The sequence below is a fragment of the Eretmochelys imbricata genome, chromosome 4 (assembly GCF_965152235.1).
Source record: "Eretmochelys imbricata isolate rEreImb1 chromosome 4, rEreImb1.hap1, whole genome shotgun sequence".
NCBI classification, from domain to species: Eukaryota; Metazoa; Chordata; order Testudines; family Cheloniidae; genus Eretmochelys; species Eretmochelys imbricata.
In genome coordinates this window covers 79,931,767-80,075,945 of record NC_135575.1, presented here as the reverse complement: position 1 = coordinate 80,075,945, position 144,179 = coordinate 79,931,767, and positions in this window count along the sequence as shown.

Genomic DNA, 144,179 nt, shown 5'->3' with positions numbered 1-144,179 from the left:
AAGACACTGCTACAGAAAAGCTAGCAAACATTCATATAACTGTGGAAACCTGGTGTCTGGCCTTCAGTCTGTTTACAGAAAAAACTCTTTTTCATTTCCAAAAGGATAAGCACTTTTTGCTGAAAAGGGGCTCATGCCACAAGAATGCAAAACATTAATTTTTGATGCATCAGAACTAGAGCAGGGTGTCAATTCACAACAACAACTGGCAATATTAGCCATTTTTTGTTCATTAATTGCCTGTGAAATATTTAATATTCATAAATGCACTCACCATTCAAAATGAGTTGGTGAACAGTTTATGCAAACCCATTTCAGCTTTTGTACTGCATGCAAATTATTTGCTGCCACCTATTGGTTGAATATTTACCATGTGTGATCTATTCTGTGCAGTCAATTGGTTACTTAACTCACATGATATTTTTTCTGTTCTCTAACTGGATGACTAACAAACCTACAAGGGCACAGATTAAGCAAAACACTTGAGAACATGGTTAACTTTAAGCCAACTCCAAACTAGAACTCTCAAAAATAAACATCTGAAATGGCCAGTTAAGGGAAGTCTAAAATTGAGCAGACTTTTGGGGAGAGATGAAGAGACAAGACAATTAAATCTCCACCTTTTCTGACTCTTGGCATAACCTAGAACTGAACAGGTACAATGAGTGAACTGCTACCTCAGATCAGGCTGAAACAAGTTGGAGGGATAGACAGCACCGGATTGCTCAGAGGAAGATACGGAAACCCTAAAGTTTTAATGTGTGTTATAATCTGTCTAGCCCTTAAATAGTCTGATTTAATAGGCCAGTTCCTATATTCCTACATGTTAGGAAACCCAAAATAGACTGACTGATCAGGAATTTAAAATTATATATATTTAAAATTACTCAGTGTCTTGAAATGTAGCTACTTTACTGATAAAATATTTGTGAACAAGCATTAGCAGTTCAAGTTTCTCTGGTCAGATTATAACACATGCTGATAAAAAGTGTTTATCATGTTTAAACTACTGAGGAGTTCCTATTCTTGGGAAATAGATATATTATTGTGCTATTTCACAAGAAGCTTTTCTGAGCTTGAAGTAAATCTCTTTGCAGACAATCACTGACTTTTGATCTCATAGTAAATAGTGGAGAAATCTGTAAAAAATCTGACAGTATATGGGAAGTTCTGAGGTCACAATTGAAATATATATTTAAAATGTTAGTGCATTCTTGTATTTACTAGCTTTATATTAAACTTTACACAAATATACTACTTTAGTTTGAAACTCCACCTCTGGGCAATGATTCCTATTAGCCACATTTCGTGAACCTCCAGAAAAAGTAGAAGTGTCTTATATACTTTTGCCTTAAGAGCAGGGAAATGTCAGGCAATTTTATAAGATACTTCAGTTTGAAGTTTCCATCTCTCATCATAGGTCTTCCAATTTACTGCATATTTTTATACCAGAAATCATTAATTTTATTTCTACTTCAGTGCACAGATTTCAACTTTAGTTATTTTCAGAATTTCAATTTTGCACACCAGAGAATGGGAAGCATGGTTCTTACAGAAGAGGTCAAAGGAGTTTGTTATGATCTTTCAACTCCATACAATTTGAGAGATGATCCCTTCTACTGATCCTTGGTTGGCTTTATGGAAGGCCTCTCCCTACCAAATCTTTCTATGGAATGGTTAAAAGGTTGACTGGTATCTGTACTGAGGGTAGGGTGACCAAAAGGCAAAAATGAGACACATGCAGGAGCCCTGCCCCCTATGTGACTCCACCCTATCCCTCCTCTTCCCTGGGACCCCGCTCCACCTCTCCTCTTCCCCTAAAGACACCCCCTTGCCCCGCCTCCTGAGGCCTGCTCCCTAGCCAGGTTGGAAGCCAGAGCCAGCCATGATAAGAGCCTCCCAGGGAGCCTGGGCCACTGTGGGGACCCCTGGACTCTCTGCCTACTCTGGATGAGGCACACTGCCCAGGGCAGGTGAAGGGTCCGGGGCTCTCGAAAGTGGCCCAGGCTCCCTGGGTGGCTCTTACTACTGCCTGGCTGAACCTGTGACCATCACGCCGATCCCTGTTTTTCATTAGTTGTCCTTTGGTATTCATTTGGTTCCTGGGTCCAGTGGTCCCTTCCATTAGGCTGGGGGAGGGGTCTGTAAGAGTGCGTGGGCTTGTGCCCGCCCACCTCCCGGGTTTTCCAATAAGTACTGCCCGGCTCCAGCTTCTGGCCTGGCCGGGGGTGGGGCCTTGGGCGGAGAGCAGGAGCAGAGGGCAGGGCCTCATGGTGAGCAGGGCTAAGGCCCACCTAAGCCCCCCCCACACCATCGGGAAGAGCCTGGCGCCACCTCGGGCAGGTGTGGAGTGGCATCGCAGGGAATCCAGGACAGCATTTGTCCCGGACTCATTCAGCCTGGGACTGGGACTTGAACTCTGTATTTTGGGACTGTCCCACCAAATTCAGGATGGGTGGTCACACGAACTGAGGGCCATAAGGTATGAGCTGGGTTTAGAATCACATGGCCTTTGGCCACATGAGAAGATTGGGTGCTCAAACACCCAGTGGTAGAGTGATCTTCCTGACAGGAATCAGTGCAGGAAAAGGAAAACAACTCATATGAGAAATGAGCACTGCTTTTCATACATTCCTGTTGTTACACTTCCTGGAGTTTAAAGTTGTAATACATTTGAAGCCTATTCAGTCATTTTAAAAGTATGAATGAAAGACAAGCAGCTTGTAAGTCGAATACACAAATCAACTTTGTTTCAGTGAATACACAACTCACTACTAATCATCACTTAATTACAAAAAGTATAGAGCCAGATCATCAGGTCGTGCAAATCACTGTAGCTTCACTGATTCCAACTGAGCTATGTTGATTACACCAGACTATAGCAAAGGAGTTAATATTTTACCCAAAAAGCTGAGCTCTGACAACTGGCTGTTCTGCATACCCTCTTATCATTAGGTACTCATTCTGAACATTTTTTACAGATTTATGCTTTCAGGCTGTCAGGTACTTTGAAAAAACCTGCCACTGTGTTTGTAGGAGTAGTAGTAGATATTTCAGAGTATGCAGCTTCTACACAGATGAGTGGTTGAGACCCTTATTCAGAATTTGTCAAAAAGATTTTAATTACATGGTATCACATTTCTTATCTTGCTATAAAAATCGTAAAGACATATTTTAATATTAAAGAATCAGTGAAGTGCCGAAGTTAATCTTAAAAATGCTTAACACCACAGATTGAACAATTTCTGGTTAGAAACTATATCAGAATCAAGATAAATATTAGTCTTCGGTAGTGAGGAAATAAATGGAAATATATAATGAATCACACACATGACTTGAACAACAGAATCAGAAATTGAAGTCCAAACAAGAGACTGATAATATAATCAATCTTCAACAGTTACTTGGGGTCTGAGCCAGGCAAAATGAGACACCTTTGCACATGGCTCACATCAAATCCATGGGCCTCCTGCGTTATGCAACAATGAAAGCTGCTCTCTGCATGGAAGGATAATTTACCTTGAATTGAAGAAGAATGTATTTGGCATCAGAATGCACGATGAGGCTGCATTCTGAGCACTACTAGATCATACAGAAATCTGGTTCTTACAGATAATGTGAAGGGACCACTGAGAATATTCAGCATGTTCCCCAGTATCTTAATGCATGGGTATGTTCTCCTTTGGAAGGCTGGATGTCAGTTAGGGGCTCTTTCTGGATGAAAGCTCTGTTCTTTCTAGCTCCTTTAAGCAGGTCAGGTCTGCCATTATGAAGAGAAAAAACACCAGGTGGCCCTCCACATGGGGAAGAGAATACCCTGTATGCAGTGGTGAGCTGGAGCTGGTTCGCACAGGTTCCCGCGAACTGGTTGTTAAATTTTGAAGCCGGTTTAGAACCGGTTGTTAAAGGGGTGGGCAAACTCCGGCCTGCGGGCCACATCCAGCCTGCAGGACCATCCTGTCCAGGCTGCCTGAGTTCCCGGCTGGGGAGGCTCCCCTGACTGAGAATCCCTTTTAAATTTTCACTTATCTGGTGGTGCTCCCAGTTTTCTGCGGCACTTCGGCAGCAGGTACCTCAGTGCCGCCGAAGACCTGGAGCGAGTGAAGGACCCGCTGCCGAAGTGCCGCCGAAGACCTGGAGCGAGTGAAGGACCCGCTGCCGAAGTGCCGCCGAAGACCCGGAGCGACTGAAGGAACCGGTTCTTCAGATTTTGGCAGCGCATCACTGCCTATAAGTCCAACAATGGATGAAGAATATTGCACAGACCTACAAGAGATAAATGTTCATAACTCCTTATCACCTCCATTCCCAGACTTGGTCAGGCCACAAATAGGGACCAATCTTCTGCTGTTGCACTCTCAGACCAGGGTGATATTAAATCAGTCACTTTTTATTTAAACTTTTTCAAAAATCAAACAACCACTCACACAGCTTTCTAAGCCCGCTGCTTGCCAAGACCTCCAAACCCTGCCTCTCAGAGCTGCTGACCTCTCAGTAGAGTGCTGGAAAACAGAGCTCTGGCATTCCATCCAATTCTGTGTAAGACAGACATTTTGAATGCTGCACTGAAACTACTCAATTTTCTCTTTCTCCCATATTGGCATAGCTACAGCTGTGACTCTTTAAACTCACTACAGCATAAACATAAAATGATCATATTAGAGAGCAAAATACAAAAGATATTTGACTTGATAATAGCAAAGTCTTGTGCAGGGTACTTAATGGACTCAGTATACTGTAATGATTCAGTTCATGAAATATATCTTCTTGGTTTTATTGTGTTTCCATATCCGTCAAGAGGGTATGTGTAGTTTGTAGAAATGGACAGGTAGTGAGTTGGAAAAGACTTAGCTAAACTGTACTTTAACAAACCAGCTGCATCTCCTGTCATTGGAGAGGCTTTGCAAGAAGCCTGGGGAACAATGTATACTTCTCTGCAGGGGGTCCAGGAGAACATTCTATTCTATTTAAGCTTTTGGACTGCACTGTGTCTGAAATAGACAAAAAAGTGGGAGACAAAACAGTTGTACAACTTTTTCCACCTTGGAATCCACTCACCCAGGAGAGAGAGAGAGACCTAACATTAGAATACTTGTCTGACTATACAAATCTCAACATTTTTGCAATGTTCTGAAATCTCTAAGGAAAAAAAAAGACTTTACAGGCATTTCTACAGTTTACAGCTTCTTGTCTTCGCTAAAACTCGGAATTGCCAGGATGAATGATAACAAAAAAAATATGAGAGAGGTGGAATAGTAAACTATATTTTTCAAACCTGAAAAACAGTTTGATTCAAATTGTTTCACTGGCCAATCGCTGATTGAAAAAGCTACAAATGAGAAAAAGGCAAACTGGTTAGGACCTATAAAATAAGAAATATGCTTCTAAATGTTTTAGTTTATGTAAATTTATATTTGTATGTCACTGACACTGTACAAATGCCTCCATCTACTCACCATTGGCAGGCCCACGATGTTTAGCATACTAAACCCACCCACTACTGCGCTACATATATCCATTGCTCCAAATGCTGAATATTGTGGAGGCAAAAAGTCTAGTCTTTCATAGAAAGGACCCTTATACTAATATGAACAACATTTTGAAGAATTGGACCATTAACATTTTAAAGCACTCCAGAGAATTTAGCTACACAAATAATAGAAGTGGCTAAATCCTAAGCCAATCTGAACATTTAGGGTGAAGGGTAGAAGGTTGCTGACTATTTTAGGCTAAAACAAGCAGTGTCTAACTGTTGCTAACATTTGTCTAAATATGTTTGTCAGTTCAGGTTTCTGTATTAATGAAAGTTTAATGCAGTTTAGAAATCTTCTCTGGTATTGCAAATGCATTCATTAAAATGTTCCATTGTGCTTCCTTGAATATATTCATTTGTAATTCACAGTGCAATACAAGTGTCAAAAGTCAGTTGAACACTGTCTTGCTTTCCTGCCTGGAACACAGGTTTATAGCTGTTTATGAGACATCATCCTTCAGTAAATAAGAATTTACATAAAACATCTGATTTGAGGTTTTGATTTATGTTTTCCTTCTTAGTTTTTACTCTTTTTTTGGTATTAGTTACCCTCTGCACTAAGGAAAGCAAAGTATATAAAATGAATTATTTTAAAACATGTTTACAATTGGAATTTTATAATAATGCCATGGTAGAAATATAGAATGGTACTTTCTAAATCAGTAGGATACTATTATGCAAAGATTTGAACACCAAATAAAATGCATTGTGCATTTCTGCCTATTAATCCTGGTTACAGGCACTGCTTATATGAAACTTTAAAAATAAACCTTAGTATTTTTGCATGTGCCCAAGATATTACATTAATTAATAAACAAATGTTATTTATGTGGTACATTTAGATACCATTTGGATCATACAGTGAATACCTTGCTGTTTAATACTTAATAATTAATATTCAGATGTGTGTACAGTATCTTAATAAATACAGGAAGGATACAACATCAGTTTAACATTCAGTATACCGGCAGAGAAACCAAACGTGAGCAACATGTGGGGCAGTTTTTCAGAAAATATGTATGAATAAAAAGAAACTGCTATGGCATCAGGAACATTATCTACATAAGTTAGCAATAAAAGTTACAAAATAAGGAGTTTAAAATCAAATTTGCCCCAAAAATAATTCTCAGTAGAGAAACAATTTCCTTCATAGATTCAAAGGCCAGAAGGTACCATTATGATCACCAATTAGAATCTGGGCAAAGCCAAGTAGAAACAACTAAGATGTTTGCATACCAATGCAAGCATCCTATGTAGCAAAATGGAGGAACTAGAACTAGTGGTGCAGGAAGTGAAACCAGATATTATAGGGACAACAGAGACATGGTGGAATAGGAGTCATGACTGGAGTACAGGTATTGAAGTGTTTGTGCTGTTCAGCAAAGACAGAAATAAAGGTAAAGGTGGTGGAGTATCACTGTATATTAATGATGAGGTAGACTGTAAAGAAATTAGAAGTGACAGAATGGATAAAACAGAGTCTGTCTGGGTCAAAATCACTTTGGGGAAGAAAACTACCAGAAGTTCCCCTGGGCTTTTGATTGGGGTGTGCGACAGACCCCCCAGGATCCAATCTGGATATGGATAGAGAACTCATTAATGTTTTAAATGAAATAAATACTATTAGGAATAGTGTGATTATGGGAAACTTTAACTTCCCGGATATAGACTGGAGAGCTCAAAATTTTTCTGGATGGGATAAACTGACAAATTTTTTCACCAAATAATCACTGAACCAAAAACAGGTGATGCCATTTTAGATTTGGTATTGTGAGTAGTGAGGACCTTATAGATGAGCTGGTTGTAGGAGACACCCTTGGTTTGAGTGATCATGAGTTAGTTCAGTTTAAACTAAATGGAAGGATAAAAAAAAATTGTTTGCAATTAGGGTCCTTGATTTCAAAAGGGCATATTAAAAAAAAAAAAGAGAGAATTATTTAGGGAAGTGGACTGAAGAACTCAAGGATCTGAATGTGGCGGAGGCTTGAAATTACTTTAAGTCAAAGTTGCAGAAGTTATTGAATGCCTGTTTCCCAAAAAAAGGGGAAAAAATTATAGGGAAGGGCTGCAGACCAAGTTGGATGAGCAAGTATCTCAAACAGGTCATTAAGAGAAAGCAGAAAGCCTACAAGAAATGGAAGATGGCAGGGTTCAGCAAGGAAAGCTACCTCTTGGAGGTCAGAAAGTGTAGGGGAAAAGTGAGAACTGCCAAAAGCCAAGCAGAGTTGGACCTTGCAAAGGAGATTAAAACCAACAGTAAAAGGTTCTATAACCATATGAAGAAAAAGAAAACAAGGAAAGAAGTGGGACCACTAAGCACTAAGGATAGGGTTGAGATTAAAGATGATCTAGGTATGGCCAAACATCTACACAAATAGTTTGCCTCCATTTTTAAATAGGGTAATGAGGAATTTAGGGATAGTAGAAGGGTGGCTAATGAAAATGAGGATATGGAAGTAGGAATTACCACATCCGAGCTGGAAGTCAAACTCAAACAGCTTAATGGGACTAAACCGGAGCCAGGGTGGGGGAATCGGGGCAGACAGTCTCTATCAGAGAATATTAAAGGAACTGGCACATAAAATTGCAAGCCCAATTAATCTGTAAATTTGGGGGTCATACCCTATGACTGGAGAATTGCTAATATAATGCCTATTTTTAAGAAAGGGGAAAAAAGTGATCCCAGAAACTACAGTCCTGTTAGTTTGACCTCAGTTATATGCAAGGTCTTGAAACAAATTTTGAAAGAGAAAGTAGCTAAGGACATAGAGGTAAATGGCAAGTGGGATCAAATACAACATGATTTTACAAAAGGTAGATAATGCCAGACCAACCTGATCTACTTATTTTTTTAGACAAAGTAAATGCAGTAGATCTATTCTGTCTGGATTTCAGTAAGGCTTTTATACAGTTCCACATGGTAAATTAGTTAAATTGGACAAGACAGGGATTAATATGAGACTTGAAAGGTGGCTAAAGAACTAGTTAAAGGGAAGTCTACAACAGGTCATACTGACAGGTGAACTGTCAGGCTGGAGGGATGTTAGTAGTGCAGTTCCTTAGGGATCACTCTTGGGACCTATTTAATGTTTTTAATAGTGATCTTGGCACAAAAAGTGGGAGTGTGCTAATAAAATTTGCAGATGACACGAAGTTGGGAGGTATTGCCAATACGAGGAGAGCCAGAAAATACAAGATCTGGATGATCTTGAAAACTGAAATAACAGAAATGCCTTGAGCTGAAGGGAGGAATCCTGTCTGAAAGGCATTCAGGCAGTAAGGCTGCTAAAGCATGTGGTGAGAGAAATCTTTGCATTGAATTCACTTAGCATGATAAGTTAGGTATTAGTTTGATTTTACCTTTTATTTCTTTGTAACAAATTCTGACTTTTATGTCTCATTACTTGTAATCACTTAAAATCCATCTTTCTGTAGTTTATAAACTTGTTTTTACTAAATCAGTGTCTGTTTGGATTGAAGTGTTTGGGAAACTTCATTTGAGATAACAAGATTTGTGCATATCATGTTCTATTAATAAAATGATGGACTTTTTATGATCTTGTATTCTCCTGGAGGACACTGGGTAATACAATACGCACATTTCTAGGGACAAGTCTGGGACTGAAAATTTGCTGGTGTTGCTCTATAATATAATTGAGGAGTGACTAGCTATATCACTCTTGCAATATAGCTGGGAGTAATTCACATGCTGGACACTCTGAGCAAGCCAGGGGTGGATGCTTCCAAGGCAAAGCAGTGTAAAAGGTACTCTGGGTGGGAATACTGAGGGGCCACAGTTGTTCAACAGTCCAGACTGTACCCTGGGTTAATGTCACAAACGTAATTTTAGAAGTCCAGGAGCAAACACAGTACAGTCTTACCAAATCCATAGTCAAAAGTGATATCACTTCTCTACTGATGCCTGAAATTTTGGCCTTACTAAAATCAGCATTGATTTTATATGTTCTTCCAGATAACTGACAAAAAAAAAAAAAAAAAAAAAAGGAGTGGTGGACTGAAAGGACTTTATTAGAACCACCCCCACTAGAACATGATTCTCCATTTATAACTATGTTGAAAGTTCCTTTTGTGGTCTCAGAGCAACAATTTTCCCACAAAGATGGTTATTGGGAAGAACATTCAAACTGGACACCTCAGAAGATCTTTGGACCAGAGATACCTGTATTATCTGCTGAATAAAACTCAGTCAGTTTCTTAACACACAAGTCAATAACTTTCTACTCCAAAGTTCAACCTGCAATCAATATATATGTGTGTACAGTCTATGACATGCATGCACCCACATGCTGAAAAAATAGTTATACAAGGTCTACACTTATATCAAGAGATATTTGTCTGTGTATTTGGGTTAATAGGTCTGATCTGAAGAATAATACACTCAAGTTTTTATATTCAGTGAAATACATTATAAAAAGACTCTAACACTTTTTTTTTTAATAAACGTTACAAAGTCCTTGGCTCTTAGGAAAATAATACAGGAGAGAGAGACTGTACATTAGATGACAGATCACCAGAGTATGCAGTATTATTGCGTTAAAAGCTTTTTCAGTGTTCCTTTTCTTCCTTGCCTAATTTTTCCTTTTTCCTAATATTCATCTTTTAAATACACATTAAGATCCACTCGTGTAATCCTAGGACTGGAATTTTTGAGTTCCAATCTGGTCTGTAACACTGATATACTATGAAACCATGGATACGTCACTGTACCTTTCTGTATCTTAGTTTCTCACTTGTAAAAGCCAGCAGCTATCTATGCTGTGTGTGTGCACATGGAGGTTTGATGCTGGGAAATTTTCATAAACATACATAATAATGTGTATTGTATGTATGTATACAAAAATCTTAGCACAGATCATGACATTATAGTAGTTACATGAAAAGAATATGTTGACCAAGCACTGATACCTCATGTCATATGTGCAAGCTATACTAATTATAATTTTCTTCTATTGCAAACTTCAGAATTAAGGGCCAAATTGTCTGCTGGGATAGTTCAACTGAAGTTAGAGGAGTTACACAAGCAGAGAATTTAGCTTTTGAAAAAGAGATGACAAAGGGAAAATAACTAAATGTAAGTACATTGGCTTTTTCAAAACTTAACAGTAAACACAGCTATAACCTGTGAACTTCTTAAAACCTTAAGAAAAAGTGCTTGATCCTAAATAACACAAATCACAAGATAGAAGACCCCTTCTGCAAAACATTAATCACATGAGAAGGAGTTTTCAAGGTAAGACCCTAAGTAAGACAAGAACAAAGAGAGGAAGATTAGGTGCTGGCATGAGATCCAAACAGTTAAGGTTTTTTGAGTTCCTTATTCTTTTCAACATACCACAGATTGATTAGTTTTTATAATGACATCTTCTCCAGAACCATCAATTCATGGCCTTTAAAGTTCCTCTCATATGGCTTTGCATTCACTGGCTTATAGAGTGTAGCCTAGAGAGGAAGTGAGTAGTCAGTGTTCAGAAAGGACTTAGGTATGCCTAAGTGGCATGTGCTGTTCTCATAGATTCCATTGTCAAATGACCGAACTATTAGGAGAGCAGCCGTTCTTGTGAAATTTTGGTTGAATCTGACTTAGAACTGGAAAACTGGGGTGAAACTCTGGCCTGAGAGTTTTGCCACAGACTTCAAAAAGGGCCAGGATTTCACTCAGGTCCCTTCTTATTTTACCTTTGATCCACAGTAATAGGCAAACTGTAGCTAAAATCCAAAATGGATCCTATGTGTGATGTTAGATACTTTATTCAAGGCGTTTTACAAATTTTAGTGAAGATTTACACTACAAGTTCACATAGTTTCTCAGGAATGTTCTCAGAAATATAAAAAGTCAAAGGCAGCAATGCTATAGCTGTTGTTTTGAGTATCTGTCGTGTTGAGAGGAAAACCAAAAAAAGGGTTGCTCTGTGGTTACTGCAAGGGAGCAGTATAACATACAAGAATAAAGGAGCCACCTGTCCTGCCAGCACGAACGAATATCAGTGAGAATACAGAACATCATTTTAAAACTTTGCAGCCCTGTTCAAAGACATGCAAAAGATGCAAATTCCATTGTTTCAGAGTAGCAGCCGTGTTAGTCTGTATTCACAAAAACAAAAGGAGTACTTGTGGCACCTTATATTACTATTCATAAAAAAGGCTTTTGTGATTATCTGGGATTTAGTTTTATTCTGATAGATGAAAAGTGTTAACTAACAAAATCCACATTAAAGCTCATATAGGTAATTTTCTTGGAATATTAATCTCTTTGTTAACACCTTTCACCTGAGAACTTACATTTGGATGATTTTCTACATGATGCTATCCATATACATCTATTGGGCTGGCTTTGTATTGATACTTATATTGTTTTGTGAACTAGAGAAAGGTTTCTTTGTATCTGTAGTGGATATTTATCTCTGTACAGGCTTTTTAAACTCACTCACATTCTATTTCATTCTTTATGTATGGGTTTTTTTTCCTCTTACGAATCTCTCAGGTCATTACAGCAGGACAAAACTATATTATATGCAATACAAATTTCCTGCATATTTTTGAATGCTCCTAATTGAAATCAACTCGTGGAATAAAATTTTGTGAATTCAAAAGTTCACATGAAAGTACTTGGTTGTGGATATAATATAGGGAGGGACATAATAAGTCACATGTGGCCTTTCTTCATCTGACAGAGACCCTTTCCCTAGTGAGTCCTTTAACAGTGGATCAGCTACTAAAAATCCCTTAAAGGGGGCTTCCAAGCAATCCCACTGCCTCTCTCACATCCTAGGTTTCTTCTGGGCAGGTAACCTTCCTTCCTTCCTGTAGTCATGAGCAGCACTGATTTGCTCCCTGCTACTACTGTTGGTATCTTTTTCTTACCGCCTAGGAGAAACTATAGAAAATGAAACTTCTCCCTTTGAGAAAATGACTCAAAATGGCTTCTATTAACTTTTTAGGCTACCGAGGGTTCATAGATTGTAAGGCCAGAAGGGACCATTGTGATAATCTAGTCTGATCTCTTGTATAACACAGGCTATAGAACCCTCCCCAAAATAATCACTATAGGATATCCTACAGCATGGATAAATCAGGCAATAAGAGAAACAGAAGAACCAATACCAGGTGAATTATATGACCAATCATAACCATCAACCTAGCTCACATTTCAAAAAGTTAGCACAAATCACATCCAAACAGTAAAACCACTTATGAAAAATGTTAAAATTTTGAAATTTCATAGAATTGCTCTGATGTTAAGAACATTTAGTAAACTTGAATACAGGAAAATTTTGATGAGAAATCATTTTGATACTGATATTTTCTCTGCCTTAACATATTTCAGAGAGCACAATATAAAAATATTGAGTTACCTTTATTAATCATTGCATAGAAGCTGGTTTGAAAAGAAGAATCATTTTAATGAAAATGTTTGCAAATAGTTTATGATTTATTTGTCAAAAATTTGAAGCTTGTAATTTTTCAACCAGGTTTTGAAATTAATAAATTCGTTTTCATTAAAATATTAATTCACTATAAGATAAAACCACCCTATAAGATAAAACCATACTCAATAACTTCAGTGAAAAAAGTCTATCAAATAAGTCTTTAAACACAAAAGACCTTTGGGTATTAATTCTATTATTAAACATAATATTAACAGATGAGATAGTCTTTGTATACAATGGACTGACCTTCTAACAAATGTGAAAAACCACAGTTATATAAAATCTGAAACAAAAGAGAAAACAATTCTTTGTTTTAGCAAGCTGTTCACTTTCACTAAGAATTTCAAATGAACATCAAAATGCTATTATAATACCAGGAAACTTGAAAAAGTACAGGATAGGATAGGATAAGCAGTATCAGCCATATGTGTTGTGGGAAGGGGACCCAGGCTTCTGACCTCAAGTTTCTCTCCTTAGGTTGGTGAAGGTCAATTGCATCCCCAACAATTTGTGGTGACAACATGTTTATTTACAGTGGTTAATTGGTTCCTGGTTCATGACACTGGTTTATGTTTTCTGAGTGACAGTTGTAATGGAAGAGAGGCTCCTTTTACAGTTAATGACTAAACCATATCCAAAATACAGTGGATATAAATTGTTTGGTTCTTTCCCTAGGCAAAATTAATTGGTCAATTTATTTTTTAAAATAATCACTTATATCAAGGCAATTTAATCAACCCAGAGTGCCATTTCTCAAAAAATGAAGGTATTATAACATTTCACATTTATGTAGTACCTTTCTTCCAAGGATTTCAAAGCTCTTTAAAGATATTTATTAAGCTTCACAACACTTCCTGTATATACGTAAGTACTATAGGCATGCTGCAGGTGGGTTAAGGCACAAGAAGTTTGTGATTTATTCATAGTCACAAAGCAAGACAAGGGAGATCTGGAAATAGGATCCAGAAAACCTGACTCCTTGTCCTGTAATCTAACTACTGTATTTGTTCCATTGCTTTTTGTTATCACAACAGACTCCAGACTGGTAGCTGATGTCTACTGACTAAGCACGGATGCATGTTGCCTGTATCTTATTATTTCAACCATCATTTCTAATTTCATCTATGATACAATTATTTCATCTGATAAACTGTTAAGTAATTCATTCTTTTCTTTCCATGTGGATTTGACAATTATAAGTGAAATAAATTAAAAAAGAAGAAAAAACCTTTACAACAGAACATACACTGATCAATGGATGCAGGGTACCGTTATAAACATCTTTAGTCTTCCTGAAACCCCTCTGAGAACTTTCTTTTTTTTTTTTTTTTTTTGGGGGGGGGGGCCACGGGAGGGAAGAAAGGAGACTGCATGGCCTCGAGTGGTTTTCCCATCACTTACCAATAGAAGTGCCTAAGAATTTTTACTGAATCCCGGGCATCTGACATTGCTTAAGCTTAAGTAAGAAACTGGAAAACAAGAATGGTGCTGGATGTTCTAAAGGTTTTTAAACAATTCTGGTAAGCCTCTATTTACATGAGAATGCAGTATATTTGCAGGCCCCTTTTATTAGAGGGGCCTCTGAACTTTATTAGGTGTGTTCCAGTTGGGAAATCCTGTGTGCTGCAATCTAGTTTTAGAGACTACAACTCCCGTGATGCATTGCAGAAAAAGTGAGACACTTTCTCTGCCAGGGAGTGCAAGGAGAGCAGTGGGGGCTCCATTTTTCGGGGGAGGAGGGAGAGAAGCCAGATTGCTGGTGTGGAGCTCTGTCAATAGCATGAGCTGCTGCTGACAGCCTGCAGGGGCTTTGATCAAGCAGGGAGCTTCAGAGATGGTTGGTGGCTTCACTGGAGCCAGGGCAGAGACTGTGCCTAGAGCTCACTGAGGTGGGTCTGCAGTGAAGGAACTGTGAGTAACCTCCACTCTTGTTTGGGAAAGCACTTGCAACAGAAGGGGCACAGCAGAGAGACTGAGTCTGAAGAGAAGCAGAGTGATCTTCCCATCAAACCAGGACCCAAAGCTGCTGACATTTGGTGGTGCAGACTCCAATCTCCAGGGGGGTTGTGCAGCTTGTTGCCTTGGCTGGACTGATACACAGAACCAACAGCGTACTGTCTCCAACTTCAGATCTTCAAGTGCGCCCACACAAACATCTAGAACTCTGAAAATCAGAGGAGTGTACTCTCCGGGGTGGGGTAAATGGTGGCAGTGTAAATGCCGGTTACATAAGTTTCATTTATTACTGTAACCTATATTTGTTAATTGATTTTGTTCAGTTGCCCCCTGTGGATTTAAATTAGTAGTGACATTTAATCAAAGTCAGTTATATCGTGTTTCTTTAAGTTTTTAAATAAAGGTGTGTTAACTCAAATTTAAATATATTGGATGTATATTATTTATAATTGATATTTTTGAGTTAGACCCATTCCACAGATTATATTAATTATGATTATGATTATTATTAGAATAGTTTATTCCTGGAGATTCCCAAGGGACACCGTTGAGCGTGTACAGGCGCCAGCCAGGTGGAGGCACCACCAAGTTTAAATTCCTTTAGGAGTAAAGGGACTGCAGCAGAGGGGTGGACGGAGGATTCCCACCTATCCAACATCACCAATGGCATACTCAGGATCTCCTTTAATGTCAACAACATCATGTGCCCAGGCACACAGGTGAGTGTTGGCTACTCCCAAGTAACCCAGGGAGGAAAGGGTGGGGAGGGGTTACATATTCATAGGGAGTCTTTTCTGGTACCCAGAGATAAAAAACACATTGCCCAAAAGTTGCTTGAAATATAATATTTCAGTTTTACCATAAAGTTAAATCATGTACCAATTAATGGATTAATATGGGAATGATAAAATTAAACACATATATGTTATGTAAATATTCAGTTAGGCAAATGTAATTTTTTTGGAGACCACAAAAGGTTATTTGTAAAAGATTCAACACAATTATCTTCGATAGTTTGCTTGTTCCAAATAATTTCAACCATAAATTGTATATGTGCTTCTTAAAGTATGCATTACCACTTGTACTTTTTCAGTGGTAGTATTACATTAAAAACGTTAAACAGAAGTGCAGTGTTGTCATCTCCAGTGTATACGTTAAACTAATTTAACAATACTTTAACAGAGCTATCTTGTTAAATAAACATGGATTTTTCACAAACCACTTTTAAATGGAAATAGTCTTTATTATCCCAAAAGACTGCAGAAATGTACATGATCAAATTACTAAACAAAAAGTGTGAAACCAGAAGGAAACCACAAGTTTTCTAGTGCTTGCTACCTACTGCAGATTTCAGTGTCACCGTCAATAGATTCAAATGGTTGACTAGATGTGACTGATGGGCCCTGGATCAATACAATGCCATATACTCTACAGAGAGGTTGCAATTACTGACTTGGAAAGCAGTCCAGAGACATTTCAATATTAAGTCAATGCACTAAATGCTTCTATTTTGATCTATGTTATGCTAGCTAAAATAAAGATATTTTAAGCTGCTTCTTAAAACAGGTTTATGAGTATATGCAGAGTTTACGATGATAAACTATGCATAAAAGAGGAAATAAGGCAGCCATCTCCCAAAATACTTTTTATGTTATTTCATAATTGTTAAATAAAAAGATGGAAAATGTCTGCGATGAAATAAACCACTAAATTTCTATTGTACTTTAATCCAAAGCACAACTAATGGTTACGCATGGATGAGATCACAATCTCATTTTATTTTATTAAGAACTATAAAAAGAGAAAAAAAGTGCCACATAAATACTAACCTTTCAAAAACAAACATTTTAAATATAACTATATTTTACACACGCACACACACACACATGCACACACACAGAGCAAATAAGAAACCCTAATTGTAAGTTTTGTTGTGAAAAACTTTTAAACAAGCCTTTTTGGAAAGTTCTATGTGCATACAAGATAACATTTTATCAGTTGAGTATCACTCCAAATATTTTCTAAAAGTTCCTAGAAGCAACCCACCAACTATTAATAATACTTACATCTTTAAAGCTCTGTGTAAATGTTAACTAATTAATCCGCACAATTAATCCTATAAGGTAGTTGCCTCCACTGGATGAGAAACAGGTCAAGTAAAAAAACCCCAACAAATAAATAAAACAGATATATTCGTGATATATCCTATTCAATACTTCCAAAGCCCCTTTCATTTCAGTATGTCATAGACCTTTACAAACATAAAATAAGTAGGCTCAGAAGGATTAGACTTTTATCAATAAATGTCAGTAAACATCAATTTCACTGTACACATACCAACCAAAAAATGTCCATTGATAATTATCAAAATTTACAGATACCAAAGTAAGAAAAATGCTGCTTGAGATCTTCTCAGAATTTAATTTAAGGATATTTACTGTGTATATTTTGACATGTGATATTGACAGCTTTAACTTATTGAATCTCAAAATCTACTGTCATTAAATTATTGTCTGATCCACCACAAATTCCTGTAACTGAAAATTTAAATAGAAAAAATGCTTCAAAAAAAAAAAAAAGTACTGTCAGTAAAATAAGAAAAGCCTCACAACTAGAGCTGCTTGAAATTTTTCAAATTTATGCATTTTCTGATAAAAAGGGGGACAAAGTTTTTGTGAACATCTTTACCATTTCTCTACCAGGTTTACTCACAAGACACTGTAGATATGAGTAAGAGATATTCAGGAAACCAATTCAATAGCAATGGAAATGTTTCATCCTGCTGAAAAACTGTTTAACAGAGCCTGCTATCATTAAAAAAGACTTCAGGACAAGAAGTGAAGAAGATCATTATATCCAATTTCAACTGCAGTGGAGTTGCTTAGGGTGGCAGAATGTTTTTCCTAAGTTGGAATTTGGCCAGGATCCAAAATGAAAGCTCCTACTAAAACAAAACAAAACAAAACAAAACAGGCTCTGTGGGATTTCTATCAGTCACAGAGGGAAGAACTTCAGGTGGTGTGTATTGTCATAGCACGAGTGACTTAAATGGGGCTACAGCAATTTAAACCAGCTCAGTTTCTGCCCCAGGAACTTGAATTTGTCTCACCTGAATGAAAATATGTTCAGCAGTATGGTGCCTCCTCACACCATGTTGTTCAGTAATTCTGAGGGAAGAGTGCCACCTGCTGAGGCCCCAACTCTGCAAAGAACTTTAAACACATGCTTATATTCCATTGACTTGTGTGCTTTTCTGAATCAGGACCTGAATCATAAACATCACTACCTGCATCACCTTGCTGTTCCTGAAATATTTCTCATCCAAGTAACAACCTTGCTGAACTGTGCTTAGCTTCTGATATCTTACAGCATCACAGCAATATGCATGCATAGCAAGTTGGAAGGGAAAAAAAAGAAAATTCAGTCTATTCTATTTTTGAAGGTTCCTTTTCAGGCAAAATTACTTTTGCTAATCTCTGCATTTCTCATGGGTTTCCCTTATTGATGTACAATAGCTTCAACTGCAGTCATTCTGCATGCAACAAAAAACAAGTATCAGATACGTGCGAAAATATCTGAAAAGCTACAAAAGTGACAAATCCAACAAAGTGACCAAAATTGCACTAAACACCTATTTTTGCAAGTATAGACATATAATAAAACTCCACTTTTTAATAATTTAATGCCAAAGTGTCGCTTATTACTATTTAAGACTAATGATAATATGACCCAACATTTGTATTCTGCTACTCCACACAGCCCCAGAAGGCCACATGTATAATAGAGAAACCTATCTAAATTAGATGTGATCTGCTATACAATGACATAAAACCTCCAAACTATCCATTTTAATTCTGGTCATTTCTTAGTCAAGGGAAAGCTGTTCAGATAAATATTAAAGGCGCAGCATGAGAACCTGAACAGAAGAGAACAGAATGCCACATGTAAATTAACTCCCTTGTCTCCCATGTTCCCACGGTGGGAAGAGGTTCATTCATCTTCCCATCTCACAGGATTCATAGCTGTTCCCACACCTCTAGGACTGGATTAATTCTGCTGTGTACCCTGGCCTTTGGTAGAGCAGGATACACTTCCGTGGAAGAAAGAAGGAAGCTTCTGTCACTCACTCCTTGCCACATGCTACTGATAGAAAGTTTCCTATGGTCTGAGTTCTGCTTGGAGAGCTCCTTCATCACTTCAGTTTGAGAGATAACAGTGATGGCCAAATGGCTCCTTTTGTGTTTCCTGCACAAAAATGCCATTTCTCACTTTAGTCAAGGTTACCATTTTCCATTCTATGGAACCTTTAGATGTCTTCCCTTGCTGAATGAAATTCAAACTCAAATGCATAATGCAAGGGGAAGTTAAGTTTTCCTGTGAATCAGGAGCTTCCAAGGACACAACTTTGAGTTTGCGAGGCCCTTTGGAGTTTAAGGGATACATTTACAGAGGGCTAAGCCTCCCTTTTTGTAGGCACAAAATGAATTGCTGATTGAGATCTGACGACTTGCATCTCTAACTACCTGCTGTGAGCCTGACAGACAGTAGAGGCCAATCTATTTTAAAAACTTGCACCTGCATACATACAACCACAGCTGAGAAGACATAGAAAACTAAGAACTGTGTTTGAAAAAAGCTTTACTGAAAATTGTCCAGACAGAAATATACAAATCAAACATCTGAAATGCCTTGCTAAATTGATTTCTCTCATTCATGCACCAGAACCCATCATAACAAACATGAAATGTCATCATCAAATCGATTCAAGCTATTGAAGTTCAGAAAACTCTTAAGTAAACACAGGGTGAATTTAGAAAGGGCAGCAGCTACTCATTTAGAGAAAATGAAATGACTAATTTTGCTTTTCTACTGTTCAGTGCCCTGTGTTCCATCAGTACAGCACTGATATGAAACAGCAAAGAGCAACAAACTTCTGTCAAAGAAGGGAAGGGGGGGGAAAACAGCAAGACACTGAAACACTTTGTTTTCCTTCCTCCACCACCCAAATACAAACTTCTCTATTGCAGTAGTTGAAGGGAAGTCCTCCAGACCCAAACTGCATAAGAGATGGATGAGGCTAAAACACTTGGCCCTGCTTTGAACAGTAGCATTAAGGAAGTGCTGAGTCAGGAATTCTATTCTCTTCTCAGTTGAAGTTGTGCTCTACAGTGCTCTTCCTGTTGGTAGGCTGAAGAATAGGAAAGGTGAAGGAAAAAAACCTGCTGAAAGAGGGCCCATTGATAACAAGCACTCTAGGAAATGAATTTTCTGTGATTGTAAACTCTTTGTGGCTGGAATTTCTTGTATTCCCTCTGTGTACAGTGGGTGAGCATATTGGGATCCTTGACTGAGCAACTTTAGGTGCTAGTGCATTTCAAATAAGTAATAATAATAGGAAAAAGAAACCTGAAAGCCCTGGCTGCAACATTGCAAGTGTAAGCAGAGTCTCAGTGAACTCTCCCCTGACATCTAGTGATGAGCTGTGGAAGAGGACTTAAGGAGCTGATCTCGTTTGCGTGGACACACCTGCCCTGCCTAAGCGCTCAACATGATGGGATTGCTTGCCCAAATGGTCACTTTTTGCTGATGTGGGATCCCTAGTCTCCTTGTTATTGGGGCAGGAGTAATGAAGGGTTGTTATCCTTGTTGTGTGAATCCAGGGCAGCAGAACTGTACTTGGCATTTCCCAATTGAGGGACTCACCCTCAACTAAATGGCACTCGCTAGGCAGGGTACATGGGTTCCAAAGCCCAGTGAGTTCAGAGAAGGTGGTGACAGGTACTTGTATCTAGGGGTGTGGGCCCTGTCTAAGGGCCCCAGACGCCATCTGACCCTTTCTCTCTCCACGGTGAATAGCAAAGATAATCTAGACTTAATTGAGAGTCTTGTTACATGCTACAGAGCTGAAATCACTGATACTGAGGTCTAAGTATTAGACCTGCTTTGGGATAATATTTCTGATGCAAGAGACTACCCAGTGTTCACCTGCAGTGAGACTCCCCCACTAACATCTGAAACCACTGAGAGCTGTGTTAAGTGGTGGGTCCTGAAGACATCTTGGTGAGCAGCCAGCAGGGCGGCTGATGGAGGGGTGTGGTGAGCAGCCAACAGGATGGTTGGCAGAGAGGGCCAGAGCAGAACCCTGCAGAGAGGGGCAGCAAGTGAGTGCCCAAGAAGCGGAGCGAGTAAGGTGAATCCTTACCCCACCCCTCCACCCAGGGTGGGAGGTGAATGCTGCAGATGCACCTCTGAACTCTGGGTCTGCAAGGTCCAAGGACAACAACTGTGAGTGGGGTACACAGAGGGGATGGGCACATTAAAGGGACTTTTGGGTTGTTGGACTTAAGAACCTGGGGGGAAAGGGACACTGCCCAACTTACTTGGGGTGGGTCTTTCGCTCATGTTTTATGTTTATGAGCCCTGTTTGCAGTGTTTCCCCAAATTATTGCTGAGTTATTTCCCTCCTTTTATTAACAGTGTTTTGCTATGCTCAGACTCTGTGCTTGCGAGACAGGAAGTAATGTCTCTCAGAGGTGCCAGGTGGTGGTGTAATTGTCCCAGGTGACTGGGTGGGGGCTTGAGCTGGTTTTGTGTTTTATTGTTCAAAAAAGGAATGCCTAGATTCTGAACCCAGCCCAAGTTGCTGCCAACTCTGACTGGTAGAAAGGTTACACAAGAATACCATCAGGGTGAGCACGAAGACAGCTTAGAGTAGGGGTAAATGAGGAAAGGAATCTCATATCTCCTCTGAAGTACAGGATGTAGGCAGAAAACCAATCAATACTAGGCTGATGGAGCAAGGGTTACCTGTACTGAAGAGCATTTCTCAACAAAAAGGTTTTATTAAGCAAGTTGTTTAAAATTTTATCACATTGTGATTACTATCACTTCTTCATTTTTAGCAACCGACAATGACTCTGTGATACAGTAAACTAGATCACAGGAACAGGTAGAAGAGTACGTCCCCAACTTTGATGTACTTATTAGTCCTTTAACTTTAAGTCTAACATTCTTATTAGGGCAAAAGGTATTCATGTAATACCAATCAATAATAGTATGAGAAAGATCAAAGAGACTGCCAATCAGTTGCTGCATGAGGAAGATGTAGACATTTTATTCATAGAAATCTGAATAGAAGTAATCTTTAAGACTCTAATTGTGCAGGTGATCCTGATTGTCCTTGTGTTGTTTTCTCATGGAAGTTGTATGATTAAACAATGAAAGGACTAAACAAACACTTTGTATTGTATTTCTTCCGTACTGCATACTGGAATGTGAACCCTTATAAAGTTTGTATGTTAAATGGGTTACTACTATTGAAAGTAATTAGTTTAAGGTAATCATTATGTAATGTGTAAGCTGTGTGCATATGCAAGAATACATGTACAAAATTATGTGGTACCATGAACTAATCGCATGGTAACGTGGTGGCAGATCTGTTGATACTTAAAAGATATTAAGGCTTGCCTGGGAGCAAGACTCCCAGGATGCTTCACAGCTAAGATGAAGCTAACTTTAGAGAGTAGAATTTTACCAAGCAGCAACACTTAATATATTTTGAAAACTCTTGTAGGAGTTATCTTAACAAGTTACTAACCACGAGGTATGAAACGAATAACTATGTCTAAAAAAAGGGCATGGATAATGACTAACCAATAGGTGTTGAGACAGTTGGAAAGTTGCAATAGAACAGGAAATTAGGGAAATAGCCTAAGATTAGAAGTGTGTACCAAAAAGAGGAAATAGATAAGGACCAGTATGATAGACAATAAGGATAACAAAGGTAACGAGGAATCCAGTGGCACCTTAAACCTCCTTGTTTTTGTGGATACAGACTAACACGGCTACCCCTCTGATACTTGATAACAAAGGTATAATTGCCACTAAATCATATGACAAGTAAGACCATCTGGAGTCTGGATGCAATTTACAGGGGAAGGTCTTCTACAGCTGTTGGTAATGGTATGTCTTTTTCTGTGTACGTGCTGTCTTTACTAACTCTTAATCGATAAATCCAAACAAGCAGATTTATCCAAAGTTTGATCAGGACTCAAGAGAGCCCCTTTGACTAAACATATCATGGTTAATTTTTATCAGTTATTGATGATCAATTAATTGATTATTGAGTGACAAATTAATAATAGATAATAGATAAGCAATAGTTTTCTGGTACTTCTCTAAAAATTGGAGGTAAGTGGAACAACTGTGCTTATGAACAACTCTGACTGTTCTTTGGATAGTGATAAGCTTCAATGGAAATCTAACAAGTTACTGATACAAGCAGCATTTATTGTTTTACTAAGATTTAATAAAAAATGTATTTTAAAGTTATATATGGATTAAAATACAAAAAGTGATAAATATACCAAATGTGTGAATTTTATACCTCTTTTTAATTTTCTATTTCATACCTATCCAAAAGAACTTGAAAATAAAGAATGAGAATCTCTTGGGCTATAGGTATGCATTTCATGAGAGTTGTCAAACGCTGCATTTTTTCAGTATTCTTTCAGAGTGATATATGGGAATTTACTTTAATCTTTTGTGATTAGTTACCACAAATATCTATGTGATTGACCTTTGTTAGCCCCACAGCCAAAAACCTGATAACTATTACATTCATCCAGTCACAGGACAGAAAGAATACCATGTGCTCAACCTTACTTAAGCAATACAACATGAATTTCAAATAAGCTGAGTAAATGAAATTTTCAGAAAACTATCCTGCCAAATACTAATTTTAAAAATGTATGCTTGAAAATCATGATCTTATTGTGGTCATTCCACAAACAGAAAAGATGCCAAATAAATGATTTATTATGAATTTTTCAAAGCCAACCATTTAAGACTTTTCATTAGGAATTTATGACATTATAATTTGCTGTTTGTCTGAAATAAATGTGAAGGAAAATAAAAGCACAAACAATATTTCTGACTGAAGTGTTCAGTGCATATCTGTGATAATACCATTCAGACGAGTGGAATTCAACAGAGTAACCAACCAAAGGTGTTAAAAGTGCATGAGAACATCTGTTCTTCTGCATCATTATTACCAAAGTATGTCCTCTTTTTAAAGTACTGAATGTAAAATTGTTATTGAACATCAGAAATACATATTTTTTCTGATCTAGTTAATTATTCGATGCACAGCTGATGGTCCAGAAATTGCATATATTGTCATACAGCTCAGTTAGAACACATTAAAAAAGTCTGCATTGTGCACAAAGTAATACGCAAAACATGTATGAATTGGACCCAATCCATTTTCATAATGTTTGTAACTTGTAATGTTAATTTTCCACGTCGTTGTTAAATATTTACCAGGTAGCAGGAGATGAAGTTACTGGATAGAAAACAGTGCCATGAGAAAAAATAAATGTACTGCATACAGTACTCATTCCTGAATTAGGAGTCTATTTAATAAAAGTACCTCCTCAAACATAAACAAATAATAATCTTCATTTAAATGTTTAGATGCTGTTCAGTGCATTAACTCCATGGTATTTACATCCAGTTTTCCAGTGTGTATGTAGTATCACAAAAGATCCACTGAGTTGTCTTTTTATTATTATTATTTTGCATGCAATGCAATTTTGTATTGAGTGATAAATGAAACATACTGTAGTACACATGATCCAAGATAATTTATTGAACTACTCATATCAGAAGGAAAATGAATTCAAAGGAGATTTGTGATTCTAAGGGATGACATCATAATAGAACTAATAAACGATATGATGGATACCAGCAAGATATAATTCTCAGTCTCTAGATAATAAAGACTGACTTCCTCATAAAAACTGCTGATTCATATTACTATTCAGACTAATGGATCTGATAAAGTCAGGTTAATATCTGTAGCTGTACATAGAGGAAAAAATACCATTATGATAAAAATCACCCTGATGTGTTTTAATGTATTTGAAATTTTATTACCAAAGAGATTAGACTGGCTGTGATACAACCAAGGTGGATGTTCATTCCATCCCCCCAGACAGAAGCATTTCTGGCATCTAAACATAATTACAGGTTCCCCATAATTTATTAATGTGTATAGTCTTCTACTCATTTTTAATCAAATCCACATTTCAAACTTTAAAATGCACCATTTTAGTCCAATGACAAAAATATTTTGACTACAGACCAGATTAAAAAGACTAAACCATAACAATATGAATTAGATACCAACACAAAGTGTATTTCATATACAGATCTACTTAGTTCATCTGTTATTCAATTATCCCATAAATACTCTAACAAGTCTTCACAAGATAAAAAAGCCACAATGCTTGATATACTACAAAAATCCTGCCTCCACACAGAAAAATAAATAAATAAAACACAACACAATACAAATACAAGACTAGAACCTGATCTACACAGATTTATACCATCCAAGTGTCTGGCTCACAACTTTTTGTGATAGTCACATATCTGTATAGTGGCAAAACTACAGTAATTTTCCTTTATAAATAAAAGAAATAATACATTGTCCCTTAACCGTCAAGTTTTCTAATTAGCTACGATATTTCTCTTCATGTCCAGCCATAACCTGTTTTTTAAATGTAATGCAAGACATTACAAATTTTACAGTATTCCACCTCCTGCCCCCAAGGCAAAAGTAATAAAACTTTTTATTCTGGGATAAAACAAGTATTTCAGCATAGGTATGTATAATTATTGTTAGGATATAGATATGCAGGCCTGTCTGTAAAGGCCTATACTCTAAGAATTTAGGTGTATTCTTATTACTTAGCTAGTTATAGAGGTATAAAAGAAAGAATCAAAATCACTGTATGCCAGTGTAAGGGCCTTCTCTTACTGTGACAGTCTGAGGCCCTGTGCTTAGGCTAAGATCTTTGGTTAAGCAGCAGTGGCAGCCATAAGCTGGGAAGCAAACGGTCACATCCTCACATTCCAAACTAGTCACATTGAAATAAGGCAATCTGGGGCTGTTAGAAAAGTGATCTGATCTATCACCTCCAGAGAAAAGGAAGAGCCTAGAGGATGTAAAAGGAAATTTAGTTTGATAGTTTTCTGTTCAGTAAGAACTCACTTATCAGTAGACACAGCTGGGAAACCCTTATGTCTTTATAGATGTAGTTGTGAAATCCTCACTTCTGTATTGTTTTGTCATTATAGTTCCCACTTTGCTATTGTTTATTTGCATGGTCTCTGTTTGGTTCTGTGATTGTTTCTGTTTGCTGTATAATTAATTTTGCTCTGTATAAACTAATTAAGGTGGTGGTATATAATTGGTTAAATAATCATGTTACAATATGTTAGGATTGGTTAGTTAAATTTTAAGAAAATGATTGGTTAAGGTATAGCTAAGCAGAACTCAAGTTTTACTGTATAGTCTGCAATCAATCAGGAAGTGTGGGGGGAATGGGAACAGGGAATGGAGGTGGGAAATTGGAATCATGTTTTGCTAAGGGCGGGAATGGGAACAGGGACACAGCTAAGGCTCTGTGGTGTCAGATCTGGGAAGGGGGACACTAAGGAAGGAAACTGGAATCATGCTTGCTGAAAGTTCACCCCAATAAACATTGAATTGTTTGCACCTTTGGACTTCGGGTATTGTTGCTCTCTGTTCATGCGAGAAGGACCAGTAAGTAAGTGGGTAAAGGAATAAGCCCTCTAACAAACCTTTCCTCACAACTTAAAACCACCAAACAAACAAAAAAAACCCCTCTTCCTTGTTTGCTAGGCTCTCCTACATTTAAGACTTCTGATTGAGGCCCAACAATTATTCTCTCTGCTGAAATTGGGTCATCTATTCCATTGAAATTTCATGCACTTCAAGAGATTCTCCTTCACTGTTCATTAGAGATATTACTTTTAGTGGTGGTGTTGCTGTGTTGGTCCCAGTATAACAGAAAGTCAAGGAAGCTGAGGCAATATCTTTTATTGGACCAACTTCTGTGAAGCTTGAAAGATTGACCCTTCCATCAAGAGTCTTTCTTACTAAAAAAAAGAAAGAATTAATTTGGGTTGCAGGGGGAGAAGGTGTAATAGTCCCAGAGAGGGATGAAAGTAAGAAGGGAACATAAGAGGGATAAATTTCATCTAACAGAGCTGTGAACAATATACTCAGATCTTCCCAATTCATTATGCACTGTCATGGATATCCATCCATCAATGTTGTCAAGGTTCCTCCCCTACTCTGAACTCTAGGGTACAGATGTGGGGACCTGCATGAAAAACCTCCTAAGCTTATCTTTACCGATGTAAGCAGTGTCAGGATGAGCTCCACCCTGACATCTGGTGGTGAGGTGTGGCAAGTTGTGGAAAAGAACTTCAGAGGCCGATCTCATTTGCATAGGCACACCCACCACGCCTAGAATGAGACCATAGCTGCCCAAATGGTCACTTTGGCTGCTGTGGGATCCCCAGTGTCTCTGTTATTGGGGCAGAAAGAATAAATTGTTATTACCCTGATTATGGGAACTGTGCTTGGAACTGTATGTGGCCTTTTGTTATGATGGAGGGATTCACCATCAACTAAGTAGCACTCGCTAGGCAAGGGTCATGGGTTCCAAAACTGTGTGAATAGAGAGAGGCTGGGGACAAGTATTAATACTTGGTGGCATGGGCCCCTTGGTGAGGGCTTTACATGCTAATTTCACTTCCTCCTCTCTCCACTGTGGAATATCAGAGCTAATTTTGATTTCATTAGAAGTCTAGTTATAGGCTGCTGAGCTCATTTTGGGTTGACAGTGCACTAGCACTGGGGCTCCCCTACTACAAGCTGAATTCACCTAAGAGCTGAAATCACTGAGTGTTGTGTTAAGTAGTGGGGGAGCCTGAAGATATATTGTGGAGCAGTTTGCAGGACGGCTGGAGTGCCTTGCGGACCGGCTGGTGAAGCAGTTCGACGCGGAGCAGGTTGTGGATGGCAGGAGCTGCTTGTGGGCCATGGAGCTGAGCGAAGGAGTTCGTGGGGCGGCTGGCAGAGTGGAGAGCAGCTGAGCAAAGGAGTTCGTGAGGCGGCTGGCAGAGCGGAAAGCAGCTGAGCGAAGGAGTTTGTGGGGCGGCTGGCGGAGCGGAGCGCTGCTATGGAGCGGTCAGCTTCAGATCATGTAAGGTGCCTCTTACCCCCGTCCCATTTCCACCCAGGTTGGGAGGTAAAGCTCCGCAGATAAACTTTCGAACTCTGGTGCTGCCCTGACCAGGGACAGAGACTTTTGGGGCATTGGACTTTTGGGACTTTGGGTGATTTGGGGTTGCTGGACTCAAGAACCAAAGGGAAAAGGGCATGCCCCAATTTGCTTGGGGTGGGTTTTTTTCTTGCTCATGGGTTGTATTATGAATCCTGTTGGTGGTGTTTCCCCAACATAATGCCACATTGTTTCTCTCTGTTATTAAAAGGCTTTTGCTACACTCAGACTATGTGCTTGCGAGAGGGGAAGTATTGCCTCTTGGAGGCGCCCAGCGGGGGTGGTACATATTTGTCCCAGGTCACTGGGTGGGGGCTCGAGCCGGTTTGCATTGTGTTATTCGAATGGATCCCCTAGATATTGAACCCGGCCCTTGTTGCTGCCAACTCTGACGGGCAGAAGGGTTACACCAGCTTAGGTCAAAACTTCCCCAAGGTACAAAATATTCCACCCTTTGTCCTTGGATTGGCCGCTACCACCACCAAACTAATACTGGTTACTGGGGGAAGAGCTGTTTGAACACGTCTTTCCCCCCCAAAATACTTCCAAAAACCTTGCACCCCACTTCCTGGACAAGGTTTGGTAAAAAGCCTCACCAATTTGCCTAGGTGACTACAGACCCAGACCCTTGGATCTTAAGAACAATGAACAATCCTCCCAACACTTGCACCCCCACCCCTTTCCTGGGAAATGTTGGATAAAAAGCCTCACCAATTTGCATAGGTGACCACAGACCCAAACCCTTGGATCTGAGAACAATGAAAAAGCATTCAGTTTTCTTACAAGAAGACTTTTAATAAAAATAGAAGTAAATAGAAATAAAGAAATCCCCCCTGTAAAATCAGGATGGTAGACATCTTACAGGGTAATTAGATTCAAAACATATAGAGAACCCCTCTAGGCAAAACCTTAAGTTACAAAAAAGAATCACAGACAGAAATAGTTATTCTATTCAGCACAGTTCTTTTCTCAGCCATTGAAAGAAATCATAATCTAACATGTACCTAGCTAGATTACTTACTAAAAGTTCTAAGACTCCATTCCTGGTCTATCCCCGGCAAAGACAGAATATAGACAGACACACAGACCCCTTGTTTCTCTCCCTCCTCCCGGCTTTTGAAAGTATCTTGTCTCCTCATTGGTCATTTTGGTCAGGTGCCAGCGAGGTTACCTTTAGCTTCTTAACCCTTTACAGGTGAGAGGAGCTTTCCCCTGGCCAGGAGGGATTTCAAAGGGGTTTATCCTTCCCTTTATATTTATGACAAATGCTATGGCTACCAGTGACAGCATGCACATAGCCTTCTCTGCCCTGTCCTGGATGTGTTGTCACCCTGACACACCCATCAAAAGGAAAAGTATCATCTGGGAAAGAGGAGCAGTAAATTTAGACCTCTAAGCACTGCCTAAAGAAATACCTCAGTCTCCGGGACCAGTGGAACCAATAAAACTTGGTTCTCCAGTAGCTAGAAAGGCCAGTAGGGGATAGTAGCCATTTGGGTCCTACTAGGCAAGGTAAGAAGGCTTGTCTGCTTATTCTAATTGGGAGTTCTGGGTGATGCTGAAACAGGAAAAGAACTCCACGGCCCTAACCCAGAACACGCAGGCCGAGGTCAGGGCCTAACAATATGACAGCACTTTCAGTTAAAACATGTGACAAGCTATTCTGTTGTGGAGTTTTGAAGCCTAGGTGAACATTTTTTAATTTAATTTCAATTAACTGTAATAGGACTCACAAGGGGCTTGTTGCCCAAGATGCCTTGCTTCTGGCAAGCTTTAACACTACCACTTTAAAACATGTTTTTGTTAAAATGTGATAGCTAACAATTCTCTTGTTGAAGTTTGAACTACCAAGAGACAACGAAAAAAGTTACCTTAGATAGCTTTATGGAGGAGTTCAGTTATGTCACAGATTCAGGACCATATTACTAATGTCACAGGATTCCAGCATGATGTTATCCCTTAGAGTCACAAATCTCCTTTGAATTCATTTTCCTTCTGATATGAGTAGTTCAATAAATTATCTTGGATCATGTATACTACAGTATGTTTCATTTATCACTCAATACAAAATTGCATTGCATGCAAAATAATATCATATGTCACAGGATTCAGGACCATATTACTAATGTGTGCACTCATTATGGACTTGTCCCTGCCCCAGTGAAGTCAATTGGAGTTTTGTCTTTGATTTCAATGGGAGCAGCATCAGGCCCAACATAAGCACTAGAAGTAAGTGACAGGTTTCTGAGTGGTAGCAGTGTTAGTCTGTATCAGCAAAAACAACGAGGAGTCCTTGTGACATCTTAGAGACTAACACATTTATTTGGGCATAAGCTTTCATGGGCTAAAACCCACTTCATCAGATGCATGGAGTGGAAAATACAGTAGAGAGGTATAAATACACAGCATATGAAAAGATGGGAGTTGCCCTACCAAGTGGTAGGGGTAGGTTCTAACGATCCAATTCAATTAAGGTGGAAGTGGGCTATTCTCAACAGTTGACAAGATCAGACTTGGAGTTGCAGCTAGCAAGGGATGTTAAGAGTAACAAGAAGGGTTTCTACAGGTATGTTAACAACAAGAAGAATGTCAAGAAAAGTGTGGGCCCCAAACTGAATGAGGGAGGAAACCTAGTGACAGAGGATGTGGAAAAAGCTAATGTATTCAATGCTTTTTTTGCCTCTGTCTTCATGAACAAGGTCAGCTCCCAGACTACTGCACTGGGCAGCACAGCATGGGAAGGAGGTGACCAGCCCTCTGTGGAGAAAGAAGTGGTTCGGGACTATTTAGAAAAGCTGGGCGAGCACAAGTCCATGGGGCCGGATTACCTGCATCCAAGGGTGCTAAAGGAATTGGCGGATGTGATTGCAGAGCCATTGGCCATTATCTTTGAAAACTCCTGGTGAACGGGGGAGGTCCCGGATGACTGGAAAAAAGCTAATGTAGTGACCATCTTTAAAAAAGGGAAGGAGGAGGATCTGGGGAACTAGAGGCCAGTCAGCCTCACCTCAGTCCCTGGAAAAATCATGGAGCAGGCCCTCAAGGAATCAATTTTGAAACACTTAGAGGAGAGAAAACTGATCAGGAAGAGTCAGCATGGACTCACCAAGGGCAAGTCATGCCTGACTAACCTAATTGCCTTCTATGATGAGGTAACTGGTTCTGTGGATGAGGGGAAAGCAGTGGATGTGTTATTCTTTGACTTTAGCAAAGCTTTTGATATCGTCTTCCACAGTATTCTTGCCAGCAAGTTAAAGAAGTATGGGCTGGATGAAAGGACTATAAAGTGGATAGAAAGCTGGCTAGATTATAGGGCTCAACAGGTAATGATCAATGGCTCCATGTCTAGTTGGCAGCCAGTATCAAGCGGAGTGCCCCAAGGGTCGGTCCTGGGGCCGCTTTGTTCAATATCTTCATTAATGATCTGGAGGATGGTGTGGATTGCACCCTCAGCAATTTCGCAGATGACACTAAACTGGGAGGAGTGGTAGGTACGCTTGAGGGTAGGGATAGAATACAGAGGGCCCTAGACAAATTAGAGGATTGGGACAAAAAAAATCTGATGAGGTTCAACAAGGACAAGTGCAGAGTCCTGCACTTAGGACGGAAGAATCCCATGCACTGCTACAGACTAGGGACTGAGTGTCTAGGCAGCAGTTCTGCAGAAAAGGACCTAGGACGAGAAGCTGGATATGAGTCAACAGTATGCCCTTGTTGCCAAGAAAGCTAATGGCATTTTGGGCTATATAAGTAGGAGCATTGCCAGCAGATCAAGGGACGTGATCATTCCCCTCTATTCGGCATTAGTGAGGCCTCATCTGGAGTACTGTGTCCAGTTTTGGGCCCCACAATACAAGAATAATGTGGAAAAATTGGAAAATGTCCAGTGGAGGGCAACAAAAATGATTAGGGGACTGGAACACATGACTTATGAGGAGAGGGTGAGGGAACTGGGATTATTTAGTCTGCAGAAGAGAAGAATGAGGTGGGATTTGATACCTGCTTTGAACTATCTGAAAGGGAGTTCCGAAGAAGATGGATCTAGACTGTTCTAAGTGGTAGCAGATGACACAACAAAGACTAATGGTTTCAAGTTGCATGGGGGAGGTTTAGGTTGGATATTAGGAAAAACTTTTTCACTAGGAGGGTAGTGAAGCACTGGAATGGGTTACCGAGGGAGGTGGTGGAATCTCCTTCCTTAGAGGTTTTTAAGGTCAGGCTGATTTAGTTGGGAATTGGTCCTCCTTTGAGGAGGGGGTTGGACTAGATGACCTCCGGAGGTCCCTTCCAACCCTGATATTCTATGATTCTATAAGAAGGGAGGAAAAATCACTTCTATAGTGCGAATGAGTTGAATGTAATCAAGGTGGCCCATTTCGAACAGTTGACAAGAAGGTGTGAGTATCAGCAGGGGGAAAAAACCTTAGATAGAGCAGTCTAGCTTAACAGGTTCTTCCTTCTTCTGCACAGTAACTGGATTAGTTGGCGGTATAATTAAACAGCCACAAGGCAAACCCATTCCTGGCATTCATAGCTAAAGCCTGATCAGGATTTCCAAAACCTCCTCAAAATAAATCAACAAAATATTTCATCTTTTCGTATTTTACCCACATTAATACATTATTTTGCCATGTATATTAGAAAACAAAAAAATCTCTATTTGTGTCTATGGAATAATAATTAAAAAAAACAGTTGACATTTGCCATCACTCACAACAGTCAAAATATCTAGGACAGTAGCAGTTTCTGCTGCAACTGTGAGGTTTCCTCATCACAGATGTACTGACATCAAACAAAAGAGTTGTGCAGGGTCTGCTTTTCCCTTGATGTACACCCACAGATCTCATTAATATCAAATAAGTCTGTATAAATCATATATCACTAAATACTTATTTTACAAGTGCATAATGTTAATAATATTTAGAATTTCATCCAAGAACTCAGTCACTTACAAAAGTGGTAACCATTATCTTCATGTTACAGATAGGAAAATGAGGCACAGAAAGATTGAAGTCAGCTGGAGCAGAGGCTGCTCAACACCTCTGAAATATCAGGCCTCTTTTTTTAGATGCCTAATTTTAGGCATGTTTCATGTTTGAAAATTTTGAAATAAGTTCACACAGAGAGCCCATGGCAGAGCCTGAAATAACATTCAGGTCCCTGACTCCCGTTCTGGTCTCCCATCCTTTGAACTGCCATCCCTTAATAAATGAAAAAGAGTTATAGAAAGTAAAAAAAAAAAATCTTCATAATCAAGCCAGCATGAAATATTTTTGCAAATGTTGGCTGCAAATAATGAAACACAAGGTACAAAATTGTTATCTTTCTTATCTCCAGTATAAATTGGAGATTTATATGCATGTGAACACATGCAAGACCAAATTGATAACGACCTCAGAGAGACAGAGGAAAACCTGAAGAAAAAATGTGTGTGTGAGGGTCAGGGGGAGTGGGAGGAATGGGAGTAAAAGGGAATATCATGGAGGGTTGTAATTGAGGAGGGAAATATTGGCATTCAAAGTTGTTTTTTTTTTCCTATTTTATTTCCCAAAATAATATCCAATGAAATAAAGATAAGATTTGAGTTAACAGAGATGGACAGAGACATAGATTGAGTGATAATATGTTCAAAAAAGAAACTCCAGACACATAATAGAGTATCTCACAAAATAACCCATTGCCATTTTGTGAACCCCTGCAGAATTGCTTTTTTACTGCACAAACTTCAGAGTCTCTGTGCAGCCTTCAAGCCACCTATGGTATGTTTCTATTTTATATCTTTCCATTCACTTTCACTCAGATCCTTGAGCCCAAATTGTAGCCATTATAATTCCATCCAAGGGATGCACATCATGAACATGGAAAGGGGTCTATGTCTTCTCTTCAGTCTCATTCCTGACATTTATCACAGATACTCACTGAAGAATTTATTCTTACTCCAGGTGAAGTCAATGGCAAAATTCTCAACACACTTCATAGCATTTATCTTAATACTATTATAGCTCCAAAGCTAATCGACAAGACTGATACTCTAAAAATATTTCCCACTGTCTGTTAAAAGCTCAGTTGGCAACCTACTCTCAGACACACATTTAGTGGGCAAAACATTTTGCACTTTAACAAGCCCTTAATGCAAGCATGAAAAAGACTGATGTTTCAGGAATAACAGTGTGGCACCCTTATGCTCTTTTAACACATTTACAGTGTATTATATTGACAGATGAGAGTTTAAAAGTCTTTGGAGCCATATTCTTGGGGAGAATAGTTTGAGAAATATGAATCCCATGAGATTTTACTTCTTCAGCAAGGATATTAGATATTTAGGTAATAAGGACAGGTTTCAGAATAGCAGCCGTGTTAGTCTGTATCCGCAAAAAGAACAGGAGTACTTGTGGCACCTTAGAGACTACCAAATTTATTTGAGCATAAGCTTTCGTGGGCTACAGCCCACTTTGTCAGATGCATAGAATGGAACATCTAGTAAGATATATATTTAGCTAAGATGAGCTATTATCCGCAGGAGAAAAAAAAACATTTGTCGTGATAATCAAGATGGCCCATTTAGACAGTTGACAAGAAGGTGTGAGGATACTTAACTTAAGGAAATAGATTCAATATGTGTAATGACCCAGCCACTCCCAGTCTCTATTCAAATCCAAGTTAATGGTATCTAGTTTGCATATTAATTCAAGCTCAGCAGTTTCTCCTTGGAGTCTATTTTTGAAGCTTTTCTGTTGCAAAATTGCCACCCTTAAATCTTTTACTGACTGGCCAGAGAGGTTGAAGTGTTGAATTGCCTTCTATGACAAGATAACTGGCTCTGTGGATGAGGGGAAAGCAGTGGACATGTTGTTCCTTGACTTTAGCAAAGCTTTTGACATGGTCTCCCACAGTATTCTTGCCAGCAAGTTAAAGAAGTATGGGCTGGATGAATGGACTATAAGGTGGATAGAAAGTTGGCTAGATTGTCAGGCTCAACGGTCAGTGATCAATGGCTCCATGTCTAGTTGGCAGCCGGTATCAAGTGGAGTACCCCAAGGGTCGGTCCTGGGGCCGGTTTTGTTCAATATCTTCATTAATGATCTGGAGGATGGTGTGGATTGCACCCTCAGCAAGTTTGCAGATGACACTAAACTGGGAAGAGAGGTAGATACGCTGGAGGGTAGGGATAGGATACAGAGGGACCTAGACAAATTAGAGGATTGGGACAAAAGAAATCTGATGAGGTTCAACAAGGACAAGTGCAGAGTCCTGCACTTAGGACGAAAGAATCCCATGCACCACTACAGACGAGGGACCGAATGGCTATGCAAGAGTTCTGCAGAAAAGGACCTAGGACGAGAAGCTGGATATGAGTCAACAGTGTGCCGTTGTTGCCAAGAAGGCCAATGGCATTTTGGGATATATACGTAGGGGCATTGCCAGCAGATCGAGGAACGTGATCGTTCCCCTCTATTCAACATTGGTGAGGCCTCATCTTGAATACTGTGTCCAGTTTTGGGCCCCACACTACAAGAAGGATGTGGAAAAACTGGAAAATGTCCAGTGGAGGGCAACAAAAATGATTAGGGGTCTGGAACACATGACTTATGAGGAGAGGCTGAGGGAACTGAGATTGTTTAGTCTGCGGAAGAGAGGAATGAGGGGGTATTTGATAACTGCTTTCAACTACCTGAAAGGGGGTTCCAAAGAGGATGGATCTAGACTGTTCTCACTGGTAGCAGATGACAGAACAAGGAGTAATGGTCTCAAGTTGCAGTGGGGGAGGTTTAGGTTGGATATTAGGAAAAAAACTTTTTCACTAGAAGGGTGGTGAAACACTGGAATGCGTTACTTAGGGAGGTGGTGGAATCTCCTTCCTTTGAAGTTCTTAAGGTCAGGCTTGACAAAGCCCTGGCTGGGATGATTTAGTTGGGGATTGGTCCTGCTTTGAGCAGGGGGTTGGACTAGATGACCTCCTGAATATCCAACCCTGATATTCTATGATTCTATGTACCATGAAGTTATGTGACTATGATTTTCTTAGATGGTCTGACTGTGAAATCTGACTATGAAATGTCTTCCTGTGAAACAGACAGAATACAGATAGAAGATCAGAGAATTGGATGGAAATTCAATAAAGACAAGTGCAGAGTACTTCACTTAGGAAAGAAAAAATCAACTTTACAGCTGCAAAATGGGGAATAACTGGGTAGGAGGTAGTACTGCAGAAAGGAGACAGAAAAGGATATGGGTGTTACAGTAGATCATAAACTGAATGAGTCGATGTGATGTAGTTGCAACAAAGGCTAATATCCTGGGGTGTTTTAACAGGAGTGTCTTATGTAAGGCATGTCCTGCTCTATTTGCAACTGGTGTGGACTCTGTTTGAGTACTGGGTCCAATTCTGAGTGCCACTCTTTAGGAAAGATGTGGACAAATTAGAGAAATTCCAGAGGAGAGCAACAAAAATGATAAAAGGTTTAAAAACCTGACCTATGTGGAAAGGTTAAAAAACTTGGGCATGTTTATTCTGGAGAAAAGAACCTGATAACATTCTTCAAATATGTTAAGGGCTGTTATAAAGAAGATGTTGATCAGTTGTCCTCCAGGTCCACAAGGTAAGATAAGAACTAATGGACTGCAGCATGGGAAATTTAGGTTAGATATTAGGAAAAACTTTCTAACTATAAGGGTAATTAAAATCTTTAACAGGCTTCCAACGGAGGTTGTGGAATCCCTATTATTGGAGGTTTTTAAGAACAGGTTGGACAAACACCTGTCCTGGATGGTCTAGGTTTACGTTGTCCTGCCTCAGCCCAGGGAACTGAATATGATGACTTCTTGAGAACTCTTCCTGCCCTACATTTCTATGATTCTATAATGGGAAGTGTCAAGCAAACTTAGTAATAGGCAGTACTTCCAAATAGAGATCAAGATGTTAACCTAGATATTATCCATACATTCCATACACACATATATATATCAGATTTAATACATCTGTATCATCTCTTGGGAATTACTGGTGCAATCAAGACAGAGTACCACAAAAATTAATAGACAAACACAGAAGCCCTGCAGTTTTTCCTATAATGATGGTAAAGGATACCATCATTTTTAAAGTAACCATCTTCAATGGATCAAGTGAAGTCTGCAAGCAGGGGTAGCTGCTAAACAAGTTATCAGGGGAACAGAGCAGCAATGTAATACTAACAAACAATCATAGCAAGAAAAGACAAAAAACAAGTAAAAAAATAAATACAATCATACATATTTTTTTTTCAGATATGAGACCTTGGCTCAATTTTGTTGCATCTTGCTTGCTTTTATGTCTGAAACCAAATGTGAAATAAATTAAATATCTATTTGATAAATTGAAAATTTCTGGCTAAAGTACCCTCTTGGATTTGGGTTATGGAGCACACAGCCAGAAACCCGATGACAGAATTGGAAAGAGAATGAAATAAAAGTTTAACAAAAGATCTGTAGAGAATGAGTGATAAAATCAACAGGGAATCACTAGTGCTCCAAACAATAGTCCAGGCAGCTGACTAGCGATCACCAAAAAGCCAATCAAAGTGATAAAAAGCAGCAGGAAGATAGGAAGAAACAGCAGGAAACAATGCAAGTTGCCAGGGGGTCCATTGAAAAGTTAATTGAAGCAACAAGCTGAGAGCCATGTCAGGCAGAATGCATCAATGTGGAAGAAAAGCAAACCAACAGTAGTTGAAACAGCCAAAGAAAATGTGGCATGACAGAGAGGGAAAAAACAAATCATTGGAGGCAGACAGACAGACAGCCCACTGGAAGGGAATGTCAGTAGCCTGACACCAGGCAAAGATGGCACCGAAAATCAAAAGGATAGCCAGAAACACTCAGGGCTATATTCCACCTGACCCTTATATTGATGTACAGGGGTAGGGTACGTACAAAGAACTGAACATTTTGATGGTGCCCAGACCAGGTTCAGGCAGATCTGCAGTCACTGTAATATGCTAAGGGAAAGTGCTGTTCCACCCCAATTCACTATGGAGCAACGTAGGAATAGGAAGGGTGTGGCCCAACTCCTAAACATCAGACAGCAGAACTGACAAACTAAACAGCAAGTAAATAGCTACAATCACAACGGAATGTACTATGATAGTGTAGAATTTTCAATGCCTGCTAGTACTCCCTCCGGGACTTATTATGGGCTGTGCCTAAATGGATCAAGCAAACCCAATTTATTATTGCCACAGATAGAAGTAGTAAATACCCAGCATAACTGCTGAAGGTCTGAAAAATGGATAAATCTGAAGATAAATTTACTAGTTTAACTAACTAAACAGAGGTAAAAGCTCATTTAAAAATAATTACGAAGAATCTATCCACATAATGATTTTTGGTGTGATATCAAGCACATCATCCTGAGTCTAGAAAAAGAACCCTTGTGACTAGTCTATTGATCTGTTACCTGTTATGTATTTCATGACCTGAAGTGATTTATACCGGTTGTATTTTAGTTTTGTGCAATATTTTTGGCTTAGCTTGGTTGAGCCACTCAACTTGATGACATTTCTCTATTTGTCGGTCTTTCTGTAACAGGATAACTTTTGAATGTTGCATCCAATTAATTCAAAAGTTTCAGGGAATGCTTTGGGCATCAATGGGAAGAAGCCCATTGATCTTGGTGAAATTCAGAAAACCAGAAAGGGAAAATGGAGGACACAGGGAGCCCTTGCATCTAGTTAGCAGATCCAGCAGCTTCAACCAGGTCTGTAATTCTTTGATCTATAGACCCAGTCATTCAGGGTGTCAATAGTTCTTTGATGACAGCCATTAATACCTCCTAGAATAACAATAGCCTTCATCTCAGATCTGCCCATCCTCTCAATAGAGTTCAAAATGTTGCAACCCTGAATGACTTATCTCCCAGACCCCAAAGAAAACTAAGAATGGGGAAGGAGGAGGCAGAAATGGAAAGGCAGAGTGAAGAGGGAAAGAGGGGCACACAGAACTTATGGTGGTGTGGGGAAAGAGGTCCAGTTATGGGGAAGGGAAAAACAGGAGAGGAAGAGGTGAATATAAGGCTTAGTGGGAAAAGAGGTAATAGAGGGCATAGTAAGCCTCTGACACTGGAGGGGAGATGGAAACGGGGACAATAGTATAGGGGAGGATAATATGAGGACACACAGAGTCCTTGGCATGTGGCCGAGAGTGGAATGGAAACACACAGAATCCTTGGCAGGGGGAGAAGAGGTAAATGGGGCTGCACAGCCCCTTTGCATGGGAGGAGGGGGAAAGGGGATATACTGAGTTCATGGCATGAGGAGACGGGGGGTTGTAGGCAGTCCCTGAAATAGAGAGGAATGGGAAGATGGCACACAGAGAGAAGTGGAGGAGAAATGAAGGAATGGAAGGAGCCCCTGGGGTGTGAATGAATTTAGGCTACAGAAGCAACAAAGTGTGTGACCTTCTAGTAAATTATACATTTAATGTTGTTCATCATCCATGTTATGGTGGCATGTAATAAAAGGATATCTACTGAGTTGAGGCTATGTTTATAAACCTTGCAGATAGCATACTGTGTGGTCACCAAACAGTCTAAAAGCAACTTATGCTAGTTTTCATGGTCAGAGGTTTGAACATTGATTGTACAAGGTGTGATATCTTTTAATAAAATAATAATAATAATTAATAATTATAATAAATTAATAATAAACCATTGTATCCCCAGCACTAATAAAACAGTGATTACAAATGACAATATTTAGAGAAATGTATTGGAAATGCTATACATAGATTGATGCTGGCAGAAGTATAACACAAGAGTTTTTAAAATCCATAAAAGAATACCTAGAGTAGAATTTAGTGTTCAGAAGTTAATTTCCTGTGATTTTGGTAATTCACAAAATACAGTGGGTTAATATCCTGACCCCAAGTATGTAAATGGCAAAACCTTCATTGACTGCAGCGGGGCCAGGATTTCAAGTGATAAATCTATACAAGAAATGTCATAAGTCTCAAAAGCCAAATTAGTTTCTCTTACGTCACATCATCCAAAAGTAGATCAAATATACACTTCATGTCCATATGTAACCTATCATATTCTGTTACTTTATACATGATTTTTCTTCAGCTCTGTCAAAAACAGTGTATGTGGCAGGAGCCGTCTGATCACCAAGAAGCAAACAATGAGACAATACTGATCAGCATGATGAGTAGAGGGCTCAGCACACAAAGGGCCTAACCACTGTCAAGAAATAATATAGATATATATAGGTATAGATATATGGGCTTGATTCTCAATCACCTTGCATGTTTTATAGTCCCTTACATCTTTGCAAAGTGGACATAAAATGCAACTATTCTGATTTTGTCATGCTGTATGCTGATTTTGTACTCACTTTGCACAGATATAAAGGACTTCACAGGATGCAAGACACTGAAGAATTTGGCCCTGAACATATAATTAGTGTTTTAAATGAACATTATTCAGTGGATGCAGTAAATACTGATATGTTATGTGAAAGTTATTAAAACACAAACTCCTGACACTATATAGATCCTAAAAACCATTATCATGCAAACACCTATGGAGAGAATTTTTAATTCACAGATCAATGCCCATTATAGTCACTGGTCAATCATTATCATAAGTATATAGCAAGTCTTTGTGCTAATATTGCTGAAGAAATTGCCAGTAAGAAAACTCTATGGTGCATACCCATCTCCCTGCTTTTATAACATAGTTTATTTATGTAAACCTTCTGCCAGGTAGTTAACAGCAGCACAAAGGGCCATGATCAATATTTCTAGGTTTCCCAATGACAAATAATTGAACCACCTCATCCAGAAACCTGAGAAAACTAAATGCACCAACCCTGGGTTTCTTTAAAAGGCAGAATTTCCCCACTTGCATGTACTCAAGACCGTATACAAACAAAGAAATATTTATTCGGGGAAAGGGAACACAGTCATATACCCCTTCAAGTAACTTTGGCAGAAGTCTGTCTGTCTCCCTTCCCACCTGCCAGTGAGATGTTTCATAAATAATAGCCCTTTGGCCTCACCACCTCAGCCATTTATCCCACCATTCAAGATTTGGTTCAATGAATAGTAGTAGTCCAAGTATCTTTTGGTAGATCTGTCTACAGTCCCAAGGGAGCTGCTTGCCTGGTCTCCTATGGAGCCATCACCACCTAACTCAGCTAGAGATTTAGATTTATTAAGGTGCTTGGTTGGTGGGGCCTCACCAGAGTTAGCTCTTCTGCTGTCCTCCACATCATCTCATGCAGCAAAGTCCTCAGTCTATGTTGCCTTTCACAGCAAAGCCGTGTGCGCCTTCTCCTGCAGTGAAGTCTTTGGTGTGCATTGTCCCTTGCACCCAAGTCCTCATGGGAGGGAACTCTTGAACAGAGTCCTACCTGCTTGGATATAAGCTCTTTGTCACAATGAAAGACCTCTTTCTCCTCTCTGGGAGCCTATTACCCCCCATCTTCTACAGCTATGGCAACTTGACAAGCTCTCTATGGCAACACTTTTTGTTTCTTTACCTATAGAGGGAGTATAGAGCTCCTTTCCTCTGGATTTTCTAGCCATTTTTAAAAAAAATTAGTTAAGGCAGTTATAATATGAACTTCCAAATTCTGACCCCATGGAAGTCAACATGAGTGTGAGAGGAAAAGATTCTCTCCTCCTAGACCATAAATAAGTTGCGGAATTCAATGATAAAAGAAACTTCTGGTCTTCCACTGCAGGAGACCACACGGAGATACACGTAGTACCAGATGCATCCCTTCCATTGTCTGTCATACACTGCTGCCTCCTGACCTTGTGCAATAATTTACAGAATAGTCACATATAGTGGGATGCCACACAGACACACCTCCAGCACACATTCACACCCATCCAGTCCCCTGCACAGTGTAACCACATTAGCTCTGCAGAGGAGAACTGGATTTGCCCATAATACATAAAAAAAGACATCTTGTTTTATAGTGAAAATACTGACAAAATTGTTCCAAACTGCCCAATTCTATTATTATATTATTAGAATTCAAAAATGGATCTAGATCACCAAGTACTGTTTTCTAATTGTAGGTCAAAAAAAATCTCCTAGTATCCACAAATGTTAGTTTATTGTGCAGCAAATTTGTATCTATAGAAAAAATTCCTACTTATCCTAAACAAAAAGCTTCAGTAAAAAACAGTTAAGGTTGGCCCTATGTTTCAGTGGAGTCCAGATACCATCCCAAGATTAGTATTACAGTTTCTGATTAGATGAGAGACAACTACTGCCCTCTTTCTCCAATCCAACAGAGGAATGAATCTGCTCCCATACCTTTAAACCTCCTTTTCTGATTCTTTCCAGATCAAGTCACTGAAAACCATGGAAAGACTATCCTATACTATAAACTATGCATTTTTGTTATGTTATTAAATAGAATCGTATATTTATCTAGAATTTAAACCAGGGATGGCTCATCAGGAAAGTGAGAAACCCGAACCAAGAATTCCCAAAAAGCTACAAAATTCATTTTGTATATTCTTGTTATTTAATTGATAAATATTATATACATATTTAAGGACTAATTGTGATTTGATTAAAATATCATAACTCACTCTCTCCAGAAGTGAACCACAGTGCCAGAAAATTAGAAGAATGTAGTTCTGCTTGCGGTGCAAATCTGTGTGTAGCAAATAGTGCCTCATGAAGCTGCCTTGTTACCATGGCAATTTACCGCACCCAAGTGATACTTTATAAGGGTGTTACTGTGGTAGCCACTGCTTGGTGAGGCCAGGGGAGGGCAGTTAAGCCTGGGCTGCAGAGAGTTTGCAGGAGGCAGGAATGGGGTCTGCGTCCTGCACTTCCCTGGTCCGGGTGGGCCCATACGTATGTGCAACAAGCCACTGCCATGCCCTTGGCCTACCTTGTGCTCCACCCCCGGCACCAACCTTGAGCAGCTCTAGCTCCCGGATCTGCCTGCTGCTTCTTCACTATAAATAAGGTAAGCATTTAATAGCTATTAAATTATACATTGGGTGGGGGTGGAATAACTACTTTGTGATTTGTGCCTTACCAGTCAAAAAAGTCATCAGACACCACTGATGTGAACTAGTTCACTGATGTGAACTAAGGTGTTCAAATGCAATGAAATAAGCTAAGGGACAAAAAAAAAGATTATTTTTACAGGTTACTACATGATGAGAATAAAATAATCTCCCCACTCCATCCCATTATACTAAGGAGAAATGTGAAGTATGCTGCAGAAACTGGACTGACAAGATGCAGTTAGTAAAAGGGTTAGTAGTACCAACTCTGCCTTTGATTTTGTAAAGTCTTCATTAAGTACAAGCTCTGCTCTAGGCAGCAACAATTATAGACAGAAATGGAGGGGGAAATGCTTCAGAGACTCACAGAACATACTGGAATAAACAGATATAAACCAGATTGCTCTATAACAGACTGTGTGATACATGGACTCTTGTTTATGGAACACAGAGATCTTTTGTAAAGAAAATATAATTTAAAAGGCTAACGTGCAGACATATTAATGTCTATTTGCTTATTTATTACAATGTTTTACTGTAAATATTTGTAGACCAGGCCAGGTTGGTGAAATAGTGTAATTGAGAATCAGACTCAAGATCTACTTGTACTCTGAGCTAGGCAAAATGGGGTAGGTTGGGTTTTGTAATTCCAAAATTAGAATGTTTTGGATTTGGTCTCCTATTTTCAGAACTCACTCAGATATTTTGGGGAAGTCTGAACATATGACCCTACCTCTGACCTAAAAAAAAATGCATTTGCTACCTTTAAAATAAAAATTACACTTGATGCACTATAAGCGTGTATACATGAGCCTCTGAATTTTTATATACAATAACTTTGTATGAATAATGTTTTTTTCACATTGATCATATTGTGAATGGTTATATTATTTGTTCTGAAATTACATTTCCTTAAAACTATACTAAAATGAAAAGGGAGGAAAAAAGCAAAGAAAAACGAAATAAAAGATAGTGGCATGAGAAATTTCAGCGAGGTTCTTTTTTTCCTAAGGTGAACACGTAGTTGTAAGAACAGCATGCAAAATGAGTAATTTTTCCTATAAGTAAAATCCAACGGTGCCTGTATACAAATGTAAAAAGAGACCCAGTTTTCATTCTGGGCCTCTAAGTGTCACACACACACACACACACACACACATACACACCCACACCTCGACAACTAATGGTTATAAGATCCAGTGGCTGGAAGCTGAAGTTTCACAAATTTAGACTGGATATAAACCATAATTTTTAACAGAGAAGGTAATTAACAACTGGCAAAATTTGCCAAAGATTGTGGTTGATTCTCCGACACTGACAATTTTTAAATCAAGATTGAATGTTTTTCTAAAATATATGCTCTAATTCAAATAGGAATTATTTTGGGGAAGTTCTATGGCCCATGTTATACCGGAGATCTGACGAGAAGATGACAGTGGCCCTTTCTGGCCTTAGAATCTATACGCCCAGTTAAAAAGGCAGGAAAATTGATCAGATACATACTTTATTTTTGTGGGGGAAAGGAATGTCACCTTTGCGCTAATTTCTAGATAAACGAGAGTCACTACTCACTTCAATATTTCTGGGGTCATCTACATTTCATTAAAAAGATCCTCCATTAGGGTTCCAGAATAAATTTCACGGTGCAGTGCATGTCATCGAGAAGTGGTTAAATTTTTTTTGTTGAAAATATATATTCAACAAAAACAGACTTTTTTTAAAAGAACTTTTTTTTCACAAATCATTTTTGTATTTTGGAATTTTTCCAGTTTCTCAACAAAATAATTTTTCTAATTTTCTTTCTCCCCCACCCATTCAATGGGAAAAATGGGTGGTGGGGCGAGGGAGAGAAAAAAAGAGGAAAAGGGAAAGCAACAGAGGGTGAAAAAGCCCAAAAGCCAACAACTGGAATATTTTTGTAAGTATTTTTAAATCATTTTAAAATAAAATATTAAAATAAACGAATTCCATTTGAAAACCAGAGGAATGAAAATTATTTTTTAAAAAAATGATTTTTTCCACAAAGGATTATTAGCACTTCTTATTCTTAATGTGAATATTAACTTGTGTTCTATGTGGAGTTATGAATCTGATTCCTACACAAGAACAAACTCTTCCCAAGTTCCTAGCACACAGAGGGAATGTGAGGCTGCATTATCCTATAGGATGGTGCAGCTTGTACTCCCACAATCCATGCGCTGTCCGTTCATGGGAGCCATTGTAGAAAGGTGTATTGTGAATGAGGTAGGCAAATGTCAGAAGAAAAAGGATGATCTCTTGATTAAGATAGTTGAATGCTGCCCTCAAGAACTGGATTCTATCTCTGCCTCTGCCAGAGAGTTTCTATGTGATGCCAGGCATGTAACTTAAACCAAACTTGTCAGTGGTAATCATTAATTGTGTGTTCCTCATTTTTTGGGTGCTCAACTAGATACTCTGGGGGCTGATCAGCAAAATGGCCAAGTACTCACAATAACAGCTGAAATCAATAGGAGCCATAGAATATCAGGGTTGGAAGGGACCTCAGGAGGTTATCTAGTCCAACCCCCTGCTCAAAGCAGGACCAATCCCCAATTAAATCATCCCAGCCAGGGCTTTGTCAACCCTGACCTTAAAAACTTCTAAGGGAGGAGATTCTACCACCTCCCTAGGTAATGCATTCCAGTGTTTCACCACCCTCCTAGTGAAAAAGTTTTTCCTAATATCCAACCTAAACCTCCCCCACTGCAACTTGGGACCATTACTCCTTGTCCAGTCCTCTTCTACCACTGAGAATAGTCTAGAATCATCCTCTCCGGAACCACCTCTCAGGTAGTTGAAAGCAGCTATCAGATCCTCCCTCATTCTTCTCTTCTGCAGACTAAACAATCCCAGTTCCCTCAGCCTCTCCTCATAAGTCATGTGTTCCAGACCCCTAATCATTTTTGTTGCCCTTCGCTGCACTCTCCAAAATATATCCACATCCTTCTTGTGGTGTGGGGCCCAAAACTGGACACAGTACTCCAGATGAGGCCTCACCAATGTCGAATACAGGGGGATGATCATGTCCCTCGATCTGCTCGCTATGCCCCTACTTATACATCCCAAGATGCCATTGGCCTTCTTGGCAACAAGGGCACACTGCTGACTCATATCCAGCTTCTCATCCACAGTCACCCCTAGGTCCTTTTCTGCAGAACTACTGCCTAGCCATTCGGTCCCTAGTCTGTAGCGGTGCATTGGGTTCTTCTGTCCTAAATGCAGGACCCTGCACTTATCCTTATTGAACCTCATCAGATTTCTTTTGGCCCAATCCTCCAATTTGTCTAGGTCCCTCTGTATCCTATCCCTGCCCTCCAGCGTATCTACCACTCCTCCTAGTTTAGTATCATCCGCAAATTTGCTGAGAGTGCAATCCACACCATCCTCGAGATCATTTATGAAGATATTGAACAAAACTGGCCCCAGGACCGACCCCTGGGGCACTCCACTTGACACCGGCTGCCAACTAGACATGGAGCCATTGATCACTACCCGTTGAGCCCGACAATCTAGCCAACTTTCTACCCACCTTATAATGCATTCATCCAGCCCATACTTCTTTAACTTGCTGGCAAGAATACTGTGGGAGACCGTGTGAAAAGCTTTGCTAAAGTCAAGAAACAATACATCCACTGCTTTCCCTTCATCCACAGAACCAGTAATCTCATCATAGAAGGCGATTAGATTAGACCATACTTTGAACATATCAAGTGCTATGTCAAGGTTCCTTCCCCACTCTGAACTCTAGGGTACAGATGTGGGGACCTGCATGAAAACCTCCTAAGCTTATTTTTACCAGCTTAGGTTAAAACTTCCCCAAGGTACAAACTATTTTCCTTTTTCTCTTGGAATTTATTGCTGCCACCACCAAGCATCTAACAGATATATAACCAGGAAAGAGCCCGCTTGGAAACGCCTTTCCCCCCAAAATCCTCCCCAAACCTTACACCCCCTTTCCTGGGGAAGGCTTGATAAAAATCCTCACCAATTTGCATAGGTGAACACAGACCCAACCCTTTGATCTTAAGAACAATGAAAAAGCAATCAGGTTCTTAAAAGAAGAATTTTAATTGAAGAAAAAGTAAAAGAATCACCTCTGTAAAATCAGGATGGTAAATACCTTACAGGGTAATTAGATTCAAAACATAGAGAATCCCTCTAGGCAAAACCTTAAGTTACAGAAAGACACAAAAACAGGAATATCCATTCCATTCATCACAGATTATTTTCTCAGCCATTTAAACAAATAGAATCTAACGCATATCTAGCTAGATTACTTACTAAGTTCTAAGACTCCATCCCTTTCTGTTCCCGGCAAAAGCATCACACAGACAGAGAGAGCCTTTGTTTCTCCCCCTGCCCTCCAGCTTTGAAAGTATCCTGTCTCCTCATTGGTCACTGTGGTCAGGTGCCAGCGAGGTTATCCTAGCTTCTTAACCCTTTACAGGTGAAAGGGTTTTTCCTCTGGCCAGAAGGGATTTTAAAGGTGTTTACCCTTCCCTTTATATTTATGACATGCTATCTAATACGAAGTACTCTGAAAAATCAAGTCCTAAGTATCTCAAGTTGTGCATCCAAAATTAGTGGAAAGTTCTGATCTGCATTTTTTTGTGCCCCAGTGCCCTGTATGGTGAGGATAATTCCACACCCTCCTCTCACTGTGGTATTTTGAAGATATATAAGCTAATGTTTGTGAAGCACTCAGATACTATAGTGATGAGTACCATAGAAAAGTCCCTAAGGAAATTAATAATTGTCTTTAGAGCAGGGTTTGAATATTATGCACTAAATAAGACATTGGACCACATATTGACTAATGAAGAGAATATAAGACAGCGAATAGCTGCTTACTAAGTGAGCATTGTCCAGCCTTTGCACTGAATGAGGCAGGAGTCCTCTGGAAAAAATGTTATCAAGATAATTACAGATTGTGTCATAATGCATAGGCATAACAGGTTGAATTAAGGTTCACAGACAGCCTTAATTCTAACAATTTCTTACTTATGAGTGCTTGATTTTGCAACCTTAAAAATAAACTTTTAATGTAGCTTTTTTGTGTGTAATGCACACACTATGCATGTGTGTGTGCGTGTATGTGTGTGTGTGTGTGTATATATATATACACACACACACACACACACACACACATGCACACACAATTTTGTGGTTATATATATACACACACTTAACTGCTACATTGGTTGGAAGACAATATAGAAATACTATATTAATGAACAACAAATGTGAAAGAAAGACAGATGTCAAAGAAATTTTGTGTTGAAACAAAATGTTAAAGGTCAAAATAATTCACAGTTAAAGAACTGGGAAGATTCCTTCACATCCTAATTAATTTTTGATTTGCACATTTTAAATATACATTTTCCTTTTTTGTGTGTGGAAACTTTCATAAATGTTTGCCACAGAAAAATGGGGCCATGAAAGTTTACTATTAAAGGCAAAAATAGCAGAAGCTTTATATGGATCAGAACAGTATCAGAGTAGACATCATTTCTGAATCACCAGTTTTTACTAATGTATGAAAGTTTTCGAGCACTGAAAAGAATTATTGGGTAAAGGCTCTTCTAAAAATTATGACCAGTCTAATATGAGTCTTCTTTGTCTTTTAAACAGCAGGATTTCTCCAATACTGTACATGCCTTTATAATTACTTTACTTGAATGTGATGCTTTAATGAAGACCAGTTTAATTAAATTAAATTTCTCCTTCATGGTAACTCAATCAAAATGCATTCTACCCTCATTATATTATCTGTAGGAGTCCAACATTGTAAGTGCTAGAAGAGCTTGTTTTAATGAGTGGTCATAATGTACTATACTTGAGAGTCAAGTTACAGACAATTTAAATGTCGTATTACAGAGACGTTTATACTAAGATGAGAGGGTAGACATCTTAGTATCTAATTGGTACAGTCTGTTTATTACAGGTATAGACACAAATTATATTTTATGGGTGACTTATGAACGGCTTCTACATAGAATGCTATAATGAATACAAATTGTAATCATAATAATTATAATTAAATGTATATAAACTTATACAGACAAATATATTCCCTATCTCAGTGATTAGGACAGTAACCAATGACGTTTATTCTGAAATACTGTTTATTCCTACTTCATGTAGGGTTGGGTGAAAATTCTACACTACTAACATAATGGAAGTGTTCTCATTTTCAATGTGCATTTTCAAATCAAGATCTGTCTATCTTAGGGTTGTTCGTAGTATACATTGCTGTCATATTACAGTGCTTTTCTTTAAAGCAGGTCTCCCTGGAGAGGTCCCTAGTTGACTTCTTTATGGAGTCTTCTACTCGTCTTCCTGGAGGCCCTAGTTTTCATGACAGGTATGTCCTTCTGCCCTCAGTCTGGGTGGAATCACACAGTCCAGTCATTCTGGGACTGGGTTTTTTGGCTGCAGCCCCCATTTCCCAACTGTGTCAATGCAACAGACCCAAATGCATTTGGCACTTCTAAGCCATTTCACTCCATGGACTTATGACCAGCAAATTTATTAAAGTGACTCAAAAAACTGCATCTTCAAAACAAAACATTTATTGAAGATAATACAAAATTACTCAAGATACTTATGTACATAGCTGACTGTAAAGAGTTACAAAGGGATTTCACTAAACTGAGTGACAGGGTGACAAAATGGCAGATGAAATTCAATGTTGATAAATGCAAAGTAATGTGCATTGGAAAAAATAATCCCAACTATACATATAAAATGATGGGGCCTAAAGAAGCTGTTACCCTCAAGAAAGAAATCTTGGAGTCATTGTGGATAGTTCCCTGAAAACATCCAATCAATTTGTAGCAGTAGTCAAAAAAAAGCTAACACAATGTTAGGAACCATTAGGAAAGGTATAAATAATAAAACAGAAAATATCATAATACCACTATACAAATCCATGGAACACCCACATGTTGAATATTGCATGCAGTTCTGGTCACCTCATCTCAAAATATGTATATTAGAACTGAAAAATACAGAGAAGGGCAACAAAAATGAATAGCGGTATAGAACAGGGGTATAGATTAAGGAGAGATTAGAAAGACAGGAACTATTAGTTTTAGGAAAACAATTACTAAGGAGGGATAGGATAGAAGTCCATAAAATCATGAACAGTATGGAGAATGTGAATAAGAAACTGTTATTTATCCCTTCACATGACACAAGAACTAGGCATTATCCAATGAAATTAATAGACAGCAGGTTAAAACAAATAAAAGGAAGTACTTCTTCACACAACGCAGTCAACCACTGGAACTTGTTTCCATGGTATGTTGTGATGGCCAAAAGTATAACTAGGTTCAAAAAAGAATTAGATCAGTTCATGGAGGATAGGTCCATGAATGACTATTAGCCAAGATGGTCAGGGATGCAACCCTATGCTCCAAGTGTCCCTAAACCTCAAACTTCCAGAAGATGGGACTAGATCACAGGGGATGGATCACTCAATAAATTGCCTTGTTCCGTTCATTACTTCTGAAGCATCTGGGACCGGCCACTGTGAGAAGATAGGATACTGGGCTAGATGGACCACTGGTCTGACCTGGTATGGCCATTCTTATGTTTTTATTCATTCCCCAAAGGTACAAAGCACATAGAGCAAAATCTTAGTTTTCTACACAATTGACCACAAAAAGTGCTGCTACTAATTTACATAACTGAGTTGGAGAAGACGGTTAAGAGCTACAAGTCTTCAAACTTTCCTTTAAATTAATGCATAAAATTTGGTTATATGCATTGCCTCCTTAGCTCTAAGAGCCCTTCATGTGAAACCTGCCAGTGTCATCCCTCTAGCTCAATGTCAAGGGTGTGAGACACTTTGATCCAGTTCCATGTCTCTTTCAGCTGATGAGACCAAATGCTGTCATAAAAATGTCACAATATCTACAAGAGAGCATCTCCTGATGATGGTACAGGAGATGTCTCAAACTGAACCTGGTCAAAAGCCAAGTGATACTGTTTCAGAAGGAAAAATACTCCACTGAAAGCACTCACCCTCTGTAAAAGTAGTATGTAATCTCTTATTCCTACCTGACTCATCACTAAATTTAGATTCACAAGTAACACTGGCTCCCTGTTCATTTTCAATGCCAATTCAATTCACTTGATCAATTATCAGTGCACCAGTGAATGGGTCAGGACATGGCTACAGCAGACAGTTTTTTCATCTTTGATCTTTTGAGACAGCTGTATTCTTCTGGTACAGTACATTTTACATAGCCTAGAATCAAATGTGGGAGAGGCAGGTCGAACTTGACCTATCGAAGACCCATAATTGTGGAATGAACTGCTGAAGGCAAAAGGATTGAACTAACCCTTATCCATCTTCAGAGAATGCATTAAAAACACACATTTTGCAAAAGGCTTTTCACTATAAAGCAAAATAGAGAATAATTAACAGCAATATTAAGACATCACTATGTAAATACTGATTGGTGCTTCAGATGCTATTGTAATACAAATACATATGATTAATAATAACAAACAACTTAAATAGATGTATTTATGGCCATATTTCCAAAAGTGGTCTACACTTTAGTGTGCTTTGATTTTTGGGTACCCAGCTTTGAACATCTTTGGTCTGATTTTCAGAGGTGCTGAGTAATCCATGTTTGTGTTGAATTCACTTACAATTGTGGATGCCTAATACCTCGGAAAATCAGGCCCTAAGGTAAAGTCAGGCACCCCAAATTAGGAACAACTTATGAAAATGTAGGCCCTAGCACTTTGATGATATGGTGATGGGCATTCAAGAAATACCTGGGACAGACAGTTTGCATTTTAAAAAAATCACCTTTTGGAGGCTCATTCTTTTTAGATAGATAAGATACCCCCCCATCCTACCTCCCCACTCCGATCCCCTGAGATGAATTTCAGGCTGTCCTGTGATAATTTATAGATATTGTATATTGGCCTGCTTATAGGTGTGTTTTAATTTTAACTCAACAAGAGTCTGTTTAGAAAAACAGGCAGGACGGTAAAGAGTGGTTCAAGATAAGTCACTCCTTAGCAACATTTGAGAGTTGTTAAGGAACAATGCCAAAATGACTGGCTCTGAGGACTCTGATTCAGTCTCCTGCTGAGCCTACAGGACTTGTTTTAAACAACAAAAGAACTATAGAGGGGCTTTAAAGGGTCCATATCTCAAGACAGAGGTGATTGCCTGTTGTGGGGAACCAGGTGGGGACCCAAAGGGGATGTTTGAAGAAGTTAGTCCTGCCTAGGTTACCATCAGAGGTAAGTCTTTAGGTAAAACAGATGTGAAGCTGGATTCAATAAACTCTACTCTCTCATTCTGAGGCTTCCTGATCTTTCCTCTTCTTAATTGCTGCAGCCAACATTGTGGGTGCTGTTTCCAGTGTGGCTGACTTGTATGCTTCACTTTCCATCAGCGTTCTTGTTCTTTCTGTGTCTACACTGTTGAAAGATATGTTTTGAGCAATGCCAGGTGGATTTATTTTCTCTGCCCAAAGCTTTCTAAATTACGGCTGATATACACTGCATGATGCTTTCTTCCTCACTCTCTCTTTGTGTCCCATTTTTTGTAATTCACTTGTTCTAGTCCATTGATCTTTGCCCATTTTTTTTCTAGCAGCTCATTTACAATCCCTACCTATTTCTGGCTGGCTGTTCGCTGATTTTCCACTTGCATCTCCACTGTTTTACCTTTTATTTCTTTCCCAGAGCATTTCCCTGTCATGCGTCATCTTATTTTCAGTGCCCCTCACATCTTATCTACCTTAACACGATAGCTAGCTGAAGAAGTGTGAAGCTCACCAGAGGAAAAAAAACCCAAACACACAAACAGGATGTAAACAAATGTAATATGGACACAAAAACTAGCAGCTATTGCTCAAAACATGACACTTTACAGTCATTGTAGTTCTCTTGCTACTTCCCTGAGCTAGACATGTGCGTAAGTGTATCACCCATTTTTTTTTGTCTGAAAATAATGGGGAAATTGAAACACTTTTTTGTTTCAGCTCATATGATAAAGTGAGACTAATTTAATGTAAAAATGTTTTAAATATTCAAGCACCGAATATTACACCAGAATAAAAAGGAAAAATATACAAACTAGTATGTTTTCTGGGAAATGTCAGAGGGCTGAATTAGCTGTATGTTTATCACCTTCTCAGACACTATTTTAAACACCATCTATCCATTAAAAATATATGTCAGGATAACTGAATATTTCCTTGTCATCTTTTTAACATGAAGTGAATTAGGATATGAATAACTGAGTGGCTGCTGGAATTTATTGACTGGCTCACTAACCATATCTGACTGTTGATGGAGCAGACTATTTTATATTAGTCTCCAACACGTAGTGAAAAATTCCCAGACTTTATTGCTAGAAATTACTGAGACTTAAAACAAATAAACATTGCTTACAATGAATTTGCATTAAGAAAGCAGATATCAAAGCCAGCGTGCAAAAGATCAACATACTAATAACTGGAGTGTAATGTGTGTTCAGCCATCTTGAATGCTGGCAAGTTATACCAAAAGCACTATTATAAAATGTGGCTATGATGCTTATGTGTGCAGCTCTTTTTTTGTCCTGTCAGCTGGTACAGTTGCTTAATGCACTATTGCTCTAGTTATTTATTAATATATAACTCTGCCAGAGTATATCATGCAAGAAATATTTGTAGCTAAGTGGTAACTATTACATTCATAATAAGTCCCTACTGAAAAACTGAGAGCATGAGGTGCTTGTGCTATTTGCTTTAGCAGAATAATCTTTGAGTAAAAGGAGATAAAGTGGCTATGCTACCTTAGAATAAAATACTCAAAAAAGATATTTAAAAAATAAAAGCTATTGAAGTATAATGCAGAATATCTCACATATTTGTCCAGCTGGAGGCAATTTCTCACTCCCCATACTTTTAATGGGCCAATGGGTAGAATTTTTTTGTCCCTAGAAAGTGAAATGCATGCCATGGAACAGCTGTGTTGAATCTCTGTGGAAGGCCTTCTAAAGTCTATATAGGTTCGTATACCACCCTTATAATACCTGAGTATCTTCCAGTAGTGTATTATGTGATGTCAGTAGCATCTGTCACATGTGGTTAGTTCTTTCTCTCTCATAATCTCACCAGGGGAGAATTGTGTATGCTGTGTAGTGTTTTCCTAACTTTTTAGTGCTTGGCTTTGAACCTTAACATCAGCCTTTTTTAACATGTTATTTTTATGTATAGACTTCCTAGCTGCTTTTTTTTTTTTTTTTGCATACAAGTGCAAATTCTACCATGCACAACTGTAACAGCCCTATCATTGCAAGAGCTTCTGCTTCACCTGAACTACATTCTTCCTGGCAGGCAGAATGGCAAGTTGAGATTTGGGTCTGAAATATTATATGTGTCTTCTATGTCCAGCTCTGCCCTGAATTATTTAGTGTAGTCCCTAAATTACTCCTTCTGTAAGACAGAGGAGCCTGAAATGTACCTCTTTTCTAGGCATATGAGGCCTTGTTCAATAACAGTGGTGATATTAGCAGAATTATTAATACAAGTAAAAGGCATCTAGAATGCATGACCTCCTCACTCTAAATTCAGTGAACTTTCTCCTAGGCTGAAGTTATTTTCATGCGGATGGTACTAATAGCATCAGGAGCATAATGCTCAGTGCAGAAAAAATGTTCAGAGATTTTAGAAGCAAGCCTCTGATTAACTCGAGTGCACAGGATTTTCTATGGTTTCTAACTTGCCTATATCTGAATCATAAAATCACAGAAGATTAGGTTTGGAAGAGACCTCAGGGGTCATCTAGTTCAACCCCCTGCTCAAAGCAGGACTAACACCAACTAAATCCCATCCAGGGCTTTGTCAATGCGTAGAGAAAGCAAAGTGCACTTTCTGACCTCAAGACAAATCCTACATCAAATTTCAAGTTTCTGCTTCAAACCAGATAAGATTCTATTGCTATTCAAAGAAATGGCCAGGAAAAAAGGGCTAATATTGTTAAAATTATCTATTTTCTCCAAACCTTTTTCTCAAAGCTGGTTGAACTTTTTCCCCTGAAACTTCAGAACAGAAAAACAAAACACAGAAAACAAATAAACAAGAAACCAATTTCAACATCAGACCAAACATGAAACATTTCAGCACAAAATTTCCCAGTTAAAAGAAAATACTTAAGAAGATGCTTATATGTCTTTCTGAATTAGAGTGAAAGTTTGGTAAAGTTAGAAGCAGTCCAAAATGATTATAATGAGATATAATGCTACCAGTACTCCTTGTAACTAAGGACTAGAAAGAAGAAATAATAAACTAAAGACCTGCAAGCAATATGCAACAGTCCAAAATGTCACTTGCTAGGGATGATAAAAAGAACAGGCATGTCCTCATGTAAGCAACAAGTACTATTAGTTAAGTAGTCTATGTATGAAAGTTAATTTTGTTAGACATGTTTTCATTTCATTTCATCACACACTGAATGGGTTAAAAAACAAAACAAAACTGCAACTTGAAACCAAAAAATAACTGAGTCATAAGGGACTTTACTGAATTTCACATAAAGGGTATTAAAATTGTGAAATGTATTATCAAAGACAAAAATGGAAACTGTTGGCATGAATATATTCAACAGAAGACAATAGACCATGCAAGGCAATAGCGAGGAAGATAACTAAAGGAGATGTTCTAGTCAAATGAGAAAAGTATTTCTGACCATAACTATTAATTTTTGTACAAGCTAAGTAGCCAGTCTGAAACATAAAGAGCAACAAGTATTTAAGTAACAAAATTGTAAAAAATGAAATTAGCAGCCCAGAAAGACTATATAATATTCACAATAAGGCTACAAAACACACCATGTTTGCTATGTCACCTAGAGTTATTATCTTCATCTAAGCTAATTAAAGTCAGCCAAAAAAACAAAGTCAAATATCATACATAAATGAAGATACTTAAACAAGGACGCAAATATGAAAGAAAATCATAAATCCTTGCTGTTGCTAAATATATGCCAGGAATTAGAGTTACATAGATTGGTTTCTCTAAAATGCAGACTTCAGAAAGTATAAGGGGAAGTGGGAGGAATGTGGGGATAGGGGTGGTTGATGAGACTGGTGACGGAAGCTTTTCTTTACAGTGAAAACTTTAAGCATGATGTTTTTATCGAGAATATTTTTAAAGTTTAACACTGAAAAGTCTTTGTCCTCCATCTGCAAGTATCCCCACCTCTCTTAACACCCCTTCATAACCTCAAGCATTCTCCTCAACCCTCATCACCAGGCCTGTTAGTTTCTGTGAAACACACCTACATGCCAAGCCCAGGTAGCACAGCTCCACGTTACACAGTCCTCTTCAATAAAGTTGTGCCTACCATGAGAACAATAAATGCGGCCCAATGCTGATTAAACATTGCTGAATGTAGCTGACTAGGACAAGTGGGTTGTAAAAGAAAGGGGGAGTTCAGAGATTGTTCCTTATTCATCCTTAAGAGGCCTGAAAGAGTAAGATGAATACTAACAATTAACCCTCTCCTACATTCCAACAATATTGTACATATTGAAGAAACAACACACATAGCAGCAGAGCCAAGGTACATGGCTAGGGAGAAAAGTGAAAAGCTGCACGCACTTCACTAAGAGTATCTGCTAATAGCTGCAGTCTACTAATGGCTGCAGAAGTCTGTGGTGCATGAAAGGAGCTCTGAGAAAGAGGCTTGGGGAAGAAAAAGTGCAGCTCTATTAAATACACATTAAATTATCTATCATATTGAATTCAACATTATGCTGTATGGCATATGGTATCTGGAAACAAACAAAAAATTCCAAATTTTAAAGAAGAAAAGCTATGGTGATTTTTTTTTAAAAAAGATCTTGGCATTATTTGACATTTACTTAAGATTATTTTTACAGTTTTAACTATTAAGTGTTCCACAGTAAAATAACTTTGATGACTGCTCTTCAAAAGATGACATATTTTGTCAGCCTATTGCTGCCTAAAATAGACTCTCTTTCTGTTCAACAAAGGGTTTGAAAGTTTAAGGTAAGAATCACTTTCTGTTCAACCACAGACATGATGTTTGCAAGTTCAAAGAGATCACCACATTTACTGAAGAAAGTATTCTTAATGGTATCATTTAAGAAGACTGGTACATGTCCACCTTTCCTGTCAGACAAGATACAATATAATAGTAGTCTTGTTTTCATTACCAAACACATTTTACATAGATTTTAAACTGGGCTTATTAGAAGTAATAAGAAATAATAGAAATGTTGCTGTAGGTGTACAGGAGATCAGACAGAAACTGCAAACTATTAGTATAAATTAATAATTTGGGACCAATGTCGCTTTAAGACAGCACCCTGCAATGCAGAGTGGAATGTGTTTAATGCATGCTGTCTGACCAGCTGCCATGGCAAAATCAGGCCTTCTGTGGTTAAAATATAAAGCTTCACATCATCATACATCCAAACCCAACAAAAATAAAATGAAATAAAAGGATTAGGCTTTTGCAGTCAGAATGTTTAACTGTTGAAAAAGGGTGCAGCAGCTGCAGTCTTTCCCTCTAGACTCAGGTTACAGTAAAATGACCTTCCAGTATGAGAGAGAGTGAAACTAACTTTCAGATGTCTCCTCCTCTTTATCCTCCCTTCTAATGAGCATCCATTTCCCCATTTCCAGCTTGCTCTCACTGAAGTTTCTGAACTGAGCAGACATCTGTGATGCTTTGTCCTGTTCCAGGAGAGGGTTTTAACTCTCCTGTTACTCCACAACACAATGTAGAGGATCTATACACTATCTCAGCCAATCTGTCAGAGTGGGAGTGGAGATGGAGGGCAGGTGAGAAGAGGAGAGATCCCACAGGAGCATGGTGGAAAATGATACAGTATAGAAGGAAGAGAGTGTGTGATGATGAAAAGACTGATATATTTGTGGAGATAAACGGGATAAAAAGGGAGAAGAAAGCCATGTGAAAAGCATTACAAAAACCTGACAAGATTGCAAGAAAACAGCAGCATAGTACAGAAGAAAGATGTAGAAGAAGTAATGGAATGGAAAATAAACAACGTAATGGAGGAGGGAAGACAAGGTGGCGTTGGAGGAAAAAGCCTGACTTCTTAAAACTACAAAGAAAATGAGTCAATGGGAAAACAAAGATCTGGAAATGAAAACTTTACGAAAAATGCAAGATATGGATGGGGGAAAACAAAGTGTAAGAAGAAGAGAAAGGAGAAGAAAAACACGAAACAAGAACAAAAAGCATAGTACATGGTTATTTTTTTTTTAATATTATGTAGAGTTTGCTGGCAAGGAACCATTGTCTGTCCATACTGGAAGAAAGACAGGAGGCCATGGATGTGATCACAACTTTATTCACTTATAATATCTGGCAATACCCAGCAACAAATTGTTCAGTGCAATAAGCAGAGGGATTGGCTCCCCACTGTTCAAACCGTCTTCTTCAGCCTCCTTAAAGGGGGCCAGGAAAAGGAGGGGATCAAGTCCCAACTGACAAGATGAAGGAGCCCCAAAACCTCCCTTACTTGCATCCCTTAAGGGTTACTTTTCTTCAAATCTTATTCCAATACATTTATCTGATAACCATATCCCTTCCATACTGAACATCTGCCACAAGTTTTATGTATGTTGTGACATTATCACCTAACTCCCCTTCTTCACCCCACAGGGTCCCAGACTAGCTGTGTGGAAGGCAAAAAGCTCGACTCTACCTCAGCCTGCCTGGCTGTGCGGGAAAAATTCCTTCACAGCCCCTCAAGGAAAAGAGCAACTAGTGTAATGCCTACAGTGGGACAAAAGGGAACCCATTCCTTTTGCCAACTGGTGTGTAGGTGCTGCTCACCCAATCCTGGTAAAGAGGTCCTCTACAGGGCTGCATGGGGTATAAATATCCCCCCACTCTTCCACTCAGCAGGAAGGGCAACACAGTGACCTTGTCCTAACCTAGCTCCTTCCTGTCCATTCCCATAAACTTTCCCCCTTCTTGCCACTGGCTGTAAGGGAGCCCTTAAAGGGGCAGCAACCCTTTTCTTCCAGCTAGCTGGACAATGACCCATATGCAACAAAGGTTGTAATGGCACAATGCTCTTTTCTTTGTTCTCTGTAGTGTCCATTACAGTTGGGCTCTCTATAAATGTTGATTCAATTTCCAATGTATTGTATTTGTGTTGAGAGCTGAGTAGCATTGTTATTAATTATGCTGGAAATCTGGGTCTCAAGTTTCACAGGGAAAACAGAAGCACAATACCTATTCCCCAAACTTGATCTGTTGTGAAATTTTCCTCACTCAGCGGATGTGTAAGGGAATGGACATCTGCTCTACACATTTGATATCACACACACACACTACCCAAGAACAGAAAAACAAAATAGAAAAATTACATGTAAAATCTTCCATGAAATAGCAGTCATATGTGATATCTAACTTTCCCAAATCATGGAAGTCCCTGACTCTCAACACAAAGCAGAACAGACATCTGTGATTAATGCAGCACTGGAGGAAGAGAGGGAGAGAGAGGAAGAGGGACAGGGAAAGAAAGAAAGAAACAGAAAATTAATTCCAAACTCCCAATGATGGACATTTATAAACACAACTCAATACAGATTAGAGAGTTAGGATACTGATGAATATCATTCATGTTAAATGCTTTAGGTAAATCATCCTGCAATTACAAGTCAGAGAAACTAATCAATTTTTACCATGTGATTCCTGGTGACTTTTTTTTTTAAACAAATGTTTTAAAAAAGTTACCAATAATTGCTTAATAAGTACACAATTATTTCTAAATTTAGCTAAAAATTGAGCCAATTTCATTATTTCATAGTCTCATATAATTTTGAAATCACGGAACTAGTGATTCAATACTATTGTTTTCAATCACTCATTTTTATGGAGAATCATGTTTAACAAAAATCTAAAATTGTACTTTTATTGGAATGCTAATAATATGAAACAAAGTGAAATAATAATATTCAACTTAGAAGAAAAAGAAGAAATCACATTTAATGTACTGTTATAGTATGTATGGAACAAACCTTCTTTTCTTGTTAACAAACAGAATAACTACAGCCAATCCAACTTCCTTTATGGGCTGAGGGTTGGGGGTGGAGGGGTGAGGGGAGAACAATACCAAGGTTAATTTGCTATCCAGTTGGCCAACATTCAGCACTGTCTAGAATTTCAGTGATATGAGTCTGGTGAAATAGAAAACATCTGTCCTGTGAATGTGACTCAAGTGTTTTATTCCACATGCACACACACACACCCTAACACCAAAATGGATATTGGAAGTATACAGCACAAAGTGATATATATGCTCCATGGCTAACAAATATTGATCCAGAGATCTATTGATGTGTTATACAGATATGAATATATAGAGTTATTCCCAGACAAAAGAAAATGATTCAGTTGAGGCTCACTTTGCCAAGTGAGCTGATACTTAAACCATAGTACAAGAGAGAGAGTTAGAGTTAAAAACAAAACATTCAGAGCTTGAAAATGATTACTTAAGATTGCCCTAATAATATAGATACACATGTACATAGAAAGGATACAATCAGAATTTGATGTGTGTGCGGTGTCTAGCACCTTCCATAACCAGTGAAAAAGCCAGCTCCACCTGGGAAGCATTCAGTACCTTCAAGGATCAAAGTATTGTAGGACTGGAAGGGACCTTGAGTGGTCATCTAGTCCAGTCCCTTGCACTCATGGCAGGACTAAGTATTATTCTAGACCATCCTTGCCAGGTGTTTGTCTAACCTACTCTTAAAAATCTACAATGATGGAGATTCCACAAGCTCCCGCAGCAATTTATTCCAGTGCTTAACCACCCTGACAGGTAGAAAGTTTTTCCTAATGTCCAGCCTAAACTGCCCTTACTGCCATTTAAGCCTATGGGGAGGGGGCTGGCTGGGGGGAACCGCCCCCCAGCACTCACCGGTGGCGCCGCTGCGGCCGAGTCACTGCACTTCCCGCCGCTGGTGAGTGCAGGCCCCGCCCCTGCTGCAGTCCTCAGGGGAGTGGATCTGGGGCTGGGGTGGAGAAGGGGCAGGAAGGGGTGGGGCGGGGATGGAGCTGGGGTGGGGGCCATGGGGAAGAGGTGGGGCAGGGGCTGGAGCAACATACAGCTGCACAGAGCACCAGGAAATTTGGTGCCAAATTTCCTGGTGCCCTATGCAGCTGTGTACTGTGCGTATGGGTAGGGATGGCCCTGGTAGTGTTGTTTGGTATTTTTAAGCAATTGCTTTGTTCAACCCTACAATGGCTACGTTTCACTCAGAGGGTTCAGTGATCTGTATACATTCCTTACATACTTCATAGGAGCTTTGTGAGACTAAGTTAATGTTCACTTCTTATGAAGTAACTGTAACCATCTGAAAAGGCAGGTGGCGTTTAGGTAGGCAGAATGAAGAGTAATTACTGAATTGGAATATGGCATTTGAGAGTACTGAGGTTCATACCTCTATATTTAAAAATAGTGGCATGAGATTGTTAATGACTGTGAGGGTCAGGATCACAGTTTTACCTCACATTGAAAATATGGAATTTGGAGTAGCACAGTGCACCCCATGCCATCATGGGAATTGGCTTCATAATGATGTAGGAGTAAGAGTGTCACTGAATATCTGACAATATCACTTTCTGGAAAATATTACTTTTTTTTGGCAAATATTCTATCCAAGTACTTGCCAATCTCACCCTTGCTTAGCTTGTGAAATCTGATAAGATTGCAGCCCAAGTGGTGTGGTTGCATACACAGATATACACAAAGGATTTGCTCTTAAATGAACTACAACAATTGCATATCTGACAGGTTTCAGAGTAGCAGCCGTGTTAGTCTGTATCCTCAAAAAGAAAAGGAGGACTTGTGGCACCTTAGAGACTAATCAATTTATTTGAGCATATGTTTTCGTACGCTACATCCGATGAAGTGAGCTGTAGCTCACGAAAGCTTATGCTCAAATAAATTGGTTAGTCTCTAAGGTGCCACAAGTCCTCCTTTTCTAATTGCATATCTGTCACTTATTAAAAACAGGACTTTTTTTCTAAATTATGCATCATGTAAAACTAAAATCAGCAAATATAGAAGGATAGATGTGTAGACAGAAATGTGTAGATAAAGACATATGTATTATAGCTTCAAACTGTGTCCAAAGTAGCTTTCAGCACAAATATACCATCAGGTTTGTTCACTGCACAAATGCATGGCAAGCAGGTTGTCCGATATCAGGTATTTAGAGTGTTAACTAAGACCTCAAGTGGCCAATTACAAACTACATACGCACATTTAGACTAATTAAACTCACACCTAGGTAATAATTACATTATTTTGATTTGCAGAATTTAGAACATAAAACTGTATTGCCCTCTACTGAAAAAGCACAAGCAGTAACAGCAGAAATAGAAAAGGAGTACTTGTGGCACCTTAGAGGCTAACCAATTTATTTGAGCGTAAGCTTTCGTGAGCTACAGCTCACTTCATCGGATGCATACTGTGGAAAGTGTAGAAGATCTTTCTATATACACACAAACCATGAAAAAATACCTTCCCCCACCCCACTTTCCTGCTGGTAATAGCTTATCTAAAGTGATCACTCTCCTTACAATGTGTATGATAATCAATAGAGCAATCTATTCATCTGCAATCTAACAGGTAGCTGTTGTACAAAAACAATACAATTTATTTACAGGAAGGAATACCTTATTAATTTGAGGAGTAAGAGAAAGGGCTGATCCCATTCTGCGTAAAGTTAGTGGAGTTTTGCCATTGACTTAACAGGGAGTAAGATTATGTCCACGCTCTTTGCTTTTTCTCTCTTGACTGACTAGTATCAGAAGTATCTCGCCCATAGGATAAATGGATCTCACCCAAGTCTATTCTGTGTTTAGTAGTGGAGGGCACATCTGAAATCCATAATTAGAAATTCCTAACCTACTGTATTCAAAGGTTTGGTGAATTTTTAAGAGGGCTATTCTGAGGGAAAGATATATAGATAATATATTGTGACGGGGCAAGGCCAGATGGCTATAGAAAAGTAGTGGGAAATATTATATATTAGCTCCAGGCTAAACAAATCCCTGGTACCAGGATAAGTGAAATGGCAGCTGCTCCAGGTCAATTAAGACACCTGGGGCCAATTAAGAACTTTCCAGAAGGCAGGGAGAAGGCTAGGTTGATTGGGACACCTGAAGCCAATCGGGGCTGGCTGAAACTAGTTAAAAGCCCCCCAGCCAGTCAGCTGGGTGTGCATGTCAGGAGCTGTGGAAGAACGTTGTGCTGTTGGAGAGGCTGAGTAGTACACACCATGTCAGGCAAAAAGAAGGAGGCCCTGAGGTAAGGGTGAAGTGGAGCCTGAGGAAGTGAGGGCTGCTGTGGGGGAAGTAGCCCAGAGAATTGTACATGTCATGTTTCTAAAAGGTCAGCTACCATAGCTGATACTATTAGGGTCCCTGGGATGGAGCCCAGAGTAGAGGGTGGGCCCGGTCTCTCCCCGCACCACGTTTGCCCCCTGATTAATCACTGAGACTGGGAGACAACAGAGACTGTGCAAGGAAGGATAACTTCTCCACACCTCCCTTGCTGGCTTATGATGAAAATGGCTCAGTAGACTGTGATCCTTGTCTTTAGAGAAAGAAGAGTTACATGGAGGGTCACAGTGAGCCTCTGAAGCTAGCAAAATCTGCCAGGAAACGCGGGTCCCATGGAGGCAAGGACAGAGCTTTGTCACAACTGGTGAAAGAAGTGTGATTTCGTTCACAGCGTGGCGGAAGAAAGAGGTTTAAAAAAAACGTGCACTGGGGTTTTGGATTTTTTTCTTTTTTTTGTTTGTTTGTTTGCTTTGTACCACAATGGAAGAGGTGGTAAGAGCTCTGGTACAAGCCATGGCAGCCCAGCAGGAGGCCACCCGGGTTCAGGCAATGACACAACAGGAGCCTATGTGGCTACAGCAGGAAACCAATCAATTATTGATGAGCCAGGTGACCCAAGATCATGCCCTCTTGAGAGAGGTGGTGGACCAGCTGAAGATCCTCACCACCCAGGCCCGGGGGTCCAACGGGACGTGAACCCTGAGGGCCACTGGTTGTCTGCCAAAGATGATGTCAGGAGATGACGTCGAGGCATATCTCCTCTCGTTCGAAAGGACTGCTCAGTGTGAGGCATGGCCTCAGGAGCAGTGGGTCAACATTCTTGCCCCTTTTCTGTGTGGAGAGGCCCAGAAGGCCTACTTTGACTTGCCTGCCACAGATGCCACTGACTATACCCGTCTGAAGGCAGAGATCCTATCCCGATCGGGGTAACGGCAGCGGTAAGGGCCCAGAGGTTCCATGAGTGGAAATACCAGGAGAACAAACCCCCGAGGTCCCAGCTATTCGATCTCATACACCTCGCAAGTGGTTAAAGCCCGAGGTGTGCAGGCCAGAGGAGATTTTGGAGACCCTGGTCATAGACCATTACATGCGGGGCTGCCGCCAGATCTCCACAAATGGGTAGGCCAGAATGATCTGTCCACGTACGACGAGATGATCGCACTGGTAGAAAGACGGATGACAGCCAGGGAAATGACCCGATTACCCAAGAAAGGCCACTTTCGAAGCAAGCACCCGACCCCAACCCTGGAAGTTTGGGCAGCCAAACCCCTGGGGAGTCCTAGGTGGAAGAAGGGGGGGCTGAAAACCAGCGGGGACCCCAGAAGGAAGAGATTGGCCTGAGTGGGGGAACCCCGGGACTAAACCCCCTAGCCCCCGGGATAGGGGAGTGATTAAAAGCAATTATAGATGTTATGCATGTGGGGAGTGGGGACACATAGCAGCACAGTGTCCCAGCACCGAGGAGCCTATGCAATGTAACTTGGGGGACTGGGAGATCCCATACTCCCTTATTCATCGCGCGGGGGTCGCATTAGCCCCGCATAATTGCACCAGGCCAGTGAGGATAAATGGAGCAGAGAGGACAGCGCTTGCGGACTCTGGGAGTGCTGTCACCCTCATATTGGGTAAGCTGGTAAACAGTCAGCTACTACAAGCCAAACGCGTAGCAGTGACATGCATGCATGGGGCCATGAGCCATTACCCCACCATCCCAGTGGAGACAGAGGTTCAGGGAAACCCCATTGAGGTGACCATGGACGTAGTTCCTAAACTTCCATATCCTGTAGTCATTGGGAGGGACTATACAGGGTTTAGTAATTTACTCCCCCTGGAGAGACTGGAGGGAGGTGGGGACCCTGAGGACAGCGACTTGTCACTGGGGGAATGTCAACCCCCGATGTTCGCTGAGATTTGTCAGGGTCTGTTCTCAGCCACCCGGAAGACAAAAAAAGAGAGGAAGGCCGCAAAGGCCTTGGGAACCCAGATCCTGACCCAGGGCCAGAAGACCTCCCTAGTAGGCAGATGGACGCGAGCAACGAACAGAGAAACTGCCACCACAGAAGGTGAGCCAGAAGCTGCCCCCAGCCATGATAGCGGCGAGCCGTTGGAAGAAGCAGAAGCCGGCCCCTGGGAGCTTGGGCAGATTAGTCTTGGGAGAGAGACTTTTGGGTGGGACCAGGAGGAGGACCCCAGATATGATAACGCCAGGAAAGAGGTGGCTGAGATAAATGGGATACCCGTGGATGGGAAGGTCTGGGGTCCCGTATCTTACTTTACAGTAAAGAAAGATCTCCTGTACCGCGTGGTGCAAATGCAGGAGCAAGAGATACAACAACTTCTGGTGCCATGAAAACATCAAAAAGCCATATTGAGTCTCACCCACAGTCACCTGTTTGGAGGACACCTAGGGGTAGAGAAAACCAAGGCACGGATCCTGCAGAGGTTCTTCTGGCCAGGAGTACATGAAGAGGTCCGGCGATACTGCACCTCTTGTCCAGACTGTCAGTTACATAGCCCTCGCCCACACTTGCGGTCTCCTTTGATATCTCTTCCAATAATAGAGGTTCCTTTCAAACAGATAGCCATGGATCTGGTAGGGCCCCTAGAGAAGACAGTTCGGGTCAACCAACATGTGCTTGTTGTACTGGACTATGCAACCCGGTACCCGGAAGCTGTTCCCCTGCGCAACACAGTTTCCAAGACAATAGCTAAGGAGCTAGTACAGATCTTTGCCCAGGTTGGGCTACCCAAGGAGATATTGACTGAACAAGGGACACCTTTCATGTCCAAGTTGATGAAAGATCTCTGTTCATTGCTCCATGCACAAGCCCTATGGACCTCTGGATACCACCCGCAAACAGATGGCCTTGTGGAAAGGTTCAATAGGACCCTCAAGGCCATGATCAGGAAAGTGGTGAGCCGGGATGGGAAAGATTGGGATACCCTATTGCCTTACCTTACCGGGAGGTTCCGCAAGCCCCCACGGGTTTCTCTCCATTCGAACTACTATATGGGCGCCACCCTCGGAGCATAATGGATATAGCCAGAGAAGCCTGGGAAGAGGAGCCAAATCCTGGAAGGAAGATAGTTGAGCATGTACTGCAGATGAGAGATCAGATAGCCCAAGTTACGCCCATTGTACGGGAGCACTTGGAGAGAGCACAGGAGACCCAACAAACCCATTATAACCACCAAGCAAAGCTTCTAAGGTTCCAACCAGGGAATCAGGTGATGGTACTGGTGCCCACAGCAGAAAGTAAACTGCTGGCCCAGTGGCAGGGACCGTATGAAATAATCAAAGCTGTGGGAGAGGTGAACTATAAGGTGTGGCAGGCAGGCCGCCGGAAATCAGAAAATCGCCTATCAATCTTCTAAAACCGTGGCACAATCGAGAGGCATGCTTAGTCATGCAGGAGACCCTTCCCAAGGAGGATAACTTACACGAGCAAGTGAGGATATCATCTGACTTGACGCCGATCCAAAAGATCGAGGCAGCCAACACGATTAATCGCAACCGAGATGTGTTCTCTACAAAACCAGGGCAGACGACTGAGACCTATCACCATATCCGCACGATCCCCGGAGCCAAGGTAACATTGAGACCCTACTGAATCCCAGCAGCCAAAAGAGAAGAAATCAAGGCTGAAGTAAAGAAAATGTTAGAATTAGGGGTTATTGAAGAATCTTACAGTCAGTGGTCCAGTCCAATTGTTCTAGTGCCTACACCTGACGGTACCATGAGATTCTGTAATGACTTTTGCCGACTGAATGAAATATCCCAGTTTGATGCATACCCCATACCACGCATCGACGAACTGGTTGACTGACTGGGTAGTGCCCGATTCTTGACTACACTGGATCTGACAAAAGGGTACTGGCAGATTCCTCTGACCAAAGAAGCTAAAGAAAAGACAGCATTCTCCACCCCAGATGGGCTATTCCAGTACACCGTCCTCCCTTTTGGGCTACATGGGGCCCCAGCCACATTCCAGTGCCTCATGGATAAGCTGCTGCGCCCCCATACTAGTTATGCAGCTACATACCTAGATGATGTCATCATCCATACGCCAGACTGGGGAACTCACTTGGAGAAAGTTGAGGCAGTACTGCACACCTTAAGGCGGGCTGGCCTCACTGCTAATCCCGCTAAATGCACCATAGGGCTAGCAGAGGCTAGGTACTTGGGATATATTGTGGGAAGGGGCATAGTGAAGCCCCAAATGAATAAGCTAAAGGCAATTCAAAACTGGCCCCGGCCAACACGAAAGAAGCAAGTCCGTGCGTTCCTAGGCGTGGTAGGCTGCTACCGACTGTTTATTCCCCACTTCGCCACTAGGGCAAGTCCGGACATGGTAAAGTGGACCGACACAGCAGAGGGGGCATTTAAAGACCTTCGGATGGCCCTCTGTAATGACCCAGTACTCATAGCCCCGGACTTTAACAGGGAAATTATTTTACAAACAGACACTTCCGAGGTGGGGTTAGGAGCAGTTCTGTCACAAATGGTGGGAGAAGAGGAACACCCGATCCTCTACCTAAGCAGAAAGCTTCTCCCAAGAGAACAGAAATACGCAGTAGTCGAGAGAGAATGCCTTGCTGTCAAATGGGCTATGGAGACACTGCATTATTACCTCTTAGGCCGGCAATTTACTCTTGTGACGGACCATGCACCCCTCCAGTGGATGCAGCGAAAGAAGGAAAAGAATGCAAGGGTCACCAGGTGGTTCTTATCCCTCCAACCATTCCAGTTCCGCATACGGCACAGGATGCCATGGATGCCACCATGGCAACGGTGATGGTCTGTCATGAGCATACTGCCTGGTGTCCCAAGTTGCCCAACTCTATGGTGTTGAGCAGAGGGGGGGATATGTGACAGGGCAAGGCCAGATGGCTATAGAAAAGTAGTGGAAGATAGATATATTAGCTCCAGGCTAAACAAATCCCTGGTACCAGGTTAAGTGAAATGGAAGCTACTCCAGGTCAATTAAGACACCTGGGGCCAATTAAGAACTTTCCAGAAGGCAGGGAGAATGCTAGATTGATTGGGACACCTGAAGCCAATCAGGGGCTGGCTGAAACTAGTTAAAAGCCTCCCAGTTAGTCAGGTGGGTGTGCATGTCAGGAGCTGTGGGAGGAAGTTGCGCTGTTGGAGAGGCTGAGTAGTACACACCATATCAGGCACAAGGAAGGAGGCCCTGAGGTAAGGGTGAAGTGGAGCTTGAGGAAGTGAGGGCTGCTGTGGGGGAAGTAGCCCAGGGAATTGTACATGTCATGTTTCTAAAAGGTCAGCTACCATAGCTGATACTATTAGGGTCCCTGGGATGGAGCCTGGAGTAGAGGGTGGGCCCGGACTCCCCCTCCCACCACGTTTGGCCCCTGATTAATCATTGAGACTGGGAGACAACAGAGACCGTGCAAGGAAGGATAACTTCTCCTCACCTCCCTTGCTGGCTTATGATGAAAATGGCTCAGTAGACTGTGACCCTTGTCTCTAGAGAAAGAAGGGTTACGTGGAGGGTCACAGTGAGCCTCTGAGGCTAGTCAAATCCGCCAGGAAATACGGGACCCACGGAGGCAAGGACAGAGCTTTGTCACAATATTTAATTGTGAAGAGAAATTGATTTGCACTATCAAATTCTACAAATCTTAATGAAAATTATAGCACTTTGGTGGTTTCAGAAACCTCAAGTCATATAGACCCACTTCTGTGGAAGCATGAAAATGTAAACAAAAGGGCCTGATTGTGCCTCCTGACCCAGATATTGGGCTCCCACTGAAATCAATAGGAACAGCATGCATTTATCCAATGATGTAATTTAGCCCATACATTAGATTTAGTTTGTTTTAGTTTGGCTGTACAAAATTAATCATTTTTCAAATTAAACTGTATTTTATCTCTTCAAAATTTCTGGCTGACAAATTTCAGTATTTGTCCTTATGGTCCAAATAAATTCCTAGTGTAACACAAATGCAGTCAACAGAACTGCACCACACATGAATTTGGCTGTATGTTCTATTAAATAGTTACAGATGTTAATGGTACATGAATAACCACTAGTCTATCTTGAGTTATAGTGAATAAAAACAATCATTTTCATCATTAACTAGCATTAGAGACATGAAGATGATATAATACACATGTGAGATGTCACCAAGTTCTTATCTTTGACAAAGCAATTAAATGAAATCAAAGTAACACTTACATGCTTTCAATCCATTTCTTGCAAAACATGGATCAAATTAACATTCTACATAATAACACTGTGATTTAAGTTAGAGAAACATTACACTGTGAATCTGCAAAGATTTGATGAATACCCTATTAAGATAACAGTTCAGTCAGCTGCAGTATTGTTTGTAATCTTAATGCTTTTTAGGCAGGAATGAAAAAGCAATAATTTTATTCCATTTGGAACAGGGTAGCACTGAAATAACTGAAGGACATTCAAGGAAACTATAATTCTATTATTCTTTTTTGATGTATATTTGATTACACATATTAGATTTTGTTTATTTCACACAACGACTTTCCTTAAAAAAATCAGTCTAATATTAAAGACTTTCTAGCAACATGTTGTCTTATCTAAAATAGAATTGTTCAGAATTTTTGCCATTATTTAAGTGCCCAACCCTACATTTTGCATTTGTGTGGGTAGTCTTTACTCACATGAGTAATCTGATAGAAATCATTGTACCACATCCTGAGAGCTTATCAAAATTTTAATCATTCTTTACTCAAGCAAACTCCTATTGAATTCATGTACTCAACACACAGTTAAAGGCTCCTTTAAATGGGAGGCTGCCTACATGAAGACTGAATAAATTATGCACACTATCTCCAAGGACCACATTACAAACGCTGCAAATTTTTACACATATAAATAGTCCTAAATCAATCCAGTTGTGCTGTAAAATACTCACATAAGAGAAGTTTTGCAGAATTGGACTCCAAAATAGGACTAGGTCTTTAAAAATGGACCAATGTTTCATCTAATCTGGTACTCTATTTCCAACAAAAGCCAATGTAAGGCCTCCCCCCCGCCCGAGAGAAAAGTATAAAACTCATCTAAATACTGTGATGATAGGCATCTTAAATATGTGTATGATGATAATATTAATCTCATTGAACCACTTAATTGTGCAACACTGTTGTATGGGAGGACATTTCTTTTTGCTGCTGTTCAGTTTAGGCCCTGAAACACAAAGATTGAAATCCACTGGTGAAAGTTTTGCCATTGACTTCAATAAAGTCAGAATTTCAACCAATATAATGTTATTTGAGCTACAATAATGTAATTGCGGCTTCTGTTCTTATTTACATTAATGACTAATCTTTTCCTAAATCTTATTTGACTCTAATATACCCTTCATCAGAGAGTTTCTCATGTTAATTAGACAGTGTTAGAGGTTAAAATTCCAGCTACCCATCAGAAGTTGGTGGCCTTGGAAAAAAAAAAACATTAAAAGCACAGTTCTCAATATTATCCAAAAGAATAAATTGCAGAGGAGGTAGAATTTGAAGGCACAACCACTGGATGTTGCATAAATATTTCCTTTTTTTCTGGTTTCAATGAGTTGCTTAAAGTTTGATTATCTTTTTCTTGTCTTTAAAGGCAAAAGTAAATAGGAGAAAAGGGAATATAGTTTTTACATGCTTGCTTTATTTTAAGCAGGTGAGAACTGTCATTGAAATCCCATTCAAGTAAAGCTCATGCTTAAATACTTTGCTGGATTATCACCTATAAATCTTTGTTATTCTCCATTATTTCTCATACAGTAGAACATCAGTGTTATGAACAACAGATTTACAAGCTGGCTGGTCAAGGTAAGGAAACCGTTTCTGTGCTTGTTTAATTCAAATCAAGATGGTTAAAAGCAGCATTTTTCTTCTGCACAGTAAAATTTCAAAGCTGTATTAAGTAAATGTTCAGTTATAAACTTTTGAAAGAACAACCATAACATTATGTTCAGAGTTACGACCATTTCAGAGTTATGAACAACCTCCATTCCTGAGATGTTCATAACTCTGAGATCCCCATTATTTTGAAATTCTCTTTTTCAAACTACAGTCTGAAGAGCCAAGAGTAATAAACTCAAAACTGTATATAAATGGGTTTGAATAGACACATATGCTTTAGTTCATCAATGCTACCTTGCAAATATCCAATTGTGGAAAAGCTAATCAGCTATTGTGCCAAGAGCAGTCGCCAAAAACTGCGAAGCTCATAAATATTTTCTTCAATTTAATAGCAAGAGCATACAAAAATATTAATTATTGGAATTTGTATACCCTGTTTGGTAAATTTTTAAATGCAAATCACAACCTTCTCTGCTTTTTGTTTTTTTTTAATCTAAATTCCCTAATCCCAAGAAGAATTTTAAAGATTAAGAGGTATTGTATTATTACCTAAATTGTTACCAAAAGCTGCCTAACAGGTAGGTGTTAATTTGTACAGTAATCTCTATTTATTTCAAATTTGCTTAATGAAGGACTATGAGAAATCAATAACTTTGGCCTTGTTAGTCATTGATGATATGTACTGCATATTAACTGCTGATGCACTGAGCAAGGATTTGGTTTGTAGATTATTAATCAAAATCTTAAGGTTCAATTGAAAAGAGAGTCAAATTCTGTGTTTAAACTCCACACAACACAAACAAAAAACCCATTTTACAAGATTTCAGGAATGCTTCCAACCTTGCTGCAATATTATTCAACTGACAGCTCCAAAATTTGTTAAAAGGACAAATTTTTATAGTTTTTTTTATTTGTAATATCTTCTCAGACACTTCCTCATTATTTTTATTTTCAACATTGACATTTCTTCCCCTGTATTTTTAAAGAGGCATCAGATCAAAACATCTTTTTTTGTTTTGTTTACTACTATGTTTGTGTAACAGTATCTGTAATTATGTCAGCACAGCTCTCCAATAATGTTTGTTCATTAAAAGGCCATGTCAAAGGTTTGGACCCCTACTTGTTCTGTATTTAGAAAGAAAGCAACTTTTAGGTAAGACTTAGGTTCTTATTAGCAGGACATTGGCAGACAAACTAAGGGTTCGGGGGTGAAAAAGCTTGCTGGGTATTGATATGTAGATGATCCTTGCAGGTATTGCAATGGCTGATATCACAGTGCAATGTAGGTGGTACTAGCTTAGGCCCCAAGCCTGAAAACACTTATGCACATGCTTAACTGTATTAGCATGAGTAATGTGTCTGGTGATGGCACCATAAAAGCCTCAGAGTGCCACATTTGATTTTGTGTTAAAGGGAAGGTATTTCAATGTATTTAGTTTTAAAATCACATTATTTTAGATGCCATGAACACAGTGAATTTGACACCCAGTGTATATTTACACTGCATGATAGTTTCTGAAGTTAGGTAATTCCCCTAGCTTGGATTTTATAGAAGTGTAGCTGGAGAAGCATGGCTTAGGCAAGTAAAGATATGGCTGAAGGGTGTGGGTACATATGTGAATACACATCCTACACAACTTTCTACTCACCCAAGCTGTACCTCCCAGTCTACACTGCTGCCTCTCCACTGCTGGAGTCTTTCCTCAGCACAATGAAAGATTCCATCAATGGGGAGCTGCTGAAGCTTTTCCCTGATATCCATACCAGAGCCTTTCACTAACATACACCGCAATGTGGACACAGCAGGCTTTTCATTATGATGTGTAGCTACACATCCTATATGCTGCCACCATTGGTGTGTAGTGTAGATGTATCTCTAGTGGTGATAGTCACTGTCTTGTTACCAAGACCCTTCATCATTGAGTGCAGGGATATTGCTACAAAAGAAATATGGGGGTTGTGGAATCTTTTATATCTTTCTGAATGAGGTTCAATACTTTTCTATCCCCTTTAAATTTGTCTTTTTGTTTTTCTATGTTTTTGTTTTTCTATAAAGGTATAATTACTAAGTATCAGGGGGTAGCCGTGTTAGTCTGTATCCACAAAAACAACAAGGAGTCCGGTGGCACTTTAAAGACTAACAGATTTATTTGAGCACAAGCTTTCATGGGTAAAAACCTCACTTCTTCAGATGCATCTGTTAGTCTTTAAGGTGCCATGGGACTCCTTGTTGTTTTTGTGGTATAGTTACTGGAACAGTGAGTTACCATTGGATTTTTAACATCAGCTCAGTTGCTTGGTATTTTGGACCTGTTGACTTTTTCAAACTTGTTTTTAGCAATATTATTAATAGATATCTGGTGACTGACTTACATTAACTTCAGTAGCTTTAAATTAGTCAGTCTTTCCATTGAGTGCAGTGGGATTTGGTTCAGGGTCTTTGACCCACACCTTTGAGAGCTTTGCATTATATTAGTATTTTGATTACAATATTGTCTATCATCAGTGTACATAAAACAAAAGAGTTTGAATAAAGAAGAAGAAAAATGAGTCCTGCCTAGGCAGGGTAACACCTCTTGAAGATAGTAGTAATCTTGCTCACTATGTATTTTAGAGATTTAAGCCCTGATTCTGCATTGTGATTTATGTGGACCCAGCAGCCTGTTTGCATAGCTCACATTAAAGTTTCAGGACTATAATTAATAAAACTACATTGGAATTATGAATATCTTTTACTCATTATTGTTGGATAAAACTGGGATTTCCAAAAAGAAGCCCAAATATTTGCCTTTTAGCCCTGTTTTTTGTTTTTGTTTTATTTTTTAAAAATAAAGATGCTTAATTGAGGAAACAGGTTAAATACTAAAATGTTCTGTATTTCAAACTGTGTTGCTAGCCCATCAATATACAAAGCTTTTCTTGCTCTCTTTTTTACACCAGTAACGGCTTCTTTTGGTATCATTTGCATGTTGTAACTTTGTCATATTCTCTGTCCTCTTCACACTTTAAGAGAATGCCAGATAAAGAATTTCACTCTGACTGCCAAAGGTTTTCAGAGTTTAATTAAAAGTTTGTCACCTTGTTTTTGTTTAGCTTTTCCTGACTTTTCACTAACTTGGCAGCTAATGGCAGATTTTTTTTTTTCAGCTTACGCATAGCAATTAAAATAGAGACCACACAGCCATTTCAAGAAAAATCATGCCCCATTTATATTTTGGGGATACACCCTTTTTTAAAATTTGAAAAAAATCAAATACTGTTTTGATTTTTAATTCTGAAATCTTGAACATGTACAGGAACATGTGACTTGTATATGCTTGCATTTGGATCGTTGATAGAATCATAGAATCACAGAAGGTTAGGGTTGGAAGAGACCTCAGGAGGTCATCTAGTCTAACCCCCTGTTCAAAACAGGACCAAACCAACTACATCATCCCAGCCAGGGCTTTGTCAAGCCTGACCTTAAAAACCAATAAGGATGGAGATTCTATCACCCTCCCCAGGGAACCCATTCTAGTGTTCACCACGCTCCTAGTGAAATAGTGTTCAGCCTTTATAAAAATAGATGCCTGATCATTACATATAATGAATTTCACAGGTATGCTGATCAGCTGAATGTGTGTTCTAAAGAGTGAGTTCAGAAAGTGCAACACAATCATTCATAAAGTACATCTGTTTTAGGAGTGAGACGGCAAAATTTCCTTTGGCACAGAGAAAACTCCATGGATCAAAAAGTCTAAATTAATTGTTTAGTCACTTGAATTACTTGACATTTGCCCTAGGTGATGAAAATCAAAATTTAAAATGCCCGTCCATGAGGGGATAAGGCTATGGCTATACTACAGAGCTTACAGTGGTGTAACTGCACTGATGCAGCTGCACCACTTTAGCGCTGCTAGTGCAGATTCTCTAAGCCAATGGGAGAGAGCTCTCCCATTGACTTAAGTACTACAGTCCCCATGTAGCTATGTTGGCAGGAGAGCTTCTGTGATAAATGAAGGGGAGGGGAGCTCCCTTTTATGGACACCCAGACAGCTATAAAATCCCTGTTAATAACTGTTCTCTACTTGCTTAACATGTAAAGGGTTAAAAAGTCCATAGGTAAAAGGAAGAGAGTGGGCAACTGACCAAAAGAGCCAACAGGAAGGCTAGAACTTTTTAAAATTGTGGAAAAAAAACTTTCCCTTTGTCTGTCTCTGCTCTCCCGAGAGCAGGGACAGAGCTGGAGCTATGCTGTAAAAGCTCAGGGCCAGGTATGAAAATCATCAGATCATACCTAGAAACTACTCATTTGCAACCCCAGATATGTAAGTAGATCAGGAAATGTCTAGGAAGACACAATTAGGTTTTTCTCTTTTATTTATTTATGGCTTGTGGACTCCTCTATGCTAACCCCAGGTGCTTCAGTTTTGCTTGTAACCTTTAAGCTGGACCTCAAGAAGCTATCTTGATGCTTAATCCTTGTAATTGTTTTTTTTTAAAACCTAGCAACAAGCCTAAGTTCCAGATGTATTTTCTTTTTTTGTTGTTTTTAATACAATTTACCTTTTTTTAAGAACAGGATTGGATTTTTGTGTCCCTAAGAGGTTTATGCATATGTTGTTTAATTAGCTAATGGCAACAGCTGATTTCCTTTGTTTTCTTTCTCAGCTCTTCCCCGGGATATGTATATGTGTGTGTGTGTGAAAGGGCTTGAGGATAACCCACAGGAAGGAATTCCCAAGTGCTCCTTCCTGGGTTCTCAAAGGGGTTTTTGCACTTGGGTGGTGGCAGCATCTACCCATCCAAGGTTAGAGAAAAGGTTGGGAGTTTAATACCAGCCTACAGTGGCCAGTATTAATTTCTAGAATCCTTGCAGGCCCTCACCTTCTGCACTCAATGTGCCAGAGTGGGGAATCAGCTTTGACAGCTTCTATGTAGTTCTGTCCACACTGATGCTTTGGTCGGTGTAACTTAGGTCGCTCAGGGGGATGGCTTATTCACACTAAGCTGTGGTGTGTACATAGCTTGAAAGGCTTCTGGACCTCTGCAGCCTGTGTTGGTCTGGAAAATTGTGTTTGAGTTAATGAACCAGAGCCTGGAAGAGATTTGGGAGTGGTGTTTAATCTTCCCTGAGTTGGAGAAACAGGGCATCAGCCCTACATATTTCGTTTCCATTAGCTACTTGTGGCAGGACTTGAACATAGACATGTTTATTAAAAGCTATTGTTTTGCTTTTAAATATTGTATGCAATGCTGTACATTTAATTTCCTAGTCAACTGGAGAGATGATCTTTTTTGGATTAAAACTATATAAAACTTGCTTTCTGGGTAAAAGCATACTTTGTTAACCCTTTCATTCTCCATGAGCTAACGCTGAGTCAAAAGTAATCATGATCACTTTTGGTAATATTCTTTTGTCTATTATTGGCCATTAGAACAAACTGGACCACATAAGAAACTAAACCCAGGAAGCTAAAATGCTCTCCTCTTTTTTTTTTTCAAATGTTGAATAATATTTGTGATGAGAGACAAGGCCTCTAAGAACCAATTCTAGAAAAGAATGTCTGATATGGGTAAAATGAATTATACTAAGATGTACAAAATATAAATTACTTTCAAACAAAGAATGAATCTCTTCATTAATTGCACTAACAGAAGAAAATGATATAGAGCCTACAAGCCAGTAAAGACTTATTTGATAGTATCTGAAAATCCTTCATAGATTAAAAAAAAAAAAAAAACTGATATTTCTAATGCACAGAAATAACAGATAATGTACATGTAAAAGTCAATCAGGACTTTTACAGATGTGACCTCTCTTGCCAATCTATACTAAAAGGATTCATACAGTTTAGTAAAACTAATTTTTCTACTTCTTTGTTTGTTTTATATATATTCATATGTATTTATCTGGTTAAATTTTATTTTATTAGAATAATTATTTATTTTATATATCACCTTTTATCCAGAAGGAAGCAAAACCACTTTATTGCAGACTAAGGGCTAGATCCACAAAGGAACATAAGCACCTCAGTCCAACATGCCACTGAGATCCTCAAAGACCTTGCTTAATTGTAGATCCTGTAGATATCTAAGTTTCTGCTAGTGGGCATGTGCAAAATGTTGAAAGGAAATAAGAAACACAAAGCATTCACCTGAAATCATGCAAACGATAATACAGATCTGTATCCCTCAGCATACAGCCAAAAACTACTCTTAGATAAACATAACTGATTCATAAAAACAAAATAAAATTCATGTAAATAATATAAAAACAAAAGGCTTATTGATCCCTACAAGCCAAAATATGAATGAATACAAATTATGAAATGAAAATACCTTCTTTTTGCTAAGTTATTGTTAACATCTATATGACATAACCATCAGGAAAAAATAATCTAGATCTCCATAATTAAGTCAAGTAAGCTATTCTTCAGCATAATTAAATAAAATAAACTATTCTTCAGAGGTATGCAAAAAAATGACTGCCCATTCAACTAAATTCCAGATAAGGAAAACGTGCATTAATAAGCATTGAAACACCTTTTACATGAGGTTTCAATACAGTTATAATTCAAATCAGAGGGGGAGAGAAAGTAATCCATACCACTTGAAGATCTGTAACAGAAAGCAACCAATTTTTAGATTAGAAATGGTCAGGGAAGAGAAAAGAAATTTTACACTGTACATTAAGTGTCTCTATTTCTTCCATTTTGCTTTCATTGCTCACAAACCCTGTGTGGATGCAGGCTCTTAAGATTTCTCAGACTGTTCTGGAAGCTATTTTCAAAGAAGCAGGATAAATCAGGCCAAAGTTCCCTCCATTTTTTTAAAGTTTCCACAGTTTGTTATATTTTTCTATGAGTAAGACATATGAATGGAAGACATTGTCACCTTTCAGTTTATCGAGAGATTCAGATTTAGTAGTACACATGTTGATAATAAGTAATATATACTATATTGCTTTACTTAGTCAAATCACTAAATGTTTAATTAGGCATATTCAAAACATGATCTTGCAGAAAATATATTTCCTAATTGTGTAGGCTTCTCATTTCTAAGAAGTTGTAAATTATCTTAATTACAAATTACCAAATTTCACAGATCAGACTGTTAAAAATTAACACTTTTGCACACACCTGACTAACAAGCACAGACTTGGACCCAGCCCCTAATTTTCACATGCATGTGTGCATGCGACATGAGTGCACACACTTGAGTTTGTGCACATGCAAGTCAGGAATGCACAAAAGTGTGCATGCAGTTTTGAAACTCTGGCCTGGAATATAGAACAAAATCCTCAGCTGGGGTAAATCAGTGTAGATCCATTGAAGACAATGGAACCAATTAGCACCAATTCATGATTTGGCCCTTTAAATATGCAGTTCAATTAATTAAATAGGGCTGATCACTCTTTTACTTCTCACAATATTTAGCCCACCTTATTGTTTCTTCAGTTAATATGGATAATATCTCCTGAGTTATATTCCAATATTGAGATCATTTTGGTTAGAAAAAAAACTATAATTTTCTTATCCCCATGGTTTTATTCTTCTGTTCATCTATTTGGTACCCAATAATATCATAGATATACATACCACTAAGACCAGCTTCCAGTTTCTAGTTGTGAAAAGCTCATCACTTCTCCTGCTGGCTTGGCAAGAGAGAACTCCCTTTATTTCACTTGGTATTGCTGGTGCCTACAGCTTATGGCTTCTGCATTGCTCATAAATCCTAAGGTGGTAGAAGGACTACATATGCTGTACATCAAGCCACATGCAATAACTAATCAGAATAATCATTACCTGCTAATGAGCACACTTCTGAAAACCAACCATTTCCATTTACTATCACTGGCAGTATCTGTGATGTGCATTGACGAGGAATCCTATTGATGGTCATAGTACAGATAAAACCAGCAGTTCTGCAACCTTTTCATTTTGCGGACTCTATCGTAAAACTGAGGGAGAGATTCTTTCCTAGACCACCTCTCTTTCCAAACAATCTTCCATTGCTTGGCTCCTAAAATGTTCTTTTCTGTGGTCCGTAGTTTATAGCTTGAGGACAATTGAGAGAAAGCATTATTGCTAGATATTTAATATCTCTGTGTCAAAGACATGATGTGCCTTCTGCAGAGAGAGATTTTCTTGTAAGTTAGGAATAGCAGTACCAGCACTGCAGGTATCATATCTCATTAAGGTCATTCACTTGACTTTGATTTAAAATGCACAGCAAATAGAACAAACCTGTTATACTGCATTAATTAGCAATTCCAGTGTTTAACCTGGAACATGTGCGTATTTCTTTGTGCTAAGTCTTGAGGGTAGCAGTTGCAGTGACAATGATCAGGCAGAGGGCAGTCTGTAGAAAGAAATATCAACAAGTGCTCATCCAGATTAAGTATGTATCCCACCATGTCTTTGATCCCCAGTACTGTTCCCTAATGTCCTGTGTGGAATGGATGGTATTATTATGTAAGGCTATAAGGTGTGCACACAGAGACTAAAAATTTTCCTCCACTTTGGAATACAGGGCTCTAGAATGCAGGATCAGGACACTGCAGCCAAACTCCACACCCTGGCTGCTGTGGTATGCAATGTTTTAAAAAAAAATAATAAAGTTTTAAATACAAGCTGTACATACCTTAATAAAAGAACATACTGTCTCACTCAAAAATTACATCCAACTATGTTATTACTAAGAATATTTTCTGCTGTAAGCACCATTGTTGTAGCCCCTTTGGTCCCAGGATATTAGAAAGACAAAATTGGTGAGGTAATATCTTTTATTGAACCAACTTCTGTTGGTGAGAGAGACAAGCTTTTGAGATTATACAGAGCTCATCTTCCAGTCTGGGAAATGTACTTAGTGTCCTAGGAATTACAACAATCTATAACCCATTTAGCCACCTCCCCCTTAGCTGTTTTATTTTTCATCTCCCTTCCACCCAGCCTCAAGTGGAGAGGTGTTAATAGGCTACTTAATCTTGAATGGTCCCTGGAAACCAGTGTTAAGTGCTAAATAATCTGTTCTACCTTGTATTTAGCTGTGACACTCTGCCTGTGTCTACACAGAAATGTAAGGCTATGGTTAGTGGGACTCAAGTCAGCTGACCCATGTGAGGGAGCCTTGGCCTTAAGCATCTACACTCCATTTTAACCCTAGATTAAGGATTTTCTGACCTGTGCATGAACCTATGGCTCTGGGTTCCAAACTTCAGTGCACAAACCTGAGTCAAAGTAACCCTATCCCAGAGTTCCTAGCACTACCCCCCCCTCAGTATCATCAACACTCTAGCCTTACAAATGTGTTTAAGTGTGGGAAAACTCTACTGCCCCACTCCTGTTTCCTAACTGTAATGATGCTGTTGATGGGGTTCAGGTCACTATAAGGAGCACACAAGTACATTAACTGCATTATTAGCTGCTTTGGTGGCTGTCTCAGTAGAATGACTGAACTGCCTTCAGATCTGAGAATTGGGCTCTGCACCGCCAGGTTGAGTCATATTGGCAGGACAATGTATACCTGTTCTGAGGATAATTAACACATCTGTCTCCAGGGCTGTCAAACTGTTAAAATGAAACTTGGCAATTCTTAATTTTTAAAATGGGATGTTCAATGAAGATGTTTTTTTTTCTTTTTGTCTGTTTTAAAGTTTGACATAAAATGTAGGTTTCAGAAGAAAAAAACACACACACACACACACACACACCCCCTAGCCTGGCTGATGCTGGCTGTGGAGTGGTGAAGTCCATCCCCAGGGCATGGGCGCAGTGTGTTCCAGCACCCCTGGGGATCCCTTATCTTTTTTATAGGGACAAATGCTGGAGTCCTGGTTTCAGTCCTTGTCCAGATATAAGACCTATTTCCTTAAACAGGAATACTTACATGCATAAGGCAAGCAGGATTTCACCCTATGTATTACCTTTATGGCATTGAGAACCATCTCCAATCGCTCACTCTCTTGGGCTAAAGACAATCTTGCATTTCTCTAAATAGTATTACTGCATTCCTTTTTGCTGTCCAGTATTCTTTCTTCTTATTACTTGGCTAAAGTTCTTAAGTGCAGGAGGATGGTTGGTTCAAATGTATTAAATAGATATTTAGCATGGATATAAAAACTAGTGGGTTTTTTTTTTAAATGAAGTATTGAACCCACAGTGATCCAAGTGGGAATAGAAAAGTCATGTAACTGAGTCACTCAACCTCACTTCCTAGTCCTCCTCATATCTGCTTCATGAGTGCCAAAATCCTGGCTCTTTGTGGATTATGGCAACTATATTTTAAGCCTGAAAATTAATCCATCTCAGATCAGGACTAGCTACCACTGAAGTATCAGAATGCAAACCAGATGTTGCTACTCAGCTGGCAAAATGTCATCATCTTTTTAATTCCTTTTTCTCATTTAAGCTGGGTTTCCTTTTTGCTTCACTCAAAGACCATATGTTCTAAGCATCCTTTATCCCTGCCCCTGCCACACCCAGAGAAGCAAGGGTAAGGGGTCCCCAGGATGCTGTGGGGAGGTTTTGGTGCTGACAGTGCACACAGCCCAGGTGCCCCTACAGATGCATCCCCAGGGAGGGCCAGAGAGTGGAGCAGGGACCAAGCAACTGTCAGGCTGGGAGGGGAATGGAAGGGCTCCTGAATCAGCACAGCCAGAGAAGGGATGACACCCGACATTGCAGAGGGCAGGCTCTATCTCCCACCTGGCAACTTTGCTGAGTCCCTGCTCTGGGCAATCTCCACACAGCAGCGAGGAGGAGGAGCTGGTACCACCAGGGTAGGAACAGGAAGGAGGAATGCACTCAGCCAGGCAGTAATAGTGCTTCCTGTTGCTGCACTGTCTGCCTCACCTGCAGCACTGCTCCTCTGGAAGCAGGAACTCTGAGATACATCTGGAGGACTTCTGGGACCCAAGTCAAGCCAGGACCACATGCACACAGGAAAACAATAGGGCTCAGATCCTCTAGTCCTGCAGGGTCCTGGGAGTCTTGGTCTGAGCCCCAGGTTAGCACAAGTGGTGTGTGGATGCAAGGGAGGTTAGGCTTGAGCTGAAGCCTCGGCTTCAATTGCTCTGAAGACAAACCCTCTGAGTAAATTTCCCAGAATTGAAGAAGAGTTTAGTGTGACCTCAAAAGCTTGACTCTCTCCCCAACAGAGGTTGGTCCAATAGAAGATATTACCTTACCACTTTGTCTCTCTGTTTTCTGTTGTGATATTTATTCTGACACGGACAAATCAGAAAAATAAATAGTGAGTAACTGTTCCCCATAAAGAACAAAGACAACATTACTAATGGTGAAAAGAAGAGCTAGAATGTGGCCAACCCTGTGCAGATGAAATAAGTGGTGAGTAGAGGGTGCAAGGAGCCTTCCTCTGCCCCTTGTTTAAGGGTTGTCCACAATATGTGACAGGAGAAGAGCTCCTGCTCCATGCTATTGCCAATGCTAGCCTCTTGAAAGGATCCTGCGAGGGCAGAAGCATGGCTTTCCCTCCACATTGGCCCGTGGAGTTGAACCAAAACAGGGAGTGCAAGCTGTTCTAGCATGGTAGAGCTATTATGTGTGCTCCCCACATATTGCCAGAGAAATCACAGTTATGTCAGCAAAAATTCCTCCAGGATCTCCCAGAGTCCTGCTCCACTTCACACACTCCCAGTGTCAGAGATAGCTTAAAGTTACAATCTGTATGGTAATAGCAATGTAGTAATCCAAAAATGTAACATGATTTTTTATTATTTTTAGCTTTATGATTGACAAGAACATAGTTATGTGACCATAATCTACAATACTGCATGGAAATCCCTGCCAACTGAGGCAACTGGAGGGGCATTCACACAAGCAGGTAGCAGACTTCCTAATAAACTCTGAACTGCACAAAGACTCTGACAATGTCTCACAAAATAAACAGCACAGAAAACACAGTGAGTCAGAGAGGTATTGGCAACAATTTCCATCTAAAAAAACCCCACACTACTAAAAATACTTTAAAAAACTGAACTAGAAGAAAAATGAACAAATGGATATGGCTTCTGAACCTGCTGAAATGAAGAGTCTGCCTAGTGATGAGCTAAGCAACATGTTCTGGTATGCTATTTATCCCTGACAAGTGACTTACTGTGTAGAATAGTAAAATGTGCATTACTCACATATCTACTACCTCTGTGTCTTATGAGTACGGCTAAGATTTAGTCACAGGTATTTTTGGTAAAAGTCATGGAAGGTCACGGGCAATAAATAAAAATTCATGGCCCGTGACCTGTCCATGACTTTTACTCCAAATATCTCTGACTAAATCTCTACTCCTGGGACCCCGCTGCTCAGGGGGGAAGAGGGGGGTGGCTTCTCCAGTGCTGGACTGCCCCCGACTGCCGCTCCCAGGGACTGCTCTCTGGATGGCCACCAGGCGCCCCTGAAGCCGCTGCTCCAGCTGCCTCAGGACCGCTGCTGCTCAGGTGATCCCCAGGGCACCCCCAGAACCAATGCTTGGGCACTCCCTGGAGCCCCTGCTCAGGGCCACCCGAGAAGTAGCTAGTGCAGCTAGCCCCAGGGCAGCCCACAGGACCACTGCACAGGTGCTACCCTGGGGTGCCCCCAGGACTGCTGCTTGGGCAGTTCCCGGGACCAGCCACACCAGCTGCTGCTTTCACAGTTCCTAGAGCCAGCTGCCCGGGGCCTTCTGAGCAGTGGCAGGTGCGGTTGGCAGTGGGGCACCCGAGCAGCTGGCCTCAGGGCCAGCCACTTGGGTGGACCTGAAGTCAGCTGCACCAGCCACTGCGGAAGTCAAGGATGTTGCGGAAAGTCATGGAATCCATGACTTCCACAACCTCCGAGAAAGAACTGCAGCCTTATTTATGAGTCATATTTGTTCGGTTTCCTGATTAAAACAAGTTGTTAGTACTTTCAGCCATGAATATAGTATTCTGTTCTATTTCTTATAGCAACAGATTTGGCAGTTAAGTTCTGCATTTCTTATTGCTGATATACAGGTCCTGGCTCAGTTTTTATTCAGTCCTTACTCGGGCCAATTCTTGTTGACTTCTGAGCTGCAGAGAACCAGAGAGAGAAGAAAATGCTATGAAACTGAATACCAAACTTCATGCAACTAACTTCATCAGAAATTTGCCTAAATAAGAACTAAAAGATTTAAAACAAAGATAAAGATTAAAGAATCCAGCCCCCAAAACATATAAACATTTGGAGTATTAAAATGTACATAAAAGGTTATATTCAATTGCATAGAGACTTTCCACAAGTATGTTTGTTTGTATTTTTGTAAAGTATGTGTTTCAGTCCAGGCACAGAAATCCAGTTGGAAATTCAGATGAGTAACTGTACATATATACATCTGAATGGAGTGTGTGTGTATGTACACACACACACAAACACACACAGAACGAGAAACATACACATTTTCTTTTTATTTGTTCAGTTGTGGAAGGACTTAGTGAATCAAGTGGAAAGCCAAATGAATGCACTGGTACTCAATTATACGACATTTCTGGCCCTTTGCAGTCAAGAATTCCACAAAGATAAATGCTTTGACCTTCTACCCATCCAACCAAATTCTCCATGTTTGTTTACTAGCTCTAAGAATTGCTCCAGTTTCCCTACTTTATATCTCACCTCTACACTGCCTTGAGGTCCCACATCAGAGCCATGGTAAATGTAAATGTATCACATACAAGTATCTATAAAGGTTTTAGATGTGGTACGGTTATATATAATTAAAAACTCATATTCATTGGAGTGTTATATATAAGAGTATTTGCAGATACATGGTTGTTATATTGTTATATTTGTTAGTATTGTTATATCAGTATATATGTAGGAATTTGATATAGTCTTTAATACCCATTGTCAAAACGAACTTTTCTTTTCCAAAGTAAAATTTCTTTTCATGGTCTAAAGACTACTAATTAGATTGTTACTATTCCTATTTTCTGTACTTGACAAGCCAATCCTACTGTAAACTTGCAAAATGACAGCAAGGTTAGGTTCCAACAAGGAATACTGTAAGCTTCAACTCCTTATTGGCTACAGCATTGTTGCATTCATTAATCAGAGATAATTTATGTTAATATAAATGCATTGATCTTACTCTGTGGGCCCTCTCTTGTGAGTAATTTCATCCTTTAGCAGACATTATGAGATACATTAAGTGGTGGCATTCCAACAAATGAGATGGGCTTTATTACAGGTTAAACACCCAATTAATAACCAAATATGAAGCAATTTATTTATTTCTCCATGTCCCAGTGGCTACTATTACTGCAATATTCCCAGAAAATGCTTTAGGAGCCCTTTGAGGATAAATTCAGGGGAAGGAAACTTTGCTGTAATACTGATTAAATCAATTAAAATAATCATATTCACATTACTCCTGTGGTATTTTTTAATATACATCCGTTTAAAAGAGTCCCGTCCCCTGCAGTACAGGGAATTCAGGGGAATATGATCTTTAGTTAAAAACTATTTCTTCACCCTGGGAATGAAACAGTAATATTCTCATTGCATTTGACTGATCCTTTGGACTCAGACCTGAACAGGAGTACATATATCAGCTCTGCGACATGAACAGACTTAGGAGAGAATTGTGACTCAGTGTCTCTTGTCTGGTGAGAGGTAAATTGCAGCAGACCTTGAAAGAGAGCAACTTATTTCACAACCTCACAGTGGCCATCTGCTTTGGCCAGGAAATAAGAGGGTAGAGTCAAGGCTTCCCCACATTCTCAGCTCTTCTCCACCTACTTCACATCCTCTTGGTTTACATCAGCACCACACCTGAACCCAAGATCTGGTTATAACATGTAAGTTTTTGGGGGGGGGGGACCTGAAATCTCTTACTCCCCTGCTTGACTGAGTAACATAAGGACACAATCTAGTCCAAAATGAACACATTACTTACAAGGATTTAATTTGCTAAAATTTGTTTTACACACTATGTTAAAAATCAACATATTTTACAACATTTTAATTTTTTCTAATGGGCTATATGCACATGTGCATATTTAATTCTAATTCAGACTAATTGCCTTAAAACCTGGTCTCATTGACCAGTTGGGGGCTGCTTTATAACCCAGACTTTCTATTCATCCTTGTTATCTTATTTATCTCACTTTTCCCCTGTCACCCTCACCTCCCCAAGCCCCCCTGCCCCTCCCCACCAGCCTGGTCTTCTCCTAACCTCACACCTGTGTATTTTGGGCAAGCACCTCTTTTCTCAAAATGTTATCTATCAATAGGTTGATTACTCACCCGTGCAAAGGCTGAAAGAATTATGTCTAGGGGTTACAACAGGGCAAAACATGCCAAGGCTACCTAGATTGTATACCCACATACAAAATGGGATCTTGGCAAGTCCCTGCATTCTTTTATGTCTCAGTTGTAGGGTCAGTAGAATGAATGTCCTGTAATAATTATCTGCTGTGCAGAAATATTGTGAAGCTGAATTAATGCTGACAAAGTGTTCATATAATCTCTGGTGAAAGTTCTCTCCAAGTGAGCCAGTGGAGTTGAGCTAAAACTGGGAGTGGAGGTTGCATCTTCTCTAAGATTGGTAGAGCTACTGCTCCAGTAAGCTTTCCCCACCTGTTGCCAGAGCAATTATAGCCTCATCAGCCAGAATTTCTTTAGGATCTCTCACAGATCTACTTCACTGTACACGGTCACAATGCCAACTACAGTTTAAAACTACAGTCTGTACTTAAGTGTACTGTAACAGCAATGCAGCAATCCAAAAACCTAAGATAATTTTTTAATTATTTGTCTCACAAAATAAATGGCAGACATAGAATACACAGAGATTCAGACAATTTTAATTTAAGAAAAACCTACTCAGAGTAACTTTAACTTCTAAAAACTGAATAATAAGAAAAATGACTGAGTCTATTCCAAGTGTTTTTTTGAGCAAATTGATATGATTTCTGAAATTGCCGAAAATGTATGTACAGAATGTATTAAAACTAATAAAAGTTTTAAGGAAAATGCATTAAAAAGGGTTTTTACTCTCTCTTACACACACACACACACACACACACGAGAAAGTACATGAAAACCTATTACTAAATAAGGAAAGTGACCACATTTGTAATTGTAACATGATTGTGTTTTTGAACTCCTTTTTAAAATCTGCCTAACAAGAAAAATAAGGGAAAGAGCTATTAGACAATTAGAAAGTAATGAGGATCTTGCCAATATACCCTTTAATAGAAAAATAGATAAGGGAATACTTGGAATTCTAAATGTTCATCAGAGAGTCCAAAGGAAATTAGTGAATGAACTTAATGAATAACTAGCACTTATTTTTGAAAAACCATGAACTAAGGATTGGAGTTATGGAAAACCTCAGAAAAGGCGCTATTTGAGTCTTTTGACTCAGCCTAATTTTAAACGTGTTCAGTAGTATGGTTCAAAATTGCAGGATTGATTTTCATATTGATTTAGCTTTTAAACACCTAGAGTGATGATAATTAAATTGTTTATCTACCTTGTTACTTCACCATCCACAATCTGTGTGCCTGCCACTACAAAGCTTTATGGGGTGCAGATTACTGCATGCATTCTACTACCCATGTCCCTGACTCCTCCTTGCTGTCCTTGCACTCATTCCCAAATGCACAGGAACTGTGACATTTGTGTGTGGGCATTTCAACATCTCTCAGCACACACTGGGCACACACATCTAAAGAACCTGCACAGTATGATCCTTGACTATTTTTTCTTCTTTGATTTCATGTCATTACTCCTAGTTCTTCTCTGCTTTAAATACCTTGAATATTTCTCTCTCTCTCGCCTGTCATGTGTTCTCAGGTATTTATAGACATTTTTCTCTAAGCCATACATTCTATGTTCCTTATCTTTTTTTCACAGATCATAACCTTGAACCATTTTTTCCACCCTTCTTTACATTCTTTTACTTTTCAATTACCTTAAAGGTAAAGCATATACATGGGAAAGGATAAGATAATCAAAGGAAGCAATTTGAGAAACACAAGATTTAACCTCCTGAACATCTTGTGACTCCACTACTGGGTTTTTAGAAGACACACGAAGAGCATAACATTTTAGTGAATTCTCTGCTTACCTCTGAAATCTGAAAACGATATTCATCTTCACTGTTAGTAACTATACATGGATCTTTCTGCCCTTCTATGGCTTGCTCAAGGTAAGATGTGGCAAATATACAGATGCAGGATTTCACATTTTGTTCTGTTGCTACTTTATAACATGCAACAGTATCATAGACAAATCACTTCAGCCTAGCATTTCATGTTGTTCAAAATGGTAGCTAAATACTATTTTACTGCTTTACCTCTTTTCTTATGCTCTTCTATATATTCATCCTTTGTCATCCTAACCTACCTTTTACATGATTTTCAGATGTGTTTTTTATCCCAAGTATAGTGCTTAAAAGATATTACATGATTATAAGAGGATTCAGATGCTAGAAATCATATTATGGATCAGGAATATAATACTATCTTCATATATAACTTTAGTGAGACCACACCTGGAATATTTTATTCACTACTGGACACTTGAATACCAGAAATATATTGACAATCTGGAGAGAGTTCAGAGAAGAACAATTATTAAGTAGCTGGATGGACTGAGTAATGAGGAAAGAAAAGCAAAGTATGAATAGACTAACTAAGAGACATCTAATGGGAAACCATAATAATTGTCTACAAATATGTGAAAGGAGGAAACTCCAGCGAATAAGAAGAAATCCTTAAGATGGTATAGGGAGATGATATTAAAATTGGAAAAAATATGGTTGAAATCAGTAAAGCTTTTCTCAGAGTAAATCCAACAATGCAGGGGTTTAAAGTGCACTAAAACATAAGCAGTTAAAATCTGGTACTGACAAATTCTGAGACACAGTTGAAATCATTTTTAAAATTTGACTTTTGATATTCAAATATCCACTCATTGGGGATTGTTATGATTCACATAATGCATACAGGCCTAAGACAAACTTTTGATATAGATCAAAACTTTGGAGCACTTTTATAAAAGGAAGTTTGAAACTAAGAAATCTACTCAGTAAACCAAACCTAACAATAAGATAAACACCAGTTACTAAGTCATTGTGCCATATTTCAGACTTACTGATTATTTTCTTACTTCAAAAACAGAATTTGAGACAAAATGCTTTACAAGTTTTTTTTTTTAAATGTATAAATTAAAATAATCCCTGTCAAAAGCAAGTGCAAGTCCCACGGCAGTACCCATTTATGCTGGGACTCAGATTCGCCCAAAGTGATTAATTTAAACTAAGTAGAGTATGTACAATGTCTGGTTCAGTTATTGACCAATAGCACTGTCTGATTCCTCTGGGAATGCTATGTCTAGCTGTTCTGGGGCTGATGTGTGAAACATTCAAATAAACTAGAAATCAATACAGAGTGTACGGTACACAGATGCAGACTAATCGTGATCTATTTTAAACCTCCAGTATAATTGGCATGTAGTCATTTTATACACTATTCAACTATATCTTTTTAATTAATCTCCTTCTTATGTTTGGAAATAAATAAAAGTGTAAGGAGATTCATATATTTTATGTTGTTATGAAGGTTTGCTAATAACATGAAATTGTGTAGGTAGATAATTAGACAGCTCATAACACTGCAAATCAAACAACCTATCACACCTTTACATCCTCTGACAGGAATTGTCTTGTAAATACTTCAGTACAGCAGCACTGAAAAACAGGTTTCTATATGTGATACATTTAACTGGATGTTTCTGACTGATAAAAAGATTCCAGATGCCTTTTTATACAGTAGTGTCTCCAACATACTAATTTCTCCCTCCAAAAGGCAAAAATATAAAAGATGGGCATTAGGAAATTATCAGTGTTTATTCTTAGGGTTTTTTTCTGTCATAGAGTCCTGCTTTATCACGGTAACCCTAATTAAAGTTGCGATGGACTGAAGCTAGCCCTTTCTGTCTGCAATCAAAACAAAACAAATGAAGAATCTATGAGACTTTCAAATAATTTTTAAAAATCCTTGGTCTCAGCAGGTAAAAGGGGATTTTGTCCAGGGAGTGTCTGATTTGCTGTGGGTAAGTGGTCAGGTGGCAGTCCCTCCCTCAGCCCTGGCCCAGACATCACAACTTTGGATGGAGTCTGAGGAACAGGGAAGGGGAGCAGGCCATAGAACTTCCTCAGAATAATTTCTAGAGCATACATTTTAAGAAAAATATCCAACAATATCCATTGCTTCCCAGGATAGAGTCCCCATCCTGTAAGTATGGCTTACATTCTTTGTTCTTAGATGTAAACATTTACATTTAGCTCTGTTAAAATGCATATTGTTTGCTTGCACCCCATTTATCAAGCGATCTAGATTGTTCTGAATCAGTGACCAATTTTTGTGACATCTCCAAACTTTTGTTTTCTTTCAGGTAATTATTAAAAATGTTAAATAGTATGGGGCCAAGAACTGATCCCTGTGGGACCTTACTAGAAACACCCCATTTTATGATGATTCTCCATTTACAAATACATTTTGAGATCTATCAGTTAGCTTTTAATCCTTTTAATGTGTGTCATATTAATTTTATATCTTTCCAGTTTTTTAATCAAAATGTCAAGGGGGTGTCAAATGCCTTACAGAAGTCTAACTGTAAGGGAGACTGGGCATGTTGAATGCCAGGCTTGCTCTGCTGCCCACCTTCCATCCCACAGAGATTGCAAGGCCCTCTCCGGCTACAATCACTATCTTGGAAGCCTGGTTTTGCATACCAGGCCAGCCTCCCCATCCATTATTGGGTTCTTCCTGGTACATGTGTTGGGCTTCCAGATCATCTTTGGGGATCAGGACAGAATCTTTCATTTGGCTTGTGGCTTTTTGGCTTCCTCACAGAATCCTAAGGGCTCTGTTTGATTAGTAACTATTGGTCAGTATACAGTGCAGGGTATGTGGGGTAAACCCAAGCACAGGACAAAGCAAGATGCGGATTAGGTCTTATTTGTTTAAGATCTTTTGTTATCACACAGATCAAGACTCCACTCATCTGTACCTTCATCCCTTGTACCAGGGGAAGGCGGTTAGGATTAGGCTGAATCCTTTCTTTGTTGACAACATGCTTTCCTCCTAATGCCTGGTGCCCAGTTTAAAGCCAAGGTCCTTCTAAACTGGACTTGATTACCTGCCAGTAGAATTTGGGAACAAGTTATCCCTGTTGCAATGTTTATTTAATAAAAGTTCCAGCCTGACACTTAGACTCATCCTCTCTGTGTCTGATTTGCCTGTGGGTCTTGATCAGTTTTTACTAGCTTCCTGAGTTTTGGTAGTAAAGGAGAAAGATTGCATTCACAGATTATGTAGATTTCAAGTGAAGATTGCCTCAATCCTTCTAAAAATCATATATTTTTTTAAACAGTTGCATCTGCAGTGTTTATTAATTGTTAGTTCAGTTTAAATGAGAAACACAAAAGGGCACTAAACCCTGAAGATTAGCTCTCCAAAAAGATTTAGGCTGCATCTACATCACCACTTATGTCGGTATAACTTTTGTCACACAGGGGTGTGAAAAAACCTCCCCCGAGTGACATAAGTTACATCGACATAAGCACCAATGTCAAAAGCACTATGTCGGGAGAGCTGTTGAGAGTGGATTAAAGTCAACGGGAGAGCTGCTGCTGTGCTGATGTAACTCTCTAGCCTTAAGGTTGAACTCTAACATGGATACTGCTGAATGTGTCAAAGAAATACGATCTAATCCCTTTTCCTTGTGGATCTACTCATCTGAATTGTTATTCTTTTGAAAGAAATTGGAGGCTTTAAATATATTTCTAAACCTTGCTAATTTGTTCAGCAAAAAAACCAATATAGTGGCACAAACCAAAATAATGTTCATTTTTGAGAGCATATGACTTAGGAAAAACAAAAGATGGCAGAGACCCCAACAAAATTCCTCTCTCCAAGATCATATATACAGTGCCCAGAAGAAGCAGCACAGTATTATGGAATGCTTATATACAAGTAGGCTGAATTAAGGTTCCTTGAGCAAACAAAACTGGAATTTCCAGATTTTGGAGTCCTTGACTGTGCACTCTTAACATTTGTTTAATGTCTTTTTAACATACTATAAACTTCATATTATTAATATACTAATATCACCAGGGGCTCATTTCTCAAAGATTACAACATGAAGAACTCCCACTGTAGTCAAGTAGATTCATGACATATCTAAGAAACACATACTATGCAAACAGATTAAAAATAAAATGTTATTTGGGGTTTCAGCCTCAGAAACAGGTCTTTTAAGAAATGTTTTGACAGTGTTCTCACACTAGAGTTTAATTTGGATCCTCTTTGTTTCACAAAAAGGCCACTAATTTTGACAAACCCAACATCCTATAACTGATAGTACTATGACTATCTCTGAAGAATTTATTTACAGTACAGTGAACTAAATTAAGTCATATCAAATCAGTAATCCTAAATTAAGAAATATGGAAGTTATCCACATCCTATTTTTAGCAAGATGATCACCTAGCGGCCCTTTCCAAGCCTTATAATGCAGTGTTCAAGTAACATGATGCTACCCAGTTAGGAGCTGGAATGGAAAGATCTCAAGTGCATTATGACACACAACTATTTCTCCACTGGTTCACATTTTGGTGATGATGAGCATATGATACTTTAAGGCGTTTTGAAATCCCACATAACACCTTCAACAAAACTTCAAAAAGACATGAAAGAGCCTTTCTGAAGAATATGAAGATCGTACAAGGTCAGCTACTGTCATAAGTATGATTAAAGTTTTGCTTGAAAACATTAAAAAGTGCAAAACCAGCTCATATTTCAACCATATAGTGTCTTCTAGTCCTGTATAAATAGATGGTTCAGAGTTTGTTTCTACAGCTCTGATTTCAGCCAATATTAGATACTTGCTAACAAAAAATATTGACTTTGTACAATTTATTATAATTATCACTTTATATGTTTTCCATTCTCTACTCTTACTGTGATTATGTCATAAACCAAATGCTGTTGCCCCTGTTTTATCTAGCAAACTTTAGATGACTATACACTTCTTTTGGTAATATGGTCAGCCTCTATGCTACCCATTACCTTTTCCAATCATTACCTCCTCTTTTTATCACTTTTAATCTCTATAATTGATATTTCCCCCTCTAATGGGGAAAGAGGGTGACACAACCTTCTATTAAATAATATTTGTAAAACACAATGTTGAACAACACATGGGATCTCTGTAAAAATGATTACAATGCATACTCTTCTTCCCTTATATCTATTTACTTCTATAGTATAGAATAAATCTCTGAAGCTGGTCCATCCCATTTTCTGGGGGTAGAGGAAAAGTAGAAGACAACAGATGAGCTGAAAATCATTTGCAACTAGGGGTGTGAAAATATAGGGTTTAAAAAAATCAAGAGTGTCATGTACTCTGTATCAGAGCTCTGTGATAAATGAAGTAGGTCCAGCAAAGTAAAGGGAGAGTCAACAAATAATAACTGTTTCTCATGTAAACATGCCTACAAATTTTCAAAGTTGAATGAATATTACCAGAGAAGGACATCTGACGGCAAAATGCTACTCTGGTATAAACAGAACATATCTTCAGTTGTAGGGTCATCTAGTGCTCTCTGTATTGTAAAATCTCTAGAGGTTTTTTGCTTCATTCTACCCTTCCAGAATCATGATTGTCTGACTCAAGACAAAAGCAGTGATTTGATAGATTGTATAGCTCTCAACTGGGACAAGACTCAATTTATATACCACACTGTACATAAACAATAGATGTGACCATGTTTAAAGCTTCAGATTCAGCAAATGAAGCAAGCAGCTTAGTCAAAGAGAAAGATCAATGACACGAAGATTCTGTAATTCAGACAATTCATTTCCTTAACAGTATTTCATATTATCACTTCAAATTAAAGATTGCAAATATACAGTAACTGTTTCCTTTTATGTTCCCAGAAAGATTACAACTCGCTTGAATAAGTGCAAATAAAATCCTGTTTATCATTCCACCCAACCACCCTCCGAAAATACTAAACTATTTTCATTTAAAAGAAATGGGCTATGAATGTGAAACATCATCTTAACAGATGCCCATAAATAACACTATTTACCTAGAAGTACTCTTAGACAGCAGGGGGCTGTCATAGTTTTACATCATTCCCAAAAGCAAAGGCCCTAGAAAGCTGTAACTTTAAATGTCAGTATAGGCTAACTAGAGTAACCTATCAACATAATACTATTCCCAAACAATAACATTCAGGATGGTTGTACTCACCCATATAGAAATAAATTGAGCTCCAAAATTCTTTTTGGTAACAAATCTGAATGAGCCCCACTCAACTCTTTTTGTCAATATAAAAAATAAAACAAATAAGTTCACAGCAGTAGTTTTAAGTTACAAAGACCCATCTACTGATTCCCAGTTTTGACACTGTCCAGTGTCATAAAACTCTTATAACTATAGAAATTATTAGTTCTCCAATTTAATTGCATATGTCTTTGTATATATTATACACTGCAGGTAAACCCGCAAGTTTTAACATTATAAAAATTGATTTTCGTTCTGGAATCCTTTCTGAAGGAAAGAAAAAAACAGAATAAAACAACAACAAAATGAACAGATGATAAACTAATATGAAACTGGTGGCTTGAAGCAGAAGAATACACTTTTACTTGATTGGATATTGTATAAATGGAATATTTTTATTACAAGTGCCAAATTGATATATGGTTAACAGGATTCTCAAACTTTTTCATATGGATCACTTCATAATAAAGACACAGTATAGAATTTTCAGAAATACCTCAGTATTTTAGTGGCCTAAGTCCCATTTTCACAAGTGACTAAGGCTAATACACCCAGTTTTTTTAGAAGTATTAATTCACCTAAATATGCAGATAGGTACCTACTGAGATTTTTAAAAAGCTCTATGGTGTTTAACTTCCAATGGGCATTAATCCCACTAGGTGCCTATCTACATTTTTAGGTGTCCACATACTTTTAAAAACCTGACCCAATGAGAAATAGACTCTTAAGTACTTATGGCCCAGATTGTTAAAGGTATTTAAGGCATTGCCACGCTCAGAATTGCAACCCCTACCTGATTTAGTAACCTAAATCTCATTTTAACAGGGATTTAGCTTCTTAAATACCTAAATCCATCAACTGTCAATGGGATTTTGGTTCCTAGGTGCCTAAATCCTTTTTTAAAAATGATATTTCAGCTCCTAAATCGGTTAGGTGTTGCAACGCTAAGGAGCAGAAAGGCCGAAGTGCCTTTAAAGAGCTGGGCCTTTATACTGTATAAATGTCGTCACTCACGGGTGTGAAAAAAACACCCCCAGAGTGACATAAATTACATTGACGGAAGCGCTGGTGTAAGCAGTGCTATTTCAGTGGGAGACGCTCTCCTACCAACATTACTACTGCCGCTCGTTGGAGGTGGCTTAATTAAGTTGAGAGGAGAGATCTCACCTGTCGGCACAGAGTCGCTACACGAGTAATCTTACAGCGGCACAGACTATGCCACTGTAAGTTCACTAGTGTAGCCATGGCCTAAGTCACTTTTGAAAATAATTTTTCCATAAGCACTAAATCCCATCTTTTGTCTCATGGGCTACTGTCCCTCCCGTTCCAGGTCACCTAGCATCCCTGTGGCAACTACAATAGTTGCTTAAATGGATAAGCAATATCAGGAAAATATTTCATTTATTATTAGCTTCCCTAATGCAAGTTATCAGCTGGAAACAAGGAAGGAAAACAGCACTAATATGCCCAGTCATCTCTCTATAATCAAAAAATGGCCCTCAGACAATAGTTTGTGAACCTCTGATGAACAAGGCACACATATGACCAAATTTTAGAAAGTGCTCAACACAGACATTGGGTTTGGATTTCAAATGAGCTCAGCTCCCATTTTGTCACCCTGCTGAAGTGGCCAGATTTAGAAAAGAGCTCTCAATGGGAGCTGCTGGCTGCTGAGCACGGCTAGAAATCTGGCTCATAAAAGTTTTGGTATTTCCATGAAATAAAATTACCCCAATTCACAACTGCATTTCCCTGTTTTATACTGCTGTAAGTCCACTGAAATCAAGAGAGTTCCAACAATATGAAATTGGAGAAATGCAGTGGTGAATCTATAGATGCCTGACTTGGATCCATTCAACTGTCTTTCTGTTGAAGATCACAAAATTCACATGTACTCAGAAACTACTTTCACCTTCACCATGATACAAGGTTCCCAGTAAAGAGCCTGGTTTTTGAAATGGAGATAGCAATGGCAACAGGCCGTCCTGACACTTTAATACTGGTAACAAAAGCAGGAATAACAGAACTGGGCTTTTTTCAGATGAAATCCTAGCGGATGCAATGAAATAACAACAAAAAATACAACTCACTGCCTTTTTGGCACAGCAAATGAAAATGATCACTGAGTTCCTAATTTAATGGTTAAATATAATATACAGTAATTTTATAGCTCGTTGAGATAACTGAGTCTATTGCTACCTTTAATCTTTTTATTTTAGCGAATTAGATGTAAAATTCTCCTCACAGTATGAACTAAATGATCAGAAGAATTAAGTTTTGATCACAAAATTAAATATATTGCCAAATCATCTTATACATATAAAGCATTCCAGAAAATCATATTTAATTTTTAGTAATTATAACCTACACCAAAACTAGCTTTAACCATTAGAAACTAGAAAAGTTTCTTATTAGGTTCTTTTTTAAGTAAAAAGGTTAATCTTTGATTTCTCTGACAGTGGTGCAACAACTGAGTGACATTCTGTAATTGTATGGTGGCTACAGAATCTGTTCCATTTTCTTCAGTAATTTAGAACTTGGACATTTTAACTGTTTGCTAAACCATTTACCAAAAAAAATAATTAAAGATGGAGCTAATAGTGCTGCTGATAGAATCACAGAATATTAGGATTGTAGGGGACCTCAGGAGGTCATCTAGTCCAACTCCCCACTCAAAGCAGGACCAACCCCAAATAAATCATCCCAGCCACGACTTTGTCAAGCCTGACCTTAAAAACCTCTAAGGAAGGAGATTCCAGCACCTCCCTAGGTAACCCATTCCAGTGCTTCACCACCCTCCTAGTGAAATAGTGTTTCCTAATATCCAACCTAGACCTCCCCCACTGCAACTTGAGACCATTACTCCTTGTTCTGTCATCTGCTACCAGTGAGAACAGTCTAGATCCATCCTCTTTGGAACCCCCTTTCAGGTAGTTGAAAGCAGCCATCAAATCCCTCCTCATTCTTCTCTTCTGCAGACTAAATAATCCCAGTCCCCTCAGCCTCTCCTCATAAATCATGTGCTCCAGCCCCCTAATAATTTTTGTTGCCCTCCACTGGACTCTTTCCAATTTTTCCACATCCTTCTTGTAGTGTGCGTCCCAAAACTGGACACAGTACTCCAGATGAGGCCTCACCAATGCCGAATAGAGGGGGAATAGGAGCAGAGAGGTACAGGAGCTCTGGTAGGGAGGAGGAAGAGCAGAAGGAAACAAAAACAGACTGAGGGCACCTGGGAAGAACAGTCCACTATGACTAGGGTACACTCCCCCACAAAACCTGGAGTTGAAGCCAGCAGTCCTGAGTCTCTGGATTCCTCTGCAAATAGCTGGGAAACCCACTAGCAAAATGTGTCTCATACCTGTGCCGTCCCTCTTTCACCCCACCCCACCTGCCAACTGTTCCACATAGAAAATAACAGCCTACTGCTGCTAATAATTATTCAGTTATCTCAAGTGGCAGAGGTCTGTGCTATCCATCTAAAAGGTGTGAACCCTAATGATGACCCAACTTGGAGGCCAATATGATTCACATGATAGAATTTCTGTGAGTTTTATGTTTTCTCGTAAAAAAAGAAAAGAAAAGGAAATAACACAAAACATATGTTAAAAGAACATTAACATTGTGAAATCAAACATACAAAAATTAGGAAATGCCAGACTTAAGGTTTTGCATGAAACCTTAATTCATCCCCCTAGGGAGTATGCAGTATGATACAGCCTTTGATTACATGATCACATACTATTTTTTGCACAGGATCCCTGCCTCATTCTGTGGAAAGGACAAACAGTGCTCTTTGAGTGAATCACGGTTATGTAACGAGGGAGGCTGATGTCTTGGACCACCACTTCATTTGTTGTAGAAATTGGAAGGTGTGTAGTTAGTGAGGTGGAGGGATGGGGATGGATTGCAGGAGGAGAAAGGATGGTCTCATGGTTAAGGCGGTGGAAGGCTGCCCTGGAGAACTAGATGCTATCTCTGCCTCTGCCCTAGAGTCCCTATGTGATACTAGGCAAATCACTTAATCCAGACATCACAGGTGGTCACTAATTGTGTGTTCCTAATTTTCTGGGTGTCTGACTTGATTATCCTGGGGTTTCAAATTTACAGAATTCTGGGCACACAAAGCTACATTAGAAGTCAATGGGAGCTGTGTTTTGAACATATAAAATGATATATAATGCTAAGTAATCTGAAAAATCAGGTCATAGCTCTCTCAAATTGGACTCCCAAACTAATGGAAACCTTTTACACTAATCTCTTTGTGCCTCAGTTCCCCATCTGTAAAATAAGGGTAATGCGACCACCTCATCTCACAAGGGTATTATGAAAATTAATTAATTATAGTGAAGCACTCAGATAAAATAGTGATGAGAGCTCTAGAAAAGTCCCTGAGGAAATTAATAATTCTGTCTTCAGAATAGCATGCGGTAAAAAAGGCCTGGGGCGACCCACTGAACAATGAAAAGAAAACATTGAATACCTGCTCAATAAGCGAGCAGTTTCCACTCTGTGCACTGAAAGAAGCAGAGGTCTTGCAGAAAAATTAATATGTGATCATGTAATTAAAGATTGTATCATAGTGCATATATACAAGGGAGGCAAATTAAGATTTCACAGGCAACTTTAACTCTGGTATTTCCTAACTTTTGAGTGCTTGACTATGCGACCTTTATGTTCTTTTAACATATTTTTGATGTAACAATCAATTTATACTGCAAGCCAGGAAGAGCACAGCATTATCTATAAATGAACAACCAATGTTTTATAATGTTTTACAATGTGTTACAGTAAGTGATAAATAGGGGACTGTATATGCCTTATATGAATAATGCACTATGGTTCTTGATATGCTATAACTTTTCAATAAACCATTATCACAAAGGTACACTATTTAAAATGACATCTGTGACACAAAATAAGAACATTTGTAGTGGTTATTGGCATGCTACACTTGTTCAATAAATTATTAGTGCTAAAATAACATTAACTAGATTATAAATAAGATATAAATTTAATATAAAGTCATGCATAGGCAACAAGTGAGCACCTTAAAGGTTCCTCCTGAATTAAAATGTGAATTCTTCTCAATAACATAGTTCATACAAAGATGACACTCCCTTCCTGCAGGAGAGATAAATTGTAATAGTTCAGGACAATACATTGACTATAAATGTTATATAATTGGACCAGCCAATTAGCTTGATAATGAGTGCTCTGCGCTGACATGTAAGAAATTCTGGATTGATCTTGCCCTTGTTTCTTATTTTCCGGAGGCCGTAAGGTACTCCTGAGGGCATTCTGTGCCAAAAAATAAAAAAAATTGGCAAGTTTTATTTGTCAATAAATAAATGCAGAGGCTCCAGCATGAGAGTGGAGAGCACAGGCCACTGGCCACACAAAGGTAGGAGATCACCCTGCAGCCCCCCCCGGCCCCACGGACTCAATGGTGAGGTTGCACCCGACCCTGACACAACACAAGGCCTAGGCCTGCCCCAGAAACATTCTGGGGCCCTGCCCCTCTGCACCAGGCGCACTAGGTATGGGACAGGCAGGCTCAATCAGAGGATCCAAGTGTGGAGGGGCTCAGTGTGGGGAGCTCCAGGTGTGGGGTGAGAGGACTCTGTGTGGGTCAATCTGGGTGGAGGCCGCTCAGTGGGGGGTCTAGCTGTGGTGGGATCTGGATGCACAGAGGTTTGTTGCGGGGATTCCAGTGCAGGGGCACTGGAACTCTGCAGGGTCGTGCAGGTGAAGGTGGTTGGGTCTCAGTGGAGGGGTCTGAACGTAGGGGTACTGGGGGAGTACTCAGCAGGGTACTGGGGGCGTGGGGCTTGGTGGGGTGCTGGTCTAGGTGAAGATAGTTGGGTGTCAGTGGTGTGGGGGTCTGGATGTGGGGGCTCAATGTGGTGCAGGGGGGTGGGGCTCATCAGGGTGGGGGTTTGAGTGAAGTGAGGTCAGTGGGGGGTGGTCTGGGTGCACGGGTGGGGGTCTGGAGGCAGAGGCTTTGGGTGCCAGGGGCTCCGGATGCAGGAGATAAGGTTCAGTGGAGTGGGGTTCAGTGTGGGGAGGGCTAGGGGCATTCAGGGCATATAGGGTGATGCTTGGCAGGGGTATCTGTATAGGGGAGGTCCAGCTGCACGGGGGTTGGGCAGATGGGGGAGCATACATGGGGGAGCATACAGTGACCCCTCCCCAACAGCTGAGGAGCGATGGGGAGCAGGAATTAGGGGAGCATGCTGAGCTTTCTGCAGCTGGGGGAGGCTTCTGGGGGTGGGTCTGACACAGCCCCAATCACTTCTTGCAGGGGAAGAGGAAGTCCTATCCTCTTCTGCCTGCAGCCCAGCCGGGGTTAGCAGCTATTCCGGATCAGGGTAGGAGCCACTAGCTGGGGTGTCCCCAGTCCTGCAGTGATGTACCTCTCTGTTGGCTGCTCCAGGTGCCTGAAATGATGTACCTGCACAGCTAGGGAGCAGTGTGTGACTGCTCTTGCAGCTTCTGTTTGCTTCCCTGTCAGAAAGTATTTTTTCTGCAGGAAAGCAAAGAAATCTGTGGGGGACATGAATTCTGTGCACATGCAGAGGCATAGAATTCCCCCAGGAGTAATAAGGGCTTCAATTCAGACACCACTCCATCACCATGCTTCTGTATTCAGAACGTGACCCTTTCCACTGTACATCTGAAATAGCCACCCCTTTCTGACACAACAAACCCCCACATTTTCAAAACAATGTGTATGTTAAAAATCATTGTAACTCCCAGGAAACACACACAAAAAAGTTGATCATCAAAACTCATTTATCCTGGCTAAACATCTCTGATAATCCAGAGTTATCAACAGACCTCTTCTTATGACACCATATTTGGATGGGAGCAAAACAGATTGACTCACCTAAACCAGTTATGTCAAATTACACACTTAAAAAGAATTTGAACTGCTCCAACAATATATACTAGAAATATTGGATTATCATAAATAACTCATGGTACAACACCATTTTCTCACCAGTTCTTAACAGAAAAGTATACTTCAACCCATCTACAAATTTGACACTCAACTAAAAATCTTGGACAAACAGGAAGAACTAAAGGGCCAGTAGGCACACTGCATTCAGCCTTCAATGATGCAAAAACACACCAGGTCCCTGCATGTAAAGGAGAAATAAAATTCAAAAATATCAGAGAAGAGCACATTTGGACAGACATATTTCAAACAGCTCACTCCATCACCTCTTTACCAACTTGGAGACAATTCCAGTTGAAATTTAACAGAGCTTTCTTTTACATACAAATTGTTATGATCCATACACTCCAACAACTTCTGTAGACCTTGCACGTAGATAGTCTCTACACATGAGCCAAAATTTTGGTCACACATACAAAATAGCTGCCAGTTCAAGGAAAGCTAAATCTCACTGACCTGTTATTCACATCACCTAAACAAACAACAACAACAACAACAACAACACAGCAGTCCCAACCTTTGAGCCAAACTTAAAAATTAAGGGGGAGATTTTCAAAAGCTTAGATCAAAGTAAATCCCATTGAAACATTGAGCATCTGTGCCAATAAAAATCTCCTCATAAATTGTCAACACAAAATGAATCTGGCTTTCCAGAGCACTCCAACCAAATACCTTAAATACTTTTGCATAATGATGTCACACCAGGCTCTGAAGAAAATGCTGTACAAATGCTAAGTATTATTAAAATTATATAAGTATGTAAGTGGGAGGAAAATAAAGTTAACAAGGACATTTTTTATAATATAGATTTTAATATTTGGCTGACGATGAAGTAATGAAATAAAATGGTTTTCTAGAACTTAATATAACTCTTGATATAATATTTTTAAAATTTCACAAGGACAAACTCCTCCTCTGGTATATCCTTTATAGCAGCATTCTATTTCCATTTTATGAGCACTATGTTTTTAAAAGTGTGTTGAAAAACACAGGCAAAAGAAAAAAATCATTAGAGTACTAAGTCTGACTTACATCTTCTGTAATAAAATCCCCCTATATAGCAACGCAAAATCCCACAAACACCATATTTTCTGTGCTATCTTCACTGATGCATAAAAGTAGAAGAGACATTTCTAGCTAAAGAGTGCAAACATAATTTAACATTTATAATTCAAATGATATTCCCAGTTCAAAACTTAATCTACAGCAAAGGTTCTGGCTTCATAAAAATTGAAGTCTAACTCATGGTACAACACTATTGATACAACATACTATGTGGTACAGGAACAAGATAATATTTAATGTCCTCTTCAAAGTGAGAATTCAAACTTGAAAGTAGTTTCAGAGTAATAGCAATATTTAACCTGAGCAGTCCAGACATTTCCATGACACTGAGTGCAGTTTAGTCTCTTTCCAGGAGAAATACACCAACACCATTGCATACTGCTCCAGGTCTACAGTGGAGTAAAGGTCAGGGGTACTTAACGTTCTGAACCATCCTGAAGGATAAGTATGCAAAAGCTAACTTTTTTGTGAGCTGGATTAGTGGTGGCAGTGAGGAGCCTATTTCTATGTGTGATATTGGGGGTAAATATGGGTACAGGGCTAGCTTCATCGCTGTCCCCTTTCACGGTTTGGCTGAGTGAACCCTCAGCTCTCAGGCCTCATGCCTTCACCTCTCCCAGGATGCAATCATATGATTCTCCGTAGACCTGGTCCTGGACTACTGTGACCTGTATGTCAATCATGCTTATCCAGAATGTCCAGCTGTGTTCAGTACCTAAAGTTCTTCCTTTTGTGAGTCTGTGACCAGTGGATTCTTCAAACAAAAGTTCTTTTTATTTAAAGATAGAAACAAAACATTTTACAGAAAAGAAACCTAGAACAACAAAAGGTCTACATGCATGCTAATCTTAACTAGAGACTAACCATCCCCCCGATAGGGATCACACTTGGTCTAATATCCCCCACTCAGTAGGCTCTGAATTCTCAATCTCAAAAATTTGTTGGGCAAGCCCAACATGGTATCATGTCAAAGCAAAGAGCTCTTGCATCATCCTTTAACTGTTTAGTGAGAAGTGTGTGTTTGAATCTACCTCCCCATTCCTGAGTGCATATCCTGACAATTCTGCTATTGATTTAACTCAATATATGCATACAGTATACATCACGTCAACTAGGTAAACACATAATCATAAATTATTACAAGCAACTCCAAATCTGTCACACAAGGCTATGGCATAAATATCACAATCTAGTTCTACACAAAGCCACCATGAAGGTACTATACACAATATTCAATAATAATGATAATAATAAATAAGACATACAGATAAAAGTACTCCTTGTTTGTTAACATAGAATTCTCAAAGGGGTACACAAAAGATCACAGATTTCAATATGCTAATACTATGATTACAATAATCACAAATTATATGCTGGTCTTGTAACACTACCTATTATGCCAGATACTTCCCATTACAAGACCATGTCTTCAGTTTCTTATATCTTTGTTAAACTGTTTGGGCTAAAATTTTCCATGTTAGGTGTCTACTTAGGATGATTTTTTTTTCTTTAAATTTCAGCCAAAACAGTTCAATCATTTCAGAAAACAAATCTAGGAAAAAAACATGTTGTTTTTCCTCTGTTCAAAAATTCTGGTACTCTCTTTTTGAAAAGCTCTGGCACCCCCATTCTTTAGAGACAGGTCATGAATTTTGCAGGGGGTGGCCTTTTTCTCCAGGATGTGCTTTTAGTGCACAAGAGCCAGACCTCTGTGTGCATGTAAGGGGGATGTAAGCTGGGACAAGAAGCGTGAAGTGAGAGGGATACACTGGGAATAGATGCTGGTGTGAGAGAGGGGGAAAATATGTCTGGAAGTTGAGAAATCAGGGAAGACTGGAACCAGATAGGAACAAAGATGCAGACAAGATGAACAAAATGGGCATCAGGCAGAAGGGAAATTTACTGGCAAAGTGCCCCATTCCTTCTAGTGCTGGTTCAGACAAAGGGTGACAAGCTACTACTGCTACTCTATTAGCTCAAGTGCCAGAGGTCTGTGTGGTAGATCTAAAGATTCCAGGCTGCTAATCATCCATGCGGGCATCAGTATAATTCCATATGATGGATTTTATGTTTTTCAGTTTCCTTTTTAAAAACCTAGGAAATTACTCACAAAATCTATATTAAAACAACATTAGTAATGTTGCAAAGCCTAAGAATCAAAAGTTAGGAGAGGCCAGTCTTAAGGATGCCTGTGCAGCCTTAATTCCCTCCCCATTGTGCATTCGTATCATGATCCAGTCTTTAATTACAAGATCATATACTTATATATATATATATATACTTTTTTTTCCAGAGGAGCATTCTTACAATGAACCAGAAGGGCCCTCCTCTTCAGAAGGGGAAAAATACCAAAACAAAACAACAACAACTAAACAGGGGAAGTAACTAATTCTAGGGGACAATAAATGAAAAAAATAGGAACAGGAGTGAGGGTCACAGATTTAAAATCTGGGGGCAGCAAGCAGATAACCCACTGATCCTGAAATGATACCAGGGAGCTAGTGAATACCGCCCAGAGGAACTCTGCCCAGAGGTGTGAATCGATGAGTGCACATAAATGGGCCCCACAGTCACAGTCAGAAGGAATCCCTTCATTCAACCCCTCCTCATTCAGTGCACAAGATGGACCTGTTTTGGGGATGACTCAAGAGTTGGGTAATGAGGGAGGCTGTTCTCTTTGGATCCTGACTTCATTTGTTGCAGAAGTTGTAAAGTGTGTAGTTAATGAGACAGGTGACTGCAGGAAGAGAAAGGATGGTCTTATTTTTAAGGTGAGTGAATGCTGGGGAAGTGGATTCTATCCCTGACTCTGCCACAGAGTCATAGGTGCTGACTTTTGGTTTTGCCGGTGGGTGCCCTCCCGAGGCCCCACCCCGCTCCGCCCCTGCCGAGGCCCCAACCCCACTCTGCCCCTTCCCGCACCTGGCCACCGCTCGCTCCTCTCTGCCCCCTCCTCTGAGCACCTCTGCCAGTTTTAGAGGGAGGCTATTCACATTAGAGAAAAAAGGTGGGTGAGGTAATATCTTTTATTGGACCAGCTTTTGTTGGTGAGAGAGACAAGCTTTTGAGCTTTCACAGAACTCTTCTTCAGGAAAAAGGACTCTGTGAAAGCTCCAAAGCTTGTCTCTCTCACCAACAAAAGTTGCTCCAATAAAAGGTATTACTTCACTCACCTTGTCTCTCTAATTTCCTGGGAACAATAGGGCTACAACAATACAGCATACAAAAATGCAGGATTCACATGAACAGCACAGAGTGACCATCACACCAGGGCACTATTTTCAGGATTCATCTTAGCATAATGTCATCATTACACCAAGGAAGTAGCACTACCAGCACAATGAGATAAATATAGCCACGGGTGCATGCCAAAAATTCATGTTACAAGCACACTGGGATCCACACAGCAGGATAATGGTGTCAGTTTAGCTCTCAGTTTAATGGGGCTACGCTCAGGGACTGAGTCCAAGGGTTCAGCTAAACACAAGGACACCTGCAAATAGCTGTACTAACAGCAGGATCTACACTGGCCCAATAGGAGGAGTTGCACATCAGGGCACTAATTCCCAAACCCAGTGCAAGGCAATATGGGATCCAGGCACCAGGTCTTTAGTACCAGAATCTGTACTCCCAGGAAAGTGGGATGGAATTATAGAAGTTACAGGGGAAAAAGCCCTCTGTGATCATCCTAGCTCAGTCCATCTCCCTGCCAATGCAGGGCTGATCCTTACGGCATGTTTTGTCCAGTCTCCTTTTAAAAGTCCCAAGCCTTGGGGTTTCTAGCTTTGACACTCTATATACCTCGGGGGAGTGGCGTGCTGTGCTCTATAAGCCCCGTAGTAATCATTTGTATATATTATTTATATTTCACATAAAGAATGTCATGTAAGGTATCATGGGAAAGGTTATGATTTGCTAGAATTAACTAGAATTAGTTGCTTCCCCTGTTTCCGCCTCCCCCCCACCATTCTGAAGAGGAGAGCCCTTCTGGTTCACTGGAAGAATGCTCCTCTGGAAAAAAAGTATATATATAAGTATATGATCTTGTAATTAAAGACTGGATCATGATCTTGTAATTAAAGACTGGATCATTGACTTTGCAATATTTATAAGATTATTTCAACATAGTTGTGTGTGTTGTGTAATATGATCTAAAAGTAGAAAGAAAATATGTAAAAATGAGTGCCCCAAAATAAACACATCAGTAAAATCATAAGCAAAATACAAAAAAGTGGCTACTCTACAGATATAACAGCATGTATAGCAGTGGCCTCTGCTGTATGTGCTTCAGAAGCATTGTGCCCCTCAAATAATGACTCCGGGAACCGCTGTAAATACAGAGCACCCTCTCATATCCTGCGTCAAGGTTCCTTCCCCACTCTGAACTCTACAGTACAGATGTGAGGACCTGCATGAAAACCTTCTAAGCTTATTTTTACCAGCTTAGGTTACAACTTCCCCAAGGTACAAACTATTTTACCTTTTGCCCTTGGACTTTATTGCTGCCACCACCAAGTATCTAATAGATATATAACCGGGAAAGAGCCCACTTGAAAAGTCTTTTCCCCCCGAAATCCTCCCCTAACCCTACACCCCCTTTCCTGGGGAAGGCTTGATAAAAATCCTCACCAATTTGCATAGGTGAACACAGACCCAAACCCTTAGATCTTAAGAACAATGAAAAAGCAATCAGGTTCTTCAAAGAAGAATTTTAATAGAAGACAAAGTAAAAGAATCACCTCTGTAAAATCAGGATGGTAAATACCTTATAGGGTAATTAGATTCAAAACCTAGAGAATCCCTCTAGGCAAAACCTTAAGTTACAAAAAGACACAAAAACAGGAATATCCATTCCATTCAGCACAGATTATTTTCTCAGCCATTTAAACAAATAGAATCTAACGCATATCTAGCTAAATTACTTACTAAGTTCTGTTTCAGAGTAGCAGCCATGTTAGTCTGTATTCACAAAAAGAAAAGGAGTACTAGTGGCACCTTAGAGACTAACCAATTTATTTGAGCATAAGCTTTCGTGAGCTACATCTGATGAAGTGAGCTGTAGCTCACGAAAGCTTATGCTCAAATAAATTGGTTAGTCTCTAAGGTGCCACTAGTACTCCTTTTCTTTTTTACTAAGTTTTAAGACTCCATTCCTTTCTGTTCCCGGCAAAAAAGCATCACACCGACAGAGAGAGACTTTGTTTCTCCCTCCCTCCAGCTTTTGGAAGTATCTTGTCTCCTCGTTGGTCATTTTGGTCAGGTGCCAGCAAGGTTATCCTAGCTTCTTAACCCTTTACAGGTGAAAGGGTTTTTCCTCTGGCTAGGAGGGATTTTAAAGGTGTTTACCCTTCCCTTTATATTTATGACATCCTGCTTCAGGCTATGACTTATAAAACACAATATAGGCCCTTGTCTTTAAGAAGCCCTACTATTTTTCAACATGAAAACATTTTTAAAGATGATATCTTTTTAGTTTCTTATTAGCTTATTCAAATAACAGATTATTACTGATGCACGGTGTTTGACATTTGCATCTTATGTCAGAAAGCTTAAAACATACGGCAGTTTCAATTTCTTTACAGATAACAATATTTCAAAATTTATCTTTCTGAACATGGGAATATGCTCTGTGTGTTAGAACATGGCATGAAACATCAGGAAGCCAGAAGAGGAAACTTGTTCAATAGGTGTCAACTTTGAGGAAATGTGGTCAATTAGGAGTCGTCTCCCAAGTAATGTCGAGTGCCTGTCACATATGTTTCTTTTGTTTGTTTGTTTTTCCCTTTTCCCCGCAAAAATAGTTATTTATGGTTCCATATTCCCAAGGACTCCTACATGCTTATGAGTGCAAAAGAACCACCTGCAAATGTAACCAGAGATTTATTTTAATTTTGCAGAACCAGCAATAGCAGTACAGCTCTCAGTGGGAGCTTGAGCTGTAGTTTTATGATTTTAGAAGAGGACCTCATGACAGACTAAAACCAGCCCTCATTGCTGCCATTGACACTTGGCATAAAGATTACATTATTATATCCAGGCATATTAGGCAAATTAATCTCTGATATAACTCAACTGCAGCCACATTGTGTCACATTTCATTGGAATATGTCCTTTCTTTTAATCATTTTTAAAACTCTGATCATTTCTCAGATCTGAGTGTAATAATATTAAATATCTTAGCTATTTGATATTACACAAGTAAGGAACTATATTTAAAATAAGCATTTCTGAGCCACTTATGAATTGCTTGGGTAAGCACGCCAAACTAACTCTATGAGAACAGAGCACAAGGCACAGCTCTTCAGAGTGCACTCTGAATCATTTCTACTGGATCATTATCCTTTAACAGCAATTCAACAATATTATCAACTGATATTGGATTGAGAACAAAGTGCAATTAAACTCTGTAAATGTAGAGTATTACTAAACAGATAACAAAATACAATATACAATAATAGGCCCTAAATCTTTTATTGATATATTGAAAGAATAAACAGATCTATTCCTTTTTCAGAATTTTTGTTTTGAGTACTACAGTAACAAATCTAGCATTTATTAACACCATTTTTAAATACTCATGTAATGCAAACTACAAATTCAGTATTTATTTCATTATTTTATTTAATCAAGAGATTGACTCATAATTCCATTTATAGGTATTGTATCTAGTTTTAAATTAATCTAATACATGTTACTTCACTGGCACTAAGATTGTGTGATTTTTTACAGATTATCAGAATTGTGACTATATTTTTATTATATTACTTTCACTGTGCATTGGGTCATAGAGCTTTTTTTTTTTTCATCAAGCCTTATTTCCTCTATATTTTACACACATTTTGAGATATTTTGCCAAAACTAGTACAATCTAATGCATTTTTTAAATGAGAGAAAATAATAAGCTAACTAACTGAAAGTTGCATTCTTAACATCTTGTCAAAACATTTCCCCCCCCTTCCTCCTCCCCCCTGCAACTAGATAAACCTACAGGATTAGAAAAATAGAAACTTTAAAAAGCTCTTACTCTATTTTGACATTTTAAACATGCATGAATCAGTTTTACAGCATTATATCAATGTTTGTTTCACATTATCTAGAACATGGAAGTAAAATCACTTACTGAGAAACAGCTTCAGGAAAATATTCTTCAGTGCTATTTTTATAAAAAAGATTCAATGCTTTCTGCATAGAATTTTGGCTTGACTAGTATAGGTGATTCAAATCATTATTAGCAGCAGGACTCCAATGATGTTTATTCTTCACTGCTGGCTACTTTGTGTAGTCATTTATATCTGCACAAACTGGCGGTAAAATAGTACAACATCAAAATGGAAGATCTTTTGCTCAGTTCACTCTCACTTTGCGAGGGCATAAAGAACCAATTCAGCAAACCAGCCCTAGTCAGCAATAATTTAAGCACATTCTTGAGTATTCTGATGAACTGAGCCCTAAATGACTATACAAAGTATAAGGGTGGAGAATTAGCACGAGCAGTTTGATAAGGAAGAAGCAGAAGCTGGAAACAAAGCTAAAGCATCTGGTGAAAAATAAAGATCACCTTTCAGATTGGGGATATTTTGGCTGTTTTGGGTAAATTAACATGGAGATAAAGGTCCTGATCCTTAAGCTGATGTCTTCAGTGCCTGATTTGGAGCAACTCTGCAGAGTTCCTGAGCACCTTCTGCCTTCTCCCAGCCGAGGGAACTGCAGAGTTTGGAGAGAGGAACTCTAGGTAATGTCTCCAAAGAGTTCTGTAGGAAGGGTCTCTATAATTAAGAGTCCTCCAGGACTTTAGAGACCCTGCCAAAGGTAGACCAACCATAGAGACTGCCTAAAGCACTTTCTCCTGGAGCCACCGAGATATGGTTAGAGCAGCACCAGACAGAATGATATAAGGCATTAATGTGACAATATCAATATGGCTATAGGTATACTGTGGGTCACACTCAAGAGTGCTGGGAGGCAGGACTGTAGAGACATTGAAAGTGGGCAATGTGTAAATCAGAAATAGGGGAGCACTACCTGCGGGGGGAAACCCAATGGGGGGCGGGGAAGGGAGGGAAGGCAAAACTCCAGGGGTTTGAACAAGTAGGAGCAAAGAATTGAAGGATTTTCAGTGTTTGTGAAAGTGTTTATGTAATTGAGATATGCCTATTCATTAGTATGCAAATTGGGGGTATTCAATCATTTATGTAATATCTCCAGCTTTCCTAAAACACTGGTTCAATGGACATACACACATAGTAGCAGTCTCTGCTAATAAGTGCATTTTTACTGTACCAACCATAACCACTTACATTTATGTCCCATTCTAAAATATGAGAGCTTTGGCATTTCACTTTATGTGATAAATGTTAGCAGAAGCTGAGTTTTTAATGGCAATCATTGTATACAATAGGTAAGGTACACACAAAAAGGGACAGGGGTACATAAGATAATGCAAAAGAGGAGAACACAAAATATAAATGTCGTCAGACAACAAATGAGCAATATTTTCTTTTGAACCTTCTCACGCATATTTTCTTTCGGGAGGATGTAATAATTGACCTGTACATATGGCATTCACGATCCTGTTAATAAGAGTGCAGCTCAATTACTAATATGTCTAAAAACACAAACTACCTATTTTAAACTCCCTTTTCAAAGAACATTCAAGAGGACAAAGTTTTGGGGTCATATTTCTACTATTATAATATCACAGATATAACCCTCTGTGATGGGATCCCCGTGGTGCAACCTGGATCGCGATGAACCTTTTAACTCAGTAATCTGGGTTGTCTCTCACAATGCCTTACTGTTAGCAAGCAGCAAACCCCTCCAGGTGCTTTTACCACTCAGTGCAACAGCATGTGGAGCCCCACACCCATGAATACTCCCAGAGCTACTCATGAATCACACAGAGAAAGGCACCAGCCAAATCTCCTGTCAGGGTTCCTTCCCCACTTTGAACTCTAAGGTACAGATGTGGGGACCCGCATGAAAGACCCTCTAAGCTTATTCTTACCAGCTTAGGTTAAAAACTTCCTCAAGGTACAAACTTTGCCTTGTCCTTGAACAGTATGCTGCCACCACCAAGCGTTTTTAACAAAGAACAGGGAGAGAGCCCACTTGGAGACGTCTTTCCGCAAAATACCCCCCGAAGTCCTACACCCTCTTTCCTGGGGAAGGCTTGCTAATAATCCTCACCAATTTGTACAGGTGAACACAGACCCAAACCCTTGGATCTTAAGAACAATGAAAAATCAATCAGGTTCTTCAAAGAAGAATTTTAATTAAAGAAAAAGTAAAAGAATCACCTCTGTAAAATCAGGATGGAAAATACTTTACAGGGTATTCAGATTCAAAACACAGAGGATCCCCCTCTGGGCAAAACCTTAAAGTTACAGAAAACAGGAATAAACCTCCCTCTTAACACAGGGAATATTCACATAAAACAAAAGACAAACTAATCCGCCTTGCCTGCAATATTGGAGTCTTGGATTAGGATGGGTTGGAGAAGATGGATTTCTGTCTGGCCTCTCTCTGTCCCAACCACGTAAACAAAGAGCACAGACAAAAGTTTCCCCCCAACATTTGAAAGTATCTTGTCCCCTTATTGGTCCTTTGGGTCAGGTGCCAGCCAGGTTAGCTGAGCTTCTTAACCCTTTACAGGTAACAGGATGTTGCCTCTGGTCAGGAGGGATTTTATAGCACTATATACAGAAAGGTGGTTACCCTTCCCTTTATATTTATGACATCTCCCCTGTTCCCAGCCTTGGACCTCAGGAATGTACTGTCTTGCACTGCTCACGATACTTTCTTAAGCAATGCAAGTTTATTAATTGATTCACCACTTCGTCAGTAGAAAGTGGGTTTACACCAGCCTTTGTAATTCTGAGCACAATTATCAAGCACTTCAGGCAAATTCACAGCTAAAGATAAACAGTAAAACAATTTTACTGATTACAAAAGTTAGATTTTAAGTGATTATAAGTGATAAGTAAAAAGTCAGAGACAGTTACCAAAGAAAACAAAATAAGTGCCCAATCTAAATCCTAAACCTATAAGACACTAGGCAGTATTTAGATCAAGCAGTTTTCTCACCCCACTAGATGTTACAGTTCATAATACACAGGTTTCACACTTGAAACATGGACCAGCTTCTGTTGGAGTCTTCAGCATTCTGAGCATCCTTGTTACTTGCAGCATGGGTTGAGGGAGGAAAAAAGGCCCAATGGGGTCACAGTGTTCTGTTTTATACCCTTATTTCATGTACTTGGAAAACATAAGCCCAGGTATGTCTGGTGGGCATTGCTGAGTCACCAGGAAAGATTGACCAATTCCCCTGGTGTGGCCTTGTGCAAGTGAGTCATTGAATTGTAACTCCCTTGCTGGACAAATTGTTGATGGTTGCGCAGTACCCACACAAGCATTGGTTATCCCCCTGGTTGTTGTCTTTTGGGAACTGGTATCTGGGCGCTTCCCAACCCCACAGCATATTTTAGTGATAGTCATACAACACAATTCTCTGAACGTCATATGCATTTATGATATACATATTTAGCTGGAACAGTGGGTTTCAGCAGATCATAACCTTTCATTTGATATGTTACAAGTTATGCTTTATATGCAATATCACAATTATATAACAATGATGAAAATGGGGGTTACAGAGTGCTCCCCTGAGATGTAGAGTATAACACCCTCAGAGCAATGAAGACATAAATATAAATATGTATTAGATAAATTTCAAGAGTAATGTTTCTGCAATCCATAAGTTTTAGACTATGGTAAGAAAATCCAGAATATGAGCCTATGGGCCACAGGCCAGAAGGTACACAGACAAAGTAGGGAGTGAAGACTGGAAGCATTTGTTTAGGTACACTTACTGCATCTATATTCTATGGAAGTGTGATATCTTTTGAAAAAAACTTGTCTCTAGAAAGTTGTTCTTTGTTGGATCATATTAAAAATTATTTTAAAATTGATAATTGTTAACCATAAACTGAAATCAAGTGTTATATAATGCCACCTTTACATAGGTCATTTTTCAGTGGAGACCTATCAATGTGGGACATGTTCTTGCAGAACCTCAATTATCTCCAAGTTCTCCACACAGAAGACACTGCTTGATCACCTGCTCCCCAGTTTAAAATTTACAAGTTTACATGGAGGATATATATATGAAGTACTGCGTGATCTATACTCCTTCCCTTCATGGGGAGAAGAGAAACAAACATAACAGTAAAAAACTGGGTAAAAATTGCTAGAATTCCTGGATTCCAGATGACTGAGGTATAAAAAGCAAAGATACACAAAGGAAAACAGTAGAAAAAAAAGCCTTTAAATCAGTGAATATGTAGTTCAAGGAGATGGCTTACAAAGTGTGATCAAAACTGCAGTATTCAGGACACTTACATGCCCTTTGTGTTTAGTGAGTATATGAAGGTAAATTAATTCCACATCATTTCTTTATATATTTTTTTCTGTCCCAGAGATAGAAATGGATCTGGACAGAGAAAGTCTTCTGTACTATTATCCTCTCAAATGCAGCAAAAGGTAATTCATTATGCCAAGGCAATTCAGGAAATATGTCATTCCATCACTGAAAGCAGATTTTCCCAGATAAAATGGACCAACTTCAATTTGTCAAGGTTGTACCATTGTAGAAACAGGATCAGGACAGAAGTTTAAGATAAGAAATGTCCAAGTTCTCATGAAATTCAGACTTTATTCAGGGAACAAACCCAGACTGGTTTTAAACAAGCATGGTACCTTATATTTGGAAAACTAAATAAGGAAAATTAAAGAAAAATGCTGGCATTTCCCCATCTCTTCTAGTGGAAGTAATTGTAACAAATAAAGCTACCATAAGGGAGAGAGATAAGAGAGAAACTGATCCTAAAGGCTCAAATGAAGAGCAGCAGAGTTCTTTTAAGTGTAAATTTAAACTCTGAGGAGCAGTGATAGGATGAATATAAGAGTTAAGTTTTATAGAAGGAACTAATCAGTGTATCCCAACAAAAAAATCCAAGGGCTCTATTCCAGACAGCACTAACTGCTGAAGCTAAAATCAAATCTTTCATGTAATTACTACTGAAAATATTCTAAAGTTTTATAAAATAAATGATTAATAAATATAAACATATCAAGAAAGCCTACAGATCACTGAAGCCTGACATTTTAATCAAATCACTTTATTACAATATTTTCATCAGATAACAGAATATTCTGGCTATTTGACAACTCCTCCTTAGTTGAAATGTTTTGCTGTATTGTTGTTTATGATATTCCTTTAGAAGGGGTTATATGTTTTATCTTTGTATTATTTATTTTCCTCTGTGCTTATTTCAGTCCTATTGCTATAAGACAAGGTTATTCCTACACTAGCAGGAGACACTGATTCAATATTAACAACAGTCCAAGGACATCATCAACAAGTATATGTAAGCCATCATAAATGTAGAGCAATAATGACAAGAGGATGAAGCACAACCTATGAAACACTCCCTAATCTCTTTTCTTTAAGTTATGCTTCCCCACCTCCCCCGCCTCTTGGTTTTCAGCTTTATAAATACGTGTATAACAGACCCTTCAGGTTTTTGAAAGATTTTTTTAAATCGCTCCAGGCTACCTATCATCTACACATGTCACAGTTTGCCCTTGTTTACAGATACATGAAACAAAGCAATAGATATTAGATATTAAGATATTAGAAATTATACTTGAATTTGATTAAATAAATTTGTGTTGCACCGTATTCAGACTGATAATGGCAGTGGCATTTTAATTTATATTAAAGCAAGGACAAAACCAAACCTATAAAGACCAAGTGAAAAATCAGACACTAAAAAGAAATGAGAAACCCTCAAACAATAGTCCAAAAGAAAAGGCAGATAAATGTGATATCACAGCTACAGTAAGGTATGTTAATGAATGTCATGGGGGCTTAGTGTTCTCTGAGCTTTAAAGAAGACAGAGGCATCATGGCACTTGATTACTTCATACTTGAACTATGGTGAAGTGGAAGGACATCTTGTGCTCCATCTCTTGTCAAATGGTCCTTTGGTCAGATCAACTGCTATCCTGGAATTTTCCTTGGAGTTTAAAATATTTTTGAGTATCCATTTATAGGTAGCCATCAGTCAGCCCTTTCTTTGGCTTGCCATCATTCTTTCTGTCAGAACTTTTATAGTGGTTGATATCTTCATCTTCAAATATGAAACAATTGACCATAGTGCAATATAATATGTAAGCAGGTTCTGAATGAACTGAATGAATTCTCCCCTGACAGATAGCTGGGTAGGGGATAGACTTCAGGAGCAAACTGTATTTAAATGAACACACTTACTCTGCTTAGATATCGAGCAGATAGAGCAATGTTGCTCAAAATAATCAACTTTGGCTGGTGTTGGATTACAAATCACTTTAGTACTGACTGCAGGGGTCGTGAAGTACTGTTATCAACGTGTTGCCATTATGATATGAATAAAGGGGAGCAGAGCAGTGCTTAACCTGTCCCAAACAAGGGGGTCACCCTCAGCTGAAAGAACCTCGTTAAGTCAGGGGCTCGAATGCCATAACCTTGTGAAAGTAAGAAAGATGGGGACAAATGTCCCAGCCAGGAGGTGTGGAGTCTCCCTAGGAGTCCTCAGACTGGTTTAACCTGTTCCTTCCCACCATTCAAAGAAAGAGCTAAACAGGTTTCATTAGGAGCCTCTTTGTTATATGAAATGCTCGATCAGAGCTGAAATAAGTTGTGATGGGACTGTATTTCTGCCCAGCCTGTTAAGAACTGAAAATTACTAAGAGACTGAAGTACAGAGGTCCCAGCAGAATGACAGGTGGCAGCAGAAGGTGGCTGATAGTCAGCTGGTGAATGAGTGACTGGTGAAGTGGTGAGCAGAACGAGCGGCTGGCAAGGCAGCGAGGAACTGTGACTGGTGGGACGACAACTGGAGAGGAACTGTGGTGGCAGGTCATCCAGGCGACAAGGAGCAGCATCTGGCGGGGAGACTAGGTGGTGAGGAGCAGTGTCTGGTGGGGCGGCCAGCCAAAGGAAGTGCTCAGATGGTGGAGCAAGCAAGCTGCCTTCTTCCACAGGTGGGAGGTAAACTCACATAGATGCACCTCTTAACCCTGGGTCCTCTCTGACCCAGGACAACCACTATGAGTGGGGTATGGTGAGGAGGGCACAGAAAAGGAACTTTTGGTTGTAGAACCAAGAACATGAGGCAGAAGGCCCTGCCCCACTCACTCTGGAGTTGGTGTCCTGCTCATAGTGTTAGGATTATGAATCCCACTTGTGGCATTTTCCGTAATTAATGTTGGGTGACTTCCTTCCTTTCATTAAAAGTTTCTTTTCTACACTCAGGCTCTGTGCTTGTCAGTGGGGAAATACTACCTCTCAGAGGTGACCAGGAGTGGCGTGTAATTTTCCCAGGTAACTGGGTGGGGACTTGAGCTGGTTCTGTGCTGTATTGTTGAAAAGGAACCCCTACATATTGAACCCCACTCTGGTTGCTGCCAGCTTCACCTGGCAGAAGGGTTACAAATAGTAGACCAAAATAAACTCTGCACAGCTCTAATATGTATTTAACCCATACGTTATGCAAGCTCCTTCACAGTAGATAAGCTCAGTAACATTGTTGGTCAAGTGCACTGATAAAACTGAATAAAAAAGAATATCCAGGTAAGTAGAAAATTCTTTAGTGAATGACAAATGCATTAATTACTGCTGTGGCAAATGATGTAACTGGTTAGTTGTATGCCAGAAATGCTTTTTGTACTAGCACTACACATTACCCCCAGTGCAACAGAGAAAAAGAATTCTGCAAAACTCAGTATAAAACACATATAAAACACTCCTGGTATATCGGTTAACACCGCTTGTGTCTCGACTATACCATAAAGAACTTCTTCTGAGAAGACGACTAACATTGCCTTTACCTGTGACACTGATACAACTTAAAAGTAAGTACCTGATCTGAACGAATTTTAAAAATGCAGAAATAAAAATTTGGCACCAATAAAACTTCAATGCATGGCTCGGAACAAAGGCTGAACTGAGACCAGAGAGCAAAGTTTGGCTCAAAAGCTCCCAGATATTTGGAACTGTTTGGAACTTGGGAGAAACTCCCAGATCCTATATAGTGGAGACCTCTATAGGTCTTCTGCAGAGGAATCAGGTTCATTTTCAATATTTCCCAACACAAGAGAGGATACAGGATCTGTGCCTATTGTCAGGAATCAGAGTAACAGCCGTGTTAGTCTGTATTCGCAAAAAGAAAAGGAGGACTTGTGGCACCTTAGAGACTAACCAATTTATTTGAGCATGAGCTTTCGTGAGCTACAGCTCACTTCATCAGATGCATACCGTGGAAACTGCAGCAGACTTTATATATACACAGCGAATATGAAACAATACCTCCTCCCACCCCACTGTCCTGCTGGTAATAGCTTATCTAAAGTGAGCATCAGGTTAGGCCATTTCCAGCACAAATCCAGGTTTTCTCACCCTCCACCCCCCCACACAAATTCACTCTCCTGCTGGTGATAGCCCATCCAAAGTGACAACTCTTTACACAATGTGCATGATAATGAAGTTAGGCCATTTCCAAATTTATTTGGGGGACCCAATAAATCCTTAAGGAGGGTAATGTGCCTTTAGATCCCTGTTTTCTTCCTGTACGTCCTGGGATCTTACATGACTATCTTCCAGTTTCACTGCTGATATGGCAGCCGAGGCAGCAGGAGCCGAGGCTGTCTGTGCCTGAACCTTCCACAGGTCACATTCCCTTTGAGAATCTGTTAAGTCCTGGCAGAGCACCTCCAGTTCCCTAGTACACTCCACTTTAGCAGCTTGCCAAGCCCAGCATGTTTGCCACAAAAGCCATGCTCCCGCAGCAGTATGTCCGCTTGTACAACGCTAAATACTTCTCATAATTATTCTCCAGGGCCAGGATCGTGTCCCCTTCCGAGATCACCCTGGGATTCCAGGGATCTGTGCCTAAATTCTGCAGCCATGCCAAAAAGGGGGAGAACTGGTTTACGGTGCCACACCCTCTTTTCTCTACTTCATATACAGGAACCCCAAGCCTGTTCATCAAATGCTACTCGAGTTCCATTTAATCCTTTGTTTTCTGGCCAAAGCACCAATTAATGTTATCCATTCTTGGAACCAGCCAAGAAATAATCACAAACAAGGTTGAACTCGAGCAGTACTGAGGGTTGATTTATTACTTGCTTCCCTTATCGACACAATTATACTCACACACACATCATATTCATTCTACTGGGAGACTGCAGGAGTGGATGTTGCTTTCTGTTTCTCTGTTGACTGGGGGTGATCAGGCTCCAGCTGCCCAGAGATCGAACCGCTAGGCAATTAGAGTCCCCAGAGTCCTTTCGGATCTCCGGGAGGGCTCTACTGCTTCCGGTGTGGTCCCGAGTTCTTGCTGTCGTGGGTTGCATTTCTCTCTGGCCACTACTGCCGTAGATTTATATACAGCCCCCTATACACCTTGATTATCCTTACACGGTAATATTTCGGTTTAAGCCTTGCGATTGGTTTCTTATACTCACAATATGTCACTGATTCCTTGCATTAATTAGTTTGGTTACATATTCATAAGTATGAATACAATTGGTGATATACAGCTTTAAGCAGACACCTAACGTGAGTGTGGACTTCTGCTGCTCCTTGTGGTTTTGTAACAATGTAACAGGATGCTATCTAGACTGCTATTGAAAGAGCAAAATGGGGTGGGGGGTCCTGTCTGACTACAGAGGCTTCCAGAAAAAAAAAAACCACTATGAGAATTGTGATAAAATGGAAAGGATTGAAAACACTATATGCCAGAGGCTGTAGGAAGGCATAGGATTTGACTACCCCGATTCTATGGCTGCTGGAGACTTTCAGTTGATTTTCATTCCCTTTGCACCAGCACAAAGTGAGTGGAATAGAGAAAGGAACCTGACCCAAAACATTAAATGGGGCCTCCAGACCTTTTTGAAATATGTTGGGTCCTCAGGATGGAAAGGTTGCATTGTGGTTCCTTAATTACTCAAGACAATATACTCCCTTACACTATGCAGGGAGATTGAATGTGGAAATGCCACTGTCTATGTATATACTGCAACTAGACACCCACGGTTGGCCCATGCCAGCTGACTCGGGCTTGTGCTAATAGGCTGTTTAGTTGTGGTGTAGACATTTAGGCTAGGGCTGCAGCCTGAGCTCTGGAATCTTTCCACTTCTCAGGGTCCTAGAGCCCAGGCTCCAGCTTGAGTCTGAACATCTACACCAAAATTAAACAGCCCCTTAGCCTGAGCCCATGTCTGCTGGCATGGGCCAGCCACTAGTTTTAAATTGTAGTGTAGACATATCCATAAGAGTCCAGATTGTGGGTGTAAGTTTCAAAAGGCCCTGAGTGATTTAGGAGCTTCTGTTCCATTGATTATTGGTGGGACTTAAGCTCTGAGTCCTAAACCACTTAATAGCTTTTAAACTGGTATTTTACCGATCTTGTGTCTTGCTCTCTACACAACATTATCAATATAAGGAAGCCATATGGATACAACTAGGTTCCAAATAATCATGTTTCCTCACTATATACACACATACAAGGCTTTGATACAGATATGTACTCTTGCTCTGTTTGGATCTAGTGTCTTCTATGGTATAGGATAGGAAAGCCCAATGAAGGCTGAAAGAGATACTACCAAATTCCTATACACTACATACTTCCGGTCCAGAACAAAATGCATGAGCCTTGTAGTGTGAGGACAAAAACACAAAAAGCCATACTTTAAACAGAAACTAGAGGACTCCTTGATTTACTGAAGTTACTATCTTTATTAAGCTCCATGCTGCAATACATCCTGGTCATCTCTGATAGCATTGGAGGACCAGGAACTCTCTTCCACCACAATAAAAGATTAAAACGTGAATTATATGCCAACAGATATAGAAACAATTCAAAATAAACCTCAAAGTCCTTAAAATATTTACACTTCTGTATCCCATTATTAACTCATTTTAAATAGCCCTGAACAGAATTCAAAAGATCAAGTCTTTGAGGAGGTACGGACTATGTTCTCACTTCTGTTAGGTTTGCATACAGAGATCCTCTGAAAGGAACTCACTTCCTGACAATAAGAAAAGGAGGACTTGTGGCACCTTAGAGACTAACCAATTTATTTGAGCATGAGCTTTCGTGAGCTACAGCTCACTTCATCAGATGCATACCGTGGAAACTGCAGCAGACTTTATATATACACAGCGAATATGAAACAATACCTCCTCCCACCCCACTGTCCTGCTGGTAATAGCTTATCTAAAGTGAGCATCAGGTTAGGCCATTTCCAGCACAAATCCAGGTTTTCTCACCCTCCACCCCCCCACACAAATTCACTCTCCTGCTGGTGATAGCCCATCCAAAGTGACAACTCTTTACACAATGTGCATGATAATTTGGGGGGGCCTGGCCTGACCTGGGCCTGACCTGGCCCATGCACCTCAATAGCCCCGATTAGCCTTCCCCGAGTCGAACAAGGGCCCCCATGGCAAATGGGTTCACAGGAGCCAGCTTAAAGCTATAGGAATACCTTCCCCCATGAAGGAACTCCGGTAAGGAAGGGAAGCGGGGGGGGGGGGTGTATTTTCTTGAATTGCTTGAATTTCTAGGTCACTTAGTTTGCTTCTCGTTATTTTTGGCTTAAATGCCCTATTCTTCTATTTTCCAGTGTTATCGGTTTATTATCATGATATAAAAGGGAGCAAAATAAAAGCATTTTAATTTTTTATAACATCTTAGCTGTCAGAAGATGATAGTCAATATTGCTAAACCTTGAAGGAATAAAATCACTTTTGTTTATCGACATATCTAGGGTGAGTAGTTGACACCTGGGGGAGCAAGCAGCTGTGCATATATCTCTGTCAGTGTTGTAAAGGGCGGACAGTAGTTTGTGAGTTTGCCCTGTGTAAGCTTTATGCAGAGTAAAATAAATTTATTTGGGGTTTGGATCCTACTGGGAGCTGGGTGTCTGGGTGCTGAAGACAGGTGACCTACTAAGCTCTTTTCAGTTGAGTCTGCAGCTTTGGGGCATGGACTGGACCCTGCGTCTGTGTTGCAGCAGACTGTGACTCAACAGGACAGGGTTCTGGAGTCCCAAGCTGGCAGAAAAAATGGGCTCAGAGGTAATTTCAGCACATCAGGTGACAGTCGCAAGGAGGTCTCTGTGACTGAAGCCATCACAGTGGTGTAGTCAAACAGAATCTAAGCACAGCTGATTGCTTTGAAACAATTTTAAGTGAGTTTTAAGTGTGCTGGCTGAAAAACAGACAAAGTGGTTACTGGTTTGTTATTTTCTTAATGCACCCCATTGTTGTCTTAGTAATTATTCTCGGTATACCTTTCGTTATATTTTTATACTTTTGTTGTTACACATGGTCATCAGTTCAGCAAATCACCAAGCTCCACCAGCTGTTCTGGGGGGGCCACTGTCTGACGATCCTTATTGTGATCCATTGATCACGAGGGGGAATGTAGCCAGATGCGCCCCCCCATTTGCTTTTTCAAAGGCAGTCTAAATAGCTTCCTGTTATGTTGTTACAAAACCACAAGAAGCAGCAGAAGTCCCTGCTGATTTTAGGTGCCTGCTTAAAGCTGTATATCACCAATTGCATTCATACTTATGAATATGTAACCAAACTAATTAATGCAAGGAATGAGTGAGATAGTGTGAATGTAAGAAACCAATCACAAGGCTTAACCGAAATATTACCATGTAAGGATAATCACAGTGTATATGGGGCTGTATATAAACCTACGGCAGTAGCGGCCAGAGAGAGATGTAACCCACGACTGAAAGAACTCATGACCAGACCGAAAGCAGTAGAGCCCTTCTGCAGATCTGAAAGGACTCCGGGGACTCTCGTTGTCTAGTGGCTCGATTTCTGGGCACCTAGAGCCTGATTACCCCCAATCACCCGTGAAACCGAAAGCAAAATCTTGTGCCTGCAGTCTGCCAATAGAATGAATAAGATGTGTGTGTGAGTATAATTGTGTAGATAAGGGAGGCAAGTAATAAATCATACCTCAGTACTGCTCGAGTTCAGCCTTTGTTTGTGGTTATTTCTTGGCTGGTTCCAAGAACGGTTAACAGCCTCAACTGCTGGAATCAACAGTAAACTGGCAAAGGAGCAGCAGAGATACTCCAGTGTTGCAAACTCTCACAATTTTATTTTGGTTAAGGGCAGACCCATTCTGGTAATTATGCAAGGAGATCCAGCCCTTTCGAGAATTTTAGCCCTGCTAAGAAGATAAATCTCTCTGACTGGCTACCATCTCCACTTTGTCAACTCCAGGGGAAGAGCAGCCAATCAGAGCTGCCACAGCAGGCAGAGTTTGCATCCCCTCTCCCCTCAGAAGCCAAAGTTGTTTTCACAGGAGATAAGAGAGAGCAGAAAGAGGCCAGGAGCCCAGGACGCTTAGCTCCCTCCTGTAAGCAACAGGATAGTTCCACTACTTCCCCTACTTTACCCCTCAATGTAACACCAGGCCTGTGAAGGGGCAGGGGAGGCAAAGAACCCCTGAAACTGACCCTTCCCAGCCTAGAAATTTTGGAGAGGGGACTGCACTGCAGACCCCTTCCAGGCTGAGGGCAGAACTGATCTAGTGGCTGGGTGGGACCTTGGCCGGGGTGGAGGTGGAGGTGGAGGGATGAACTGATGGGAGGCTGGGCAGAAATGATGTGATGGGTGAGGAGAACAGCATTGATTTGGAGGTTGGGGGTGGGGACAGAATGAATTGCTGGGCAGGAAATGACCAGATCTGGGGATAAGAGCCCTGTAATAGGGGACCAAAATCAACTCACTCAATAAATCTGAGAGTGTGTGCAACTAGTGGCCCCCTTCCCACACACACACAAGGGACAGGCAGGTGAGTTCAAAAATTAAACGATAGACCAAGACCCATAATATATATATTTAAAATCATTATTTTTTTGGCCAGTCTCATGAATTTTGGTGTCTGACTCATGATTTTTGAATATTTGGGTTTGACAATATTGCTACTCTCTCCTCCCTCCCTTATAGTGAGGCAGATGGTCCCTAGTGGAGGGCTAAAATCAGAGATAAACCTAAAGCTGCTGGGAAAACAGCTGGAGGCCAATGTGGAAACAGTACCTCCCTACCATCACCCCATAACAATGGGATTTATGAAAACAATTCCATTTAAAATGACTCAGGAAAAAACTTTCAATAGATAATAAATTAGAAATTTTCTTCTTAACATAGTCACCCTTGAGGACCACAATTTAGAATCTCTGCAGGCATACAATACTTCAAAAAAAAACAAAACCCAACACAACTATATATCTTCTCCACTGTTTCTTCTCTTATTTACAGAACTGTAAGATGACATCATGTGGGTTACAGAAACTTGGTTTCCTCTCCTGGTGCAGCTTCTTTCTTTGTGTGTCTATGTGCAACTTTCTGTACTTGAGCTGTACAGACACAAGCCCAAAGAAAGAAAGAGATTACAAATTCCCTTTGCCATCACATTCTAATCAAAGTATAATTACACTTACTCAATTCCACTCTGAAACAGATTCCACTCTAAATGGAAAGCCTGGATACAGAAAACTTCCTAACCCTTGCTAATTTTGTTCTCCAAGTTTCAGAGTTTTGTTTCTACAGGATTATGTAAAAAGAAAAGCAACTGAGGGACGCTTACTGACAGGCTGTTTCTATTTTGATCCTTCTGATAAGAAAGAACACATCGTTAGCCTAAGAGGAATGGACAAAGATTATGTCTGATAAGTAGTTCTTTTATCATATCAGATAATTACTCAATGGAATTTTCAACCATTTTCTCTTCCCTAAGGATAGTTATGTCCTAAAGACCCCAAAATCCAATGAATAAACATACATTACAGAAACTCAATCTCTGAATTACTTCATTTCTACTTGTCATTTAAAAAGTTACAAATGAACGATCAAGTTTCAATGATGTTACTGCTAGTATTTCTGTGTTGTCACAAATGTAGGAAAAAGAAAATAAGACCAAATGTAGACCTATAGGGATATCACATTTGCTTATCACATGCAAGGCAAAAAGCCACAGGGCCAAATGAATCTCTAATGTACCCCATTTACTTCACTGGCATAATGCCAGGGATAGATTTGGGTACTAGGTCATAGAAGTTAGGATTGGAAAAGACTCATTAGGTAACCTAACCAAATCAACTTGATACTCTGGGTTAGGATTTAGATGTCTACCCATGTGTTCAGGGATAGGATCTTGGGGGATAAGAGCCTTCAAGTCAAGGGGGAAGGGAATGGGATGACCAGACCTTCCTGGCCCCTCTATGTCTTCGACAGGGTGACCTGATACACCTGGATCTACTTCTGCCTCCCAGGTTGTCGGATCTCAGAATGAATCTCTGCCACTCATCTCACAGCCTCAAAGGGGCCCTACCTTTGGGCCAATAGCTTTGCTTTCCAACATTGGCAGGAGGAGCAACACTTGGTCTCCTGGCAGAAACTCACATAGATGGCCCCCCTTGTCATAGGTCTGCCCTTGATTTCTCTTGCAACCCCAACTCCTCAAGGTCTTCTACTTCTCTCAGAACTGGATAATGTACAGCACCACACTAGTTGCCCTGGAACCCTGTTCCTCCTAACATCTCGCGAAGGAGGTCCATAACTCTCTGGGGGCTGTCTCCCATACAATAACTCGAATGGGGAGAATACAGAGGATGTTTGGGGCACCTCATGGATGGTGAACGGAAGACTTGGGAACAGACAGTCCAAGTATCAGGGATTATTGACTACAAACATCCTCAACATGTACTCCAACATCTTGTTGAAATGCTCCATTGATCTGCTGGTTTGAGGGTGGTATACTGATGTTTTCAAAGACTTGACCCTTAGCAGGTCACACAGCTCCTTCATTAATTGTGAGGTGAAGGTGGTTCCCTAATCCATTAGCATCTCTCTGGGGATCCCCACCCAGGAAAATGCCTTCTGAATGATGGCTGCTGTAGCTGATTGGAATGAGATGACTTTGGGGTATCAGGTAGCATAATCCAGAATCACCAGTATGCATTTGTTCCTGGCCATGGAATATTCCAATGGACCCACCAAGTCCACACCTATCATTTCAAAGGGCACCCTTATAATGGGCAGTGGTACCATGGAGGCCTTTGCAATTTTTTTATGACCTGTTCACTGACACTTGGAGCATGACACGCAAAAGTCCACTATCTCCGTGTGGATGCCCAGCCAGTAGAACTTCATAGTCATTCTATTGTATATCTTTTCTCTCTCCAAGTGTCCCCTGCATGGTCTCACATGGGCCAGTTGAAGCACCTCTCTTCAGAACTTCCTGGGCACAAGCAGCTGCATTTCACCTCCCACATCATGGCCCAATACACCCTTTTCTCAACCAGTTCAAAATGGGGCTACTGCTCCATGAGCTGAGGGTCTAGTACTGTGTGATCGTTTCATAAATCTGACCCAAGGCTGAATTCTTCTTTTTTCTTCTACAAAGTCCATCTCACCAGACAGCAAGTCCTTGTTGAAAGGTGGTGGTTGACTCTTACTGTTCTAGGTAGGACCCAGGGTGTAGTCATTCACCTGCGAGGACAGTCCTTCCCCTAGGTCCTCAACTTCCTCCAGGATATTTTTTGATAAGTGATTTATCAGCTTATCATTGTGTCAATGAACTAATCATTCAGTTGCTCTGTAGAAACACCATTCTCAGGTATGGTGCTCAAAATCAAAGTCCTGTGCAAATGTTAGGAATGTATTGGAGGTAAATTCAGGCCTCATGGCAACAACGAGGACTTCAGGAACTCCATGTCTTGTAAATATTGACTTTAGTTTCTGGATGACCTCTGTCCATGAGGTCTGTTTCAGTACATCTGGAGAAATAATCACCTACAATAATGTACCAGTATCCTTTCCAGAGACAAATCTGTTGCTACCCATGACCAAGTTCTGTCAGGTAGCTTTGTAGAGAGTAATGATTCCCCTTCCTTGTTACATATCTCGCAGCCCTCTGTTAAAGAGTGAATTTACCTGCTGAAACGGGGCCACCATACAGATCGTTGTGCTTGGGCCCTTGTTGTGCTCATGTTTATACATTGGTGTCCCTCATGAATTTTGGAGATCATCTGTTTCTGAAGTACCTTAGGGAAAAATGTTCTATCTTTCAAAAGCAGTCCATTGGTCATATGAAGGTAATTTTGGTCCTGTCAATGTGGTAATATTACTCCTTCAATCCCACCCTCTTTGGCACAGTTGAGTAAATTTCTGACAAATCTCATTCTTTAATTGTTCATCTCTAATTTGCTGAAGTCAGGTGGCAGATCCTGGAACTGCTGCCAGAACAATGTCAATGCAGACTTTGACAGCTCTCTCTCTCTCTTTTCTTCTTCTGTTGGTGGCTGCTTAATTGGAGTACTAAATAGAGTGTCTTCTGCTATGACTGCTTTTCCTGATATGCATTCAGTCTTAAAAGAAAATTGCATCAGCCGTAGTTGAAATCTTTGAATACTAGGTGGAAGGCCATGAAATGGTTTTGAACCCAATAATGCCACTAAGGACTTGTGGTCTGTTTTTATGTTAAAATCCAAACTGAACAAATATGCCCTAAACTGTTCAGAGGCCCAAGTAACTGTTCAGAGACCCAAGTAGAGCTTCCTTTTACACTTGAGCAAACTGCTGCTCTGTTTCTGTGAAGCTTCTTGATACGAAGAACAGGTCCCTGCTCTCAAGTGTCTTTCTCCGGTTTAAAATTGTGTAAGTTCCACACAAATTCTGATTTTGTCACTGGGCTGTCACTCCCTGAACACCAGTCAGTGGGTTCTTCTATCTGGGAAATAACCCCCATATAGTCTCTTCTCTTTATTTCTTCTATGACTTTCCATAGCAAGAGAAGGGGAAATTACTCACCTTGCAGTAACTGAAGTTCTTCAAGGTGTGTGTCCCTGTGGGTGCTCCACTCTAGGTGTCGGTACGTCCCAGCACCGTTGATCGGAGATTTTGGGTAGCAGTGTCTGGTCGGGATGCAGGTGCTCAGTTGCTATCTCCCATCTTGTTGGAATCTTCCTGAGCGCCTGCGTCCCACACCCCCCTCAGTTCCTTCTCTACCATGGAGCGATTATACTAGTACACCAAAGTAGAGGGGAGGAGGGGAGGAAGTGGAGCGCCCACAGGGACACACATCTCAAAGAACTTCAGTTACTGCAAGGTGAGTAACTTCCCCTTCTTCTTTGAGTGCTGTCCCTGTGGGTGCTCCACTCTAGGTGAATGTGTAGCAGTACCCCCTATGGTCGGTGGGACTTTGGAGATATGGCAGTGAGTACAGTAGAGAGTACAGTATGGCCTACTATGGTGTCTGCCATGGTATCTTGCATGACAGCATAGTGCTTGGCAAACGTGTTCAGATGACCATGTAGACGCTCTACAGATGTCAGAAATGGGTACGTTATGTAGGAAGGCAATGGATGTTGACATAGCTCGAGTGGAATGAGTTCTAATGCCTTCAGGTGGTTGAATATTTTGAATACGGTAAGAGGATCTGATGCAGTCAGAGATCCACTTGGACAGACGTTGTTTAGAGATAGCCGTACCTTTCGATCTTTCGGTGATGGAGACAAAGAGTTGTGGAGATTTACGAAATGGCCTAGTCCTGTCTAAGTAAAAGGCGATTGCTAGCCTGACATCAAGAGTATGTAGGGATGCTTCGTGTGGAGTCTTGTGAGGTTTGGGATAAAAAGTAGACAAGTATATCAGTTGGTTAAGGTGGAAGGTGGATACCACCTTAGGGAGAAATTTAGGATGTGGTCTCAGAGTGACTTTGTCTTTGGAGAAGATTGTGTAGGTACGATGGGTCATCAGGGCGTTTATTTTACCTACTCTCCTTGCTGATGTTATTGCAACTAAGAAAGCTACCTTCATGGACATTTGGAGAAGAGAGGAGGTATCCAAAGGCTCAAATGGAGGTTTCATGAGAGCGTGAAGAACAAGGTTAAGATTCCATGTAGCTGCCATTGGGTAAATTTCAGGGTAGAGATTTTGCAGGCCTGTGAGAAATCATTTTATGGTGGGGTGGGTAAAGAGTGAATAACCTTCTAACAGGTCGTGGAAGGTGGTAAGCACCGCCAGGTGTACTTTGATGGAGCTGAGCAAAAGTCCATCATGTTTTAGTCTCAGGAGGTAGTCTAGAATGTCAGGGATGGTCACCGTACTGAGCGTTAAGTGATTACATGAGCACCAGAGGATGAAACGCTTCCATTTCTGCAAGTAAGTTTTACGAGTGGAGTCTTTTCTACTGTGCAGAAGGACGTATCGGGCTTGCTCAGAAGAGGCTAGTTCATGGGTTTCAAACCACAAAGGAACCAGGCTGTCAGGTGGAGCTTTTGGAGCTGGGGTGAAGAACCCATCCATTGTCCTGGGAAAGGAGATCTGGCCTGTTGGGGAGAGGCCATGGATGACGGGAGGACATGCGGAGTAGGTAAGGATACCACGTCTGTCTCGGCCAAGCCGGGGCAATGAGGATGACCCAGGCCTTGTTGTCTACGATCTTCTGAAAAACACTGTGTAGCAGAGGGATTGGTGGGAAGGCGTAGAGGAGAGAGTTGTCCCATGGGATGAGGAACGCGTCTCCTAGGGATGCAAAAGAGCTGACATTTTTGATTCTGGGATGTAACAAAGAGGTCTATTGACGGGGTGCCCCAGAGGGAGAAGAGCTGTTGAAATATTGCGGGATGCAGTTCCCATTTGTGTTCTGTTAAGAAGTGTCTGCTGAGTGCGTCAGCAGTAGTATTGTGACAGCCAGGTAGGTAGGAAGCGATGATTTGTATTTGGTGTTGTATGCACCAATTCCATAGTCAGATGGCTTCCATGCAAAGGGAATGTGATCAGGCTCCCCCTTGTCTGTTGATGTAGTACATACATGCTATGTTGTCTGTTAAGACCCAAATAGATTTGTTCTTTATGAGGGGAAGAAAGTGAAGGCATGGTCGCCTCACTGCTCTGAGCTCTAAGAGATTTATGTGTAGGTGTGTCTCTGATGCGGACCACCGGCCTTGTGTCCTGTGTCCCCCTAGATGTACTCCCCAACCAATTAGGAAAGCGTCCGTGGTGAGCATGAGCACTGGGGATCATTGCTGGAAGGAAACCCCCGTGCAGAGGTTTTCTGGTCTTGTCCACCAATGTAGAGAAGCTAGAACATTGGGAGGAGGAGTTAGCAGTGTTCCTAAGGTGTGTCTGTTGGGTTTGAAATTGGAATTGAGCCAGCCCTGAAGACATCTCATGTGTAGCCTGGCCTACTGGACCACGAAGGTGGTGGCTGCCATGTGACCAAGGAGCTGTAGACAGATTCTTGCCTGAGACCTGGGACGAATAGAGAGCGTGTGTATGAGCTGCGTGATAGCGAGGAATCTGTGATATGGGAGCGAGGCCCTGTTCTGGATTGAGTCAAGATGAGCTCCAATGAACTCGATCTGTTGTGTAGGTGTCAGGGTGGATTTTTGGATGTTTATTTGGAGGCGTAGGCTGTGAAAGAGGGAGATGGCAAAACGGGTAGCTTGAAGTGTCTCACCATAGGAGTTGCTTTTGATGAGGCAATCGTCCAGGAAGGGGAAAAGCGTGATCCCATGTTTGTGGAGGTGAGCCACGACCACGACTAGAGTTTTGGAAAAGACTCTCAGTGCTGTGGAGAGGCCAAAAGGAAGAACTCTGTATTGAAAATGGTCATGACTGATTGCGAATCGTAGGAAGCGTCTGTGAGCTGGATGAATTGATATATGAAAATAAGCATCCTGTAGGTCGAGGGCTGTGAACCAGTCCCCTTGATCCAGTGCAGGAATTATTGTGCCCAGTGTGACCATCTTGAATTTTTGTATCCTCACGAATTAGTTCAGTCGGCGTAGATCTAGTATAGGCCTCCATCCCCCCGGTCTTTTTCTGGGTCAGGAAGTCATGGGAATAGAATCCTTTTCCTCAATGTTGCGTCTGCACAGGTTCCACTGCACCTAGCTGGAGAAGGTGAGCCACTTCTACAAGAAGTAGGTGCTCATGAAGTGCTGAAGAGGGACGGGGAAGGGGAAAGGGTAGGAGGATAGGATATGAATGGGATAGAGTAACCGGACTGAACTATTTTGAGGACCCAGCGATCCTGTGTAATACGCTCTGGAGGTGGTGGCCAAATGGGCAAGTAGACTGTGGAATCAAGGGGTGGTCGCGCAGACCCTCGACCAACATTTCAAAATTGTTGTTTATTCCCGGATGGGTGGGAGGTGGTTACTTGAGCTTGATTTTGTCTGCACTTAGGGGGTCGAGAGCGATTCCTATTTATGTCATATGGTTTGGGTTGAGGCCGATAATATTGTTGTGTGCAAGGTCTTTGGTAAGGTTGGTATCGTTGTCTCCTGGGAAGAGATGGGTGAATACCCAGGGTGTGCAGTGTTGCTCTAGAATCTTTCATAGTGTGAAATAGTTCATTGTTTTTTTTTCAAAAACAGTTTGTCTTTATCAAAGGGGAGGTCCTCCACTTTGGTCTGCAGATTTTTAGGGATGCCAGATGCAGAAAGCCATGAAGATCTGTGCATAACCACAGCAGTTGCAATAGTATGGGCTGCTGTGTCTAAAGAGGCTTGTAGGGCCGTTCTGGAAATCAATTGGCCCTCACTCAGAATTGATAAGTCCATTCTCCCATCCCCTGGAATGTAGGAGGCAAATTCAAAAATGTTTTGTAGTTATCAAAGTCGTAACTGGCGAGGAGTGCAGAGTAGTTTGCAATCCTGAATTGAAGAGGGGAGGGCGTATAAACCTTGTGTCCGAACACGTCAGGGCGTTTAAGGTCCTTGTCTTGCGGGGTGGGCCAATATTGTGGCTGTTTTGTCCTTTGTACAACTGCATCCCTGACGAGAGAGTTTGTTTGTGGGTGAGAAAATAGGAAGTCAGCATCCTTAGCAGGAACATAGTATTTACGTTCGGCCTTTCTGCACGTAGGTAATAAAGAAACTGGAGTTTGACAGAGAGTGTCAGCTGGTTGCAGGAGAGCTTCATTTATAGGGAGCACGATCTTTGAGGGTGCACGGGGTTGAAGGATTCTGAGGAGTTTGTGTTGTGTCTCCTGAACCTCTTCTAGGGGGATGTCTTGACTGAGTGCCACCCTCTTGAAAAGCTCTTGAAATTGTTTACAGTTGTCCATGTTCTGTGGAGGTGGGGGGAGAGGGCTTTGTCTGGAGCAGATGTAGAATTAGGGGTTGGTGAGTCAGGATATGGTTCGTAGCTCATGTTCTCCAGAGGGGGTTCAGTTACTCTAGAAGTGGACGGAGCTGGAGATTGAAGCACAGAAGCAAGTAGTGGTATCGCGGAAGAGGTGGGAGGATGAGTGGTAGGAGGATGTGGCCAAGGGTACCACTGGGGCCAAGGCATAGGGTAGGAGAACCCAGGTGCCGTCCACAGGCGGGCAAAGTAGGGAAACTGAGGCTGGTGGCTGAGGACCATAGCTTGAGGTGGAAGAGGGTCCGGTGGAGGAGGAGAGGCAGATGGGGAGAACTCCGCCTGCTGCTGTATATCAGGTTCGCTGTCAGTGAAGGTAGCCATTTCAGTGGTGAGAGCAGCTGTTCGAAGAGTGAGCCCTGTGTATCCAGGAGCAGAGAGTTAAGCTCAGGTGGCACTGATAGATCACATTCAGTGAGGAACTGCTGCTCCTGGTCCCTGGGCTGCGCTGAGCCTGGACTGTGCTCTAGCGCATCAGCATTGGAAAGTGAAAGTGACAGCGATGCCGTGGGTCTGTTAGAAGTGCCCTGGAGGGGGTGAGCTGCTGGTGCCGGGGCAGGAGGCAGGCTTGGTGCCGACATTCTTCCCAGCACCGGGGCAGAGTGCGCAGCTGGCACCGGGGCTATTTTTAGCGCTGAGGTGCATGGTGCTGCGGAGACCTTCCCGGTACGGGAGGTCGGATTCCTGCCTCTGCAGAATGTGGGAGCCACGGCTGAGGCTTTAGAAAGGGCTGAGGCGCTTGCCTGTGGTGCTGTCAGCACAGAGGGTAAGGATCTTGCGGGAGACCCTTTACCCTTGTTGGAGTCTCTCCCATGAGACTGCTGTGCTTCTTGCCTCTGCTTCAGAGAGGGTGAAGCAGCGCTCCCAAATGGTTCGGCTCTGGCCGGGGAGTGTGTAGGAGCAGGTTTAACTTTCCCCGTCTCCAAAAGGGGCTGCAGGGATTTTTCCATCAGACATATTTTAAGTCACAGGTCCCTGTCGTGCCGAGCCCTTGACTTGAGGCTTTTACAGTGGAGGCACTTTGCAGGGATGTGGGTTTCTCCGAGGCACTTCACACAATGTGAGTGCCCATCCGACCGTGGCATGGAGTCCTGACAGGAAACACACTTTTTTGAATCCTGAAGCCCCTGGCATTGTGAACTAGAAATGGCAGGAGAGAGTGTCTCAGCAGGAGACAAGCCTGAAGCGAAAAGTTGCTTTTTTTGTTTTTTGTTTTTTGTTTTTTTAATGAAGTAACTACACTAAAGTAAGGGAAACAACTGGGATGTAACTAATAAATATTTCTATATTCTTGGATACTTTTTTTTCCTACAGAGACCAGGGAAGAGAAGTAGTATTGCCCCAAGTCCCGTCTTCAGCCAGGGACAGTTGGGAAGGAACTGGGGGGGGTGCGGGATGCAGGCACTCAGGAAGATTCCAACAAGATGGGAGATACCAACTGAGCGCCTGCATCCTGACCAGGTACAGAGGGCAGGCTTTGGGGTCGTGGTGGGGGGCTGGAAACAAAACCAGGTATCACTACTGTTCTGCAGGGCTAGGCCTGTCTCCCTACTCTGGGTGTTGCAACCTGACACACAAGGTCACAATGCTGCTCAGGTCTGGCCGAGCCACCCCTCTGTCATTATGATTTACCACTACTTATAACAGGAATAATTCACTCACTATGGCTTTTGCACAACAGTAAAAGGGAATGGATGAGGGCGGGGGTGGGATTCAACTGCTCCATGGCAGGGACAATCACATGCTGCATGTATGCTTCTGGAACCCTGGCAGAGGGGAGAGAGGTAAAGCCTAATTCCTAGGCACAAACTCTGGCCGTTCTACTCTGTCATCATCCTTGCCTCTGGCATGGAAAAATGTTGTGAAAAAAAAACATAAAAGATAAAAAAATTTTACAGGAAGGGGGGGATATAAACCATAGTCTAATTTCTCACCAAAAAGTCCTGTAAACAGTAAGGCAATTAATTTGAATTTTGATGGCAAGTCTGCAATTCATTGAAAAAACATAAAACCCTTCTAGAAATCACTGAGGTGTCTGTTAAATGTGCAGCAAGTTTAACTGAACCTTGAGAAGTATCACACAAAATTAATGCTAACTGACACATCAAGGATGTTTTTTCTGCTTTCCTTTGGTAAATAAGTTACAGTTTAAGGTTCTGGGGAAACATCAGAAAGTAATTTGAGGCTGGTGACAGATAATTGGACAGGACTATTGTACAAGTGGGACATAGCTTTATTGTTCTAAACCTGTCATTTCAGGCTCCAAAACTAAGACCAGATTAAATTAGTGAATATTGAATAAATTTAATTCATCCATTTCATAAGGGAGCTAGAGAGAAACCCAGAAGGAAAGAAATTAGTTTTCAGGTGGAACAATTAAAGATCTATTGTGACAGCCACAGAGAAGTATTACAAGGCTCCAGGAGTAAAGATAGAAAATTTGTTTTTATGTTAAATAGTTTGGAGATGATCAGATATTGCAGTGAGGGGGGAAAGTAAGACAGATAGTGTTGTAAAAATTAAACTTCCGAATGTTAGCTTATCACTAATTAAGACAAGTGTATGATACTGCTACAGGTTTAGAATGTTGTCATTATCTCACAACACATTTAATTCTTCCATTTGAAGATTATGTCTCTGCTCTCCTCATGATTTTTTATCTTCTTGATTTATACTTAAATTGTAAGCTTTTGGGGGCAGGGATTGTTTTCGTTCAGTGTTTGTACGGTGCCTTACACAATGGTCTTAGTCCATAATGGTGCTCATAGGCCCACTGCTAATATAAATAGTAGGCTGATCTGTAATCTAAGAGTGGAACTCAAAGGAACAAATGGCATGTAATTAATGATAGATGTGCCATGCCTTTGGAAATCACTCACACCTGGAATACATTTAAGCTGTAACAAGGTTAATGGTGACCATATACTCAAACACAATTGATATTAACAATGAGGAGGAAGGAATGGAAGCCAAAATAGGAAAAGAACAGATTAAAGAATATTCAAGTCGGTAAGTGCTGATGAAATTCATCCTAGGGTACTTAAGGAACTAGCTGAAGTAGTCTCCATTAGCAATTATCTTTGAGAACTCCAGGAAGATGGGTTAGTGGACTGGAGAAGGCCAAATATAGAACCATTCTTTAAAAAGGGGGGAAAGGACCCAGAAAATTATAGAATAGTCAGATACTGAAACAAATTATCTATCAATCAATCAATTTGTAAGTTCCTGGAGGATAAAAGGTGCTAAGGCAGGGGTGAGCAAACTCTTTGGCCTGAGGGACACATCGGGGTTCTGAAATTGTATGGAGGGCCAGGTAGGGAAGGCTGTGCCTCCCCAAACAGCCTGATCCCTGACCCCATCCGCCCCCTCCCACTCAGAACTCCCAACCCGTCCAAACCCCCTGGCTCCTTGTCCCCTGACCACCCCCCTCCTGATACCCCCCCACCCCTAACCGCCCCCTGGGACCGCACCCCCTATCCAACCCCCCCTCCTCCCTGTCCCTTGACTGCCTGGACCCCTATCCATATGCCCGCCCCCTGACAGGCCCCCCGGGACTCCCACGCCTATCCAACTCCCCATGTTCCCCATCCCCTAACGGCCCCCCCCACCAGAACCTCCGCCCCTGCTCCCTGTCCCCTGACTGCCCCCAGGATCCCCTGCCCCTTATCCAACCCCCCCACTCACCGCCCCCTTACCATGCCGATCAGAACAGCAGGACTGGCAGCTGCGCCTCCCAGCCGGAGCCAGCCACACCACCGCGCTGCCTGGCAGGAGCTCGCAGCCGGTGAGTTGAGGCTGCGGGGGAGGAGGGACAGCAGGGAAGGGCCCGAGGGCTAGCCTCCCTGGCTGGGAGCTCAAGGGCCAGGCTGGATAGTCCCACGGGCTGGATGTGGCCTGTGGGCCATACTTTGCCCACCTCTGAGCTAAGGAATAGCCAGCATGGATTTGTTAAGACAAATCAAGCCAAACTAACCTAATTTCCTGCTTTCACAGGGATACTGGCCTACTGGACAAGGGGTAGCAATAAATGTGATAGATCTTGATTTTAGTAAGGTATTTGACACAGTCCCACATGACAGTCTCATAAGAAAACTAGGGAAATATGGTCTAGATTAAATTACAAAATGGGTGCACAACTGGCTAAAAGACCATATTCAAAGAGTAGTTCTCAATGGTTTGCTGTCAAACTGGGAGAGCACATCCAGTGGGGTCCTGCAAGGGTCAGTCCTGGGTTTGTTCTAGTCAATATTATTATAAAAAACTTGGATAATGTAGTGCAGAGTATGCTTACAAAGTGTGCTGATGACACCAAGCTAAGAAGGGTTGCAAGCACTTTGGAGGACAGGATTAGAATTCAAAATGACCTTGATAAATTGAAGTATTGGTCAGAAAACATCAAGATGAAATTCAATAAAAAGACAGTGCAAATTACTTCAATTAGGAAGGAAAAGTCAGATGCATAACTACAAAATGGGGAATAACTGGCAAGGTGATAGTGATACTGAAAACAATGTAAGGGGTTCTAGTGGATGACAAATTGAATATGAGTTAACAATGTGATGCAGCTCTGAAAAGACTAATATTGTTCTGGGGTGTTTTAACTGGAGTGTTGTATGTAAGACACAGGAGGAAACTGTCCCACTCTACTCTGCGCTAGTGAGGCCTGAGCTGGAATACTGTGTCCAGTTCTGGGTGCCACACTTTAGGAAAGATGTGGACAAATTGGAGAGAGTCCAGAGGAGAGCAACAAACATGATAAGAGTGAGAAAACCTGACCTACGGGGAAAGGTTAAAAAACCTGGATCTATTAGTTCAGAAGAGAAGACTGAGTGAAAACCTGATAACCATTTTCAAATATATTAAGGGCTGTTACAAGGAGGACAGTGATTAATTGTTCTCCATGTCTACTGAAAGCAGGATAAGAAGTAATGGACTTAAACTACAGCAATGAAGATTTAGGGCTAGATAGTAGGGAAAACTTTCTTACTGTTAGGGCAGTTAAGTTCTGGAACAGGCTTCCAAGGGACGCTGAGAAATCGCCATCACAAGAAGTTGTTATACGCTGGTTGGACAAACACCTGTCATGGATGGTCTATGTTTACTTGGTCCTGCCACAGCTCAGGGGGCCAGAATTGATTACTTTTTTTCAGGTCCCTTCCAGCCCTACATATCTAAAATTCTATGAGCACATTTAGAAAGAAATGCAAGACACATGTCTTTGTCCTGCTTCCAAGTGAATTTGAACATTGAAATCCTAGGCACTTGGCCAATGCCGTACCTCCTTTTGCATTCTGCCCTTTTAGGTGCAGACCACAGAGAAGCATGATATATCTGTTCCTCTTATTTATAAACGTTAACTGGTCCAAATGTTAAGTTATGTAAAATGTGCCATATTCCATAGTGATGACCACGTTATTAATTATGTGAGTAATTACCTCGTGTAACTGATAACAATGATCTCTGTGGGCGTTGTTTTGGAGGGCGCTTACCCCAGCAGACTGGTGCAGAACTGTGGTTGCATCCCTGACACAGTTTCCCCTTGTGAGCTAGCAAATAAGTTCAATGAAGCTTCTATATCGTGAACACAGTGTCCTTTCAGGTGCCCAGTTTATTTATTCAAAGGCTGATCAGGGTAGGCAAACAAGTATTCACTCCAGCATCCTAGCTGGGGGTGGGTTTGGGGGAGGGGCAGATTAATCTTAGTCAGTCTCTCCTCCCAGTGAGGCCCTTTAGCTCCAGGATCCTCTTCTGGAGTCAGGCTGCCTGCCATCACCTGAGGAAGAATACCTTCTCTGGACTCAAACTGCTGAAGTTCCCCATGGAGCAGTATATAGTTCCCCAGAGACCTCAACCTATTGCCACTGCCTGGTAAGATCCTTTCACTGGGACTAGGCCTCCATAGGGCTTTGCCACTTGCAGCCCTTTTGGAACCTGCTTCCTCTAGGAGCACCATTCCTATATCCCCTTTTCTGGTGGGCCCTCTAACCAGCTCATCTGAGAAATCCCTTTCCTTGGGAGTTTCTTCTGTCGCTTCTGGGGCCTTCAAACTAAGCCCTTATGGGTATGTCTAAATTGAAGCTGGGCTGTGTGATTTCCAGCCCAGGTAGACAGACTTGCACTAGCTTGAACTAGTCCCCAAGAACAGCAAGTGCAGATGTTGTGACACTGGTGGCAGCTTGGGCAAGCCACCTAAATTGGAGCCAGTGGGTCAGATAGGCTTGGACTTGGGCAGCCAGCCTGAGCCAACTGCCAGTACCACAATGTCCATATGGCTATTTTTAGGCACTAATTTGAGCTCATCTAGCAGGAGTCTATCTACCAGCCAGAGGTGTAATGGCAGTGGAGAATGGGAGCCCAGGCGCCTTTTATGACCACTGATTGGAGATGGAAATTTGGCCCAGGCATCCTTCCGTCCTGATGCAGGGGAAGCTGGGTTAAATTTGAGTGGTCTTGCAACCCTGTTAGCGTGCTTCCCCCCACCAGCTTTGCTTCCACCACTCATGGGCACCAGGCACCCCCAGTGCATCCTAGTTGCTTAATCAAAATGTTCTGTGGCACTAAAGGTATCATAGCTGGCCAAGCAAACCTAGAACTGTGAAGAAGCCAAAAGAAAAAAGTACAGGAAGATCTAGTAGTTATTTCCCACAACATTTTGAAACATCAGGGCACTTGCCCACCTTTCTGAAGAGCTGGACACATTTTCAGGGATCTTTCACAAACCTTCCTACTCCATATGTTCTCCACACCTAGGTTCTATAGCCTTCCCATCCCCTGTTCCCTCACATGGTTTCTCTTGCCTTCGAAGGGGTATTACTTCATAGTTCCTTGTGTCTCCAATGGCTTTCCCCTAGGGCTTCATCTCATTCTTATCCTTCCCAGCTGTCTCTCACCCCTACAAGGCTATTTCCTCCCCTCCCCTTTGAAGAAGCTCCTTGATCTTAACCCTTCAGTGAGTGGAAAGCAGTGGGTGGTTAGCAAGCTCCCAGTATCTCTTCCTCCAGTCATTGCACAGAAGTGAAACATGAAGCTAAGAGGAAGAAGCCAGAGGGGGAAGAAGAAGCTGTAGGCTGTAGTGAGGCAACAGTTGACCCTAGTAGTAACCACCCAGAAGAGGATTCTTTTGTCTGATCATTGATGAAGCAGCCATCTGTTCCCTACCTCCTTCCCATGCTGATGGGCCTGGCATATGCATACACACACACACACACACACACACACTAAAAGTTGAGAGGGAAATTTCTCCTCAGGTCATCACCACAGTCTCTGCTCAAGTATTCTGCTCTTCCAACATGTGCTGATCTCCCATTAATATGTAGTGAGTATTGACTATCAGAGTTGAATTCTTTGTGTGCAGATAATAGGAAAAAAGTTACCCTAATTTAAAATACATAAAATTGAAATAAGATTGACACAAATTATTTTCAAATCATGTTTGAGTGCACCATAAGGTGTGACATAATACAATGAGTAACTGTTCTGGCTATTTTCTAAAAATGGATCAGATTTAGTTCCATCTGATAACCTACATGAATGCTCAAACCAACAGTAAAAGTAACTCTAATGCCGGAGTTTATTTTTTAGAATACCATTTAATTTCCTTGAGAGCATAAATTCTTATTCCTCCCTGTTGTGTCTTGCTTTCAAACACTTTATGGTGCAGACTGTAACAGCATGTAGTTCCTTATATCATGTGACTAAAATCCTGCACAAAGCCCATAAATACTGAAATAAATTGTGGACTAACTTCAATTATAAAGCCTGTTGTTCTTCAAGATTTTTTTTGTTTATTACAATTATTACAAGATGCAATATCCCTTTTTAAATTAAGTGATATTTAGGTAATGGGAAAACCATTCTGGTAAATGATACACAAACAGCCCAGCAGTTATATTAAAAAACTCCAAAAAGGTAAATATGAAGTGTAAACTGTATTCCTAAGCAGAAATATGTCCTGGCTTATTTTGTAGTTCTGCCGCGTTAGGTTGACTTTTGGCAGTATCCCTTACTGCCATATACTATATCTACTCTCAGTGACCCTTGGCACTTTAGAACTACTCAAGCTGCAAACAGGCTGAAACCAATTTGTTTTTCTTATGTTTTTAGAGCCACTATCCTGATATGCTAATTAGAAATGAAATGCTTGACCCATAAAGAAAACGGCAGGAAACCTGAAATGAAGGCATTATCCAACACTTCATGCTCCTTAGTGATGCCATTTTAAATATTTTAGACAGCCTATAAATAATTAAAACCTCACCACAGCAAATTATGTCCTATTATGCAAATAAATAGCGTCCTCCCCAGTTTCATTAAAGATTCTAAATGACAAGCTGAGTATTTTAAACACGGCAAGGTACTGCAGTGAGGCGAGAAATCTTTCAATAATTTTTTTTTAATTGTTAGTGCCAAGTTTCATGTGGATTTTTACTCTAACACTTTAATTTGCATGAGCAAATAAACCTTTAATAAACCTTTTGTAAGTGGTGAAAATGCATCATTTAATTAAATTTGATTTGTTGTGAAACTATTGTGCTTCATGAATATTTAAGAGCTGCAAGCTCTCTCTTACTGAAAGGAATTCAAGTATACTCTATTTTACAGAAATAATTTTATGTAATGCAACATTTGTGAAGAAATTAAGTAAAAAATTTCAAGATAGATCACACATCTCTTTGGTACCATAAACTACATCTTATGTGTCATGTCATAACCCTTACATAAAGATTGCCAGTTATGTACATACCTTCATTTTCTACTAAACCTGAGTCTGATCCTGCTCCCACTGAAGTCAATAGCAAAATTCCCAAAGGCTTCAATTGGATCAGAATTGGGCCCCTTATAGCACTATGGTTGTGTACCTATTAGGTAAAGTGAGGTAAATATTACTCATATTTAGAAAACAGGGCCTGATCTAAGGCCCATTGAGTTCAGAGGCTTGGGATCAAGCCTCAAATCAACTCACAAATTAAGAAAATTGTGATTAAAAGAGTCTATTTTATGGGCACTTGCAGTACTACAATGCACCTTTGTAAATTCTATGCATTCTCTCTGCTTCAGCTCAAATCATCATGACTTTGGTCAGATACTCGTCTTCTTTCCAATGAATTTCCCAAATAAATCCTCCATGTTTTATAATGCTTTTTTGTTCTTTATTGCCTACCAGATGTTCACCCATTAGCTTTCATGTTATTTTTAATCTGGAATGCCCTTTTTTTTATTTCATCCTTTCTCACTGCAGAGATGGAGGCGCTATATCCATGGGCACAAATCTGACAAGACTTACTCATGTAAGCATACCTAACTTTGGCAAGTAATCCCACTAATCATAAAGAAATTGAGATACTGGGGAAATGTACTTACATACAAAATAAATATAATAAACATCTATGGGATACATTTATCTTCACTGAACAATTTATGAGAGAGAAGGTTTCTTCTTGTACTCATGATCCTTCTCCATTATGATCAGAAATACCTGGTTAGATTTATCCTGGATATAATTCCATGGATTCTAACACATGCTTTGACAACTAGTTGTAAATTCCAGAACAGAGTCCTATGCATTCATCTGAGGCCTGAAATGAGTGAATGAAACTAGATAGTTTAAAACTAGTTCAGAAAGATTGCCCCAGATAAAATAGACTGGTTGATGCTTAAGATACCTAGGGATCACGGGATGAGTTTGGCAATGGAACTTATTTTCTGACTTGGGAACATTTTTTGGTTTGGTCAAAAATTCAGTTTAAAAGGGTTCAATTCTGAGTAAAAAGAGAAACCTCTGAAACTGCTAACTTCTACCTTCTCATATTTTTTTAATTTGGAAATGTAGGGTCTATCACAGTGGCAAAACTCCTAAACCTGTTCTTGGCACAGAAGCAGAAAAGGGGCAAATGCTTCTCCACATCATTAATCCTGGGCCAGCAAGGATTAATTCAATACTTAGTGTATGTTAGAGCAGCCTCTGGGATCCCCTAATTTATGCCTTGTTGCCCATGATCCCAAAAGGAATTTTAGCAACTTGGAATAGCCAGATGAAGCAGCTTTCTAACCACAATGTCCCTTTGCAATATCCTATGCCTGGGTTGCGAGCAGGAATAGAGCTGACATAGCTTTATGCCATTCAGGGATTTCCCCTACACAGGGGAATTCCAGATAGCTCCTTTAGTCAATTTTCCCCACGATAAAGACTCTTCCAACTAAATTCACTCGGAGCCACTGTATTAAGATGAATTCGTAAGAGTCCCCAAGAGGACAGCTTGCATGCAAATTTTGGCCTGCAGCAATTGTAGGTGAAAGATCAAGTTCTGAAAATGGTAGTGTGTAATGTAATTATTTTAACAGTTTTAACTGCACTTCTGTAACAACTGTGTTAAAATGGTTTTAAAGTATTTTAAAATATTTAAAACACAAAAATCCTCAAGTTGGTGTGTGATAGTGTGCAAGCATGCATGAAGTGGGGTAAAGCATCTAAATAATGTAATATGTTGACTTCACAATGTTGTACAATATGACATTATGTTTCATAAAATGAAATAATTTGCCAAAGTGTAGTATTGCTTAATTGTGTTTACAGAAAATAAATTTAGTTTAAATGTCAGCCAAGCTCTCTAAATCATTTTGGAAACAAAATAATAGACAAAAAGGTTTTGTTTTCAGCAGTTGTGTATTTGTTTCCAAAGACGATAACAAACATGAAGCTAATAAATATTGTATTTATTGTGATTCAAACTATCAGGTTCAGAAAAAATCGCAAGTTTATAATAATGATACAATGTAAAAAAAACCAAACAGAAACAAAATACTAACTTGCTAAAAACTGAAAAACAAATTTAAACCCAGGGGAAATTCAAAGATTTCATTTTAAAAGTTTTAGTTATTTGAATATTTGTTAAAAGTTATATTTTATAGGTATAACAGTTTTAAGCTGAATTTCAGAAAGAAAATATTTCCAAATTTTGCATGGCAACTGTCACCTGTGGCATAGTAGTTGATGCTTTTAGTAATTTCATTTACTCATCATTTACTCCCTAATCTCCTTTAAACCCATGTTTCTCCATTCTATGTACAATAAAAGGATTATGCACATCATACCTCTTAACTTTCTCTGGAGGATAACAGATTTAATTACTGTTCTTCCTTCCATGCAAACTTTCAAGTCAGCACATTTTATGTAGCTCTGTAGCACAGTTTTTAGTACAGAAGTCTTATGTATCTTCATTCAGGTGATGCAAGCACATCTGGTGCAGAATTTAATATGAAGCTATTTGTTATTTCTAACTCTCACCATAATGCCAATTTTCAAAACAACAATGTACACTGTGTTTAATCCTAATATTGAAAAAAAGAATCCAGTTATTTTGTCTTTGATCTCTGCAATTTTTTAAAAATAAATAAATAAATCATAATTTTAAAAATCTGCTTTGTAATCAAGGTATTATACAATATTTCTAACAATTAAGTGTCAAAGGTCCGAATCTTCAATCCAGTGCCCAGCACTCAAGCAGCTGGGCTGGGAGCTGAGAAAAGGTGACTGGAAAGACGAGAAGTCAATCTCTCCACAAGCACCCTACATGTGTTACTTCAGTTTCATGGTGCTACTTATGCCCCAAACATGGGACCATCATGCATTATCCCCACAAGCTCATTGCAGAGGTTAATGCAGTATCACAGCCTTGCTATATTCCTAGCACGGTTTTACTCTGGCTCTTCTCCTGCCTCTCATCTGCTCATTCATGCCCTGTCCCTTGCTGAGCAACGAACCATTGTAGAGTGGGTTTTGCTCTAAATCTAGAAATTCCTTGAACAACAGAACTGCACTGATTTAGCTGCCCGTGGGGAACTTTACAGCTGCAGATGTGCGGCTGGATTAGCTCAATGTATTTTCCTATAAATGATTGATATATATTAACCACCTTAATGGCAGTTTAATAAGTCCCCCTCTACCACAGGAATTCTTTCAATTTAAAAAAAAATACTTTGATATTGTGGGGTGGTATCAACGGACAAATTGTCAAAAGGTTAATGTAATTCCAAGATTACCCCCAAAGTATTTGATAATCAAAGATGTCATTAAAATACCACTGGCAAGAATCATAGAATCATAGAATATCAGGGTTGGAAGGGACCTCAGGAGGTCATCTAGTCCAACCCCCTGCTCAAAAGCAGGACCCATCCCCAATTAAATCATCCCAGCCAAGGCTTT